Source organism: Peromyscus eremicus, chromosome 18, assembly GCF_949786415.1.
Source record: "Peromyscus eremicus chromosome 18, PerEre_H2_v1, whole genome shotgun sequence".
In the NCBI taxonomy this organism is placed as follows: Eukaryota; Metazoa; Chordata; class Mammalia; order Rodentia; family Cricetidae; genus Peromyscus; species Peromyscus eremicus.
Genome location: NC_081434.1, coordinates 11,583,247 through 11,727,425, shown reverse-complemented (window position 1 = coordinate 11,727,425; position 144,179 = coordinate 11,583,247). Strand labels below are relative to the sequence as shown.

The following is a 144,179-nucleotide window of genomic DNA, read 5'->3' as shown; positions in this document are numbered from 1 at the left end:
CTGGCTCCATCCTGAGACTCAGACCAACTTATAAAAGACAGAAATAGAGCCTTTTCCCAGGAAGGCCTCTGAATAGAGACAGGCTGTGTTTGAGACCCTCCCGAAGTTACCCAACTTAGGGCCTTTGGCCACCCATGTGCACAGGCGATGAACAGTTACTGGGTATCTATGCAGCATCGGTTGGAATCAACAAAAGTGGAAATCTGGCACTTTCGGTTGTGATGGTATCTGTTCTCACTGGACTGCCTTGGGGGTCTTAGTGTGAGGGAGTCACTCCTACCCACCAGGTGCTTCCTATTAGAGTCTGGGTCTCCCAGGCTCGTAATGATTTGTTTGCTTGTCTATCTCATTTGTGAAATGAGCAGCTGTCCTACCGATATTTTCCACTCAGAGCCTAGCACCCAGCTCAGTACACAGAAGGCTGCAAGATGAATAATATAACACATGACAGAAAGAAAAAAAAATCCTCTTAACCATTTCCTTTTCTTCTCCTTGCTCCCTCAAATTCCCAAGGACAGGCAAGTTACTGCCTTGTTTAATTTGCTAAAGGAACAGGGCTTCTCCCTGAGTAGTTTTGTATTTTAGGTCGCGTGCAGAAAATACACACGAGTTTATAAAAATAATTTTCACAGTGTCATAGAAAGTAAATAAGATGAAGAAGCCATCATGGACAATACAGAGTTTTCATTCTGGCCATTCTGCACCCAAATATGGAGCCGATTGCCTTCCTTATTAGTGGAAAGGACAAGAGAGCCGCCTGTCCTGGATCACAGGATCACTGTTCCCTTTGTCAACTGTGTTTGTAAAAGTCCCTGTGTTCGTAAGGACTTCACGTGATACAGTGAACAGGTCTACCTGAACCTCATCATCGAAGGGGTGGCAGAAGGAATGAGGGAACTCTGTGGTTTATTTTTGTTTTGTTTTGTTTTGTTTTAAGTTCTGGATTTCTCCTTTTCTTTGGCTTTCACAGGTTAAAACACGCACACTTAATTTTATACTAAAGCTGAACATTTCAAACTGATGTCTAAGCTACTAATGAAATCTGACATCAGGCTGAGTAAATATCAAAGAAATATTCCCCTTGTATTTAAGCTACCAACTGTGTAAAGGCAACTCGAACCCCTGACCATCTTCAGAGTTCTCTGGTCTATAAAAGCAAGCCTCCTCAACTCCCAACATTTTATAAGAATTAAGTAATAAAAATATTTTCTTAAAAAATGAAAATCCAAACAAGTAAATAGAAAATTAAAGTTCCTTCTAGATATTCTAGAAAGTTCTGTGTGTATCGAGCACTCGAGAGCAACGCAAGGAAAGCGTTGTTTTCGTTAATGGGAGAGTAACAAAGATTTACGATATAACTTTACTAGGTCAAAGTCAACCCGGGCAGCCCTCTAGCCAACAGCCCTGTTTTTAAGTGTCATTTGAGATGATATTGGAAGTTTTTGCCTGATCAGACTAAACCACCTGTCTGTTACACAAAGGAAAATCCCAGCAGCCACTTCTTTCTTGAATTTGCCTCATCCTTGATGTCTTAGGCTCAACTCCCAGTTTTACGAGGAAAGAGGTGGATGTGGGGCACAGGATGAACACTTAAAACCAGCAGCGAAAGCACAGCCCCTAAGAAAGAGCTGCTGTGCCCCTGGGAGGAACATACAGAACGGGGTGGTTCCCATGCCCTTCCTGTGATCAGCTCTCACACGGCAAGCTACCCTGGAATGCTTTCCAAGGAGTGAGAGGTTACTGTCTTTGAGGTCTCTGCTCTGCCTGTGACATAATGGTGTCCAAACCTTGGCCAGAGCTTTGGTACATTTGTTGTTGTTTATACATGCCTGCCTGGTTAAAATACAATTTGCAGACGACGCTGCAATCCCATCACCCCTTGCGACCCAGGTACTGCCCATGGCGCAGCCATGGTCACCGCTTTGGCTGCGTGTACGGAGCCCAGCTGGAGCCGGGCATGTGGATCTACTATGGAGGACCCCACAGTAAGGGCTCTAGCTCTCTCCGGAGGATGATTCAGGAGGTCCCTGCAGGTGCCATACAGGGAAACGAACCCCATGAAGAGATAAGAATGAAAACCCGGTGCAGATTGACTTCATCAACTTGGATCTGACTTGGGAGTCTAATGACAGAGGTTTGATTCCCAATGTATTTAAGCTCAGTATAATTTGGGAGAAAAAAAGTTTCTGGTGTAATGCAATCCCCATTGCACAAGGAAGCGTAATTACATTGAAACTCAACTCAGGGTATGTGTCATTTCCTTCTAGAAGATGGGTTCTATAGATAGGCTACCTAGACTAGCTTAAGGGCCTGGCCTGGTCTCCATCATATAGATACCGTAAAGGTCATCTGGGCTATTAGCCACCTCTAGTCCTGGCTGTGGAAGCTTGGGGGAGCCTCTGGCTATATGGGTCATTTAGATTACTAGTCATCTCCAATCCTGGTTGTAAGAGCTTGATATGCCTGGCCTAACAGATAACACAGATCACCAGGCTATTAACCACTTCCAATTCTCAACTTTCAGGATGGAGGAACAGGTTTTTTGTCTTTCCCATTGGAAAGATAACCCTGTGTGCTTAACATTCCTGGTTTCTCTGGATGCCTGTGGGCCCAAGGACCTTCGGGGCTGTGCACCCCATGGATGATGAGCAGTACCCACGGTCACGCGCATCTCTCTGCCGCAAAGCAAGCATCCGGTATCTGGCCTTGTACATCGACCTCTACAACAGCAGAGGCTTGGTGATCAAAGGAAACCGCATCTTTGGACCACGCACACTCCTCCCACAGCTGGTGGCCCAGTGGAACGTGGGATCCTATTAGGATGTCACTAAAGAGAGCGTTTCTGCTTTCCGGATGCTGGAGCCCAGGACAGTCAGCACCGGAAACAAGACGGAGCAGCTGCAATCCCAAACACTATGGGCCATGAGGCTGCAGGCATGGCTGTGGAAGTGCAGGACACGCCCACTGCTTGTGCCTCTTTCAGCTTCCAGTGTCATGAAGGTCAAGTGACAGGAGCTGTCCTCATTCCCCTCCTGGAGAGACTATACTCTCCTCTTTGGGTCAAGCTGCAGAATGAAACGCCAGGAACTGTCAAGGATGGCACTGGCCGCTTTGCAAAGTTTAGGGACTCCCAATGTTTTTACTACACTCTGCCTTTTGGCACTTTCAACACGGGCCATGTTTACGCAGTATAGTAATTTATTATACTTATTATTACTTTTCTTTAAAAAAATATCGCATGAGGACAAGGACTTTTTGTTCGTGGATATAAGAGAACACTGTGTGCTTGGTAGGCTCCCCATACATACTAGGTTCTCAATATGTATTCTCAGTGGTTCTTAACATGTGGATCATGACCCTTTTGGGGTCGCCAAAGATCATCGGGAAAACGTAGATATTTACATTACGACTCATAAAAGTAACAAATTACAGTTACAGTTATGAAGTAGCAACAAAAATAATTTTATAGTTGGGGTCAGCACAACATGAGGCGTCCCAGCATTAGATAGTCACGGCATCAGAAAGGTTGAGAACCATTGTCCCAGATGAAAGGATGAATGAATGAATGAATGGGGAGCGAATGAGTCGATGACGTGTTTAATCTCTCCCGCCCTCATTTTTTCACCTGTAAAATGACAATATTAGATGCACTCAACACAACATCTTCACAGAAAGCAGCTAACATCAGTGCACAGCAGACCTAGCCAGGCTTTACGCTCTTCCTGTTTCTGGAGAGCATGGGTTAGGAGTGTGCAGCTGCTCACGAGGACAAGGGATGAGGCTGCTACAAGTGGGTCCTGTTGTGTGGGATTCAGTCCTATGACTCAGAAACGCATCCTGCTCGTCATGGAGGTGATGGGTCATACAGATATCCTAAGGCCTCACGCGCATTCTGTTTTCATGAAATGGCCATTCACACTCAATGGAGCGAAAATGACTTGGATAATGTAAGACTGAGGCAGAGGACTGGCGGCCAAATTTTCCATCTACGCTCCCCTAGCTCCTTCACTTGTGATCTACACAACTTGGGTGGGAAACTATTTTTAGAAGCGGGTATACTTAGTTATATAGAATAAGCATAGAAACGTGGATGTCTACATAGGGCTGTGTTCCCTTGGAAACAGCAACAACAACAGTATTTACACAATAACGCAGCTAAGTATTAGACGACAGTGAATCAATTCAAGAAGGAAGATGTAGGTTTAGAGGAAGAATCCTCTGCCACTTGACTCAAAGACAAAAGAAAACAACTGGATGAAAGATACTCTTTATTTCTGGATGGAAAAAAAAGGCATTAACGCAAAGGCATCAATTCCCAAATCAATTTATAAATTTAATAAAAAAAAAATTCCCACATCAGCTGAGCGGTGGTGCTGCATGCCTTTAATCCCAGCACTCAGGAGGCAGAGCCAGCCAGATCTCTGTGAATTCGAGGCCAGCCTGGTCTACAAAGTGAGATCCAGGACAGGCTCCAAAACAACACAGAGAAACCCTGTCTCAAAAAAAAAAAAAAAAAAAATCCTCACACCATATTTGGACCTATTCAGAATAATTATAAGCATCATCCAAAAGCCTGAACTTATAAAGAGCAAATTATACCACTTTTTTGAAGTCAGAAAAGCAAAGTTAAGGGAAAACTTTGTAGTGGGTAGCCATTCCAGCGGTGTTCTCTGGAGCTCTGCTTGGACCACCTCCACCGTCCAGCATCCCAGAACAGAGCGCGCCTGGCCCATCCAGATCTCGGGTCTCCAGGCTCCTCCCTTGGCCCCGCCTTGTAGGCATGACTTCGGCAACTGAGGTGGGCCAAGCAGAGCTCCAGAGAACACCACTGGACTGGCTACCCACTACAAAACTTGCCATCAGCTACCTAACAAGGCAAATTATAAATCTGTAACAAAGTATAATAAATAAGATTACTGGCCATAATGCACTTCAATCTATTATATACTTTGCTAAGGGTCATGAACTGAGGTTTGTGAAGCACTGGTTTATAATATTCCAAATAGACCATATTGGAGAGAAATATGTGCAGCTATTACAAAAACAATGTGTCGGAACTATATTGTTATCGCCACAGAAAGATGTTAACGATTTTTTGTGTGTGTGTGTGGTGGTTTGAATGACAGTGGCCCCCATAGGCTCATATATTTGAATATTTGGTCACACCCCCCCCCCCACCATGGGTGGAACTGTTTGGGAAGGATTAGGAAGTGTGGCCTTGTTGGAGGAGGTGTGTCTTCTGGTGGGCTTCGAGGTTTCAAAAGCTCACACCATTCCCAGTTAGCTCGTTACTTGTGGATCAAAAGGTGAGCTCTCAACTACGGCTCCCAGGCCATGCCTGCTGGTGCCGTGCTCCCCGCCATAATGGTCACAGACTCCAACCCCCTGAAACTGTAAGCCTCAAACGAACACTTTTTTCTACAACTTGCCTTGGTCATGGCGTCTTATCACAGCAATAGAAAAATAATGAAGACAGTAACTCTTATAGTTGTTAGAATATAGCCGTCTGGGAAGAACAAAGGGTCATACATGTGTACATATAAGGAGGGAAAAAAACATGAAGAGTTTCGTGCCAATATATTAATAATAGCTACAGTCCATTTGGCTGCAGGTGCTAAGCTTCTGTGTGAGTCAGATCTTTTTACTCATCTATGATGAATATGTATTAGTAATTAAAATACAAATTTCCAACATTTTAGAGTGGTCATAACACATGGATTCCATTTATTCTTATTTTCAGCCTCATTTTCAGGGGAAAAAATGCAGATCTGGCCTTTAATGCACAGTTAATATTTATCATGATCCTCTATCAAAGATAAGCCTTCATCAAAAAAGTAATTAAATCAATTTGGTTGGATTCTCTTTAATATTAAGTTTGCAGCAGTATGACAACCCACAAACCAAAATAATTATATTTTTGTTACAAAACTGGAAACGCTTTTTCCAATTCCTGCCACAGACTTCTCCAAGAATAATACAGCTGCTCAGCTATTTAACCGGGACAGTAGGGTCTTTTAAACCCATGCTTTGTGTGAACACTGGAGTCCAGTTGCCCCGGTTGCTAGGACACGCCACTGTGCATCTTGTGGTACAACCTTCTGGGCCTGATGGTCCAGGCTTAGGTCTGGCCCTGACCCAGCTGGAAGGATTCAGGATTTATTTATGCCGGGGCAGCAGAATAAGGCAGCTACTCATGACAACTTTTTACAGGGGACAAGTACACCCAGGAGATCTCAAAGAACCAAAGTCACAAGCAGACAGCTGAATGTGTGTGTTCGTGCTGGGTGGGAGAGGAAGACTCGTAAGAGCTCAAGCTTGCAGACTTCAGCTCACACCTTCCTCTGAGGCTGCTCTGGTTGCCTAAGTCTTCAGTTTCTTCCTTTCTCGTTGCTGCCCTGAATTTGACCTTTTGTGTGTGTTCCGGACACCAGCCTGCCAGTGAGTCGGCTTTGACAGAATTTAGACAAGGGTGAAAAAGAATGATTCTTGAGTAAATTTCATAGATTATATCTCTTCTTCAAGACCCTTAGGATAAGAAATGTTACAGTTTCAGTGTATCCAGCATTCCACTGGAAAACAAATTTTTAGACATCTATGAGTTGGAAGACCTAGTGAGGTTATTTTAAATAGAATCAGAGCATTTGTGAGCACATTGTCAGGCATGTGGGAAGTTTAATAACGTGATGGGGCAGTTCTCATAGATAGTGTGTGTTGTTTCCTCATTTACCATGGTAACGTTATATGTGGTAAATCTCATCTTAACGGCAGCCTAATATTCCAAGTTGTGACTTATATAATTATTATATAAACCCTATTTCCAAATTTTTGCTGCTGATAATATTATGATCACTACATGTGAAAAAAAAATTCCACATTTCAGATGATTCCCTTAGACAACTCCCAGAGTGGAATTACCATTATAAACATTTTAAGGCCACACTGAGAAATTATTTTCTAAAGGGTTGTAGCAATTTTCATCTCTGATAGTAATGTATAAAGTAGCCACTTCCTTCCAAACTCATTCATTTTTATGATCTCTCTCTCTCTCTCTCTCTCTCTCTCTCTCTCTCTCTCTCTCTCTCTCTCTCTCTCTCCCAGACTTAATTCACTCCTATTTCTTGCATAAAAACTCTTATGTGGTCACTACAACTGGAGTGACCTGGGTCATCTGAACGGAGACTCTGGTGTGGGTTTCACAAGGTGGTCAGTGAACTCCTGATAAGGAGACTTGGTGAACACAGTCTCCTGCCAGAGGTCGGGGGTCAAGTAGCTGTAGTCTTGGAGATGGCATCAAGGGTGGCCCTGGCAAAGTTGTCCAGGGTGGCAGTGCAGCCCTCTGATGTGTAGCAGTTATCAATACTGGCCATCATCAATAGCTTCTTGGGCACAGGGGCAGAGACCATGCCAGTGCTTCTGGGGACAGGGATGAGACGCATCAACACAGAACCAAGTGGCCTGTCACCTCAAATGTGGGGTTTGTCAGTCCACAGGGATGATGGAAAGCTTGGCCAAGATGATGACCCCTTGGAGGGCAGTGGCTACCTCCTTGGAGGACTTATCACCAAGACCAACATGACCATTGTAGTCCCCAATAACGACCCATGCCTTGAACCTGGTCAGCTGGCCAGCCAGCTTCTGCAATGGCATGGTCTTTAAACCTCATCCTTTAGGGATGCTCCCAGGAGAAAGTCAATAATCTCGATTCCTTAGCAGGTAGGAAGAACAGGTAGAACTCCAGGAACTTGATCTTCATGTCCTTGACCAGGCAGCCTAGCTTGATGACAGGGATCTACTCCTTGTCTTCAGTTTTTACCTCCACAGCCACGGCCTTGACCACAACTGTGGCCCCAAGACCCCTGCCAAATCCTCCTGGGGGGGGGGAGGGAGGAATCCTCTGACCCTACTAAGCCTGGGACCCCCAATCCTCCAGGCACCATCGCCATTTCATAACCGACATCCAATTTTTATGGAAAGCATTTGTAATTCTTTAACACACTGTATACTTTATGTATTTTATTTAGACTTCTATTGAACTGTAAGCTCACAGAGGATGATAATTCTATTTTCCTTTCTAGTGCTCCCTACTAAGGGCAAGTTAAAAATTGATTGGAAAGTCAGAGATAGGCCTTGTCTTAGTTAGGGTTGTTATTACGCCATTACCAAGGCAACTTGGGGGGGGGGCAATTTGGCTTACATTTCCACATCAACTGCTCATCATTGTCTTAGCCACTGTTCTATTGCTGTGAAGAGACACCATGACCAAGGCAACTCTTACAAAAGAAAGCATTTAACCGGGGACTTGCTTACAGTTTTAGAGGTTTAGTCCACTATCATCATGGCGAGAAACATGGCGGCAGGCATGGCGGGCATGGTGCTGGAGAAGTAGCTGAGAACCGCATTGTTGTGTGATATTTTGTTTATGTTCTGACAAATGAAGCTTGCCTGGAGATCAGGGTGTGGAGCTAAGCCACTAATTAACCATAGAGGCCAGGTAGTGGTGGCACATACCTTTAATCCCAGCACTTGGGAGGAGGAAGCAGAAAGATCAGGAGTTCAAGGCCACCCTGGGCTACACAGTACGGATCCAGTCTAAAAGAGAAACAGAGTGGGGAGGTGGTGGTGCACGCCTTCTATTCCAGCACTAGGGAGGCGGAGACAGGAATATAAGGGGGTGGAGACAGGTTCTCGGGTCCCCCATTCAGTCTGAGGATTCCTAGAGAAAGGATCTCTCTCCATTTGGTCTGAGATTTCGTAGAGGTAAGAACTCTAGTGGCTGGCTGCTCTGCTTCTCTGATCTTTCAGCTTTCACTTTTGATATCTGACTCCAGGTTTTTATTGTTAAGACTAATTAGGATCACATCTCACTACATCCTGGTTCAAAGGCAGAAAGATTGGGACGGGGCCTGGCATGGGCTTTTGAAACCTCAAAGCCTACCCTCAGTGACACGCTTCCTCCAACGAGGCCACACCTCCTAATCCTTCTAATCCTTTCAAAGAGTTCCACTCCCTGATGACTAAGCATTCAACTATATAAGCCTATGGGGACCATTCTTATTCAAACCTCCACAGGTATAGAGATTTGTTTTATTTGGGTTTTTTGTTTGTTTGTTTGTTTGTTTGTTTGTTTTTTGAGACAGGCTCTTTCTATGTAGCCCTGGCTGTTCTGGACCTCACTCTGTACATCAGGCTGGCCTCGAACTCAGAGCTCCACCTGCCTCTGCCTCTCTAGTTGCTGGGATTAAAGGTGTATGTCACTATGCCCAGTGTGGCATATAAATTTTAATCTTTACTCTCAATCCAGAGTGGACCCTGCTCACCCTTCCTCCATCCAGAACTCCATATTAGAATCTTAGACTATTTCCCCTTCAGCTGATCAGAAGTTTCTGAGGGGGGAAATCTTCTAACCTCTTTCCTGGAGGGTGGGGTCCGACAAACTGTCAGATGGCAGAGGCTGGAGAAAGAAAGGGGGTTATAGCTACTAAATCACTGGGGGCAGTGTGCAAGCAGGTCCTGTACCTCGGGGTATCATTCCTTTAGTCTCCCAGCTCTTAATTCTGCTTTGTCTTCTGGGAGAAGACACCTTCAGTCTTCAGGGTTCCGTGGCCTCAAACACCCAGTGGCCAGGAGTGGAGCAAAGGATGGTCAGAGTTCAGAATTCCAGAACTCACCCCAACCCCCGGGGAGGGTGAAGGAAAAAAGAAATCACCCCCCAACACACACCATTAATGAATCTGACCCAGCAGGAAATGAGGTTCGGATGTATCTCTATCTTAAATTATTAATGCACACCCTACACACCCTGGCACGTCCACTTAGCCTATGAAAGCATGGAAGCCCATTGCTTTACCATCCATTAAGGAATGCCTGTGTAAACATTCGTCTTTTTGATGTGCTCTTTAGGGCACACCAAATAAGAGGCCTGTAGCGAGACAGTACATGCTAAGCTGAGCATTTCACAGGAGCCTGAGCGCATGCTCACAGAGGGGGGAGAAGGACTTTAGTTTAAAAGTTGGATGTCTCAGGTTTGTACAGCATTCCCCAGCACCTTGATAATTATAGTGATTACATGTCTGACGGCACTCGGAAAGTTCTATACTATCCGTGTTTAGGAAACTATCTGTGAGTTTCAGAGGGGCATGCCGTCACTCCTGCCAACTTAGATGTCCAGTTCTCTTGGAAAGATGAAGGACTAAAAAGATCCCCATCCACTTAACATTCAAAGAGGTGGTTCTATACAGACTTATCTTCTCCTCATCCTCGTCCAAATGCTTATTATTATTATTATTATTATTATTATTATTATTGTTACTATTATTATTATTATTATTATTATTTACATCCTGACTGCAGTTTCCCCTCCCTCCTCTCCTCCCAGCCCCTCCTCATTACTTCCCCTCTGCCCTGCTCTCCACTCCTCTGTTTCTCTTCAGAAACGGGCAGGCCTCCCATAGATATCAACCAAACATGGCATATCAAGTTGCAGTAAGACTAGGCACCTCCCCTCATATTAAGGCTGGACAAGGCAACCCAGTATAAGGAAAAGGGTCCCAAAAGCAGGCAAAAGAGTCAGAGATAGCCCCTGCTCCCACTGTTAGGAGTCCCACACGAAGACCAACTTGAGACCCATGCCATGAGAGGGGGCCCACCCCTGACACTGCCTGGCACTTCACCGTCCCCATTCTGTATACCCCCAGCAAAGCAGCCCAGCTCCGATACTACTCATCAGCATCCCATGCATCTATTAGGGACTTTCTGCATTGCTTTGTGGTAAGAGCACAAACTCACATTCAAATGAACTCCGTTGATCTCTGCTTCCAAGTTCTGCCTCTTCCTTTCAACAGTCTACCGCTCTCTGCTATAAATCATTAATACATTGAGCGTCTGCTCACTCCCCTTATATCTACAAAGCGTTCCACTCCAATCTCTAACGAGTCTTTCTCCTTGTCATTTTATTCCAAATGAGTCACATCTCTCTTCTTTATTAGGACAGGTTTTATTTATTTCCCCTGCACAAACAGAGGCTTCACATAAGGACCACAGTCTCACATATTTCTAACCAAAGTGGATGATGTGAAGGAAAGGGAAGCGAAGAACTGACAGAGAGGCCAGGTAGTCCACAGAACAAGGTGCTCCGGAATCTCGCATTGCCTCGATCACCCAGACATAAAGACGCCATCTGAACTTCATCAAACCTCATGAATTCCAAGAAGTAACAAGAATTAACATGAATTAATGAGAAGACTGGGGGTGGGCAGAGATGGCTTAGCAGTTAAGGACTTAAGTTCAATTCCCAACACATGTCCAGTGGGTCACAAAGGCCTGTAACTGTAGTCTGGGGGGGGGGGGGGTCTGATGCCCTCTTCTGGACTCTGCAGGTACTGCATACACATGGCATACACTCACCTACACACATGGGGGGGGGGGAGGATAAGTCTTTAATGGTTTTTCAAAATCAAATACTTATTTTCCAAAGCTCTCATTAACAACACTGGTTCTAAGCTGCATGCTGGAACTGAAGACAGATCAAGATCACTGTTCAGCTGCATTTAGGCACCTTTCTCATTGAATGGCCATTGGCCCATTGACGAAAAAAAGTTTATTTTGCTTTCAAAGCCTAGTAATATTCTGATGGTGACAATGGACAAACTCGGAAGGATTCCTTTGGAGACACCATTGTGCTTCTTTTGGGTGGAGGGAGTCTCGATGGACCTCTTCAGAAGTATTTACAAAAAGAAGACTAGCAACCCAGGTGTGTCCATCCGTGGTTAAGTAAATTAACAAAATCTGGTAAAGGCAAATTTTGCCACTTTGGCCTGACAATTATTCTGAGTAAAGGCCAAAGGCAGGGCAGGGCTGCACAGTAAGGTCTTGTCTCAAAAAGAAAAACAAAAAACAAAACCAAACACCAAAAACCACCCAAAACTCTGACTTCTTTCTCAACTTTTCCACCATCTCTGTGGCTTTTGTTCCATTTATAGACGAGCTGGGTGGTTGACAATGGCTTGTGACTGGCAGTTAATTGTGTCACATTCTTCCTGTTTCTTTGTCGTGTTTTATGCCTCTCTTGAGATGAATTTGCTGTTCAGTTTTGACCTCCCCTTCTTCTAATTCTATTGGATCCGAGGGCTTCCTTTCTACAGGTCTGTAGGGCAAACAGGTGAAAGTGAGGGTAAAAAAATAAACAGGAGATGGAGAGAGGGTAGCATTCAGTGAGGACGGGGGACAGGGGACGGGCAAAAGGACAAACGGACGTGAAAGGCGAAAGGAATCTGGCAGGGTGCTGTGAGGAGGAGATAGGGTAGTGGGGGGTGGGGTGGGTAAGGAAAAGGGAGAGAACCACAAAAACCATCCCTTCAAATGTGCAACCACAGTGTCTAATGCACACGCTAAGTTGAAACACGAAGACGTTTAGAAGTGTTTAGTTAGTGATTAGTCTACTTCCCACTGGAGACTCGATGACCTGGGTATGCAGTGGGCCCTGGGCCCTGTGCTTGTCATAACGGTCCCTGGGGTTTGTGGGGATCCCCAGGGACTGGAAGAGCCGTGTTGAAACACTTGTGCGGCCAGTACAGATCCACGAATATTTGGGGCGGGTGCTTGAAGTGATTGAGGTCCCTGCGCAAAAGAGTCTAAGTGTGAATTAGAAGGCATTGGCAGGGGACATCCTTGCACTAGGGCGTTGTCTTCACGTTTCCTTACACTAGGATGTTGTCTTCATGTTTCCTTACACTAGGACATTGTCTTCACGTTTCCTTACACTAGGATATTATCATGCTCTCTCTTTTCTCGCACAGGAACAGCAGTTCCGTGAAGACCTTGATTTCCCCCTTTGGTTGTTACAATCAGCATGAGTATCTAGAAATGGATTGTCCTTTCTACGTGATCTTCACACCGGCACAGGCAGGTCCACAATGGCTCCTTCCCATAAAGAAGCCATGTTTTAAAAGCCTGAAATAAGGACACAGACAGGCCAAGCTCAGGCCTGTAACCGGCACGGCCACATGTATGCTTACATGGTACCATGCTTGGTTCCACACTCTGCCGGTGCCATCTTGAAATGATTTAATTTAAACAGCCAACCTGTCTTCTTCCTCTTCCTGCTGATAACACCACCATTACACACACTGGCTAACATGAAGAAAGGTATCTATTTCATCTCACTTTCAGAGGTTTAAGGTTGAGAGGCCCTCAGTTGACAATGGCCTTCTTACACGTGGTGGTTTGAAGTGATACAGACCTTCAGTATGCCAGTGACCTGACCAAACTGAGTCCTCTGCTAAAAAAAAAAAAAAAAAGTCACGTGAATAGGTTGGTCTACCCAAGGACACAGAGCACCAATCTCTTCTAACATCTCAATGTGGAGACTGAATGTTGTTGAGTTTAGAAGACAAACCATGTGCACAGCATTGCGGGCTCTCCTGCCTACATCTCACACTTGACCCTGTAAAGGAAGCATCCGTCCAGTGTGTCACCTGGGTCACCGGTTCCACAGTACGAGGATCTCTGCTCCGCGAAGGGAGGGATCACACAGATAAAGAGCATTCCCTCTTCAAGCTTCAGTGTGGCCTTGCAGAACCAACCAACCACTGTCACCCGCCACTTAGAGGGGACAATTTCAGAAGCACACAGTTTCAGAAAGCAATCTCCCTAGACGGTATAATTTTCTCATAAATATTTGCAGGGGTTCATAGATGGACATGTTACTCCATTTATCTTGCTGTTTCTTGTGAGTTAGGTCCATCCAACATCTACCTCCGACTGGGAAAAATTCGTAAAGCTAATGCAGAAAGAACCAAGAAGGCCAAAAAGAAATGTTTCCATCCTGAGCTGAAGAATGAGCCACTTGTGCATTCATAGGTTACAGAAAATATGGGTCTTATTTTTCCAGTTTGGCAAAGCCAACACCTATCAGAAACAAAGATTCTTACTTTGGCTGATTCAGCATGGCTCTCAAGGCAGCACAATGGCTGTTCACGGGAACAAACAAAGGGCTCATTCGTGTCTTTATCTGGGAACGCCTGCCAGAGTCCATTCCAAATCAGTAAGGTAACATTTGCCTTTACAGTTGTTTATTTTGCTGAATTTCATAAACCCAGACGTGAACAGACCTTTGCTTGTAGAGAAATAAGCTGATATTAGGAAGGAAAGGATATAGCAGAGCTAAAATGTTGGTGCCTCATTCCTCAACCATTTGATCTCACTGGCATCACCATAGAGTCCATTTCCTCAGCTTCTCGGAGCCCAGGTTTGAGCTTCACCTCCTCATCCAGGCTCCAATCAAACACTAGCATGGGGAGGGACTCAACTCTCTTTCACCCCAAGATATCTCATACAATAGCAATATTTTCACACAGTGGCCAATGGGGTGAGTACGACAGTTGGGATTTCCGACTAGGCAACAGAGTTTGAAATCCTTTTCTTCATTATTCCATTTATTTATTTATTTATTTATTTATTTATTTATTTATTTATTTATTATTTAGGTTGAGGAATAGACGTGGTGACACACATGTGGAGGTCATAGGATAATTTGAGTGAGCCAGATCTCCCTTTCTTCCATACGAATCCCAGGGATTTGACTCAGATCATCAGGCTTGGCAGCAAACACCTTTACTTACCAAGCTATCTGTGATGATTTAAGTGACAACGGCCCCCATAAGCTCATTGTTTGATGGTTTGGTCTCCACTTGGTAGAACTGTTTGGGAAGGATTAGGAGGCGCAGCCTTGTTGAAGGAGATGTATTACTCGGAGAGAGCTCATACCATCCCCAGTTCTCTCTGTCTCTCTGTCTCTGTCTCTATCTCTGTCTCTCTCTGTCTCTCTCTCTGTCTCTCTCTCTCTCTCTGTCTCTCCCTCTCTCTCCCTCCCTCCGTCCCTGCCTCCCTCCTGCTTTTGAATCAGATGTCAGCTCTTAGCCATTGCTTTGGGGCCATGCTTGCCTGCATACCTACTGCCAGGCTCCCACCATAATGGCCATGGACTAATGAACCATGAGCCCCTAAATGAAATGTTTTCTTTTATAAGTTGGCTTGGTCATGGTAATAGAAAAGTAACTAAGACTCTGTCTCACCAGCTCTGAAACACTGAGTTGTTTTATGAAGATGTGGACAGGACTGGCTTTTTCTAAAAGGTATTCTTCTGTTCCCTTACTCAATCCTTGAACATGCATTAAGGACTTGCTTTGTGATAGGGACTCCTTGCTATAGCAAAGAGATACAACATTTTTTTAAAAATAATTTACTTATTTTTATTTTATGTGCATTGGTGTTTTGCCATGGGTGTCGGGTCCCCTGGAACTAGGATTAGAGATAGTTGTGAGTGGCCATGTGGGTGCTAGGAATTGAACCCAGGTCCTCTGGAAAAGCAGACAGTGCTCTTAACCACTGAGTCATCTCTCTAGCCCAAGATACAACATTTAACATGATGACACAGTTCCTATTTGTCTTCTTTCTTTTTTTAATGTATATATGAGTGTTTTGCCTGCATGTATGTCTGTTTCCCATGTGCTTGCCTGGTACTTACAGAGACCAAAATAGGGCACTGGATCCCCTGGAACTGGAGTTCAACTGTGGACAGTTGTGAGCCACAGATCAAACTCAGGTCCTTTGGAAGAGCAGTCAGTGCTCTTAACCACCATCTCTCTTGCCCCCCAGAACCCTGCTCCAATACAGCATACATTCTAGTGCTTGAAATGAGATGCACAGACAAATCATAGGCAAGAGTTTAGGGTCTGGGGATGTAGTTTCATGGTAGAGTGCTTACCTAGAATTTGAACCATACACAAAAAGTTTTTATTTTATGTGTATGTATGTGTGCGGTATGTGTTTATGTGTACATGATCATGTGTATGAGCATGAGGTTATGTGTGGTGGAGTACGTGTGTGTGTGTGTGTGTGTGTGTGTGTGTGTGTGTGTGTGTGTTGGGGGCACTGGATAGTTTTATGTCAACTTGGCACAAGCTAAAGTCATCTGAGAGGAAGGAACAGCATTTGAGGAAATGCCTCCATTATGATCTGGCTGTAGGCAAGCCTGTAGGGCATTTTCTTAATTAGTGATTGATGGGGAGGGCCCAGCCCATGGTGGGTGGTACCATCTCTGGGCTGGTGGTCCTGGGTTCTATAAGAAAGCAGACTGAGCAAGCCATGGGGAGCAAGCCAGTAAGCAGCACCCCTCCATGGCCTCTGCATCAGCTCCTGCCTCCAGGATCCTGCCCTGACTTCCTTCAGGGATGAACAGTGATGTGGAGTGTAGGTCAAATAAACTCTTGCCCCCCAGAACTTGCTTTTGGTCATGGTGTTTCCTCGCAGCAGTAGAAACCCTAACTGAGACACCCACCAATGCCACACAGGAAAGGAGGGGTGATATCTCCATACAGTGAGAGGAGTCTAGGACCACATGAGAAGCATCCAGAAGCCCGGTCTGACACTTACAGCTATTATGTAATATATTAATAGCCAGATCCTTAAAATAAACCTTGATTTGGCGCACATTCAGCTGGTCTTTTTGTTATTGCTAATCCTAGCCCTTAGAAACTTCAATATCATATACATTATCTTTAAAACTCATTATCTATATACCTTAAATAACTTATTTGGCTCTTTATAACTGAAAAAGCCTTTAGTCTTTTTTAATTTTATAGACATATTATTCTAATCTTTATATACAAATCTTTACTTTCTAAAATGATTTTTATCTTTTATCTTTATAATATTTTAATGCCATGAGACAGAATAGTCATATAGATATATCTTCCCCTTTCCAGTTTTTTTAAATGAAATTAGTTGGGAGGGCCTGTTTAACTTTTTTTATCATAAAGGAGTATTCATATTTAGCAAGTATTTTGTGATTGTTCCAGGCCAGCACAGATGAAGGTAGAGAGAAAGCAGTCATTCCATTTAGAAGATAGGTCATGAGCCCTGTATTGGGTCTTAAAATTTACTTATTGGTTTGTATTTAAAGAGTCCAAAAAATGTCCTTAAAGCCAGGCAATGGTGGTGACGCATGCCTTTAATCCCAGCACTCGGGAGGCAGAGGCAGGTGGATCTCTGTGAGTTCGAGGCCAGCCTGGGCTGCAGAGTGAGACCCAGGACAGGCACCAAAACTACACGGAGAAACCCTGTCTTACAAAAAATAAAAAAAATTTTAAAAAGTCATCTCTTGAGAAAGTAAAACTCAGCAGAGCCGACTTCCATAGCTCTCTGCTGGCAGCAGCTCTAATTGTTGAAATATGTCGATTTTAAAATGTTAACCTTTTGTGTGTATGTGTGTGTGAATGTCACATGTCATGGAAACTATCTCAAAATTAAAACAAAACAAAACATTAAAATCATAACATAAAACATCTTCTCAGCTCAAGGAAGTGGAGAGGGTGTCGGGAGAAGACGGGGACGAGATAAAACAGGGTAGCCCTTTACATCTCTCTAGGGAATGTCACCGGCTTCATTTTAATTTTTACCTTTTGTATTTATATCTTAGGCTGTTTTGTTCTCCTTTTTCCCTGTCACACAGGCAGAGGCACCATCTGACCCAGGACATCCTGAGTCTCATCTGGGAGGGCCAAATCCCATGCTCTAGAATCAGCTTTTTGGCTTAAACAGCACGGGATAATTGGGCGGCAATGGCTGCACCGTTTGAACTGAGAGGGGGCTCATTACGCTATTAGCATGTCAGAGATAGTTTAGGAATTAGGTTTAGAAGTTTAAGCTTGTAAAACCTGATGTGTCGAAATGACGGACAGGAGCGAAAACAGAAAAGAGGCTTGAAGGTGGGAAACACGTTAGACCTCTCGTCATCAGGAAGTTTTCCGGGTCCAGCAGAGCCTCTCCAGTCACTCTGCCTGCTGCTGCTGCTGCTGCGGCTCTGGCCATCTTTAAAACCACACACACACACACACACACACACATGCACACACACGCACACACACGCACACGCTTATTACTCCAGCTGCCAGCCAGAGCTACATGGCCATTGCTGCTTTCTGACTGTATTCTTTCTCTTACTCCATTTTTCTGTAAAATCTCCGTAGCAGTAGGGGCACAGAGCTCTGCTAAACGGGTAGAAGCCGTCGTTGGTGATTTTACAAACTGAACCACTAAAAAGGGGATCTTTTTCCTTATTCTCTAAGGCACCATGAAGTGAAAGTAATTTAAGAACTGATGCCACTTTTTCGTGGCCAGGGCCTTCTCTCTCTCTCTCTCTCTCTTTCTCTCTCTCTCTCTCTCTCTCTCTCTCTCTCTCTCTCTCTCCCTCTCCTTTTTATTTTTGTCTTTGATCCCTGAGTCTGTTTTGGAGTGGCCTGACCAGATTTACAGGGCTGTTGACTCACAATTGAATCAACTTTACGCTGTGGATCGAAACGATCTCTGATCCAGTTTCACAGTGCAAACCCATCAACAGGAAACCCCTTGGCCCTAGTAGGTGGTATTTTTGTCTTTAAACGTTTATCTATCCTTCTCCATGTTTTGAAACTGATAGAACCTTTTTTTTTTTTTTTTTTTTTAGAAACATAGGTTTTCTTAATGAAAGTAAGCAATTTTTCTAAGCACTTTAGCAAGACTGAGAAAGCAGAAGCAAGGGAAACATCTAAGGGAGAGAGGTCTTCTTTAGAGTCCAGCTGTCCCAATCATCCTGAGTGACAGAACCCAGACCCACAAAGACAAACATGGTATGTACTCACTCACAAGTGGATATTAGCTGTAAGTAAAGGACAACCATGCTACAATCCACAGACCCAGAGAGGCTGGGTAACAAGGAGGGCCCAAGGGGTGGGGCACATGGAAGGGGAAATAGAGAAGATTTGGTTGGACTGGGGCAGGTAGACATGGGAACTTGAGGGATCAGGTGGGGGGGGTGGGGGGGCACAGTGCTGAGAGAGATGACTGGAAAGGGGGCTTTATGGAGTCGGGTAAAAGCAAGGGAAACTTCCACGAGTCTACAAGGATGGCCCCAGCTAAGACTCCTAGCAGCAGTGGCTGCAAAGCCTGAACTGGCCATCCCTTGGGATTGGATTGGTGACTCACTGGGTTGTCGGTTGTCATCATCAGAGAGCCTTCATCCCGTGACTGATGGAGGCAGATTCAGAGACCCACGGCCAAACATGGGAGGCCCGCCCCTTTCTGAGCCATGTCGGAAGAGGGGTGGTTTGGAGGGGGGCAGCAGAGGGGAGGAGAGAGGGGAGGCTGCAGTCGGGATGTAAAATAAATAATAAATAAATAAATAAGTAATAAATGAAAAGACTCCGGCTGCCCCACGTTTGACTCCCGATTCTTCTTCGCCTCTTTCTCCTGCTTGATTTTTCTCGTTCGTCTATACATTGCAGCCATACTTACTCTTTCTTCCATACCCAGGCACCAGTTCTATGCAGAGAAGTGACAGGGTCCTGTGGAGGAAGGTCCAGGGGATCAGAGCTAAAGATGACAGACCAGGTAAGCTCAGGAGGTCTCGCACAAGCTGCGTCTTATGCCAACTGAGCTGATTAAGAAGTACAGCTCTTATACACTATTTCCAGGGAAGAAACGGGACAAGATCAGAAGAAACTCTCGTGGGAGGCAGTCAGTGGGGCAGCTAATCAAACAGTGTTGCCTGAATCTCAGGAGCCTTGCAGACTGTGTGCATGGTGGCCTTGGGACCAGAGCCCCCTGTGGACATAGAGAAGGATTCCTACTATCAGCAGCCACAGCTCTCCAAGGCCCAGGCCCCAGGCTACTACTGACCCTGCTAAGCATGTTCCACATTTTAGAGAAGGAGCTATATTTCTTCTCCACACATCCGGGCCTCAGGGAAAGCCTTGGACTAGCCCAGGTCTCAACAGGAAGGGGCACAAAGTGAGTCTTAGCTCCTAGGTCTGGGGTTGAGTAACTGAACACAGGGCAGGATCATTTCTCAAGACAGGATTGGGAAAATTGGATAGAACAGATTTGGAGAGGAAAAACTTAAGAATTGACATCTTTGAAAAAATGTTGCCCCTGAGGTGCCCTGCAGATATCTGAGTCAAACTGTCCTGTGCACCTATAAGTATGTGAGTCTGGGGCACAGAGAGTCAGAAGCAGAATGTGCACATGTAAGTGTCCTGGCTCCAGTCATCGTCTAGAGACAGGAAAAGGGGAAGAACTGAAGGTACCATTCCCTAGCCAAGAAGTCAACAGGGGACTCGGAACTACTGAGTTGGATGGAAATCCGGACTGGGTGTGTGTTTCAGAAGACAGAAGAGGTAGTACTTAAAAATCAGGGAGGACGCCGGGCGGTGGTGGCGCACGCCTTTAATCCCAGCACTCGGGAGGCAGAGCCAGGCGGATCTCTGTGAGTTCGAGGCCAGCCTGGTCTCCAAAGGGAGTTCCAGGAAAGGCGCAAAGCTACACAGAGAAACCCTGTCTCGAAAAACCAAAAAAAAAAAAAAAAAAAAATCAGGGAGGAAAAACTGAGCCCAGGACCGATGAGAGCGACACCAGAGGAAGACAGATGTGTGACCTTGGAGGTCTCTGTTACTAGAGCCGTTGAACAGCAAAGGAAACAGGGTGAGGGAGCTGAAGGAGCAGTTAGATCAAATGGGGTGATTGCCCCCACCCCACCCCACCCAGTGCTGTGCCGGACCTGAAGTGAGTGATGTTCTTAGAAGTTCGTCTAGTTTTTTTTTTTTCCAAAACAGAATGGCACATATAGAACAGATACACAACAACAAAAAGACGCTGTAAAAATTTCATTGCCACCCACGCATCTCATAAACTGTGAAGAGCCATGAAGGAGCTCCTGAATGACCGGCATTAATAATTTTATGGGGCAGCTCTCCAAGACATCCTGAAAGAATAACTAATAAAAGCAATTGTAAAAAGCTGAACAAAAATAGAAAAACTGGCTGGGAATAAATCATGCCTGGTGAATATCTATGTTGTAATGCTACGGAAACAACCATAAACACAGGGCAATGACGTCTGTGGTTACCAAATTCCTAATATAACAAACCCCATAACTTGCAAAACACTTGTCTAGAATTGTAGCCCACTTTTATGGGACTTGTCCACAAGTTGCTACCGAACTTGTATCGTGTGTTCCATTTCATTCCACAAATATTTTTAAGTGAGCAGATAGGAAGGACTGTGTTTGCTGCTGAAGGAGACAGAGATGAGTCACAAGCAATCCATGCCTTCAGAAGCTAGCAAGAAATCTTCTGCCACCAGGCTGGCTGCTACAGTATTAAGGACAGGGACTCCTTCTGTCTGGGCTGAAGTCATCTACACACGGCGGGAGAAGGCGGTCAGTGTCAGGGGATGTGTGGATAGAGTCAAAAGGAAGGTAATGAGCACATTGGGCACACAGCTAAATAAATGAATACGTTAGTAAACAGACATTTTAGAATACGTTGGGATAAATAGGAAAATATGAGCAAAGGGTCATTGGGTGAATAGTGTCCAAAAAAAATTATTGAAAAATTGTGGCCTTGAAGGCTTGTTAGATAGACTTTCAGCAGGTAGAAGGAGATGGAAAAATACACTGGGCACAGAAATGAGAGGAAAGGGCTTCCATAAGGTGTTTAATGAGAAGGGTCCTTGGGTTCTTAAAAAAAAAAAACCCTCTGTGCACAAGGGTGTCCTTTTCACCCACAAGCCCATACTCTCTTGAGTCCCTTTCTTACCACTGAACCAAGTATTCCAGAGGCACAGTGTGTATGTACGCCCAGCTTGGTCTGCAGCAGGGAAAGGGTAGAAGTGTGGAGGGTGGAGTGGGGGAAGTGGGGGGAGCTCTATTTTCTTTCTCCTCTGACTGACATTGTCTTCTTCAGAAGGTGCAGATGAGGCTAGGTCACATGGACATTTTGTACAAGAGTGTTGTTGCTAGGTCGCCCCAGCAAGATTCCTGCTGTAGACCTGGCCGTGACACAGGCTGAAGGCAGCTCCCTGTTCTGTTGACCTCTGTAAACACAGGGGAAGTGTTCATGGTTTACCACAGATGCCTTCCCTCCCTCCCTCCTTCCCTCCTGTGGTCTGTTGGTGGGTTTGTTTTGCCATGCTAGGTGACCAACCCGAGGCCTCGTGTATGCTGGTGAGTGACCACCAAGCCACACCCCTGGCCTCCCACTGTCCTTTCATGGGAAAACCTAGGCGAGTACCAGGGACACCTGACTAGTAATGGACCAGATGGCTGCTCCTTGGAATCTCTTCCTGTGAAATTCAGAGCAAGCAGAGACTCGGGGAGGGATGAAAAGATTATGAGCAGGAAAAACTGGAGGAAGATTCTGTGTCTCCAGCCTTCACCTGGTACTCCACCTTAGAAATGTCCCCGTATGTGTGGGAAGGATGGGAAGGGTAGGCCGAGGGGCTACGTTGGTCACATGGTGCTCAGAGCCCTGGACCAGAAAGAGCTGGTGCTTGGTTGAACGCTCTGCTGAAATCAGCTCAAAATCCTTAATGATCTCATTTTGTCTCACACACTCCGGAGACAGAAGGCAGTAAGCTCAGGCCTCACCTGGGACCCGGGCCTTTATGTGGTCTCTTGACCTTTTCCTCCCAAGTATGCCCAATGTTAGGACAAAGGGACTTGGGACTGTCTGACGTGGGTCTGAGGGAGGAGCAGGAAGGTTTAAAACTCAGATTTTTATCCTTTAGGAAAACATCACAAGGCTAGGGATTTGACTCAATGATAGAGTGCTTGCCTCGCACCCATCCGTAAAGCCCTAGGCTCAAACAAACAAGACATTAACAAATATGTGGGGCTGGAGAGATGGCTCAGCAGTTAAGAGCACGGGTTGCTCTTCCAGAGGACCTGAGTTCAATTCCCAGCACCCACGTGGCAGCTCACACCTGTCCGTAACTCCAGTTCCAGGGGATTTGACACCCTCACACTAATGTCCATAAAGTAAAATTAAATAAATTATTTTTTTAAATATGATTTAGGGCCAGGTGTGCTGTGGGTACATACCTGTAATCCCAGCACACCTGAGGCAGAAGCAGGAGAAATCTGAGTCTGAGGCCAGAATAGGCCATAGTTTCCAATGTGTTTTGAACTATATAGTGAAACTTTGTCTCAAAGGGCAAACCAAACCAAAGAAAAATCATGTTTATGTTCTGTTCCCTGAACTATCCGTCAGGCATGTTTTCAAATACGATACCACCGCAGCCCCAAAGCAGTCTTCAAGTAATGTGGATGGACCCTGAAGACACTGTCTAGTTATCCCCAGGCTAGAAAGACCTTTTGGCCCTCCCAGCTCCTTCAAGCATCGCAGCGCTGGAGGGCATGCATGCACTACAGGGCAGAGGTAGAGCGCCCGTGCCACAGAAGCCCACCATGGCCACAGTCTCCTCTCCCCTCACAGGGCTCCTCCGAGGCCGTCACAGGCACACACCTAACAACACAGAAGTGTCTGTTCTTTGTCTCCACTCTTCTCCCTTGCTGGAAAACATCACTTCCTTTCCACTCCAGCCCGGACTGTCTTGGGAGTCTCGTTAGCTTCTGATTCAACCTTCTCCTTGAGTGCACTGCTCCGCTTGCCTGGACTCTGGCCTTCTCCAGGTCTCCACCCCTACTCCCCACTTTGGACACAAGACCCACCAGTGTCAGGAATGTGGCCAGCACTTGGCCAATGGCATCCGAACTGCAGCAATGATGAGAACCGCCGGGTTCCACCCGACCTCCTGGGTTTGCACACACACACACATGGTCGTTTCTTGCAGAGATCTGGAAGCTCCCTGCTTGCCTGGTCTCCGATCTCAGTGTGGCTGACATGGCCTCTGGGACTCTGTATTGTTAGTACTTACTGTTGTTCCACTGTGAACCAACTATCTGGCAGAAATAACCCAGTGTGGGGGAGGTTTGTCTCGGCTCACTGTTTCAGAAAGATGCGGTGCAGCCTCTCAGTCTGTGGCAGCAGGAGCGTGGTGACATAAGAACCAGGAAGTAGAGAGCAGCAGGAGTTGGGGACAAAGTATCAGAGTCCCCCAGCATCCCTGCCTCTTAAAAGCTCCTCAAGCTCTCCAAAATTGCACCACCACCTGAGGAGCAGGTGCTTACCACATGGGAAGACCATTTCAGATTCAAACTAAGAAAATGCCTCCTCCGTGTGCTATCCTCCCCCCTCTCCCCCTCCCCCACGCAGCACCAAGACAAGCCACTCTCTCTATCTTCTGGCCATATGACCCAGAACGTATTGACTGCGCTCCTGTTAACCTGCTGGTATCTCCCACTAACGCCTGTGTCGGATCAGCATGGGAACCTTCTTGCCTTGTTCTCCGCTGACTTCCCCAAACCTGGCAAGCCAGAACGGAGAAGAAATTCTACTCTTGGAGACCAGCCATTGTTGAGTGATTTCCCTTTGTTGTATCACAATATTCCTAGAAGAAGCATGTTCTAGCATTCAGAGAAGCTGCCTAAGGTCCCACAGTGGGAAAGGATGCATCCAGATGATCAGCTTTCCATTTCCATGTGTTTAACACCCTGCTCCATCCGGGCTTCCATCTGAGAGGCAAAACCACCAGGGATGATTCCAAGTGATTTGTTTTTAAGGACTGGACTTTGTGCCATAGCAGGAACTCCTTAAATGCTCCACACAAGTCTGTTGCTTCTTTGTCTGCTCCCAGTCAGCCTGGCAAAGAGAGCTGGGCATGAAGCAAACGTAAAGAGAAACCCGAGTCACAGGGATGAGCTAGGACTCTCCATCATGGGCCAGAAACCATGTTGGCCTCTCTCCATCTCCAACCTCCATCTGAATGTAGCTTCCAGGAGCTATAAGGCCACTTTGTCAAGAGCACACACACCTCAGCCCAGGGTCCCAGATGCTGAACGAAGTCTGGTAGGATCTGCAGGGCTGCCACCCGACACCAACCAGGTAAGGCAGTGGTCCAGCCGCCACAGCCCCAGCACCCTGCACTGACCCTGGTAATAAAAAGTTGACACGGCACTCCCACTTCCCAAACCACAGGCACAGTGTTTTGTTTTGTTTTGTTTTTTGTGAAGCAAACAATACACAACTCAATAGGGAAGGGAGTTCTGGAAACCCTAGTTCCTGTTAGCTAAAGAGACGCAATACAAACCTACTTCATTCTCTTTTCTAGTATTTTTTGTTTTGTTTTGTTTTGTGTTTGGGGTGTGTGTGCGTGTGTGTGTGTGTGTGTGTGTGTGTGTGTGTGTGTGTGTGTGTGATATTTGAGACATGGTCTCACTTTGTGGCCTTAGATAGTCAGGAATGTGCAAGCTAGACCAGGCTGGTCTCGAACTCACAGAGATCCACCTGCCTCTGCTTCGAGTGCTGGGATTAAAGGCGTGGGCCTTCATCCCCACCTTCCCCTTCCTAGTTTCTTTACTATTACAAATTAAACAAGATTTCCTCTCCCTGACACCCAATTTTAGATCATTGATAGAATGTTATATAATACATTAATCTCCTCAATAACTAAATCCATGACCAGCTGCTTCCCATAATTATGAAGAAGGCAGGTTTGGACCTTTGTCAGTTTTTCTTATGTTTGTTTTTTCTGGGACCACCCAGAAAACTGTAGTTGCAGTTTGATTCAGCTAAATAGTCTGAACCAAAAAAGTCCCTGGAATTCGCCAGAGCTGGGATTTCCACAAAGAGCACTGAATTGAGGATCTGGAATGTCGACAATTTGGAGGGATGTAAGAGAATGTGACAAGACACCAATTTGTTTTTTCCTGCATACAAGGCATTCATTAACCTTCTGGAAACACATGCCTCAGTTTCTTTTGGTGGCACCAGATCTTCCTCCAATTGTGGTCCTTTTGGTTTAAAAGTAGCTATCACCCTTTCTGGTCCAGAAGTTAGCAAGTCCCAAGCCAGGGAGTCCACGGTACCCACGGTCACAGCAATGGTCCTCCACAGCCCCACCTGCTCCAGTGAGTCCATGGTACTCACGGTGGGATGGACACGAATACAGGGTCCTTGGCAGTCCCATCCAAGCCAGTGACGCTTCTTCTGTTGAGGAAAGTGAGCACTCCTGGTGCTTGAGCCTAGGTCAGCCTGGCTGATAATGGAGCCAATGCAAGCTGAGCACTGCCCCCACCCCTCCCAGAAGGCTCATCCCGATGTCAGCTTCCCATTAGACTTCACAGTTGCTGTGTTTACCCATGTTCTCTTACCTGAGCACCCACAGCATGTGAATAATCCCACAATTTAACACACTTCTCAAAGCACCTGCTGCCCAACCCCCACTAATAACATTTCCTGATGGCCAAGCATATTGTTAAATGTTTTACATCACAAATGCATTTAACCCCCCCCCAGTACCCATGTGATATAGATGCTGTCAATCACCTAGAAACAAGACATTATAAGCTTAGATATATGCTAAGTGGTGAATACATAATTACAGCTCTGCACACCAAACTGATGGTCATGCCCCGCTCTCGTGTTTTGAATCCTTATCTATTTAACTCTACAACCTGTTCTCAAAACCAGAGTGGCTTCCATTATACGCAAAATAATGTGTTGGCCAGATGCAGGATATGGTGATTAATAAGCCTGTTTCCTGCCTTTTGTGCCTGACCAGTTGCTAGAGGGATGTGTATGTCCACAAACAACTACTACCTTAGCCTATCATCACTGAGACCAATATCTGACAGAAACAACGTAAGGAAGAAAGAATTTCCTCTGCTCACAACTTCAGAACCTTCCTTCTACCATGGTGGGGAGCAGGAGGTGGAACAACCCCCATCATGATGGACAAGAGGCAGAACTAAGTAATATAGGAAGGAGCCAAGGTACTGTCAAGCCCCTAGGTACCTACATCCTCCAGTTCAGCCCCATCCACTTTTCACCAACTCAACAATACCGTCGTATTTGTGATGGTTAGTATTGTCAGTTTGACAGAATCGCTGAGCATTTAGAGTAAGGAATTCTTGAAGGCAAAAACAACACCTTGATATCTCTCTTGGCAGCTACAGGGGGTGGTGGAGTGGGAAGGTTGTGCAAGCAAGCAGTTAAATACAAGCTAAGATAAGCAGTTAGTTGGAGGAGGGTGTGTTCTGCACAAGCAGGCATTTTAACAAAAGCTAAGATAAGTTATCTGGGACATCTTGACCTTGGGATCCTAGAATAGAGTTGGGTAATTTTTCACAGGACTTACAATAAAGGAGATCAAATTGTAATTAAACCTAATGGCCTCAGCAAGAATACAAGATGGAGGAAGCTTTGCACTATCTTGCCCCGGCATAATGTTGATTGAGATGGGAAGGCCCATCTTATTTGTGAATGAGCATGTTTCCTGGTCAGGGGATCCTGGACTGTATGAAATAGAGTAAGTGAGCTGAGCAATAACAAGCATTTAGGGTTCTCTGCCTTGAAGAAGCTGGTCACATTGTATCTGTGGATACGATACAATGTGGCCAGCTTCTTCAAGGCCCTATCCTGTGACTATGGATACAATGTGGCCAGCTTCTTCAAGCCCCTGTCCTGTAACTGTGGATACAATGTGGCCAGCTTCTTCAAGGCCCTGTCCTGTGACTGTGGATACAATGTATCCAGCTTCTTCAAGCCCCCCCCCCAACTGTGGATACAATGTGGCCAGCTTCCTCAAGCCCCTGTCCTGTAACTTCCTCACCATGATGGACTGTGACCTGCAACTGTGGGCCAGAATAAACCTTTTGTCTTTGTAGTTGTCTTTGGCAGGGTGTTTTATCACAGTAACAGGAGAAGAAACTAGGGCAGTATTATAAATCCATGCCACGATTAATCCATAGACTAAGTCACAGCCAGGACCTTTAAAGGGGGCGTGTTTCGATCTGCAACTCTACACAACTCACAGCAGCAGTGGAGATGCGCTGCACCTGGCAATGGTGGGTGATGACGTCACTAATCATCTGAAACATTCATCCAACAAGGACTGGGTAAGGGCTCCGTGTCTGCTTTGTTCTCCCCCAACCCCCACACACAACCATGTGACCAGCTACTCACAGGACTCAATCCCGCAGAAACACTGGCACGCACGTGACCACACTACTTCCTTGTCTGACTCTTGAGAGGACTTTGTTGAAGTTAATAAGTTAGCCAGCTACTTACTGCTTCTCTGGAGTCACAGAAGGTGTGAGATTCCTGGATGAAAGGGAGAATGCTTTCATTCCTTTCCTGATCTATTTCCTTAGCCACAGTGTCCTGCAGGGGGGTGGACCCACGTGCAGGGGGCAGTGTTACACTGCAGGGGGGTGGACCCATGTGCAGGGGGCAATGTTACACTGCAGGGGGGTGGACCCATGTGCAGGGGCCAGTGTTGCACTGCAGGGGGGTGGACCCATGTGCAGGGGGCAGTGTTACACTGCAGGGGGGTGGACCCATGTGCAGGGGGCAGTGTTACACTGCAGGGGGGTGGACCCATGTGCAGGGGGGCAGTGTTACACGAATCTTAAAAGGTCTTATTAATAAAATCAAACCCAGGGCCAGGTATTAAGGTGAATGCTGGAAGATCAGAGAAGCAGAACAAGCCACAGCTTCCTCATCTCACCAGTTCCTCAGCTGATCCTGTTTCCTCAGACTGGAAGTTTCTGAGTCCTCATCCAAATGGATCTCAGCTGAACTGCTGCTCAAAAGCCTAAAAGCTTAACCAGGCTCTAGTTCCTGATCGTTATATACCTTATATACCTTTCTGCTTCCTGCTATCACTTCCTGAGATTAAGGCGTGAGTCACCATGCCTGGCTGTTTCCAGTGTGGCTTTGAACTCACAGAGATCCAGATGGATCTCTGCCTCTGTAGGATTAAAGGAGTGTGCTACCACTGCCCAACCTCTATGTTTAATATGGCTGTTCTGTTCTCTGACCCCCAGATAAGTTTATTAGGGTGCACAATATTTTGGGGAAGACAATATCACCACAGGGTGGACCCAGGTGCAGGGGGTGGACCCAGAGGGCGGACCCAGGGGCAGAGGGTGAACCCCGGTGCAGATGCAGGTGCAGGGGATTTATATAACACCCCAGAGTGCTGAGCTTAGAAATTCGTGCTTATTAGCCTTGCAGACACCATGGAATACCTGTGGTGGCCAGAGGACAACCTGTCGCTCCTCTCCTTCCACCACGTGGATTCTGGGGATTGAACTCAGGTCTTCAGGCTTGGCTGCAAGCACCTTTACCTGCTGAGCCATCTCGCCAGCCCCCTCCTTACTTTTTTCTGCTTTATAAGAAGCAGAGATCACATAGTTCGTTGTCCTAGAAGAAGAAGAAGACATTACTTCATCTCAAGGCTGCAGCTGACAAACACAACGCCAAGGAATGGCTTTTAGGGTTGAGTTCTTGGCACACTCAGCCGGGACATGCAGGAGCACTCCGGGTTTATGGGGGAACTTTCTGTAGTAACAGTTTTCATCCAAGAAGCAGGGAGAATAAGCGCACATGACTCATATGGCTGTGGGGATCAAATGGGGCAATACAAACTAAAATGAGAACACTGGAAATGAGAATGCTTCAAATAAGTTAGCAACGCCACGCACAAATGTGAGTAAGAAAAGGTGTGACTGCTAATCGGAACAGCGGATGATTGGGAGCAGGTGCTGTTTCATGTTAGTGAGTTGTCATGGGGGTGCAACACCAGCATACTCCTACTGGGTGACAATTACCGAGATTTCACTCCGTAAGTCACTGCTTAAATGTCCTTGCATGCACTTTTTCAGGTAGTTGCCGTGTGCCGAGTCGGCCATGCAGCTCAGCGAAAGCCCTGGGTTCAACCCTCCAACACAAAAGAAAAATCTAAACCAAAACTATCATTTTCCTTGTTACACAGAAGAAAAAGCAAAAAAACTAAGGCACTCAAGGGAATTGTATTCCCCGAGGTTAAACAATAATGAAATCGGGATTTGACATTTGTCTATATGAAGACTTTAGACTGTATTTGCTGCTGTGACTGTATGTAAGAGACTGAGCTTTGAGCTTTAGCAGGAAGGTTATAGCTTTGGATGCGGGTGCTCTTTCTCCTTACTTTTCTTTAGTGTGCACTGAGAGTCTAGTTCGTTTGGCCACCTGACAGCGTTGGGTAACTTCGCTTCCTTTTATAGTCTAGTATGTCCCTGATATCAGAGTATAATAGTCATGCAGAATTCCCACCTCACTGACTCAGGCCAGCAAACGGGAAACAGAAATAGGGTTTGCTACCATTTTATTAAATACGAGATATGTTGGCTAGTTTATGTCAATTTGACACAAGCTAGAGTCGTTTGGGAAGAGGGATTCTTATTTGAGAAAATACTTCCAGAAGAGTGGCTTCTAGGCAAGTCTGTGGGGGCATCTTCTTGATTAATGATTGATGTGGGAGGTCCCGGACAACTGTGGTTCATGCTGCCATGGGCGTGTGGTCCTGGGCTATATAAGAAAGCAGGCTGAGCAAGCAATGGGGAGCAAGCCAGTTAGTAGTGTTCCTCCACAGCCTCTACTTCAGTTCCTGCCTCCAGGTCCATGCCTTGAGTTCCTGCCCTGGCTTCCCTTTCAGATGGACTATAAGTTGTAAACAGAAATAAGCCGTTTCCTCCCCAAGTTGTATTGGGTCATGGCGTTTATCACACCAATAGAAGACAAGCTTACAAAGATAAACCAACAACTACTATAGTAGTCATTAAAAGTCGCTTTCATATTACAATAGCCAAAGCCACCTACATACACAGTACAATCTCTATTAAAGTCCTAATAAATAAAGAGAAAAGAAATCATTCTAAAATCCAAATACTCAAAAACTGAACTTGAAAAAGGAAAACAAAGCTGTAGACTTGCTGGCTTCAAAACATATTACAAAGCTATGGTCATCAAAACAGCATGGTAGAGTCATAAACACACGACACAAAGTTCAGCAGAAGACAACAGAGAGTTCACAAAGAAACCCTCATCAACGCAGTCAAATTATCTGTGACAAGAGAACAAAAGTGCCACAGTGTCCATATGAAAAGGGAATTAATTTAGATCCATACTGTACACCATGTGCAAAAATTTACTCAAAGCAATTGACAACCAAACTTAGGACCTAAAACCGTAAATGTAGAAGAAAGCAGGGAATGATCGGGTTTGGAAAGGATTTCTTGGAAAGGATACTGAAAACTCAGATAACACAAGCAAAAAACGGGCACCGGGGACAGCATTGCACTGAAGAACACATATGTAGAAGCGGGGGTGAGATGGCTCAGTGCATAGAATACATGCATACACACACACACACACACACACACACCTCCACATGTACACTGCAGCACGTGCACACCCATGCACACCAACACAAAAATCAATGACTAGATGGAAAACAGTGAAAAAGAACCTGTGTGCAGCAAAGGAAACAGTGCCCAGAGCGAGAAAGGCAGCCTATGTGAACAGAGAGGGCGCTGGCAACCGTCTGCTACTGAGGACAGATGACAGCTGACTAAATCATAAGCAAAAGGCATGACTAGACAGTTCTCTAGAGAACACACCCAAATGGCCCACAAGCACACAAAGAGAAACATCATCACTAGGCACTGGGAAATCTACTCAAAACCACAAGGAGAGCCAGGCTTGATGGCACGCATCTGTGATCCAAATGCTCGGGAAGACAACGCAGGATGCTGTGAATATGAGGCTAGCCTGGGCTACATAGCAAGACGACCCGCCCCCCCCCCCCATACACACACTCCATCTCAACAAAACAAAAGTATAAAGAGCTGTGTGGCAGTGCACACCTAGAAAGTCGGCACTTAGGAAGCTGAGGCAGGAGGATCTAAAGTTTGAGGCCAGTCTAGGCTACATCAACACCTGCTCCCCCGACCCCCATGCCCACAATGCCAATAACAGGAAAACTGTCAAGGGTGGGATGGAGTGGAAGAAAGGGGTGCGTGGGAATTCTGGGTATGCGGGAATTCTATGTACTTTGCACTCAATTTTTCTGCAAACCTGAAATTGCTCTAAAAAATTCAGTTAACTTGTTTAAATGAGACCAATGCAGAGGGGAAAATTACAAAATAAAAAAAAAAAACCTAAGGGAAAATACTAATTAGTAACTAAGAAAAATGGAGAATTGAAATAAGAAAACTTTCTCAAGAAGAACAATACAGTCTGAGAGGTGGCTTGGTGGGAAAAGGCTCTTGCCACGAAGCCTGACCACCCCGAGTTCCATCCCCAGGACCCCACATGGTGAAGGAAAAAAATCAACTCTCACAAGTTTTCCTCTCACCTCCACACTTGTGCCATGCCACACCCACACCCACACCCACACACACATACAAATAGATAAAATAAGAAAGCAACTCAATTTTTTAAAAAGAAGAATACTAAATGTGAAAAATCGGGGAGGGGTGAATAAAAGATATGAGTAAACTATTTTAAGCTAAATTTCTTTTTAAAAAATCTGTGTGTGTGTGTGTGTGTGTGTGTGTGTGTGTGTGTGTGTGCGTGTTCAGTGGGAACACACACATATCATGGAGCACATGTAGAGATCCGAGGACACCTTTATCAGGTGTCTGCTCATCCCTGCTACCCTGTTTTAGGCAGGGTTTCTCTTGTCTCTGCCGCTGTGCTGTATACTCCGGGCCGGCTGGCCACACGAGCTTCCCAGTAGTTCTCTTTGCCTCTTGTCTGTCCATAGGAGCTGACATCACAGAGGAACACCACTGTGTCTGGCTTTTACTTGGCATGCAGAGCTCATGGGTCACCAGGCTTATTCAGTTAGTGCTTTTGGTCAGCCATCTCTTGGCCACTTTATACTTCCTTCTACCCCTAAGTCCTATATCCACTCTTTGATATCCTTGTGGTTTCTTCACTAACTAATCAAAATAAAAGCTTGGCTCATGCTTACTCTGTGCTCATATGAGAACTATTAATAGTTTTATTTTTAAAGATTTATCGTATTTATGTGTGTTTGTTTTGTGTCTGTGTCTGTTCAGGTGTTTGCAGAGGCCAGGCTGGGCATCAGATCCCCTGGAGCTGGATCCCCGGGCATTTGTAAGCTACCCAGTGTGGGTGCTGAGATCCAAACAAGGCAGAGCAGTCAGTGTTCTGTCCAGCCCCAGCATTTCACAGTTTGAAAATGAATTGATATTTTATAGGAATGAAATTCGGCCCAAATATTTTACGTCTTTAAAAATGCATGTACACCAGTAGCTAGAAAATCCACATTTAAGAATTCATCCTAAGGAAATAAAGATGTGCTCGAAGAGTTTGCTCCAAGAATATCAGTTGCTATGCTTTGTGTGAGGATGAAACCCCAGCAGGACATGTCCGTGTTGATTGCTGAGTAGCGTCTACATGTGCTCGAGAATAGTTGTTTCAAAGCAGGTGAATACTTTTCTAAGCATCCCTATTTACTTTGAGTCATATTTTCTTGTGACCTTTCAAAAAGCCGGAAAAGGTCACCAGTGAGGTGTCTCAGAAGCCAAAAGTGCTTGTCGCCAAATCTAATGGCCTGGCTTTGATGAAAGGAGAGAACTAACTCCTGCAGGTTGTCCTCTGGGTTCTTCGTGTGCGCACCTACACACACACAACATGTAATTCGTTGAGTGTGAACTCCAGGGAGGGAGGGATAGAGGGGGAGGTCCCAGAGTCTAGTGACACTGTTCTTTCAGTTCTGGTCAGCATCTGCTGGGGTGTTGAACCCGCTGGCTGTAGTTTTTCCCTCTGCTCCAATTCCTGCTACTATTTCGGGGGACTCAGTGTCCTCCGCATGAACTCTCCAACACCTTAGCTTTCCAGTTCCTTACTATCCCACTTTTCCAGTGACCTTTTACTTCCTCTCTGGTCCTGTGACTCATCCCAGTGACATTTAGATGTTGTCTTCCTTAGGAACTGTTCATCACTAATGCTTCTGTGCTTTCTACTCAGCTTTGATTTTATATAAAAATGCCCACTTTCAATGAAAAGAAGAAAAAAAGTTGTTCAGAAAATACATCATTAAAAAAAAAAAAAGATCAATGAGGGGGCTCAGTAGAAAGAGGCACTTGCTGCCAAGGCCAGTGTTGACCTCAGTTCATTCCTAGGCTGGCTCCATATGGTGGGAAGATGGCAAAGATTCCCTGCAGTCTCCACTAGTGTGATGATGTGTGCATGCACACACACCTGTACACAAAGAAATAAGCGGTTTTGTTGTCTTTTTAAAAAAAGGAAAGTTAAAACACTGCTGCCCGAGGGTTGCCAGTCAGCCTGCTTGAAAACTGTTCAGCGTTTTGCCAGAAATGGTTTTTTATCCGTTGTACCTCCAAAGTTCCTACTTTTTACTTTTATCTGCCCTTTTTCCACTAAATGATCTGTCTTCCCAAGGTGATAAGCCATAACCGTATCCTCATTGTTATGACTGAAAAATAACTTGCAGAGTGGTTGTGCTACTCTTCGGCTGACTTAAGACGCCTCACCCCCCAGTATGATTGACACTTCTGCTTGGATGGGTCTTTGCTGAGGCAGGCAGTGCTAATACACTATAGAGCAGCGGTTCTCAACCTGTGGGTCGTGACTCCCTTTGGGATTGAATGACCCTTACACAGGGGTTGCCTAAGACCATCAGAAAACACAGATATTTACATTATGATTAATAACAGTAGCAAAACTACAGTTATAAAGTAGCAACAAAAATAATTTTATGGGTAGAGGTCACCACAACATGAGGAATTGTATTAAAGGGTCGCAGTGTTAGGAAGGTTGAGAACCACTGCTATGGAGTCTTGATAGCAACCCCCTCCCCACCCATTGCCTCAGGACTAGGGTGAACACTTTCCCCCAAGTCATAACCATCAAAAATAGCTCCAGGTATTGTCAAGGGACTCTTTGGGAAATATTGCCCCAGAGACAATCACTGTTGGAAGCAGCCTGCTTAGGTTAGACATTTAGGTTTTATTTACTTTGTCAGGATTTGAAAACAACACTGATTCTGAAGCTCTAACCTTCATGGTCAATGCAACGCATTTTAGAATGACCTTTGAAGAGGAAATCGCACCCATGAAATGTTGCTGTCTTTCCCCAGCAAGTGTAACTGCTTATAACACAATTGAAAGAACATAAATACCATTTCCTGGTATTGTCAGTCTTTTAAAAATCATGCCTAGTGATTAGCAAAACAAAATATTATTTTTCCCTTTAGATATGTGATTCTTTGATTGCTAGCCAGGTTGGTAACATTCCCTGTGTTTATTGGCTATTTATATTGCTGCTTAAGGACCTGCCCATTGTTCATTGCCCATTCTTGATTTTGTAAGAGCTGTTAATTCTGCTTTCTGGTATTGTCAATCAGCCTTTGCTGCTATGGCAAAACACCCGAGGAAAACAACTTAGAGGAAGAAAGATTTATTTGCGTTCAAAGGTTCAGAGGGTTCAGCACATAGACTCTTGGTTGTCCTGAGGCAGGTCATGGTAGGAACATAGGACAGAGCAAAGCCACTCAGCTCTTTAGAGGCAGGAAGCAGAGTAAGCAGAAAAGGCTAGAAACAAGGCATGTCCTCGAAAGGCATGCGCCCAGTGACCTACTTCCTCCAATCAGGCCCTATCTCTTAGTTTTCATCATCTTGAAATAATGCCATCAATTATGCACACACCAGTGGATCGATCCACTGATGAAGGCAGCCCTCATGATCCAATCATGACTCAGCCTTCAACACAGGAGCCTGTGGCGGACATTCCTATGCAAACCATGACATCCGGTTTTGTCCTTTTTTTTTTTTTTTTTTTAATTTTTGGAAGCTTTGTGCTGGGTTTACCTATATAGAAATCATATGCTTTTGTTTCACCAAATTATCAGCCATTACACTACGGTTTTGCTTTAAATCATTTCATGATAAGGAAGATCACCTCTGAAACCATAAACCTGAGGGTTTTTTTTCCTCTATTAGCTTAAATTTTTATTTTTCCACAGCTTTCATATTCTGACACTGAACCTTTTCTTTTTCTCTTTTTCTCTCTTTCTTTCTCTAGAGCAGTGTTTCTCACACCGGAATGCAGGATGGATCTCTGAGCTCTGTTAAGGTTTGCAATGGGATGAGAGATCCAGAATTTTCGGCATGCTCCAGGTGACATCAGTGTCCTTAAGACCACACTCAGGGTCACTGAGTGCTAAATCTTCCGGACCTCAGGCCTCTGATTCCCCTCCCCCATCCTCTGACTGGTCCTTCTTCTCTGGTGTGAACCTCCAGGGCAGCGATTGCAACTTTTCCTCACCCCTTCATTTTCCTGGAATTGGGAGGGTAATCCATATCAGTCCTGATGAAGCCACCACCTCCCAGTCTGCGCCACAGTGGTTCTCAACCTCCCTAACGCTGCCACCCTTTAATGCAGTTCCTCGTGCTGTGGTGACCCCCCATCCATAAAATTATTTTCGTTGCTGCCTCATGACTGTGATTTTGTTATGAATCGTAATGTAAATATCTGATAAGCAGGCTATCTGCTGTGCGACCCCAAGGGGTCATGCCCCACATGTTGAGAACCGCTGCTTTAAACCATTAATTCTTTTGTTATTATGTGTGTGCATGGGGGTGGGGGAGCAACAAGGATCCCATTGCACCTGTGGAGGTCAGGGACAACTTGGTGGAGTCTGGTCTCTCCTTCTAACTTTACGTGGGTTCTGAGGCTCAAACTCCGGTGGCCAGTTTTACAACCCGAGCAATCTTTACCCTCTAAATCATCTCTCCCACCCTCAAGGGCCCTTTTAAGAATAACCCCCTCCTTTTGTGCTCCAGGAAGGAGATTTCACCCCATCAGGTTGGGAGGGATGGCCCCTGTCGTCACTACTTTTAAAAATCTGTTCACGAATGTTGTAACTAATCAGTAGCTTTTGAAGTTTGTTTTCATCAGACCCTTGCAGGAGTCGGTATTTCTCTAACAGGGTTCTGAAAATCCACCGGACAGTGGGACAGTGGGACAGTGCATGTGGTGTCCTGTAGAGCGTGATAGTCTGTGTCACGAACTACTGCTCATTAGTCACGGTCTGTGTTCAGCGGGATGGCCAGTAGTCCCGATGCACTTCTCATCATCAGTCATGACCTGTGTTCTGTTTAGTGCAAACACAGCCCACCCCATCCTCCCAGAAAGCAGCAGTTTAGGAAGAAGCGCCGGAACTGGCCTGAAGAATCCGAGTAGCGACAGCGGCTCTGTTTCTGTCCTGCGAGTTGGTCGCAAACTTAACTCTGACTTAGTCAAATCTCTCCTCTGCTATAGACTTTTGTTGGACATGCTCCCGTAGTGCACAACTTGGCACTTAGAGCTCACACAACACGTTCTTTCTTAAAAGCCCCCACCCCACCCCAGCCCAGCCCAGCCCAGCCCAGCCCAGCCCAGCCCCAGCTTCGCCCATTGCAGCGCAGGGCTGGAAGCCAGGTGACCCCGCACTGCCCACCGCTCAACCGCGGGCACGGTATCCACCACCACCGCCGCCGGCACAGCGGAGGCCGTGGGCGGCTTCTGTGCAGTGTCTCCTGGCCGGGGTGGCCGAGGGCAGGCCGCACGTCCAACAGGAGCCGGGACGGATCGCGCTCCACCGCCCCCCAGCAGCTCAAACACCCCGCGGGGCTCGCAGTCCCTGGAGCGAGAGTGACCCCGCCCCAAGGGGCGGGCAAGGCGCCGAGTGGGCGTGTCGGTGGGCGGGGAGTCCCGGGCCCCGCCCCTCTGGCCGGGCTATAACTCCCCGGAGCGCCCGGCGGCCGCCGGCGGGCGGAGACGCGCGCCTGGCGGTGGTGAGACGGGGCGTGCGGGAGGGTGCTGCTGCCGGGGACTCGGGCGAGCTGCGGGGCTCCGGATTGCAAGGGTCCACCCTCCTCTTACACCTCGGAAGAGGGAGCGTGGAGCTCAGGTGCCCGCCGGGTGTCCTCGGGGCCGGGAGGAGTCCCGGCTGGAGGAGCGCGCTTCCGCCTCGGCGGTCCTCAGCAGCTCTTTTCCTTCTCCTCCATCTCTAGGACATGGACCTCGCGCGCCTGTGGCTGGGGCTTCTGCTGCCCGTGGTGACCGCCCTGGACTTCCGATACCACCACCAGGAAGGGATGGAGGCGTTCCTAAAGAGCGTCGCCCAGGAATACAGTTCGATCACGCACTTGCACAGCATCGGGAAGTCTGTGAGAGGTAGGTAGGTCGCCTCCCGCGCACGTCCCCAACCCCTCAGCTCCCGTTCAAAAAAGTTCATTGAATGGCAGCGTCTGGTCCCCGGTCGGTGAAGCTGCGGGGACGCGCTCCACAGGTAAAGCATACCTGGCCCGATCGGTGGTTTTGTGCTCTGTTTGACGTTTTGTTCAATTTTGTTAGATCAGGGGAGTAGTTAAGAGGAGGACATTGTTTATCTGAGAGGTGTGTTTTCGTTCCCTTTCAGGGTAAACATTTTCCTAAGAAGTCTGTTTAATCTAACTCAGTTTCCCTTTTGGTTGGCTTCCTCGCATACTTATTTGGGACTGTTCCCTACTGTTTCCTCGAATTGCTTTTAAACCAGACAGTGCCATAGTTTTGCTGAGTTCTATGCGTGTGTATTTAACCCTATGGCTTAAAGTTATGAGAAAAAGTGGTTCTATGGCTAAAGGCTGCTTTTTAAATATATCCACTTAAAGGACATGCCTGCTAGGTAATAAGTAGCGACGAATGATAGTTTTAGCAGCCTCGTGTTCATCACTTATTTTGCTTTAATTTAGAAACTATATATTCTCGGTGGAGGAAGCAGATGTGAATCGTAGAAATTAAGTATTTTGGTCAAGTCACCTAGATGGCGATTTTATTCATTATTTGTATTTGTTTATTTATTTATTTCACTCCTGGAGATCAAACCCACGGCCTCATGCGTGTTAGGCAGGCACTCCATCACTGACCTAACACCCTCCTCCGCGCCCCCCCCCCCCTCAGCCACAGATGGTGAATTTTTAGCCAGGATTGGCACCCGATCATTTCGGGTGGGACAAATTTAGTAGGTATCATTATTCCTTCATTTTTTGTTACTACATTGATTCCTCCCAAAACGTGGTTACCGGAAAACTTAATGCTTGACGTCAAAGATTCATAAAATTCGTGCGGTTTGGATCTCAGCTTTGAAATTTGTGTTCAGATTTTGCCTGAAGTTTTAGCTCCAGTCTTTTGACTCACTTGAGAGTCTCATAACCATATTACTAAGCAGTCACTTTTCCTAATAGTTAATATCATGATTCTTATATTATAGCAAAACATTGAAGCACAATAAAAAAAAATCTTGGGCTGTGTGACAGAAGCTTTACTTTCAAACCACATTGCCAAAGAGTTGGTGCCAGAAATAGTCTGAAGTAATTTGGGCTCCACAAGCCCACACTACAGAGGTTAGTTATGTGAAAAACGATATCTTGAATCAGCGTCTATATCGAACCCCTTGAAATAATTTATCCCAAGGGCTGGAATAGATCAATTTTAATAAAGGATTTAAGAATGCTAAATATATTAATAAAAGAAATGAACAACCCAACTAACTTGATGCCATTGTTCAATCATTTTGAAACTACAAGATTATGGGATGCTGTAAATACAAGGACTAAATGACTCGTGTGTTTTTACGTTCCCAAACACAAGGTGCTTGTGAAAGATGGCTGGGACTCTCTGAATGTGACATGAATCAGCCACTCTGATCTGTCCCACCTGAAATTGAACCACAGTGACAGCCAGTAGGACTCGACTCTGACTTTAGCCTTGAGTGCACTTTTGTGGGTAAATAAACTCTGGCACCAGCATCAAATGTTTGTGCTGAGTGTGCATCTCTAAGCAGTTACTTAGATTAGAAAAAAAAAATCTCGAATCTGCCATTGGGTTCCAGGTAGTAGGTTAAACTGTAGACCTGTGATCAGGAGCCGGTTGCCAAGGTAGTCCTGCATTTTAGTGTGATAGGCATGGTGCTCTTCTCCACCAGCTAAGAAATTTTCCCTGGACTTTTTCCACTCTGCTGTGGGATATGTGTACTCAGCAAGCAGGATTTACTCTAGATTTTCTTTCTTCTGTGGTCAATATGGGCAACCTCACCCAGAAGAGAGCATAATGCAAAATTGGCCAAATGTGTCTTGGGTTTTGTAAATATCCATCCCATTTCCATTGCTGCAATTACGAATTCAACTTTTTTCCAATTTCACGCTGTTTTATTATTTATTTTTAGTAAATATGATTTGGAGTACTGATTTGAATTCTCTTGATTTTATACTGTGGTTATGTGTATTTTCTTAGTCATTTTTTTGCCTCCTTGGGACATTGGAATACTTCCTGGTTATTTCTGTTATAAATGGTGATATAAATCTATTGACACATGTCTTATATACTTCTAGTATAACTGGGTTTTTAAACATTATTTAATTTTATGCCATGTGTATGTGTTGTTTGCTTGCATGTTTCACTGACATGCGTGCAGTGTCCACATCATCCACAGAGAGCATCATGTCCCCTGGAACTGGAATTCTTGCTGTAGTGAGCCTCCATGTGGGTGCTGGGAATCGAACTCCAGTCCTCTGGAGAAGCAGCCAGTGCTCTTAACCAGTGAACCATCTTTCCAGCCACGAACTTTTATTTCTTAAAAAAATTAAAACCCGCACAATAACTGATCACAGATTTACTTTCTAACCTAGATTCAGACATGGTAGATGAACCACATTCGACTCGAGGCTTTGAAGGAATTCTTACGACCTATTGACAGAGTGTAGAAAAATCTTAGGTTCAAACAAGAGAAGCAGCTCAAACCTGATGGCCAAGTTGGGATATTTTTAGAGGGCACAATATCTACTATCTGTAGTGTGTGTGTGTGTGTGTGTGTGTGTGTGTGTGTGTGTGATGAATTGTATATTTGTTGAGCAAACAAAGATGTGTCCCATGTGCTGCTTGCCTTCAGGTATCCTCTTTCAGATATAGATATATTTATTATTAATTTCTCAGGCTTAGCTGTCTACACCTCACCAAATCAGTTTAGGACTATTGCTTGCTCTGTTTTTTGTCTTTTTTGTTTTGTTTTGTTTTGTTTGTTTTTTCTGAAAAAAGGTTTTGTGTTTTTGTTTGTTTGTTTGATTGTTTATTGAGACAGGGTCTTGATATATAGCTCTGGCTGTCCTGGAACAGAACTCATTCTGTAGATCAGGCTGCCTCCCGAGTGCTGGAATTAAAGGCCTGTACCACCATGCCACCATGCCACCTGTTTTTTGGTTTTTCGAGATGGTTTCTACAAGTAGTTTTCGTTCCTGTCCTGGATCTCACTCTGTAGACCAGGCTAGCCTTGAACTCACAGAGATCCACCTGCCTCTGCCTCCCGAGTGCTGGGATTAAAGGCATGCGCCACCGCCGCCGGGCTCCACCATGCCATCTTGAAGCAGTTTTAAATGTAGCTTGGTTGGCCTTAGCTCACTGTAGAGTACAGGCTTGCCTAATCACGTGGTCAGAGGGGCCCCTGCAGGTGTCATACAGGGAAGCAAATCGCTCAAAGAGATAAGAATGAAAAGCAGTGCAGACTGACTTGTCAACCTGGATCAGACTTCAGGGAAGTCTAATAATAGGGGGTTGATTCCCGATGTATTTAAGCCCAGCATATTTTGGGAGAGTGTTTCCTGGTGTTATACAATCCCCGTTGCCCAGAAAGCGTAATTACATTGAAAGTCAACTCAGGGTACATGTCATTTCTTCCAAGAAGATGGGTTCCGGAGATAGGCTACCTGGACTAGCTTAAGGGCCTAAGGGCCTGGCCCGATCGCTGTCGTGGTAGAGGTCATTCGGGCTGTTATCCACTTCCGGTCCTGGTTGTCCGGGTTATGGGAGCCTCTGGCTCTAAGAGTCATTTAGATAACTAGCCACCTGTGGTCCTGGTTGTGGGGGCTTGGGAGAGCCTCTGGCTCTAAGGGTCATTTAGATAACTAGCCACCTCTGTCGCGATTATAAGAGCTTGATATGGCCGAGCTCAACAGATAATGCAGATCACCGGGCTATTAACCACTTACAATTTGCAGCTTTCTGGATGGAAGAACAGGTTTTTCATCTTTCCCATTGGAGAGACAATCCTGTGTGCTTAACATTCCTGGTTTCTCTGGAGATCTGTGGACTCAAGGACCTCTGTGCCCCTAACAATGGCCCTCCTACTTCAGCGATTATAGTATTGGAATTGTAAGCACGTGCCACCATGCCCAGCAAAGGCTGACTTCCGATAGACTACAGCAAAAGAGCCGTTTCCTACATATAAAATCCCAAAGTAGCGTTTGAAATGAGTTATTCAGAGTCTGAGTTGAGAATCTTCCCTTGCCTATGACCAAATCTAAGCTGTATTTTATCTGAACAAGCAGTGTTGCAAGGCAAAGGGGTAGACAGGAATTTCTGTTACCAACTACCTACCATTTACTGAGTGTTTGAATGTGATATTTCACTATCATTGACTCGATTGGCATTATCCTGCAGAATATGTTGAGTGGGTCATGGAGAACTTACATGGCTAACATCATTAGAAGAGTCAAAGTCAGGGCTGGAGAGATGGTTTATTCTATCCTTGGAATACAAGGAAGTCCTTGCTATACAAGCACGAGGACCTGAGTTCAGATACCCAGCACCCATGTATATAAAAGGCTGTATGTGGTTCTTTGCATATGGAACCCCATCTGGGCACAGGAGGATTCCTGGAGCTCTTGGCCAGCTAGTCTTGCCAAATCAGGTGAGCTCCAACTTCAGTGAAACACTCCGTCTCAATCATAAGGTGGGAAAGCAATAAAGAAAGACGCTCACTGTCCCCTCTGGCCTCTCCATACAGGCATGGACATACTCGTAAGCAACGATTCAAACTCATCTGCTAATCTTCCAAGCACATCTCCTTTCTCTTTAGAGATAGCCTTGCCACAGATGGAAATAGTTACAAGGTCTTAAGTTGATTTCTAAACTTCTCCTGTTGTGTGAAGTGCTGTGGTGAACATCTTCAGAGCTAAGACAGCATGGTTTGAGCACACACAGGCTTTGGAACCCTAGTACCCAAGTTTAACTTTTAGATCCTTAATGTTGCAGCTGTGAATCCTGGGCCTGACCCAAAGTAAATGCTATGTATGTAAGAGCTGATACCGGTGAATAATAATGTCATTGTAGATATGTTTCTAAAAAGAAATTACTGAGTCTAAAGCAGTTTTAAGAACCTGATATATATTGGGCTGGTGAGATAACTGAGTGGTTAAGGGTGCTTGTCTCCAAGCCGGACCAGACTTTGATCCCTGGAACCCACAGGGTGGAAGGAGATAACTGACCCCAGCAAGGTGTCCTCCTGCCTCCACACCTCACTGGAGCATGCATGCACCCACATTCACATATCTCACACAAAAATACTAAGAACCTGATATATATTTCATATGCATGACCAAATAATTTTGTACAAATAACAAGCAAATGCCTTTTCAAAATAATTTATTGGGCCGGTGAGATGGCTCAGCTGGTAAAGGGACTTGCTGCCAAGCCTGACCCGGCTTGAGTTTGCTCCCTGGAAGAACCACCTTCCACAAGGTGTCTTTTGGCTTCCACACATGTGCTGAGGCATACATGCAACACACACACACACACACACACACACACACACACACACACACACACAAACTTTAAAAGTAATAAAAAAAATTTAACTATTATATTGATTTATAGTCTCTCAAGAAATGTATATTAGGGGGAAAATCTTCCAAAACTTACACTGTTTATAATATCTCCTATGATTAGTTGGAAAATCACTGCAGTGGCTTTTCGTCGTGGTTGAAGCATGAGGAGGGATTTCTTTTTCTCACTTCTTTCTCGGGGATCTCACTTCCACGGGTTGGTTAGCGCCTGTACGCCATCTCAGCTATTCAGAAGTCTCCCCAGAACTGGCCTAGATTCTTGCCCCACAGGGAGGAGACTGTGCTTACATGTGCCCTCTCTCATGCTCTCCTGCTCTGACTGGGCAGGTTACAGGTAGTGATTTATCCTGGAGGGAGAATGATTCCCGTATACAAAATGTGAACACAACAGTTGGTTTTTGTCACTTTCTGCTCACTTTCCAAACACACTCCCCAAGACCAATTTGCTTGAGCTCCTGTATAAAGCAATGAAAATAATTGACCTATCCAAACACTAAAATAATTGACCAAGACAAACACTAAAAACCTTGGAATTTCGGCTCTCACTGTCCATGTGTGTGATTTAGTCAGATGCACTCAGCAAGCATTTCCTTTATAACAAATCTAACAAATAAAGCCTTATTTTATAAGTCTTCAGGCATCTTTTTTTTTTTTTTTTTTTTTTTTGGTTTTTTCGAGACAGGGTTTCTCTGTGTAGCTTTGCGCCTTTTCCTGGAACTCACTTGGTAGCCCAGGCTGGCCTCGAACTCACAGAGATCCGCCTGGCTCTGCCTCCCGAGTGCTGGGATTAAAGGCGTGCGCCACCACCGCCCGGCCGTATTCAGGCTTCTTAAGTATATGCTACATTTTTCAAATGTAAGGAAGTATGTTATATATCCTCTGCATTTTTAGTATGATATTTTAAGTGGAAATTGAGACAGAGAATATCCAAAGAGTAAGCTAGCATTTTACTCTGCTTCATTTATGGCTGTGCGTTACAAATCTCAAATGCAACTAAACAGAAATACTTTAGGGCCTTTAAAAAGTAATGATGATAGCACTCATCAAGTAACTTATGTTTTCCTGGCAGTGTGTGTGTGTGTGTGTGTGTGAGAGAGAGAGAGAGAGAGAGAGAGAGAGAGAGAGAGAGAGAGAGAGAGAGAGCTAATCATTCTGACAGTGATACACAGCACTATTATCACCACCTTGATTTATGTGTGAAGAACTGGAGATGGAGAAATGGCTCCGTGTTTAGAGCACTTGCTGCTCTTCCAGAGGACTGGAGTCCAGCACTCACATCCTGTGGCTCACAACTGCCTGTAACTCCAGCTCTAAAGGATACGATGCTCTCTTCAGGCTTCTGAGAGTACCTACACACACACACACACACACACACACACACTAAAATAAATCTTTTACAAATAAGAATTGGGATTAAATAACTTATCCATTCTTGGCTTAACTAAAATGAAAACCTACCTTGGCCAAGCGCTGAATCTGCAGCCTTTGGCTATAAGGTTCCCCAGCTATCCTTTTCTCTGTTCTTGTCCCTGCCCTGCTCTTCCATCTGTCCTCACTGGCCCCTGGACCCTACCATTCTAGGGGTTGACAAGGTTATTAAACACTTTTCACGTGTGGAGTGATCCCCAGTGGAATTCTTTGAGCCCTTTTTGGTATTCATAGTTGCATCCAAGTACTTTGAATTCCATCTTTTGGTATAGTTAGCCCACTCTCTTAGCTCAAGTGCCCACCATCTTGGATTATGAAGCAAAAGGAGGATCTCTGAATTCAAGGCCAGCTGCGTCCACATAGCGAGTTCCAGGCCAGCCAGGCCTACACAGTGAGACTCTGGCTCGAAATGAAACATGCCTCTGATTTAAACCATTTCTTAATCTTCAAATCCTCAGTAGATCTCCAGGCAGGACTTCAGTGGGTGTTTAGGGAAATGGAACTCAGGAGAAGTTTGACCGTAAAAATGAACTTGGGAATCATCCTGCTCCTGATGATATTGACAGCAATGAATGTAACCAAATAACCCGGTAAGAGTTTGAGACAAATGGAAGGCTGGAGCAGAGCTGCAGGGCAGACCAACATTTACAGTCTGGGAGAGCCAGGAGCCAAGAAAGGAAGGAGAAATGAAATCAGTGTCGAGACAGACGAAAGCCAAGAGTAGAGCCCCAGGAAGGAGGAGGTACCCGGGGTCCCATGACTGTCCACTAGGGATTTGCTGGAAGGACTCTTTTTGTTTGTTTGTTTGGTTGGTTGGAGTTGTTTTTTGTTTTTTGTTTTCTTTGTTTTTGTTTTGGAATGACTCTTATAAGTCGAGGTAAACTCATACTCAAGGCTGAGATTGCAGCAAGAATACAGAAACAGTAGGCTGAGGCTATCATGGCAAGAGCTAGAGAGGGCCACAGAGGTTCTGTACTCCCCCCCACACTCCCTCCAGCCAGGAGCAGTTCACACGTTGCACGTGTCTTCCCAGCTGTAAACTGTAGGGACACATGCAAAATCCCCACATCCAGGGAAGCCCACTCAAGCCTCAGAGTTCAGAGTTCTTCATAGCTGTGTGACCAACCAGCAGGATTACAGACCTCTGGGTGCCAGCTGCACATCACACCATTTTGAACAATGCTTTTTATCCTCACCCACTGCTGTGGGATTGAAAAATAGCATAACTAGTGAGCATTTCAGGACTTCAGTGCTCGGTTTGGTTCAGAGTCACTGCCAGAACTGCAGGTGTTCCCAGAGATAAGAACTGAAAAAAAGAGATCAGTCTGTGTTAACCATTCCCTCTCAAGGTCACGGTTAATATTAAATGTGGCTGGAAGTCAAACCTGAGAGCCATAAACTTGAGTAATATGACCCAAACTATAGTTAATGAAATTCCATTTTTCTATAGACAGGTTTATTTGCTTTAGCAGTTGTTCAGTGCCTAAAATAGTTGGTGGCCTGTGCTGGCCTAGGAATATGGAGGTAAAGAAGTTAGACATGACCCCCAGCCTGAAAGAGTCGGCAGGAGCAGGGAGAAAGCAAGACAGCCGGTAAATATAGACATGATGAGTTCTGGGGTGGCGGGCAGAGAGGGCAGCATGGCCAGGCTGAAGGATAGTCAGCCAGGTAAGGTAGGACGGAAAAGGCAGGACAGACAGTGGGGGCCTGGGCCAAAGGAGCCCGTCAACTTAGAGATACAGAAGAAGCTGTTGTAGCTGAGGGGAGAAAGGAGGCAGGAAGGCAGACTGAGGATCTTAAATGCCCAGTCAAAGCCTTTTTGCTTCATCTAAGGAGGAGCATAACCATCCTGGGGATTGATGCCTGGTAGGAAGGCGACAGGTTCATTTTCTTGATGGGAAAATTTCTAGTGATTTTATAATTGGATAGATTATTTTTTTCTTTCATTTGTATTTATCTCCCCCCCTCTCTGTGTGTATCACAGTGTTAGTGTGGAGATCAGAGGTCAACTTTTGAGGGTTCATTCTTCCTTTCCACCATATGGGTCCTAGGGACCAAACTCAGTTTGTTGGCCCTTTACAAGAATGAATATATATATTATATATAAATATATACTATGAATATATATACATATATATGTGTATATATGTATGTGTGTATATATGTGTATAACTTACGAGTGTGAGCAAAGAAACACAGGAAGAAACAAATTAACGACTCCAGATTAGATCTTAGTTACTGACAGATTTGGTTCATTAACCCGAATCTGTCACCTTTTAGTACTTCATTTATGAATGCATTTAACACATATTTGTTCCTTGAACCCTTCCAGGAGGATATAAAGACCAGAACCCGGGCTTTCTTCCTTTCAGCACTAGAGCTGAGGGAGCTGAAACCCTGTGGCTGTGATGGGGAAAAGCATTGTTGAAGGACCATGATTCCCAGGTCTGGCCCCTGGGATGCTTGGTAAAGCTGAAAAAAGCTCATAAGGGAAGCTGATGCTTGGCCAGTGATTCCGATGCTCCTAGGTGACTTGCAGGGAAGAGGAATTCCAGGTGATATGGATAGGCAACCTCACTTGCTTACACAGATGGTCAGTGCTACATACTGGCCTGACGGACAGTACAAGGGGCAGCCCCCACCTTGTGTGTGCGCAAGAATTGGGACTTACCTTCTATGAATGGTCCAGGATGAGGGTTTGTTCCCGTGTGTCTTAGCATCCACACCGTCTTAACCCACACTCACTGAAAAAGACAGCCTGGGATGTTTTTGTCATTGTGTGCTTTATTTTTGAAAACAGAATGTCCAAAGAACAGTGGTTGAGCCCGGAAAAGATCTTTGACTCCCAAAACTTCTCACTAAAACTGTCAGGCAGTATTTGTGGTCCCGGGGGAACTGTTTCCACTGGACATTCTGTTCTTTGCCCTTGGGAAACTATGTCCCTAGAAATAAACGGGGTATGTGATGGTGAGCAACGCAGCCGGTCTGCTTCACTGAACGCTCAGCACTAGCCCTTAAATCCTCACCCGAGGGAATGAGACACTGCCATGCTCATTTTGCAGATGAGCAACCGAGGCCCAGGGAAGGGAACTTAGCCGGTAAGGAATGGAGTTTCGTCAGGATTCAGAGCTCCAGTTCCAGTTTTCAAATAGGTCTCTAGGACCTGGGGGCTTCCACAGAGTTTTAGCTCGACTCCTTCCTAAGTGAGGAGACAGAAACACTTAGGGCTCCTCACCCCAAGCCAGATCAGCACAGCCTGGACTTCTTTCTACACTGGGTTCCCATGTGAGATCTTACTGGAATATAGGCTCTATTCCTAGTAGTGAGTATTGTGAAAAACCCTGTATTGACTTGGGAATCGGTCCAGAAGCAAACTGAGCATGCGCTATCAGGAGCAAACTGAGCATGCGCCATCCGCAAGTTAATGGGTAGAGACGCTCTGGAGGATGCCCAAGTGGTATGAGCCCTTATGTTTTGGGATGCAGCATTCTAGTTGAGACATGCACATGGGACACTTTACAAAGGTCTGGAGCCCTCCGAACTTGATCGAAACAAGATGGTTAAGAAATATTGAATGGATCCCTATATTAAGCCAAATAAGGTACGTTTTACCTCTTCTCTGGAGTTGCCCGCGCTCAGGAGCCTCTCTGCTCACAACCGAGCTTCCTATTTAGACAAATTATGTAGAGGGACAAGATGGAATAAGAAAGAGAAAGATCCGGGGCTGGAGAGATAGCTCAGAGGTTAAGAGCACTGGCTCCTCTTCCAGAGGTCCTGAGTTCAATTCCCAGCAACCACATGGCGGCTCACAACCATCCGTAATGAGATCTGGTGCCCTCTTCAGGTCAAAAGAACACTGTATACATAATAAATCTTTAAAAAAGAGAGAAAGATCCATCCGGGACAAGTGGTATCCCAGATACCATAGGTACTAAGGGGCAAGGTACATAGGTCTACTGGGGCAAGAGAGTGCTGAAGTCAGCAAGCAGACAGTCTACTCAACACTTTCCCAGTCTGGGAGAAGATGTCAGTGCAGTCCTGGGTGCGAGGAGACACTCCTCAGCTGCTGAGGTCCTCTGCATCCTGGGAAGGGGGTTTCCATTTACACAGGTCGTTATGTCCTCGCCACTGTGGGGGTGGCATTAGCCGGAGGGAGAAAGCTTTTCCCCATGCACTACAAGTGGAGACAGGAGTGAGTTGAGAGAAGAACACAAAATAACCCGTGGCTGACAAAACACTGAGGCGTGCTCAGTCAGCATTTCCTCTAAGGAATTACATTACAAGCTGCTGTAAAGGTGCGTGTGATCTTGTGAGAAACTGTTCGATGTGGAGGTGGAAGCTAGGGAAACAGAGGGAGCTGGTGGAGCGGAAGAGGTCACAGAACCAAAGGCAACTTGCCCAGCAATTTGAGTCCAAAACCACATTAGGCCCATAGGTCACGGTGTGATCTCGGTGGTCACAAATGACCAATGAGAACTTTTATAACGGCTTTTCTTATACTTCTTATTTTGACATCACCCTAATAACAAGTAATCAACTGGTAGTTATTGAAAAAAAATGAGGCCAGGTGGTGGGGGTGCACCCCTTTAACCCAAGCCCTTGGGAGGCAGAGGCAGGCAGATCTGTGAATTCGAGGCCAGCCTGGGCTACAGATCAAGTTTCAGGATAGCCAGGGCTACACAGAGAAACCCTGCCTCAAAAAAACCAAAGAAATGGAGGGAGGGAGGGAGGGAGGGAGGGAGGGAGGGAAGAAGGAGAGAAGGAAGGAAGGAAGGAAGGAAGGAAGGAAGGAAGGAAGGAAGGAAGGAAGGGAGAAGATGGGGTTTTAGGAACTGGGCATGGTGGTGCTTGGAGTTCCAGATTCTTAGGAAACTAAAACAGAGGTCCCCTGAGGTCAAAATTTGGGCCAGCCTGGGGTAGACAGACAGGAAAACAAGTCCCTGGGTTCTCAGAAAGAAGGAAAGGTTCCTGAACTAGGTAGGAGTATGGAAATAAACTGGCAAATTCGTCTATTTGCCTGCGTAGCTAACTGGGCATCAGGCTTTGTGTATGCGAGGCCGGCCCAGTACCACTGAACTTTGTCCCCAGACTGCCATCTCTTGGTTTTTGAAAACTTAGACAGAGGTCTTCATATCAGTTATAGGAACTGGGGTACTATCAAAATAAGAAGAAAACACCTATTCATGTGTTTACCCCAAACACACAGGTACGTGTAGACAATAAGGCAGTTAAGTTAGTAGTAGCTTAGAATACAGACCTTACAAATGGGCTGGGTTCAAATCCTGGCTCTGCGGCTGAGTGACTATGATCTTGCCCCGGTGTCTTGCCCCCTCTCTGTGTCTGTGGCCTCCTTCACAATGTATAATGGTCCCTGCCTCATAAACGGTTGAGAGGGCTAAACAAGTTGATGTCAGGTGCACAGAGGACAATCCGCACATGAACACGGTGGACGTGTGCACTGGTGTTGCTGTTCCGTGAACTGTTTGGCAGCTGTGGAGTGTGACACTGACGTGAACCTCAGGGTTCACCAAGGACATGTTTTTGGGTGTCAGGCACGAGGCCAGGCAGTGGCCCCGCTTCATCTCCTTGAACCTTCTTCTCAGCACCCTTAGAGGCAAATACAGCTTTACAGACTGAGCTGTAGTGCTAGGGTGCCCTGAGCCACTAGGGAGCTCCTGACAGTTTGGGCCTGCAGAACTTGGCTCTCTGTCGCTGGTTTTAGGCTGACCTTGTTCCTACTGTCAAATGCCAGCACACACCGGGACCTGGGCCACACGTGTTACAACATCCTGAACAGGCACCTCTCCTGTTCCATAGGATCCTGAGGGCACAGGGTGAAGGCGGGTACCAGCGAAGTTATGATGTGTGGATTAGGAAACTGGACCTCATACCAAAGCTGTGTCTTTAGGTAGGTTTAGGTCGGGCCCAGCTGCTTGCGGATGTGTGGGGAAGAAAAGGAAAAACAAAACAAAAGCCTCAGGGAGGTAGGAGAGGTGACTCAGTAGTTAAGAGCCCTGTTGCTCTTGCAAAGACCCAAAACCTACATGGCAGCTCATAACTACCTCTAAATCCAGTTCGAGGGGATCCGGATCCCTCTTCTGGCCTCCGTGAACACCAGGCATGCATGTAATGCACATGCAGACAGGCAGACAAGCACTCATACCCATAAAATAAAAATAGGTCCAGATGCCGGCTTCCTTATGTACGTTTCCAAGTAGCAAACCATCCTTCTCTGTCACTAGCTGTATGACTATGCACTTGACAGTGATCAAACACAGGAAAATCAGCTTTGGGGCGGGGGTGGGGGGGGGGCGTTTTAATTTTCTCCAGACTTTTACATTTGCTTTGGAAAATCCCTATCTCGTTCAAATGCTTAAAATCACATTCTGGAATAACGCAGCAGTCTTAGGGAAGGACAAACCCGTTTTTCTCTGCCATCCTTTGTCTTTCCCACTGTCCCTCATCAGAGGCTTTCTATCCTCAGGAAACCTTTGCACAGACTACAAAAAGGGACGGAGATTTGCTGCCTGGAGTACAACAGTAAAAAGCAAAAATGCAGCCCTCTGGTTAAAACAGCCCAAAACGGCTCACGTGACAAATTTTGTTACATGATTGGGCACAATTATCATTGTCTTGTTTTTTGAGTGGTTTTTTTTTTCTTTTTTCTCTCAGTAATTGTTTTAAGAACCTGCTTTATAAGGTTATAAAAAAGCAATCTGAGAAGTCGGGTATCATGTTTGTTTTCAAATGTTCTTATGGGAACGTCTGTTTCAGTTTATTATAAATCCTTCTAATTTAGTTACTTGTGCAAATTTCAGATTCAATCTTCTGTTACACGGGGCAGATGAGGTAGATTGTGGACAGGATCTGATCCTCACCACGGTCAGGCTGGGGTATGCTACAGCTGTCCTTTTGAGACAGGGTTTTTCTCTGTGTAACAGTCCTGTCTGTCCTGGAACTCACTTTGTAGTCCAGGCTGGCCTCACATGCAGAGACCTTCCTGTCTCTGCCTCCTGACTGCTGGTGCCACAACCACCCAACATATATTTTTATCTTTGAGACAAGGTCTCAGTTCATAGCTCTGACTGGCTTGGAACTTGCTATGTAGACCAGGCTGGCCTGGAACTCACAGAGCTCCACTTGTCTCTGCCTCCCAACTGAAAAACGATTCCTTAAATCACTTTTTCTAAGTGGGTTAGTGCGACACATGTATTTAGTGACTAGTCATATTTAATTTCTCACACTGATTCTTAAAAATTAAGAATGTCATACACCACACACCACTGAATTGTTACATTTTAAGTTAGTAAATTGTGTGATGTGTGAATTATGTCTTAATAAAGATTTTTATTTTAAGAAAACAGAAAATTGGTAAGCATATAGCAAACCCCATCAATGGAATAGTATTCAACTTTTATAAAAAGGATAGAGTAGACTTACTGTTTAGATCTGGCGTGATGCCCAGAACATATTGTGACGTAAAAGGGTTCAGGCACAAATGTGTTTCTGTTCATCTACAGTTCTTGTCTATGAGTATCACCCTTACAATACCTGCCCTTCTCACCTGGTGTTGGTCAGCAGGTACCGATCTCATCTTTTTTTTGTTTGTTTGTTTTGTTTTGTTTTGTTTTGTTTGTCGAGCCAGGGTTTCTCTGTGTAGTTTTGGTGCCTGTCCTGGATCTCACCCTATAGACCAGGCTGGCCTCGAACTCACAGAGATCTGCCTGACTGGGATCAAAGGTGTGTGCCACCACCACCCAGCTCTGACCTCATCCTTTTAAACTGCTTCATAATTACTCTGTGCTATGCTTTTTTTTTTTTTAATCATGATCTATCTCAATACCCCACATCAGTGAGCATTCACATTGTTTACACCTTTTGGATACTTCAGACAGATGCTGTGATAAGGGCCTTTGAACAAGCACACATGCTCAATCATTCCCCAGGGTGGGCATTGCTAAAACTCCACACATGCATTTGTGCCCTTCTTGGTAGATCCTGACCCTTCCCCTTCACACGAAGACACACCGTCTGTGCTCTGATCTCCACATGAAGCATGTACATTTAACCCACACTCCTAACCAATGCCTGAACCTTACTTTTCCTATCTTAGGAATTAAAATCCCTTCACTCCACATGCCATTTATATGACTGAAATTGAGATTAAGTTTTCTTATTATCTAGCAATAAGGAAGTGCTGGGGGACACCAGAGAATGTGCCCAGTTGCTGCCCTTGGGGGCCTGACCTCAGTCTGTTGCTGGGGGACACCAGAGAATGTGCCCAGTTGCTGCCCTTGGGGGCCTGACCTTCAGTCTGTTGCCCGTGGACATTTTCTCATGCTTCTTTCCAATTTGTCTACTAACTTGTAGACTTTCTTTGGCATTCTGTTATAAATATAGCAGACATTTTCATCTATTCTATGGCTCGTCTAATGGATTTTGTTTTCAATATTTTTTTGCCCTGTGTAAGTTTTTTAATTCTTACAAGCTCCTATTCATCAGGCTTTCTCTTTAAGCCATTACATTCCATGCATCATTTTAAAAAGTCACCTTTACCCAAAGGTCATAAACATAGTCTAGCATTTTTATAGTTTCATTTTAGGACCTAAGTTCATCAGGAATCTCAGAGTAGAGGGCTTTGTCACCAGATTTCACATCCCATAATGTATACTTATGAATGTTCACATTCTCAAGGATCAGTAACTTTCTATAAACAGAAATAACCATGAGAAGTTTGAAAAGAAATTCAAGGAATGGTGTCTAGGAGAGGAAAGGAGAAGGGATGAGGGATAGGGCCATAGCCTAAGGAGAAGACTGAGGTTGTCATGGGTCCATGTGGGAACAAGAGACCAGAAGAGCAACCCGGGCTTACTTTGTGTCCCGGGAGCTAAGGTACCTCAAGAAACACAGGAAGCATAAAGAAATGTCACAGCTTTACAGGAGCCAGATGACAAGTCAGAAGGAATCAGGGTTGTAATAGAACTTTCAGTCCATCGTCTGAGACAAAACCAAGCTTGAGATAACACCCTGTTCCAAAGGAGATCCCAGCCCTGGATTAACTGTTGGTTATTTCCATTCCTTCTGCCTCGGAAAGGTGGTGGGCTGTGAAAGTGTTTAAAGGTATTAATTAACACTTTCTTTAGATTCTAGAATGATAATGCTCTGTAGCAGAAGTATAGATAACTAATGGACAGGATTGGGTGGATAACTATTTAAAGATGGCGGAGTCAAACTCTAGGCTCACCTGCCCAAACTGCCACAGTCCTTTCCTCCTTTGGCATTGGACATTGACCCTTAGTGTCTGTGACACTGGGCTTAGAGGCACCAGTCGACTGACCCCACACATGTGCTCTAAGAGCCTTTGGACCCTTGGCTCCTTCTCTTCTTTTTCTTAACCTGCAAGTTATATTTATTTTCTTAAACCGATGCTTGTGTGCATTAAATAGGCGAAATGTCATTTTTCAGATCTTGACGTGTTACACTAATTCTTCCTCTCAAAGGTAAATTACAACCTTCATTTCTCCATAGTAATAGTTTTTGAACTTTCAGTTTTTAACTTTTGGTCTTAGAGAATTTCAAACATGAAATATGATCATTTCCCATCCCCCCCCATAACTCCCCCCTCCCTCAGAGTATACCCTCCCCTCCCACCACCAAGTTAATAAAATAAAATAATCCACACAGGCCTGCTGCTGATTAACACTATCACTGATCTGCTCGCCCCTGGCCATACACAGGACTCTGTAAGCAAAGAATTATCCAAGAAAGACTAAACTCACGTTACAGGATGTCTGTTCATGTATTCTTTCACTCACGATTTGAAAGAAAATTGCACAATAATGCAGAAGTCCGACATGAATGCCTGCAAGCAGGTTTCTTGGTCTCCTCCTCATGCCTACCACGAGGGATGTTTTAAGATCCTTTCCATCTTTTAAGGGCAAGAAGAATAAATGCCAGCCCTGTCTGTATTCTATCAGATTGTATCTCCATCAGGGGGAGTCAACCGTGTATACCTATCATATGATTCTTCCTCCATTTCATCTTCCTCACATTCCACATAAATGCCAAAGCTGTGGTTAAAACTGTTTCCCTGCCTTCCCTCTGGGCCTCTTTATGCCGCTCATGCCCACTTATAAGCATGTTTGATGAGATGGTGACTTGAACATCTTACCCCTGGTTTTTAAGAGCTGGTCTCTTTCTGCGTGGTGGTTGGGCATTGCCCTATTAGTGATTCTCTTGCTAGCCCTTGCTAACTTGGAGAGCAAGGAGAAAACCCTTAACAAATCCTCTCGTCTGCTCCTCCCTAAGAATCTGCCTCATTGGGGATTTAGCTCAGTGGTAGAGCACTTGCCTAGCAAGCGCAAGGTCCTGGGTTTGGTCCTCAGCTCTCGAAGAAAAAAAGACGAATCTGCCTCATCCGTTCAGGCCACCATTTGGCTGGGTGGTGGGGTAAGTAAGTCAAAGATGATGACAGCCTCATTGTGACTCCGGTCCCGCAGATTTCATCCACTTCACTGAGGCAGGATACGCTGTCAGAGGATCAAGGCCGGCCACCAAGTGCTGCAAGGGACAGGGCAAAGTTGTGACTGCGAGCCAGGCCTGGTGGCACACACCTGTGACCTCAGGAGGCAGAGTCAGGAGAATCATGAATTCAAGACCAGCCTGGTCTGCACCATAAATTTGTGGCCTGACTAAGCTACATAATGAGACCTTGTCTCAAAAAATCACAAAAGTTCTGATTATGCCAGTGAATTTGACATAAACCAGGACTCCCTTAGCCCACTATGAAAAAAAAATCTAACATGGTTAAGAGTGTCTTTGGAATGGTTCCTTATGATTTGGGGGACTTTCTACCAAGGTTTTCTGTATCATTTCAGAGACCTGGCTTGTACCAACCATGTACACATACATGTTCTTTAAGTCAATAGCAGGCCTCTGGATATGGCTCGTGGCCCACTCTTTCTTGAGAACAGCTTGCCAGTGAGCCATGTGCCATATGACCAACCTGCCTCCTGCCCTTTGTGAAATTGTTGGGTGTGAATTGTTAATTAAATGAGTACAAGCTAAGATGGAGATAAGACACACTTGAGTGGGCGGGAAGGCTCAGCGCTGACTGGCGACCGCCTGCATCACGTTCCTTCTGAGGTGGTGTTTCTCAACGCTTTGGAAGGCAGAAGCCGATCTGAGATACAAGCTAATTATAGTCTGATGAAGCTACCAAATTGGGCCTTAAAACGGCAGTAGAGGTGGTCCACATTATCTTGGATCTTCTGGCCAATGAATGGTTCGGGGCCTTAGCGTGCAACATACCTGAGCAAAAATTGTAAAGGCAGGTAGATGCTGACGTCACTGACGTTCCAGTCTCCAGCTTGGGGAAGACTTGAGATCAGGTGATTTCCAGAGTAAGTTGTGGGTCTTGCCTAGTATGTCTGGGCCGACCTTACGGCTGGTGTTGACTTTCAACTGTAAGCCAGTGTCCAAGCTCTCACAGACACTAGAGAAAATAAACTAATGGCTCTCCAGGAAGCAGTGGCTTAGTGATGAGTCTGACGTTATCACCAGGACATCGGCCTTTGCTTTTGTGGGAGGGGGAGAGGGAGGGGAGAGGTAATGCTCTTACTCTCCCATCAACTTTCCAGAGTTGGATGCCTCAAGTTCTCTGTCCTAAGAAAAGAGAGTATCTCTTCCATCTAGTGTGGAAACAGGAGGCCCTGTCTTGCATGAGAGTGAAAGCGTCAACTTCAGAGAATTTTTCCCCTCACTGGAAGCCAAATTTGGAGGAAGAAGTGGGAAGTTGTGATAAAGTTGCCCAGCTCCTATAATTTACTGATTTTTTTTTTTGTTCTTTGGTGTTTTGTTTCTTGAAATCCAGATCTTGCCATGTTGCCCAGATGGATCTTAAACTCCTGGGGTCAGATGATCCTCCCACTTTGGTCTCCCAAGTGTGTGGAATTTGCAGACATATACCACTACACAGGGCCTCTGAATTCTTACATTAATAATTTGGCCTTTGAAAAATTAATGGCTGAATAGTCACCATACTAAATGATCGTATAAGTCACATAATTTAAAAATATATTTGTTCTCTTTCCTGGTTATAATAAAAATTGTAAATTCCCGTCCCTTAGTTAACATTGTTATTGGTGTCTATGATCCATATTTCTGGTCAATGACATAGTGATATTTCTTTATCTGTTCTCCAGTATCATTAGTATAATTTTGTTTTTTTAGCAAGAGAAGCAGCCAGTGAATTCCTCACCTCAGGATAGACATTCTGTCTCCCCATAGCTTGAACATCTCAAGAAGCCAGTGGACTAGGGCATGGTTTCTTCTATTGCTCTTAAAACTTTTGTCCCCAACAGCTCTTTGGTCAAGACATGATCTTATTAGAGCAGTGTTAAGTTCACAGTAAATCTGAGAGGAAGGTACAAGAATTCTCATAAAACCTCTGTCTCCTTCTGCCCATCCTCCCCCCTCTCAGCGTCTCTTCCCAGAATGCATGTTCTTTACAGCTGGTGAGCATCCCTAGACACACTGTAAGCAGCCAAGTCCAGGGCTCCCTCTACACATCATTCTGAATGCCATGAGTTCTATGTATTTACTGAGTTTTGAATAAGTGCATGATGGCATGAATCCACACACACCACCACACAGAGAGCTTTCGCTTCCCTAAGATCCTGTGTTTTTGATAAAAGTCTTGGGTCAGATGTGGCTTCTGCCTGTGTCTTCTCCCAGGCTGAGGCTTATCTTCCCACCATCTTTATTCCTTCAGCTTTTTGCTTTGAAATGTTTCAACCCTATAGAAAAAAGGCAAAAATACCCAACTTCACCCAGATCTGCCTGTTGTTAATATTCTGTCACATTTACCTTGTCTCGTATGAGTTCTATTGATTTTTTTTTTTTGAGACTGGATTTCTCTGTGTATCTCTAGCTGTCCTGGAACTTACTCTGTACATCAAGCTGGCCTCAAATTCAAAGATCCACCTATCTCCGCCTCCCAAGTGTTGGGATTAAAGGCATGTGCCACCACTGCTTGGCCAAGTTCTATTGATTTTACTGAACCATTAGTAATAGTAAATAGTGTGCTATACCCCCCTCAATACTTCAGCATGGGTCTCCTAAATATAACTTCCACCTAGTCACAACATACTATCTTTAAACTAAGAAACACAATAGTTCAATAATATCAAGCCACATACTTCATTATTAAAGTTCTCTATGGCTCCAGCAATGCGTTCTGTAACTTTTTTCTCTCAGAATTTTTTTTAATTTTATGTATATGGGTATTCTGTATATATGCATGTCTGTGTGCTATGTGTATGCCTGGTGCCTATGGAGGTCGGAAAAGGGTGTTGGATGCCCTGGAATTGGAATTGGAGTTACAGACAGTCATGAGTTGCCATGTGGGTCTTGAGAATGGAAGTCCTTTAAAAGAGCAGCCAGTGAGTGCTCTTACCCCCACACCATCTGTCCAGGCTTATAATGTGGGACAATCTCTTTGCCCTGTGTTCACATTGACCGGTCATACAGAGCAAATTTTCTGTAGTAGATTGATTCCTAATGAGCCAACTCCCATCTACAAGCCCTCGGCTTACCCCCCCCTTTGATGGTGCCTTGTAGTCTCTCCAGAGGAGCCAAACTAGAGATTCAGCCTCATTAGCATGGAGATAGTTAAAATCTGCATGGTGACCTCAATGCCTTCAGAAACAGGGCATGTGAGAAAACGTTGTGTAAGATGTTTGTGCTTAATGATCCAACACAGCCAGCAAAGGTGACTTATCTTCCGGCCCTACCCTCATGGTGGTGTGTGCATGCCACTTCCAGGCTGGGCACTGTCCTCTGGCATCATGCCCTGGGAATTATGAATGAGTTTAAAATGTAAATTCAGTCGATGCCTGATGGCGTGAGCTTCCGTGGCACGTGTTTTGCTAAGGCCTTTGGAAGAGCGTGTTTTCTGAAGCTGTACTCCATTTTCCCTTCTGTGCACATCAGTGAGTGTTGGTCTGTTCAAACTGAATGGCAGATTTCCTGGAGCACACGCCTCTGCTGACTGCTGGCCAAGCTCTCCATCACGTGTTTTGGACACTCTTTATGTTTTGAAATGTTGCTTTAATTGCTCTAATGAAGCGCTATCCCGAAGGGCCTGAGGTTTGTCCTTTAACAAACACGTCCTTTGTAGTTGTTTGTGTTTTGTGGTGCATGGGCTCGAACCCACAGCCTCGAGCATGCTAGGGAAGCGTTATACCACTGAGCCACCTCCTCAGCTCACTGGCAATGTTTTAAGGATTGGGAGGATTAAGTGATAGGGCACAATCCCATGAAGTATCAGTACTCTTAATCCCATGACATAGATGAGAAAAGTGATCCACTGGAAGAGATGAAACATCTTGTCCCGTGTCACATGGCTAGGGAGTGACAGGGCAGGTTCTAGAGGCTGGCGGTTCACTTTTAGAACCAGTGTGTCATTCAGTACCATGCCGTGTGTAACTGCACAGTATCTAAGAGATGAAAGACGCTGTTTGGGAGGCAGCTAGCATGCCGCTCAAATACAGGTTTGCTCTCCTTACCACACAAGCGATCCGTTTGGAGATTTAAATGTCAGAACGGTGTTAGACATGATGGTGACTCAGTGTCAGCACTGAGGGGGGATGGGTAGGAGGATCCCAAGCTCCAGGCCAGCCTGGGCTGCATAATGAGACCATGTCTCAAAAACCAATAAGGATGGGGATGTAGCTCAGTGATAGAGTAACAAGCCTAACGTGCCCAAGACCCTGGTTCCACCCCCCACCCCAGCACTGCAAATGAGATCCAGAAAAATAACAATAGTAAAAAACAGTCCATCTTTGTCCACCAAATCCATCAAATGTCCTAGGCTGGTCCTTGAAGGAATTTCACGTGGGTGACTTTAGACTCTTTGCTGGTTCTGGGAGTGTGCCATCCTTCATTCAAGGCCCTGGCTTGCTTGCCATTAGAGTGAAAGATTCTCTGGTTCAGACTCAGGGTGGAAGAGCCTGCCCGAAAGTAGTCTCTCTTCTCCAGAATAGCTTCCGGGGAAACTAGCAAATTAATGACCTTTTTTCCCTGTCACCAAAAGGTAAGTTCCCCTAATAGAGGGAAATAACAATAAGGATAAGCAGGCTAAAAATACACACCTTTTGGGGGAGGAGTCAGTGGCTCAAAATTAACCTAGTCATAAATTACGGAAGTGTGCACCTATAGACACAGTATGACGTAAGAACACCATTTGCAGCTGGCGAGATGGCCCAGTAGGTAAAAGGTCTGGCTGTGCGAGCCTGGCAGCCAGAGTGTAATCTGCGGACCCGTGTAAAGGGAAAAGGAGAGAACCAACTCCACAACGCTGTCCTCTGAGCCCTACACATGCACTATGGTATGCAAGTCTTTACCTCTCACTATAGAAATGGGGGGAGGGAGAGGGAGAGATGGAGGGGAGGAAGAAGAGGAAGAGGAAGGAGAAGAAGGAAGAGGGAGAAGAAGAGGAAGAGGAAGAGGAAGACAACAATGATGAGGACATTGACAACCAGTTAGGCTAGAAGGACCGCAACCTCACTGTCATGGGAGGGCCCCGGTTTTTTCCCCCTCTGGTCTCAACTTCAACAGCAGTCTCTCGGTTCTTGTGTTCCCCAAAGAGAAGAATTCAACAAAACACAAGCAATGTTCCAATCAAGCAGTCGAGCGTCTAATTAAAGCAAGCAAGGAAGCAATATATCATCAGAGAGACTTCCCTTTGCAACAGATGGAGACCATTACAGAAAACCACAGCCAACCACAATGCAGAGAACAGTGGCCAAGTGGTGCCCGGCCGCAACCAATCCATCCACAAAGCGACTCCTGCAGCTACATAGAGCTCAGGGATCCTTGTGGAAGACAGGGTAGAAAGTTTGTAAGAGCCAGAGGACCAGGAAATCTGCTGTGAGATTGCTTCTCCTTAGAAATGTCAGGGAGGCAACACCCATGGAATCTCAACACTATGGCTGCCTAAGCAAGACCTGGACAAGGATGACTCCGGTAGACTCGCTAAATCACACCAAGCACCCTCCTAGACAAGGAACTACAGGCAACCAAGTAATGCTAAGGATGGGAGAACTAGTCTTCCCTGGGGAGGAGCCCCCTGTTGGTTATCTAATCCCCAGTGGTCAGTCTTGGGATGATAGACATGTAAGTATTATTATAGGATTATAATAGCACTCAAAGAAAGGAGGCCACGCATGAGAGAAGATGGGGTGAGGGAACATAGAGGAGAGCTTAGAGGGTGGAAGGGGAAGGAGGAAAATGATATAATTTGTAACAGAAATTGCTAAACAGTCTTATTAATAATAAAAAAAACCCAGAACCAGATATTGGGGTGAAAGCTGAAAGATCAGAGGAATAGGACAAGCAACAGCCAACCTCACCTTACCAACTCCTCAGCCTCTACTTCCTGTATACTCACACCTTATGTACCTTTCTGTGCCCTGCCATCTTACTTCTTCTCTCTGCCCAGCTACATCACTTCCTCTTTCCGCCCAGCTCTATCACTTCCTGTCTGTCTGTACAGACCTCCAGACCTCTATGGTTCACTAGTGCTGGGATTAAAAGCGTGTGCCACCATGCCTGGCTCTGTTCCCAGTGTGGCCTTGAACTCACAGAGATCCGGATGAATCTCTGCCTCCTGAATGCTAGGATTAAAGGCTTGTGCTACCATTGCCTGACCTCTATGTTTAATACAATGGCTGGCTTTGCCCTCTGATCCCCAGGCAAGCTTTATTTGTTAGAGCACAAATAAAATATCACCACAGTAATTTGATTTTAATTAAAAAAAAAATGTTGGTTTGTTTTTAAAAAAAATACTCTTTAAAAACAAATAAGAGGTCTGAGTCAACCAGTCACTGGGGCTTAGATTTCTCTTCTCTCTCTCTTGTCCTTCCCTTGTGCCTCTCCCAGGCCATCTTCTAGAAAAATCCCCCGATATCCAGAATTCGGTCTGTTATAAGTAAGTGTATAGGATGCAAGAATATGTCAAAGAGCTTAAGTACACCTAACGTTGCAAAGTTCTCTAGAGGGAAGGGTAACAGCCCTTTGTCTTTGTTCCTCTGGTGGAGAGAGATCTCTAAAGTCGCTTTGATCTAATCTAGGTACTGTTCACTATCACCCCTCATCCTTATTCCCGTGTTCGGAGCCCTGGGCTGGCGCAGTGAGCACGGTTACTATTGTTCTATCCTGACCACCATTATCTTTTATGCTGTGTCGGGGTCTCGAGTTGACCCACCCACTGGCCTTTATGTCGTATGTTTGCAGGCCAGTTGGTTACTACGTCCTGGGTCTAACCTGCCCGACGTCACCCCGGAACTGGAATGCTTCTGTCGTATAAAACAGAAATCCCAAAGGCAAATCCATTGTTGAGCTTGCAATGGCGACCACATCTTTTAAAACCCAAGACACTGGAGGTGCAGAGCATGTATGGCAGAGCATATGCATAGCATGTGTGAGGTCCTGGGTTTAGCCCCAACACCAAAAACATTAAAGGGACATCTAAGACGTCTCTTTAAGGACTTGTTTGCACTTCAAGAGGATGCTCAACTTCTCATTATGATTACTGACCTGCCCTTCAAGAGAGGCAGATTGAGTTGCTATCTCTCCCCCAAGGGACCAATAAGGGAAGCTGGGACTTTTTATAGTATGAGACCTCTAGAGGGTTTTTTTTCCAGCTTTGGGGATTTAAAACAAATTTCCTGTCTCTGTGTGAAAAAAAAAGAAAAGAAAAGACTAGGGAAAAAAAACAGACATTATGATGGTTGGGACATGATGATTTATGTCTATTTTTTTTTTGAAAACTCATTACACATGAATAATTTTCAGTTTGTGGTGTGGGGAAGGAGAAGAACTAGAGAAGGGGACCTAGAGAGTGGAGGGTAGTGGGGGAAGAAGATGAACTTTCACCTTGGCTGTTCTGTTTGGTTGATGACTGCTCATTGGCACGCACTCCTATGTTCTCTAGGAGCCTTAACCATGCTGAAATCAAACAGAAGAAGAGAACACATTCTTTCCCCTTTTCAATTAAAAATGTACCGTCAGGCTGGAGGTAAAGCTCCGTGGTACAGGGCTTGCCACTAACCGCTTGTGTTCTTGGTAGAGCACACACAAAGCCTGGGTTTGCTGCCTGGCATTGTTTATGGTTTTGGTTTTTTCTTTTTTAATAAAAAAAAAGATAAATAAAAATGGAAAGGCCTTTCATTTAGGAATGAAAACTCCCCAAACCACCCCATCACCTGAGGAATACAATGAAGCCTAGCTTCGATGTCTCCATCCATGGGGACAGATGTGTGAGCAGATGAAACCCCACCCTTCAGTGCATCCTGGCAGAGTCTAACCCAAAACCAGATGTTTACTCTGAACCTCAGGACTCACTTACACGGAAGTGCCGCAAGATGGTCCATGTATTCTGGAACTAACTAGAAAACTGACTCCTTTCCAGAGCCCACCCCAGAAGGCACTTGGTTGGCAGGTCACAGATATTTCCATCAATGCTGGAAAAACCAAAAACGTCCAACTAATCTCTGGGCCAGGGGTGACCTCAGCTCCAACTGACCTCCTCTGATTTGCCTGTTCATTTAGCGGCTCGTCTGTTTATTCAGCATCCCTGTGTTGATCCTCTAGGTATTATGTGCCAGGACCGTACTAAGTGCACAGAGAATCATGGCTCCTGGCCTGCGTGTAACCTGTGGTCCCAGTAACTGTGGAGAGTTGCACGAGGAACATCCATCCCAGCCTGGCGGGAGGTGGGGTTATGTAGGAGAAGAATAAGAAAGATGTTGGAGGCCAAGTGGCCCACACCTCTAATCTCGGCACTCAGAGTAAGGCAGAGGAAGGATGACTGTTGCCAATTCACCATCAGCTCAGTCCACATAGCAAGTTCTAGGCCGGCCAGGGCTACACAGAGAGAGCCTGTTTCTAAAATGTACAAGGTGGGAGGGCAGGAGATGGAGAAAGGAAAAGAATAGTGGCCGGGGAGGAAGAGGAGAAGAGGAGGAGGGTGGATGGAAAAGGAATTTTTCTTGCGTGAGTGGAAGCCGGCCACTGCGGTCACACTATCCATGCATGTTGGCTCTTTAGGGGGCAACACATAATGAAGACAGGCTAGAGCCTGTCCTGCGGCACTGAGGGGGGTACTCAAGGCAGGAAGGAGCAGAACCTTGTCAGCCCCACTGTGCTGCTAAAGGACATGGGCTTTCTGTTGATGCCACAGGAACCATAGCAGATAAAGCAAGTGGCACGTGGATCCAGTCTCGGTGACTAGTCCCCCAAGACATACTTTCCAAGAACGGAAATATCATGCTTGCTCTGGATCATTTTCTTCAATGATGGATGAAATAGAATTGAGTATGTTGCCGAACAATAGGGTCGGTTAGTGATTTGCATTTGTTTCAGCTGGCCAGATGCTGGGTTCGAGAGACGTCTATAAACATTTGTTGAGTGAATAAAAGATGAAAGTAGAGACGGGGGAGGGGGGGATACACACACACACACACACACACACACACACACACACACACACCCCGCACGGCACACACCTTTAATCCTAGCACTGGGGAGGCAGAGGCAGGTGGATCCCTGAGTTCAAGGCCAGCCTGGTCTACAGAGTGAGTTCCAGGACAGCCAGTGCTACACAGAGAAACCCTATCTCAAAAAACGAACAACAGGCCAGGTGGTGGTGGCGGCGGCGGCGCACGCCTTTAATCCCAGCACTCGGGAGGCAGAGCCAGGCGGATCTCTGTGAGTTTGAGGCCAGCCTGGTCTCCAAAGCGAGTTCCAGGAAAGGCGCAAAGCTACACAGAGAAACCCTGTCTCGAAAAAAAACAAAAAAAAAAAAAACAAAAAAAAAAACAAACAACAACAACAACAAAAGGTGAATCTGTCTACAGGATGGTTGTTTGCATGATGAACATGTGTCTGATTTTATTTTGAAGTTCATGTCAGGATTTATAAGTGGGTCATTTCCCCCTGACGGCTTCATTGACTTTGTCAAGGCCACTGACTCCAACTTAGTCTCATATTTGTAGTTTGGCCAATGTCTAGTCAGCTGTCTAGTTCCTGTGTGTGTGTGTGTGTGTGTGTGTGTGTGTGTGTGTGTGTGTGCATGAGACACAAAGAGAGAGAATGGGTATGTTCATGTGTGTGTAAACTGGTATCTGAGGTGTGATATCTGTGAACTAATTATTTGGAGGAGATTTCTTAGAATTCTTTGTTGTGGAACTCACAGTACTTGGAAAGAGGCACTCCAGTGGTTGCCCTATTATATTGAGCACAACACAAGTGAAAATAAGGTCGACCAGACCCTGTAAACACAACCAGACCGGATCCCACAGCTTTGGAGCGAGCACAGTCACTACGCTTGCCTGGAGGCCCGAAGTAAGAGGAAGCTGGGCAGACAACAGCAAATGCAGCAGAGCCCGGTGGAAAACAGACAGAGAAGACCGGGCAGCATCTGCAACCTCGCAAACCCCTTCCACAGACCCCCATCCCTTCTCTGTCCCTCTCCAGTTCTCCTCAGGGTAGGAAAGCTGAAAGTCTCCCCCATCCGAAGTTGGGTACACAACAAGCTTAACTCAGACCTTTGTGTTTGTGTGTGTTTTTGTTGTTATTGCCATGTTCATTTGAGTGTGTGTGTGTGTGTGTGTGTGTGTGTGTGTGTGTGTGTGTGTGTTTTCCATCTTGTTGAGCAGCAGATTGGAGCACAACAGAACAGCAAGGATACTGGACAGACACACTTCTGCTGGAGTGGTCCTTTGCCCTGTGTGTGCCTAGAGGTACCTGGAAACCTGGAGGTAGTGGCATGCCTTTAATCCCAGCACTCAGGAGGCAGAGGCAGATAGATCTCTGTGAGTATGAGGCCAGCCTGGTCTACAGAGAAAGTTCCAGAACAGCCAGGGCTACACAGAGAAACCCTGTCTTGAGGAACAAGAAACACCCCAGAGTCCAGAGTTCCCATCAGATACTGGTGGGGCCCAGAGATGTGTGTTTCTAACCAGTTCTCGGGGCACATGGGTGCTGCCCTGGGTCTGTACTTTGAGAATCCCAGCCTTCTGAGGCCTGGGCATGGAAGATTACTACTAATGCCTACTGCTGGTGGCTATTAGTGTTAAATGGATGAAACTGAGTTTTGTTTTGTTTTGTTTTGTTTTGTTTTTTAAGCTGGAAATGACACTAAGCAGTCATGGACATTTTGTACACACTTTTTGCCTTTCTTTTGTTATCATCTGCTTGGGTTTTTTGTACCCAGGGCCTTGCGCTTGCTTGCTTTGGTTTTGTAATAAGTTCTTTTCCTCCACTTCACATGCAGAGGACGTGTGAACTTTAGAGACAGGTTTAATTTGAAGATTAGGGTTATGTTGACCTCGAGAGCATGTGGCACTCAGCTCCTCAGTGGACTCGCCATTATTTGCATGTTGTACGTGATAAGCCTCTTGTGTGTGTGGTAATGGGATAGTACGTAGGGGAATGCCCTTAAGGGTTGGTGTCAGATCCAAGATCCTCTTCAGGAAGAGTTAAAGGAACTCAGAACAGTCGATAACTTGTTCTTGGGCACCCTTGTAGCCGCTTTCCAGGGGGCCGATTACTCCTTCTGATCTTTGAGGAAACTGAAACCTGGTACACAGAGGGAGTGCTCGCAAGCTTGACTTAGGTCAAAGGGCGCTTGTAAGGCCATGAAGAGACACGTGGAAGTCTGGGAAACCAGAAATTGATTTAGTAGTCTGGGTACCAAATCCTACATTTGACAGACTCATGACAAACTGCAACTGCAGCTCTACTCCAGTGACAGGGCCATTCAAGGTCCCTGCCCCTCTCTGGACGTGTCCAATGGGACCCTCAGATTGTTACATCCACACCCACTCTGGAATGTTCCTAGAACACAGCCTCCGGTTCAGTCACTGCCAGGCAGCGAGCAGAATCCGCTCCAGGGTAAACCACAGGACATGCACTGCTTGCCTGGGGGCTTTTCCCAGGATACGCTTGGAGACTGGGGCAGTCTGGTGTTGTCAAAAGAGTTTGGGAATCAGAAGGGACTGGATTTGAACTCAGTTTCCTCGGCTATAAATTGTGGCCAAAGCCCTCCTCACGGAGGTTACGGGGATCAAATAGCATGAAGTGTGAACCTGACATAGACCCTGACACATAATAGCTGTGCTTAACAAATGCTCTTTTAGTATGCTGATTAATTAAAAATTGGGAAAATCAAAATGTGAAAATAAACTATTTGGTTTTCTCACCTTATTATTATCTCTGTGAGTCTGAGGCCAACCTAGTCTACAGAGTGATTTCCGGGATAGCTAGGGCTACACAGGGAAACCCTGTCTCAAAACAAAACAAACAAAAAAAAAAACTATGGAGTTCATTTTGTGTTGGCCAACTGCTCCTGGGCCTGGAGTCTGTCCTGGAGTGCAGCTGATATACCCAGTGACATTCCATTATAGAAAACTGATTTTCTTTCCCCAGCAGGTATCAATTGCAAATAGCTTCCTGGTTGGGGTGGGACTCTGTGTCCACTTCCTCTCAGTGCTGGGATGCTGTCTGCAGGCTTGAGCCTGTACGGGTCCTGCGCATGCTGCCATAGTCTCTGAGTTCATGTGGGCATCAGTCCTGTCCTGTCTGGAAGACACTGTGTCCTTGGTCATCATCCATCCCCTCTCTTACAATCTTTCTGATTCCTCTTCCACATAGATCCCCGAGCCTCGAGAGGAAGAGTTTGAAGAAGACATCCCATTTAGGACAGCATTCAAAGTCTCTCACTATGCACACTGTCTAGCTGTGACTCTGTGTTAACTCCCATCTACTGAGAGAAGAAGCTTCTCTGATGTGGGCTGAGTGAGGCACTGATCTATGGTTATAGCCATATATTACTAGGAGTCAATTTATGGCCACATTCCTTTAGCAGAATAAGAGTAGTGAGTTTTCCTCTAGGCCTATGACCTATCCAGTCTCAGGTTCTTGGCCATTTTAGCAGTGGAAGGTATGGGGTTTCAACACTGAGTGGGCCTTAAATCTAATTTTTTAAAGTTGTTGGTTACATGAATAACGTTTACGCCACTATTGCACATGTAGGTCGCTGTGTTAGCTGACACCCTCTTCTGACCTCCAGGCATAGACGTAATGCATATGCATACATGCAGGCAAAACTCACATACACATAACATAATTATATAACTACATCTAGAAATTATTATGTGTACACATGCATATGTGATCTGTATATGCATGGGCACATGTGTGCCCTGGAATCCATGTAGAAGTTAGAGGGTAACTTTTAAGACTCAGTTCCTCCTTCCATTGTGGGTTCTGGGGACTAAACTCAGGTCACCAGGTTGGTGGCAGACACTTTACCCACTGAGCCCATCTTCTATATTTCAGTGAATGCTTCTAAACTGTAAATCCTTTCCTGATCCCCCATACAAACCCAGTTGAGCACCCATGTGACAAGCCCAGAATTTCTGTCAAACCCATGTCAGTAAGTCAGATACTGAAATATCTTGAATGCGAGTTTCATTTACTCAGTGGAAAGGAGAAAGCTGGTTCTTACCTTCCACCAGGACTTTGGCTCAGGCTTACACAGCAAGCTGTTTTACTTGCTGAGCTATTTTTCCCACCTAACTCAGAGCACCCCTGTTATTTGCTACAACTTTGGGAAATAAAGTATTTTCAACCTTACTGGGGGGGGGGGGGAAATTGCTTAAATTTTACTTTGGCAACTATATGGTTAAAAGCGAGTGGTTTGTCTTTTGTTTGCTTACTTGAGTCCAAGCTAGAGGGCCCAGTGTTGGTAGAGAGGGTAGTTAAAGCCCCTGAAGAGGGTCCTCATGCCAAGAGGATTATGCATTCTTCAGGTGACTGATTGCTCCTCCTTCTCAGACTTGGAGCCACTGAGGTCACTCAAGGTCAGTTTCTTATCCTGCAGTTCACCTAGAGGTCATCCACACTGAAAGTGGAATTGAGTTTCCCCCTGAAGGATTCCCGCCCCCACCCCCCCACTCCCCCACCCCCCACCCCGCTTACGTTTGATTGATTTGATTTTCTTTATACTAAATAATATTGGGTATCCATTTCAAGCAGAGTTTTGTTGTCATTCGCTGCCATGTATGGGAGAAGGCAGCAACTGCAGACTTTGAATTATGAACAGCAGCTGTTGTTGCGATGGTACCGAATTTTCCCCTGGACTACGAGGACCAAGACTATACTCAACTCAATACAAATCTGGGATGACCTATCCTTGGAAGCACTAATAATTACAAAAAAAAAAAAAAAAAAAAAAAGAGTGTTTCTCAGAACAAACTCAAAGAACCATGATTAATAGTTGCCTCGTAAAAAAAAAAAAAAACTTTGTTTCCTATGAAAATGTTAACTTTGTAGGACTGAAGTTCCAGATGACCAGAGAGCTCGCAGCAGTGGGGAATGGAGGAGTTCTAGTTAACTAAGTTCAGGTGGGGAAATGATGGGGTGGAGTGTGTCCCTCCCCACATGGCAAAGCCAGAGTCATTCTCTGGAATCCTGTTCAGAAGCATCGAGTTTTGAGCCCTGTAGAATGTGTTAGGGTTTCCTGCTGGGAGAAGGGTAACCGTCTCTTCTTTCCTTCTGCACACAGAGCAGCTCCCTACAGGGGCCTCTATTGTTATATATGCCACACTGGTGTGATTATGTTTGCATATTGCTTTGCTTCACTAAATCAGAAATTTAGGGGCTGCAGGCATAATGAAGTGGGAGAATGCGGATTTAGCATGTTGGACTCAAGTCCCGGTACCCTCGTAAAAGATGTAGAGCATGACTTATTTGTACACTCTGAATTAGGGTAGATGGATGACTGGATATAGTGGTCTTCAATAAGCTGATGAATGAATGAATGAATGAATGAATGAACGAACGAGAACTCTGCATAGGGCAGGGACTATCAGCTAAACCACATTCTGGGCATTGTCTAAGAGTTCTTGCAGTTTTGCTGAGTTTAAAGCATCGCTCTGTCATGGCAGAGTTCCCTAAAGTTTTATTCCAATTCATTATGAATACATGCTGATAAAGATGAGTCCCAGTGTGTGCTTCCCCTTGGCCCCTCGGGACAGTGAGCCTTCCTCAGCCCTAGGTGTCCCTGACTGAAGGAACTAGATCTGGAAATCTGCCGACGCCTGCTCAGCATTAGCCCATTTGTTGCTGTTTCGCTCCTTTCCTAGGCTCTTAAATTCCACATATAGCACAGTTATCACAGATACATGAATTCTGTGTGTATATATATGTATTTGTATTTATGTATATATGCATGATATATCTATTTTATACTTACATATATGTTTATATATTTATATAAATCTCTGAAACTACTAAAAGAGCTAGACAATTTTAAAATCAAAAGAGACTTCTTGGGGGCTGGAGAGATGGCTCAGAAGCTAAGAGCATTGACTGCTCTTCCAGAGGTCCTGAGTTCAATTCCCAGCACCCACATGGTGGCTCACAACCATCTATAATAAGATCTGGTGCTCTCTTCTGGCCTGCAGTCATACATGCTGTATACATAATAAATAAATAAATCTTTAAAAATAAAAAGAAACTTCTTAATCTAGGTTTATTGGTAGGAGAGGGGGTTAAGGCAGTGTTTTGTTATATGGCCATGGCTTGCCTGGTACTTGCTTATGTAGACCAAGGCTGGCCTTGAACTCATGGCAATCCTCCTACCTCAGCCTCCTGAGTGCTGGGGTCACAGGCGTGCACCACCGTGCCTGGCTTGACTTCTTAATCGTGTTACCAGCTTGGAAATTTAGCCCCTTGAAGAGGAGTCTTGTTGGTTGGTAGGAGGAATGCTAGAATTGCAGTTAAATAGGCCAGGATTCAGTTCTTCACTCTGGGGATCAAGTCATAGTCTCTTACTGTGTGATCATGGCAGTTTGCATAATAGCTTCCCAGGTGTGAAGTTTGATTGGCAGTCTAGCTCAGTGGGTCACGACAAGAAAGCATTTACGATTACTTGCGGCCGAGCGCCAGCTGTACGGCCCGCCACACGCACAGCCTCGGTGACCCTGTTTCTGCCCTTGCTTGCCTGCACCGCAGTCTGTGGCCGAAAGGGGACTTGCAAGCTTTTCCTTGGCACTCTTAGCTCGGGCTGTGGTTTCTGGCTTACTTGACGGAACTCAATAGACTCAAAGGCACAGCCAAAGCCAGACATGGCAACTCATGCCTGTCACCCTGTCACTTGGGAGAGCTACGCAGAAGACTTGTTAGTTGGAGGCCAGCCTGGTCTCAAAAACACCAAAGAGCAGGGCTGGAGAGATGGCTCAGCAGTTAAGAGCACTGGTTGCTCTTCCAGAAGACCAAGGTTCAACTCCTAGCACCTACATGGCAGCTCACAGCCATCTGTAACTCCAGTTCCAGGGGATCTGACAACCTCTTCTGACTTCCTAGGCACCAGGCATACAGAGGTATACATACAATGCATGTATGTGTATATATACAAGAGGTATACATACATGCATGCAACGTGTATACATACAAGAGGTATACATACATGCATGCAACGTGTATACATACAAGAGGTATACATACATACATGCAACATGTATACATACAAGAAGTATACATACATGCATGCAACATGTATACGTGCAAGAGGTATACATACATGCATGCAATGTGTATACATGCAAGCATACAAGCAAACACTCATAGACATAAAATAAAGATAAAGCTTTAAAAAAAAAAAACAAGGAGAGGATGAGAGGAGATGTTCATCAGTGGGCAAGCACATGCCTTGCTGGTGTGCTGAGCCTTGGATTGAATTCCCCACCACTGGAAAAAAAACAAAACACAACACAGAGGTACAAAGGTACAGCCAAGGCCACATCAGCACTCAATACTAGACCTACAGTACAAGACAAGAGTACAAGACATTTACTTTAAAAAAAAAATCTCCCTCCTGAATTATAAGTTTTACTTTCTTGCTTATAAGCTATGGCACTCTTCCAGTCAACCATCAACTGTGATTTCACTGTATAATTGTGTGTTTCAGCAAGATTGTTGCTACAAGGCTCCAGGATCCCAGAACACAGTATGTAAACATTTGGAAAAATAGGATCAACGTAACCTAATATACTGCTCTTTTAAATTACATTCTAGAATAATAAATGTTTTTATTAAGTTGAGTTTCTTTTCACTCTGATGGTAAATAATGAGCATTTGAAGCATGGAAACGTTTGTCCCATGAACATAAGTCACCATGACATTGTAAAGTCTCCAGGAGGGAGAAGCGTGCCTCCCTTCCCATTCTCTCAGAGTTCAGTTGTCATTTTATGAGATAACTTATTTTTCTCTTCTTTTTCTCTCCTTCTTCCCTGTGAAGGTAGAAACCTGTGGGTTCTCATCGTGGGCCAGTCTCCAAAGGAACACAGAGTTGGAATTCCAGAATTCAAATACGTGGCTAATATGCACGGGGATGAGGTATGTACCCTGGGTGAAATTTCCCTCAGGTTTCTCATGGTCTTGTGTCAACACTGACGAGAAAGCCTGGATGAGGATCACGCATCATAGTCAAGCAGCCAGGGCCCGAGAGGTCTTCCCTGGGAGGCCTGGGAGGAAATTGAGGGGGCCAGCCCAAGCAACATCAGACAATGTGGCTGTACATTTGGTCCCTTGAGAGAGTAACCAGAGCTGCTTTTGTGTTGGCCCTGTGAGCTGCCTCCAGCCCTGTCCAGCGGCTCCCTTCTGGGTTGATTTCCTATCTCCTGTCGATGTTTAGGAAACCCAGCACAGGGGTTCTGTTGTACTTGAACTCAAAGCGATGAGGAGACACCAAATAGTCATCCAGACTCCCAGCATCTGGCATTTTTAGTTTTTCATTTTTCATTTTAATCTTTATTTATTCATTTATGGTGCTAGGGATTGAAACCAGGTCTCATGCTTTCTAGGCAAGTACTTCGTCCCTGAGCTGCTCCTCCAGCCCACAAACATGGCGTTCGGAGCTGTCCATCACAGCTCCGGTGCCTTCGGGGTGCAAGCTTAGATGCACACAGCGTTCCTTCCAACCACCATCCAATCACCACACTTAGACTCTTTAGTATGGTTTTTTTCCAAATGAGAGGAGATGAACACTTTTTATTTTGTTCCACAAAATACCTTTTTTACCACTCTTGTAACAATGGCTCGCGCCCCAGTTTGCTCTCTTTTTCAGTGCCGAAGACCATGACCAAAAGCAACTTGGAGTGGGGGGTGGGGGGAGTTTTATTCCGGGTCATTGAGAGAAGTCAGGGCAGGAGCTCAGGACAGGAACTGAAGCAGAGATCCTGAAGAAAAAGCTACTTACAGCCTCTTTCCCTAGCTCACAGTCAGCTTCCTTTCTCATATGTCCCAAGACCACCTGCCTAGGGGTTGGCACCGCCCACAGTGGGCTGGGCCCTCCCACATCATTCATTACTCAAGAAAACGCCGCCTACGGGCTATTCTAATGGAGGCATTTGCTCAACTCAGGTTCCCTCTTCCCACATGACCCTAGCTTGTATCAAGTTGACAGAAAACCAACCAGGAGTTGGTTTTTCCCACCTTGCTTCCTCTGGATACTTTCAGTGTTTTCTGTATACCAGACTCCACATACAGCTGAGGAAGGAATGGTAGCACCCAGTTACCACAGTAAGGGAAATTGATAGGGGATGTATGAGGTACCAAATATAAAGTGCATTTTTAGCCTTTAGAAATTTCAGAGTCAGTGCATATGGCAGGAAGCACAGCCTGCTTGTTACCAAATCATTCTCCGTTTGCAATAGCTGGAGTGGGATGCTCTCATCAATGCTGAACCTTGTGACCCGATTTAACCTCCTCAAGCTCTGGTTCTGTAGGACCTGGGCTCCACCCTCTGTGACACACACGGCCAGCCCTTGACAAGCATGTCACCCAACCCGTCCTGCTGAGAGGATGTTTCTTGCAGCCAGAGTTAAAATGCAAATACATGTTTGCAAGAAAGGAACTTGATTTGGGGTGGGTAAAGAACAATGCAACTATTTTTTTGGTTTTGTTTTGTTTTGTTTTGTTTTTTTAATCCTAATCCTAATGGACTGTTTCTTTAAAAGACTTTATGTTGCTGGGAGTCTGCCCAAAATTGCTTTTAATGAACGGTTGTCTGTTCCACACAGCAACCCAGACTTCCTTTTCCTATCTAGTCCATTGATCAAGGGTCCCTGGAGTCCATTTTTAATATGAGACAGGTGGCACCCATTGTCTTCAGGAAGTTATTTATTGACTTCCCGGGGATTCAGAGGTCACAGGCTGCTGCTGGGAAATTAATCCTCAGCACTGAAACTTCCAGAGAGGAGCGTGGTCTCTCTCTCCCTGTCTAGCTATGGTTGCTTGTCCTTCCTGTGTTCTTTCACAAACTCTTGGTCCTCTCTCTCCGGAGCATCACTATGTCCCATCAAACCCAGACTCTCCACTTCACCCCCAGTCTTTAAGGAACTCTGAGAATGGATTTGGGGTGGAGGGGTGGCGGAGAAAGCCTTCGTCTGTTCTGAGTGGGGATCTGAAGGATTGTGAATGAATGCCTTCTATGTCCCAGTGAATGGCTGTGGCTGTGGGCTCTACGGGCCTATTAAATGTGTTATTCTGCCCCTCTACTGGTGCCTCCAGGAGCTGGAGACAGGGACGACCTACCTGGAAGCAGAGGAATTACTCTGGGCATAAAATCTGAGCCCCACCGTGTTCCTCTTAGATCTTTTGGAACTGAAAGTATCTTCAATTCTTGATGATTTCAGTCCTCCTAAAAATCAACGTAGCTAACATCTTGGGCAGTGGCTTTATCCCTTCTTTAGAGGTATTTCTTGCTTTCCTGATATAAAGTTGAACCTCTGACCCCAGGATCTTTAGCGCTTCCAGAAGTTTAGGACCTTATAGTGAATTCCTGTAGGACGCATACACACTGAGTGGCGTGGCAGACCAAATGTACCACACAATTTTTTTTGAGGACATTTCCTCTCTCCCCTAGACACCACCATATGGTGGAGAGGGGGGGGTCCATAATTGGTTCTATTTGCTTGACGAGATTAGTTGCAGCATCAGGGCCCATTTCTGTCCCCTTGTGAATTTCCACTTTGTCTCTTTAATGCCTTCTTTGAAAACCATGTATCTTTACATTAAAATAATAATGTTAGGGACCAGGGAGGTGGCTCACGGGGGTAAAGGCACCTGCTGCCAAGGCTGATGACCTGAGCTTGATCCCCAGGACCCGGGTGGTAGAAGGAGAGATCAGACTTCCAAAAGACATCCTCCAACCTCCACATACCCTGGGACATGTGCACCTACACAAACAGACAGATAGATAGACAGACAGATAGACAGATGCGCACACATACACACAAATTAAGTAAATAAATAAATGTACATTTAAAATAATAATAATAATGTTAGCTTTCCTTCAGTAGGTGCAAGTACTGCCTGGCTGGGGTGTAGCTCAGTTGGTAGAATATTTACTTACCATTCCTAAAGCCCTAAGGTTCAATCTCCAGCACCCACACTCATTAAATTAGACATGGCGGCCCAAGCCCACAATCCCAGTACTGGGGTGGAGAAGGCAGGAGGATCAGAAGCTTGAGATGATCCTAAGTTACATAGCAAGTTCAAAGCCATCCTACGATACATGTCTTTAAAAGGTATTGGAAAAATACTGCCTTCCAGCTTCACCTGGTTATTATTCCTTGAAAAGCTTAAAAATATTAAAGACAAAAATTGCAACTTATTTTTAAAAAAACTAAGAGAAAGCCAGTGGCTCTTTAAAAAAAAATCCATTATTACAAATTCAACATACACATGCCTTTTAAACTACAAAAGGAAACATTGAGCCGGGTGGTGGTGGTGGTGGTGGTGGTGGTGGTGGTGGTGGTGGCGCACGCCTTTAATCCCAGCACTCGGGAGGCAGAGCCAGGCAGATCTCTGTGAGTTCGAGGCCAGCCTGATCTATAGAGCGAGATCCAGGACAGGCACCAAAACTACATGGAGAAACCCTATCTCAAAAAACCAAAAAAAAAAAGGAAACATTGTATCTTGACATTCCGAAAACAAGAACTTTAATTCCTTATCATTTTTATCCTTTCAGATAGATGTGTAGAGTGTGTGCTTTTACCACACTCTTTTGCCCTCTGCAACATTTTAGGACCCTTTCGTATCAACAAATGTCTGTCCTCTCTTTACCTTACTCCTGCCTTCTAGAGATTCTCAGGTTGTCTTCAAAACTGTCCAAATCAGGATCCAGTCCAGAACCATGAATCCTATCTTGAGGACATGTCCTTCATTCTTCTCCCAAATAGCACTTGAAGAATCTTTTTATGCTACTAGGCTTACAGAAGAGGCCAGTTCAGTGGGTCTCCTACTGCAGAAACCAGATTCTGGGATTGCTCCCTTACAGTATAACTATGGCCCTTGTCACCTGGTTATGTGATTCTAAAAGTAAGATCCAAGGTGTAATTGTCCACTTGTCACAACCCAGAGCCACCTGGAAAGAGTCTCGATGAAGGATTGGGTACATTGGGTTTGGCCTGTGGATATGTCTTTAAGGATTGTGTTAATAAGGGAAGACCTTGTCCACTGTGGGTGGCACCATTCCCTAGGCAGGGAATCTTGAACTATGTAAGAATGGAGAAATCGCTGGCCTGGTGGCTCACACCTTTAACCCCAGCACTCAGGAGGCAGATCTCTGGTCTCTGAGTTCCAGCCCAGCCTAGGACTACCGAGTGAGACCCCAGTCTCAAAAGTGGGAAGGGACTAAGTTAAGCACAAGTAAACAAGTGAGTGGGCGTGTATACATGCCTGCTTTCTGCTCCTGACTGTGGATGTGATGTGACCAGCCTCCTTGGGTCCTTTACTTTGTCTCCTCCAAAACGATGGACTGCAGCCTGGAATTGTAGGTCTACTGATCCCCGGTCCCCCTGAGTTGCTTCTTGTTGGGGTATTTTATCAGAGCAATGAAATGGAACTAAAACACAAGTGTTTGCCGACGTAGGTGAAATGCGTTTGGCTACTACTACACATCTTGGGAACTCCTCAGGGCTAATTCGGTTGATGCTGGGCCGAGCTAGCTCGCACTCGAGACTATAAAAAGCAAACTATAGGAGGCAAAAACAAACTTAAAATGGCCATTTGCAGGCAAGTGTGGCTACGTAAGAAGTGAGACTTTTATAAAACCCATTCTTGTTTTGTACACTTCCACGTCTCTCCTTACCAAGTTCAGATGGAGGTACTCCGGATGAGCCCCGAGCGAGGGTGTCTCACTTGTTTTCGGTGGCCTTGCCACTGTCTGACGTCTTTTCTGTGACATCAGCTCAGTGTGCTGCTCTAACCAGTTAGCTCTCAAAGGCAGAGCAGTAGCTGATGCTTCCTGGGCACGGGCCACCCTGAGATCTCTGCAGAGGGTGGGGTTTTGTTGTGTTTCTTTTATGAAGCCCAGATGGGGAAGGACTTCCTGGTTTTTTTCCTGCCAACTGGCTTCTTCCAGATATTAATCTCGAGGTAGCTTCCTCCAATCTCTACTCTCCTAGCTGGCACCTTGAGACTGTCAGAGGTGGGACTGCTTTTGCCACCATTCCCACGCAAACACGCATGCACGCACATGGCGTGAGGTGCATGCATGGCATGTCAGGGGTGGGACTTTTACCACCATTACCACGCACGCACGCATGCGTACATGCGCATGCATGCTCTTCCTTCCGCTTCTGGCTTTCTTTGGAGAAAAATATAGCCAATTAAAATCAAGCTTGACTGAAAGCCACGGCCACACCCTGACACCGGGATGTTTAACATCCTCAGCCTCCGTGGGATTGCCAGAGAGAAGCAAGGGGAGGGACCCCTGTTCTCCCACAGGCTCTTCCCGCTGTTTTGGGACCTATTTTCTAGCCCGTGCTTTTTAAATTTTTGTAGAAAAAAAAATTGACACACGCAATCTCCAGTTTCATAAACCATCTCTACTTGTTCTTAGGAGGAAGTACTTAGGCAGGTCACAACTGTGCTGAAGGAGCCAGGGCCAAGCCTTCAGCTAACCCAGCAACAAAGAGGAGGTCGGAGCCCAGGCGCTAGATCAGGTTCCCTTGACCTCAGGGCCCGTGTCCTGATTACCGTAGAAATAAATACTCAGTGAATAGTTGTTAAGTTTAACTGAATTGCAGTTCTGGTTGGTTTGTTTTTTTTATAGTGGTGGGGCGCTAGGGTTTTTAGGGGATTTTTTTTCTAAAGGTTTGTATCAGACCTTCCCATAATTTATAGCAGTGAATTGTTTTTTACTCTGGTTGTTTATTTGCTATAGACTTTGAAAACTCCATCACATGTAGTAGCATTATGGATGTTATCAATGATCAATTTGGGAGGGTCCAGCGCACTGTGACGGTGTCAGTGAACCTGGGTTGTGCTTCGGTTCTTGCCTCCAGGCCCCTGCCCTGGCTTCCTTCCTAGTGGACTACAAGCTGTAAGATGAGTTCAAACCTTTCTTCCCCAAGTTGCTTTTGGTCATAGAGTCTATCACAACAATAGAAAATAAACTAACACGGCCTGGAAGGTGTGTAGTTCAATGGTCAGGGTTCCACATTTATGAAAACAAAACCCAACAGTAAAATTTGCCCTTCCAAATGTCACTTCCCAGATTTTTTTCTTTTTTCTTCCTATTACTGTTCTGCGTTCTCATGTAGGCAGTGTGGCTTTGGATAATTCTTTGTTTGGGGATTTAGGCAGAACTAATGAGTATTCCAGGTGAAGTATCTGATTTGAAGTATGTGTTAGTTAGACTGCTCATATGATCAGCCTGTTCTCTGTCTCCCTTTGGCCTAATGTGACCAGATACCCTGAGTTCTTGCCATAGCAGAACTATCATATCAGCTCTCACTCTGCAAAACCTGCTCAACACTGAAAGTCTTTTGGCTAAATGTATCACGTGCACATCTCTCCCTTAGGGCCTCTTGCTTCTTCCTTAGAAGAGTCCTGATCTTGTAACGTGTTTGGCAACGGTAATTTATTAGCATTTGTTTATTGGATGCCTGCTATGGCAGAAGCTAGGTAAGACAGTACAGAGGACCCGGGTCCAGAGGAGAACAGTTGGGATCCCTCCTCTGAAGGCCTCAGTGGAATGGGCAGGGGTGGTTAGTTCCAAGACTGTAGCCTGTTTTAGCAACAGAGATGTCCAATGTAATGGGGCCGCAGCCCGGACGCGGAGGACAAAGAAAGCACGCTAGATAGTGTAATATTTAGGCCAACATTTGAGCAAGAAGGACCATGCAATCAGACAAATGGATTAACCCTGCAACAACCCAAATGGACAGACTTATTGCTGCTACCACCACCCCCAGCTGCCTTACAGCATAGCTTTTGATTGTTTTGTTTTGTTTGTTTGTTTGTTTTTTGAGATACAGTCTCACTATGCTGTCCTGTCTAGTCTAGAACTCACTTTGTAGACCAGGTTGGCCTTGGACTCACGGAGACCTGCCTGCCTCTGCCTCGGGAGTGCTGGGATTAAAGACAGGCACTACCACACCCAGGGAGCAGTTTTAAAAACAACTCCCCCTGGTTCAAGTTTTCTCCTCCCTTCCTTTCATTCTCTCTCTCTCTCTCTCTCTCTCTCTCTCTCTCTCTCTCTCTCTCCTGCTCTCTCTCCCTCCTCCTTTCCACTTGCTCTCTCACTAATACCTGTCATGGAGATTCTTTCAGAATTTTCCACTACTTCTAAGCATTTGTAGACTGAGACTCGGACTCATTTTTACCTGTCTGGCCAGCTTCCACTTGGCTGAGTTGAACTAAACTGATCAGGAATTTGTTTTCTGCTCTCTGAGCTGAGTAGAGAAGGGGGAGGTTGGGGAGGGTGTCCCAGAAGCTGGCGTGTCTCTCGGACCTGCCATCATTCTTGGGGACCCTCATGAGCCGTCTGCAGTCTCTAGCAAGTCAGTGTGGAGAAAAGCTGGTTAAGCTGAGGGGCCGTTTCACCACATTCTGTCTTAAAGTTTGAGAGCCCGAGGTTTCATACTCCAAGCCTTAAACTTAAGGAAGAAAGGGAGGTTTATACATAAAACATGAAGGAGTATTTGAGGCATTTATATTCAGGCTGGGAAGAATACATTTGAATAATATTTGTCATAAATCACAGGGGCAGTAAATATGGCCCCATAAAGAAAATAACAAGAGGATCTTGTTTAACTCCCTCTGAGACATCGTGTGTGTTTGCCTCAGCCTTTTAAACTAACTGGTGCCTGGTTGTTTCTTCATATTTATGAGACTTTTTTTTTAAACCTTCTGTAGTTAAGCATTAGGGATTTATTTTGGAATATTAAGACAGATACTTCTCTGGTTACAGACGGATTTCCTCTGAAAGAAACGTTATTTTATTATTTTATGAAGACAACATGGGTTTTCTCCAGTTTCAAACGTGATACTAGAAAAATAAGCATTGAGAAGCAATCCAGGAACTATCACCCAGAATGACTGTTGTTAATATTTTCAAAATCTTTCTAGAAATTCATATCTTTCAGGAGAAATGAAAATAATCTGGCAGAGGATGTGGGAGGAGGCTGGAGAGATGGCTCAGCAATTAAGAGCACTGGCCTCTCTTCAAAAGGACCCGGGTTCAGTTCCCAGCACCCAAGTCCAGTTCCAGGGGACCCGATGCCCGTCTCTGGCCCCACCTGCCATGCACATGTGCACAGACATACATGCAAGAAAACAGCCATACACAGAAAAAAAATTTAAAGTTAAACAAAAAGTTTAAAAATCTAGAATAAAATGTGTGGCATATTCGGTATGTAAAATGCATGAAATTTAGTCAAATTTAATGTATTAACCAGAAAACAAAACTGAAGTAAAACTGGATGGGGAAGGGCTGGAGAGATGGCTCAGTGGTTAAGAGCACTGGCTGCTCTTCCAGAGGACCTGAGTTCTTCTGGCTTGCAGGGACACATGCAGGCAGAATACTGTATACATAATAAATAAAATAAATCTTAAAAAAAAAAACTGGATGGGGAGTTTAATATTCTGGATTTTTTTTTTAGTTTCTATATTATGTGTTATTTATTGGGTGTACTTGAGAGAGACGGGGTATGTGTATGTGCATGTGTGTGTGTATGTGTGTGCGAGTGTTTGGGCACACACGTGTCACGGGCTTACATGTGGCGGTCAGAGGACAACCTGCTGGAATCAGTTGGTTTTGCTTTAATTTTTAATTTTTGATTATTAGTTTCATTTTATGTCTGGGTCTTTTGCCTGCCTGTATGTGCACCACATTAGTGCTTGGTGCCGACAGAGGCCAAAAGAGGGCACTGGACCCTGGCACTGGAGTTATGAGCTGCCATGTGGGAATCGAACCTGGGTCCTCTGGAAGAGCAGCCCAGTGCTCTTACCTATAGATCCCTCTCTCCAGCCCAGAAGTTTTACTTTCCATGTAAACAAGAAAATGAGCATATTTGAAGAAAATGGAAATGCCAGCATATAACACATTCAGATGGCAAAAACTGAATGGTATGTGGATAATAAGCAAATAATAAAGTCATTATTTGCCATGGCCATGAGAATGCAAAAATCAGAAATATACAGAAAAATAGCCCAGCTGTACAAAAGCAGGGGCTACCAAAGGAGACTATGGAACTCTGAAAGCCGCTTCAACCCTAAGATCAATTAATGAAATTAACCACATTAAAACCCAGTGTCCGGGTGGTGGTGGTGGTGGTGGTGGTGGTGGCGGCGGCGGCGGCGGCGGCGGCGGCGCGGCGGCGGCGCGCACGCCTTTAATCCCAGCACTCGGGAGGCAGAGCCAGGCGGGATCTCTGTGAGTTCGAGGCCAGCCTGGGCTACAGAGTGAGCTCAGGACAACCAAGGCTATTACACAAAGAAACCCTGTCTTGGGGGGAAAAAAGGAAGAGAGAGAGAGAGAGAGAGAGAGAGAGAGAGAGAGAGAGAGAGAGAGAGAGAGAGAGAAGAAAAAGAAAAGAAAAAAAAAAGAAAAGAAAACCAATGATCTCACAAATGAATTCTAACCTAAGATAGCAAATGTGGAGACCCCTACAGAAGGAGCTGTGCTTTGGGGAACTCTTTCCTCATTATTTCTGACTTAACAACCATAGCCCCGTGCCTCTTTTGCACACAGACCGTGGGGCGGGAGTTGCTGCTCCACCTGATCGACTATCTGGTGACCAGTCACGGGAAAGACGCCGAAATCACACACCTAATCAACAGCACCCGGATCCACATCATGCCGTCCATGAACCCCGATGGATTTGAAGCCGTCAAGAAGCCCGACTGTTACTACAGTAACGGAAGGTAAAGAGGGCTTGCTCTCCCATCAGGCACCCACCGGCCCTGGAGAGAGGAGTCACCCCCGATAAAGCACCCCAGAGCCAGTGTTTGTCACGGGTGCCCTGAGGCGCTTCAGGCCTCCATCCTGGAGGACAGTGCATGGTGCCTACCCAGTCCCTCGACCTCTACTGACCAGTCCTCACCCTCCCTGCTTCGTTCGGCCTCTCTCTTTCTCCTGGAACTCTCGGGTGCTTTCTCAGCTCAGGTACTGTGTCCATCCATTTCCATTCTTCACCCCCATCAACTGCCCAAATAGCAGCATTCCCACAAAGACTCTTTCCCCACACGTGTAACGTGTATTCAGTCTCCTGTGTGCCTTCCGACCCTTCGTGGTACAAATTTTATTATGTTTATTTATTTATTTGTGGGGCATGATCGAGGGCCTGCCACGGTGGGCATGGAGAGATCGGAGAATAACTTATGGGAGGTGATTCTTCTTTTCACCATGTGGGTGGGTTCTGGGGAGCAAATTCAGGCCACCTGGCTTGATTGGCATCGGGCACGTTACCTGTTAACCCATCTCACGGGCCCCTAAAGTCTAATTTCTTCTTTACTATCTTTCTCTCCACTAACCTGCAACTACTAAGGGCAGTTTATCATTGTGTTTCTCATCGTTAGCTCGGCATTGGCCTCGCACAGTGGTTCTCCACCTTCCCAGTGCTGCAGCCCCTTAATCCAGCTCCTCGTGCTGTGGTGACCCCCAACCATAAAATTATTTCGTTGCGACTTCATAACTGTAATCTTGCTACTGTTATGAATCATAATGTAAATGTCTGATATTCAGGATATCTGATATGCGGCCCCTGTGAAAAGATTGTTTGACCTCCCCAAGTGTGTCGTGACCCACGGGGTTGAGAACCAATGCCTAAGCATCATACACAGACCATCCCAAATGACCCATTGGTTTATTAATCCAGTACCCTAAGAAGTGTGGGTGTTATGGCCCGGTCTAATAGTGTATTTTGTTTCAAAGTGTCTCAGGGAGTTTAGAGTTTCTCTGTGCTTTATAGACAACGTGTATTTGCACGGTTTATAAATTTATCGGGTTTGCCAAAAATTAATAAGTAAACTCTCACTACTGGAGTCCCTTCATCTTGAACTTTCCTAGCACAGCTAAGCATGGTCACGCCAGCGTTCTGAGGCGTGTTTATATAAAGTGACCAGTCTCTGCCCTCGGGTGCAGGGTAAGGAGCCATCTGCCAAGCGTGGTGACTGGAGCCTTTTTAGGGACTGTTGGTTCCAGAAGTCCCGAATTTAAGAGGGGCAAAGCAGGATGGATGTCAGTCCCTGCTTCATCTGGGGCCTCAGCTCAGGTCTGAGACAGTTAGCCTGGGGCCGTGTGTCTGGCGTCGTGGAATTCTGGCTGTCACCTGTGTTCCTCATTGTTCTGCACAGCCCACATGTGGCTACCCGTGGTGCCTCGGTGTCTAAAAGGCCGTGTTCCAAGAACAAAAAGTCCCAGAATGCAGACAATTGTCCAGCCTTCTCCTGGCGACACAGTAGCTCATGTCCCATCGGGAAAGCAAATCACAACACAGTAGGGGACGGGAACTTTAGGTATGATTCGTGAGAGGTCCCCACATCAATCATCTGCTGCGCGCGCGCTTGCATGCACATCTGGGAAACACCTGGAACCCAAGTCTCAGGTCTGTGCACAGCAAGACCCCACTCCCCCACACCCACACACCCCAATAAACACAATCCTTTCTTTTAAAGGGAAAATTACAACAATTATGACCTGAACAGAAACTTCCCCGATGCCTTTGAAAACAATAACGTGTCAAAGCAGCCTGAGACGCTGGCCGTCATGAAGTGGCTGAAAACGGAGACTTTTGTCCTCTCGGCGAATCTCCATGGCGGTGCCCTGGTGGCCAGCTACCCCTTTGACAATGGTGTGCAAGGTGGGTGATGTCCCCCCCACCCCCACCCCGCTCTGGCAGACCTGAGCTGCAAGCACTCCACCCCCTCAGGAGCAGAATGAACCCTGCAACCCTCGCTTAACTTTCTCTGGCTGGCCGGAAAAAGAGCCTTGCTGTCCCCAGCCCTGAGCAATCCTTCCTGTCATTGGGTTTTTGTTGTTGTTTGTTCGTTTGTGGAAGAAAAGGAGTAAGAATGAATCTCATGTGCACCAGAACGCCCGTAACAGACTATGCAGCTGAGAGTGGCCTTGAACTTCTGACCCTCACAGGCATGCACCACCAGGCCTGATTTATGAAATACCGGGGCTCAAACCCAGGGCTTTGTGCATGCTAGGCAAGCACTGTGCAGCCCGAATGACACGGCCAGCTCGTCCTATAATTCTTCAACAGTGGATGGGCAGTGTGGCTTTAAATGACAGCCAGTAACAAGATACCCGTGGGGGAAATCCGACAGCCAGACGTAGATCGTTTCACAGACGTAGGTCAAGTGGCTAAAAGAAAATAAAACCAGAATGGTTTACCTTTTTTTTTTTTTTAATCTCATGAACAGTGTTGACTCTGGTGGTTCTCAATCTGTGGGTGGCGACCCCTTTGCAGGTCCAACGACCTTTTCACGGGGTTGCATATCAGATGCCCTGCCTATCAAATATTCACATTATGATTCAAAACAGTAGCAAAATCACAGTTATGAAGTAGCAACAAATATAATTTTATGGTTGGGGGTTAGCACAGCATGAGGTTCTGTGTTAAAGGGTCACAGCATCAGGGAGGTCGAGAACCCGGCCTTAGAGTCTGTTGCATGAGATGTTTTAAGTATAAGGGCCAGGTATGGTGGTACACGCCTTTAATCCCAGTACTCAGGAGGCAGAGGCAGGCAGATCTCCATGAGTTTAAGGCCAGCCTGGTCTACAGAGCAAGATCCAGGTCAGCCAGGATTACATAGAGTTACCCTGTCTCAAAAAACAAACAACTAAAAAGAATTGGAAGTGTGACAGCAGCATCCATTAACCTCTAGGAGCACCTAAGGGGAGTTGCTGAACTCCAGAAAATGGCGAGTATGATGAAGAAGTGACTTCATTTTTAGACTATTTTGTGAGATGATACCCTTGTTGGTTAAAAAGTAGAAAGAAGATGGGGGGGGATGGCATATCTCAGTTAGGGTTCCTACTGCTATAAAGAGACACCATAACCACAGCAACTCTTACAAAGGAAAACATTTCATTGTGGGTGGCTTACAGTTTCAGAGGTTCAGTCCATTATCCTCATGGCGGGAAGCATGGTGGCATGCAGGCAGACACGGTGCTGGAGAAGGAGCTGAGAGTCCGACATCTTGACCCACAGGAAGTGAACTGAGTGTCACACTAAGCATATAGCTTGAGCAAAAGAAACCTCAAAGCCCACCCCCACAGTGACACACTTCCACCAACAAGGCCACGCCTCCTACTAGTGCCTCTCCCCATGAGTTTATGGAGGCCAGTTACATTCAAACTACCCCAGGGGGTGTGCAGAAGCAGGGAAGGAGGCTGTCTGCATGTGCTGTGATTGTGTCTGTGATTGTATCAACTGATGTGTGTTGTACATGCCCCTTTGTCTTTCCAACGCAGCAACGGGGACGCTGTTGTCCCGAAGCCTAACTCCAGATGACGACGTCTTTCAACACCTCGCGTATACCTATGCCTCCCGGAACCCCAATATGACGAAGGGAGATCAGTGTAAAAACAAAAGGAACTTCCCCAATGGAATCACTAATGGGTACTCCTGGTACCCGCTGCAAGGTGAGCTCCTTTTCCTTGTCTTTGCCTTGTTACCTTCGGCTGGCATTACCAGCTAGTGTCAAAAGATCTTCAAGGCACAAGGCAGTCCCTCAGTCGGTCTCCATCCCATAATATCACAGGAGCAGTGGAGGTGACCGGTAGTTCTGGAAGATGAGCAGACACGGGCCTCACTGCTCAGGGCCTCCTTCACTCACTCAGACGTTTGTTTGTTGACTCTGCAGCTCAGCAGTTAAGAGCATTGGCTGTTCTTCCAGAGGTCCTGAGTTCAATTCCCAGCAACCACGTGGTGGCTCACAATCATCTGTAATGAGATCTGGCGCCCTCTTCTGGCCCGCAGGCATATGTGCAGGCAGAACACTGTATATATAAGGGGTCTACAGCCAAAGATGACCGGCGCCAGGCTGCCACTGATTATGACCATGCAGGAGTGCAGCCCATGTGGCTAGTCTCTTTCCAAAGATGGCCAGACAAAGGAGGGGTGATGATGGAGGAGGGAGGGACTCAGAGGAAGGCTGTTCCTCTGTTGTTCTGTCCTGTTTTGTCTTCTTGGCAGTACTGGGCAGTGAAGCCAGGGCTTTGCACGTCCAAGTGCAGATTTGAAGTGCTCTGTTGAAGTATCCCCAGCCCGCTTTTCACTTCTCTTTGGAGACAGGGGCTTACTAAATTGCCCAGGCTGGCTTTGAACTTTCAAATCCCCTGCCTCGGCCTCCCAAGCAGCTGGAATTTACAGGCCCGCACCCTCAGGCTTAGCTCACACTTATCAGAAAGAGTGACATCAACACGGAAGCCCAGGGGTGTATAGAAACTGGGACTAGTCTAGATACTGAAAAACACGAGGAGGGATGGAGAGAGGGGGCAGGAGGAGCTTCCTCATGCTAGAGAGGAGTGGCCTTTCCTCCCAGACTACGGCCTGGTCCACCGACAGCAAGCTACAGCCTGCGTGTCTGCACGCAGGCCATTTCCACAGGCGCCTTCCCCAGCTGTCACTCCGGGTGCATGGGCTGTCTAGTGATCTAGCACAAACTGGTACTTTTGTGTCTGGTGGCCCGCTGCCAGTTTTCCAGACGAAGTAAATAAGCATAGACCAGAATTGATGGTGTGCAGGCAGTGGGGCCCGCCAGACACGGAGGCACCCTAAAATTCATCCCGCTGCTCGAGATCTGCTCCCACCCACCTCAGGTCACCAGCAGAGTCCTGGACCTCCCTCTCCGTCTCGACAAAGGACCTTCTGTTCCGTGGCACAACTGTCCTTCATGGCCACTGTGACTGCCAAGACGAAAATCCAGATGTGTGGAAATTCCCAAAGTGGTTGCGAGTTATTTGCAAGTGTGTGTGTGTGTGTGTGTGTGTGTGTGTGTGTGTGTGTGTGTAAATGGATTCAGAGAGGAATAAAAAATCCATAAACTTAAAAAAAAAGAAAATTGAAAGGACAGAGGAATTCTTTGTCAGTAGAATCTGGGTCTATATAGATTACTTAACATTTTGACATTTTCTTTTTCAGTTTTTAAAAAAGATTTATTTATGTGTTCATTTTATGTATGTGAGTGTTTTCCCTGCATGTGTGTCTGGGAACCACATGTGTGCTGTGCCACAGAGGCCAGAAGAGGGTGTCAGCTCCCCTGGAGCTGGAGTTACAGAGGGTTGTGAGCTGCCGTGTGGGTGCTGGGACCCAAACCTGGGTCCTCTGTAATTGCCGACAGTGCTCTTCACACACACACACACACACACACACACACACACACACACACACACCACAGCCATCTCTCCACCCCTTGACCATTTTGTTGAAACTGAACTTCTCCGATACCTGGCGGAACTGAGAAGGCCCTTTTGCATTTTCTCAGGCGAATACTGTAGTAATTGCTTTTATCATCACAGACAATGACAGATGCATCTTAGAGGAGGGAGACTCTCCTTCACCTCACACTGGCGTGATGGGTTGAGGCGGGGGGTGGGGCCGTTGGCAGATCAGGAAGCAGAGGCCACTAGCCAGACCCGGGACAGATGCCACCCTGCCTCTGCCAGGACCAAACATGAGCCTGCAGGAGGACATTTCCTATTCAAACCAGACCAGGTATCAGGTGTAAGAAGGTAAAATCCACTTCCTTCAAAGCTACTAGAGGGCTGGTGATGTGGCTCAGTGGTGGGCCACCTACCCAGGATGATGGTGAGACTTCAGTACAGTACAGGAGCAAGAGAAGAAACAGAAAACGTGCTGCATTTCATCAACTCTAAGATGTCCATTCCTATGAAATACAACATGCCACCAGGGAAGACGATTCTAAAATCTCCTCAGTTAAATACAGGGTTTTCAGGCATAAACTTTAAGACACATAAATCCAGAGATGTCACATAGGAAACTTCACACCAAACAAAATATGCTCTAACTATAACCTTTGGAAAGTAGGGTCTCCTAATGTCTTCTGTGGGTGGCAGAGACCAGGGTGAAACCATTTTGCAGGAGCCCTGTGGCTTTGGCCCTCGTTATGACAAAATGTTTCTAAGGCTCAGAGAAAGGACCCTGTTGGGCTCAGACTCAGGTCCCTGTGGCTTCCAGCTGGTCTCTGCCACCCACAGGCAAGAGTCCCTGGACCTGCGTGACTTAATACCTATGGCTACTACCCTGAAGAAGGGACTGCTGTCCCGATTGGATGAGGTGATAGAGAGGTCTTTGGAAAGAACCAAAAAGACTGAATATTCAGTAAACATTAGACATTATTATTTCCTCTAAAACTAGGGTTCTTGGATTTAGTTCATGGATTTTATAGCTTACAGAGATATTTTATAAAGAATTTTTTAAAATTGTGTGTGTGTGTGTGTGTGTGTGTGTGTGTGTGTGTGTGTGGTGTATGCCACATGTGTGCAGGTGTCTGAGGAGGCCAGGAGGGGTCAGATCCTTGGAGCTGGAGTTATATCTGGTTTTAGCCACGTGATGTGGGTTCTGGGAGCTGAACTCGGGTTTTCTGGTAAAGTACCAAGTACTCTTAACTGCTGTGTGTTCTCTCCAGCTCTACAGAAATATTTTTCAGAAGAATCTTACTCCGCTGTCCTGGGCAGCCCCTTCTGCAGGTAGTAAGACTACTTATCCCACTGCCTTTTTGTGGCATAGTCAATAAACGGTTCTTTTTTTCTTTTTGTGGGATAATTTTAATTGAAAATGTTTCTGAGGACATGAGTACTGGATTTACATCATCTCCTCTCCTCCCTCTCCCAAATAAGTTACTCTTAAAAAAAAAAAGAAAGAATTCCTATTCTAGCTTGTATCCATATAAGATATAACTTCTGCCCCTCAGCCATATCCCTAGTACTTTCCACTTAAAATGCAATTTAAGGAAAAACTGTTTGAAATGTAAGATTTCAAAAAATAAAAAGGGATCTTTCTGCACCTCTCACTTAATTTTGGTGCATAGCTAAACTTCAGTCAGCTCCAACCCAGTTACCTCATGGGATTCTTTGTGTCTGTCTGATCACGTGGTGATAAAGATGTGAAGCCCTGATGTGACATGTTAGTTAATACAGCCGACGCCTCTTTTTCCATTTCTAAGCACTTCCTTGCCACTGTCTCGCTCACACACTTCCTAGGCATGTGACACTTGGCTCCTCTCCAGCGTTAGACTTTAACAAAAATCAAATGTGCTTGTTTTTAGGTGGAATGCAAGATTACAACTACATCTGGGCCCAGTGTTTTGAAATTACGTTGGAGCTGTCCTGCTGTAAATATCCTCGAGAAGAGAAGCTGCCATTGTTTTGGGATGATAACAAAGCCTCTTTGATTGAATATATGAAACAGGTGCACCTAGGTTTGTGTCTAATAATTCTTGTTAACACACACAGCATGCCTAGAACCTTTGGGTTAAGCATGTACAAAACCTCTTGGGAGCTTGGGGAGGACTTCGTTTTCAGTCCCAGGACTAAGCGTTTGGATTAAATATTTTATCCACAGCGTGTGAGAGGTGCTGTGCCCGGCTGTTCATAAGACAGGACGGTTCGTGTTCACTTGATCTGAGGGTGTGAAAGCTCAGGGTGCCCCTAACTTTACATATTGAATGATACATAAATCCGGCAAAAGAGCAGGAAGACCTGATGATAGGCTTTTGCAACATCTCCGATTAGAAGCCTAGTCTGAGCCCCCTAGATGGATCCGCAGGTGAAGGTGTCTGCACCATGCCTGATGACCTGAGGTTAGCCTGGGAGCCCACAGGGTGGAAGGAGAGACTTGACTCCTGCAAACGGTACACACACACACACACACACACACACACACACACACACACACACACACACGTGTGCCTCCAACACCCAATAAATAAATCAATGTGAAAATTTTTACCCAAAGCCAAATCTCACCAGCATCTGCAGAACACTGCAGACATCTTCATTGGCTCTTTCCCCCTCCCTCTTATGTAATCGCTCTGTTGTTTCCTTGGCTGTCACTCTGACATTTCAGCTTTCACCGAGTCCCCATGGGTCCTGGAATAATTTAACCGTTCCACCGGGGTTCTCCCAATATCGATCCTTCATCGTGTTACTCTGAACTCTTTTCTGAAACTCACCCTTTGTCGGTGTCATTGGGGAAGTGTGACAGACGTGACATGTCTCTGCACCTCACAGCTTTCCCTGTAGACTTCTAATCTAGCTGTGCAGATGCCGAGTCAGGGCGGGCTTGCTCGCTGTGTTGCTAGGATAGGACTGTGAAGGAGCTGTACAGCCCAAAAATTACCACACAAATTATAACGTAAGTAGTGTTAGTATCAATGCAGAAGTAATAATACAAGCCCATTTAATCGTGTTGTATCGAGAATATTTGTCTGTCTGCCTGTTCCTTTAATCAGCTGGGAACTCACTTAACAGTATGTTTATTAGCGTCTCAACCCTGCCCCCTAGTGGTTTGAGACAGGAATTTTTTTCTGATTAAAAAAAATGAAACTTTAAAATTACTGATGCGTGGTTGTTACTACTTAATAGAAAGTCTCGGTCCCTATTAGTGCCCTGCCTGAAGTAGGTGATGAAGGCACGTGCCCCTTTATCGGTACTCCCTGGTCCTTGTCACACCATATTCATCCACTGATTCAGTTCACCGCGTGCTAGGAGGCTTCTGAGTCTGAGATGGTGACCCATCTGGAAGTCTCTACCTTCCCTATCTGGGATGGAAAAGCCTCCGCTGTATGTAGCACAGGGGCCTGGCCGGGAGGACAGGAGCCAGTGTAGACGCCACAGGTTTTGGTCACGCGGCCTCTCTGAAAGCTCAAGAAAGCACTAGACTTGGGTGTGGTCGACTGAGAGTTGGGAACAAGACATCCTCCCTGCTTCGCGCCAGCCTGTTCTGTGGCTTCAGAGGGGCTGCTGGGACTCACAGGAGACCTCAGTCTGAACCTGGGCTCCGTGGTTCCGTGTGGCTGTGTTAGAGGATGTTCTTGATGTGGGCTGGGAAAGATATCTAGAGATGTTAACACCCGAGGTCGCTCAGACGGTAAGTCTGAATTCTGGGCATGCAATGTCCTTCCCTGGGAGGCAGAGTACAGTGACCAGCTGCTGCCCTGGCCCTCCCCTGCACTCTAAGGCGGATCTGAACCTAGAGGCTGAGGAATGGCTTACCCTACCCCCCACAATCCCCCCCTCCCCCCCCCCCCCCCCCCCCCCCCCCCCCCCCCCCCCCCCCCCGCGCACGATAACTAAGCAACCTGGCTCTGAGAAATTGGATAGGTACTGAGCTCCAGAACCATGTTGGACCAAGAGATGGATCTTTCATCAGATCCAGAACAGGGTGCTGCATGATCAGCAGGCTTGAAGGAGTACTTTTCTGGGAACTGTCTGGCTCCCACTCTGAATAGTGACCAGATTCCAGATTCTACCATGGAGAACTCAGGAGGCTGTGCGTGTGTGTCTCCCAGGGAAGCTCGTGCCCTCCTGGCACCTTCAGGTTTGACAACAGGGCTGATTTTTTTTTCCAACCATTGGCTTTCCCCTCTCTTGCCATCGTAGGTCTTTCTGAACCTGTGGGTCTACAGGTCTCTTTTCAGTCTTCAACTTCAGTACCCTGAGTAAATAGTAAGAACAAATACAAATGGGACTTTGAATAAAAAGGCAAAAGAGGGAAAAGCCACATGAAGATGGGTTTGCGGAGCTGACCTCCACAGACACCGTGGAAAGGAAACGTGGCCTTTGAGAACCCATTCCCTGGGGAATGAGCCAGGAACTGAAGGAAAGGCCTCGGCAGGTCATCTGGGTCAGAGGTTTGCTTCACGGTCGAGATAAGGACTTGGTCACTAAATGTCAAGACCTTCACCTTTCCCCTCAATCTTTTCTAGAGGACACTGTTGAATGTGTGCCCGGTGGTTTTCTTCCGTGGCAAGTAATGGCTGAGTGTAGCTATTTGCAGATAGCCCAAGGTCTTGTTACCACGGTGGCTTTTCATGGATGTCATTAGGCACAAATGACTTCACTTTAAGATACCCTGGCTTGTTTGTCACTGGAGGGACAAACTGGAATATGTGGCCGGTGTGGTTCAGGGGAGAGTTTCCTGGGATGCAGGAGGCCCTAGGTTCGATCCCCAGCATGGGGGGCATTGGAGTCTCGGAGTCGGACAAGTCTAATAGAATGGGTTTAGTGTGGATTCCAGAGACTGGCATCTCAGGTCCAGCTTTGCCACTTAGGTGACCATAAGACTAAGGATGGGGGCTGGAGGATGGCTCAGGGGTTAAGCCAGAGGACCTAAGTTCAATTCCCAGCACCCACATGATGGCTTACAACCATCCGTATGAGATCTGGTGCCCTCTTCTGGCCTACAGGCATATATGCAGGCAGAACACTGTATGTAATAAATAAATCTTTTTTTTTTTTTTTTTTTTTTTTTTAAGACTAAGGAGGTTGTTGAGGGCATGGATTTGATCCTTGAACCACCAAAAAAAAAAAAAAAGACGAAAGTTATTTTAATCACTCAAAGCCTTATTCTTCACATTTGCAATATTTTGTTTTGTTTTGCCGTCTTGGCGATTGCTTATCATGCTTTGTGGCCATTGCTTATCACGCTTCCTCCTAGACAAGAATTTTACCACTTAGTTACTCCCTTGGCCCTGTAAAAATCTGATAACAGCCTTGTCATCTTGAAGAGTTGATGTGAAGAGTCATTGAGAATATGCACCGGTAGCCCTTAGTATACAGCCTGGAACACAGTAATTGCTCATTAAATGTGGGCTGCTCTTACTAAAAAGAAGACCCCATCAGTCACTTCCTTGGTTCAAGCAACATTGTGGTTATAATTTTGCTTCCCGCTTAGTTTGCCTGGTGTGAAGACAAACCTCTGAAGTCCTTAAATGTTGACAACTATCTTGTGAGTGAGTAGTTTTTGTTGGGGACTTTAGAGCATTCACCACCATCATGTGTCAGTACAGTGTGATGAATGAGTAAACAACTTGGAAATGACAGGAATGGGTATTCTTGTTTCTGATCTTCTGTTTTGATAGTGTGTGCTAACTACTGAATAGCCAATAACCAGCCAGTTTAAGCTATAAACCAGGCTTGTAGCTCGGCTGTGATTTACAGGCATCAAAATTACTCTCTTAACACTGTTAAGACAGATTAATACTAGGAATATATTTCTTAAGTCATTAAAGAGGAAATTTCTTCCACGTGCCATAAGAGGTTTTATTTACTTTTAAATTCTTCAATTTTTATTATTATTGTGCCAGGCAGGACACATGTGGAGTTCAGTGGGCAGGTTTTTAGGGAGTCTCTTCTCTCTTTCCACTGTGGGTTCCAAGGCTTGCCCATCAAGCACTTTTACCCACGGAGCCATTTCACTGACCCAAAATCTGATATGTATATTTAATTTTCTTTTTGTCTTGCAGGTGTAAAGGGTCAAGTGTTCGATCAGAGTGGAAATCCATTGCCGAATGTCATCGTGGAAGTCCAAGACAGAAAACACATCTGCCCGTTTCGAACCAACAAGCTTGGAGAGTACTACCTGCTTCTCTTGCCGGGGTCCTATGTGATCAATGTAAGTGTGTAAGGCCAGCTAGTGTGAACAGAATGCAACCTTGGATGGTCCAAAGTAAGGGGAAAAAAAATCTTAACTGTGGGGACAGCAAGGGAGAAAGAAAAGAGAAATCCGACCTGCGATAGGAAAAGAGTGGAGAAGGTCGGAATGATGGGAACAAACCAGGAAGAAAAATCATGTGTTTTCCTCACTGGCAGATAATTCTCAATAGACGCCAAACAGGTTTTTTTTTCCTTCAATTTTTCCATGTTCGTGTACGTGTGCTATGGCACACATGCAGAGGTCAGAAGGCGGGGCGTGGGGGGGCGGGGCGTCAGTTTGTCCTTCCAGCAAACTCAGATTAAACTCAGGTTGTCCGGCTTGCACGGCAAGCGCTTTCACCTGGTGAATCATCCCACCAGCTCGAGAGGGCTGTTCTAATAAACACGTGCAACCCCATTATTCAGATCAGGAGCAAGCCGAGGTGAGCCAAGGTGCCTTGCACGGCCCCCTGCCAGAGAGAGGCCAGGGCAGCAAAAGGAGACGCTGTATTGTCGGCATGAATGAGGGAGAACTCGGGAGACAAGCAAAGGAGTAATGACAGGATGGTTGGAAAGGAACCCAGAGAAAAGAAGGAAGGAAGCACCTGGAAACTTCAGCCCTGCCTGGCCCCGCCCCCGGGGGAGGGGCCTGCGGGAGAACTGAGAGTCAGGAAGGCAGGGGAGTGCCCGCAAGCTCCCGCGTGCCAGGAGACCATGAATGAAAAGTCAAGCTCTAGATCCAGTCCGGGGGCTCTCCCGCTCCACAGAAGGCTGTCACTTCAAACTCTTCCTTGCCATTCCCCAGCCACGCCGGACGCCGTCTTGGCGTAGGAGCAGGTAGCCCCCACCCTGGACTCTGACCGCAGCCTTGGTCCACTATTCATTTCACTGAACAGAAGACAGACCCCTCAGAGCCCAGCCGCTACCGTAGCCCAAGCCCAAGTGCCATCTCCTCTGCCCTACAAGTTCTAGGGAAGGCTCTGCCAGCCACAGCCTTGGCACTGCAGCGAGCCAACGCCTCAGTCCACAGCTTCACTACACCTGTCGATCAGGAGCTTCGACAGGTGCCAGCTGAGCCCCACAGCTCCAGGGACAGAGCTCCCAGGAGCTTCAGACCAACCACTCACCTGGTGAAGCTCCCAGGAGCTTCAGACCAACCACACAGCCTTGGGACCACGACTGCAGATGCAAACCGTCTCAGCTTCCCTGAGGTAGAAGGTACCTACCAAAGCCTGTCTGTGAAAGGCTCATAGGCAGTACCATACGGAATGGGGAAAAGCCTGAAACATTCGCTCTCAGGCCAGGAACAAGGCAAGTACAGGAGGTCTTAGCAAGCGCAATTCGGCAAGGAAAAAAATGGGTATCAGAATTGGAAAGTAAGAAGTTAATTATATTTACAGATGTCATGGTTTTATGCTTAGGAAAACCTAACTTCCATCAAAGAGCAGCTGAGCCTTACAAATTAATTCTGGGGAGTTACAGGATAAAAGAATCAATATTTTTAGAAAAAACAGTAGCATGTATATGTATCAGTAATAAACTTGGTGAAAAAGAAATTAAGACAGCAATTTCATTCACAATAGCTACCAAAACAAATGAGATGTTTAAAAATAAATTTAACCAAAAGATCCATACCATATAAATTATAAGCACGATATGGTGGTACATGCCTTTAACCCCATCACTAGAGAGGCAGAGCTCCAGGGCAGCAATGAGACCCTGTCTCGAGAAAAGAAAACTGCAAACCACTAATGAAAGCATTTATTAGAGAACACACAAAACTACCCCATTCATGGACCAGAAGAGGCAACATCATCAGAATACCTTACCACCCAAAGTGATCTAGAATCAATGCAGTTCCCATCAAAAAAAAGCAATGACTTCATAGAAATAGAGGGAAACACACACACACACACACACACACACACACACACACACACACACACACCAAATTCATATGAAACCATGAAAGACCCAGAAGAGCCAAGCAATCCTGTTGGGTGAGGGAGGGGGAGAAGGCAATGCTGGAAGTATCACAATACTTACCTATAAAACATACTACAAAGCTACAGTAATTAAAGCAGCATGCACAGGCATAGAAACAGACATGTAGGCCAGCAGAACAGAATAGGGAACACAGAAGTTATTCTGTGTTCATATGGCCAGCAGATCTTTGAGGAAAACACCAAGAGTATCCAGTGAAGAAAAGATAATCTCAATAATAGTGATGGACATTTGTATATGAATCAAACTTGAACTTTAACTTTTTTTTATTATTATTATTATGTATACAGCATATATGACAGCAGGCCAGAAGAGGGCACCAGATCTCATTACAGATGGTTGTGAGCCACCATGTGGTTGCTGGGAATTGAACTCAGGACCTCTGGAAGAGCAGTCAGTGCTCTTAACCTCTGAGCCATCTCTCCAGCCTGATCTTTAACTCTTAATATACACAAAAGTTAACGTAAAATGGACCAAAGGCCCAAATATTAAACTTGAAAACAAGGGAAACACTTCAAGACATCGTGTAAACGATGAATTCTTTTTAGATAGGGCCCCAAAGGTACAAAAGTTAAGATAGACAAGGAGATAAACAAATTATGAATCATGGCAAAGGAGCCAATCAGCAAATTCAAGGACAGTCTCCAGAACTGAGAGAAAAGAGGTTGGTTTCTAGGATGCATAAGGGACTCAAAAGGAAGCCTTAGGCAGGTGGATTCGCTGAGTCCATGGCCATCCTGGACTACACAGTGAGTTCTAGGCCAGCCAGGACCTCAAGACACAAAGCAAGCACAATCTAGCTGAAGATGCATAAGAACAAAGCTAGAAAAACTCAAGTTAAAGGCAAAAAGAAAAAAAAAAAAAAAAAAAGCCGGGAGGTGGTGGCACACGCCTTTAATCCCAGCACTCAGGAGGCAGAGGCAGGTGGATCTCTGTGAGTTCGAGGCCAGCCTGGGCTACCAAGTGAGTTTCAGGAAAGGCGCAAAGCCACACAGAGAAACCCTGTCTCGAAAATCAAAAAAAGAAAAAAAGAAAAAAGAAAAGAAAAGAAAAATTCAAGTTGTTGTTTTTTTGTTTTTTATTTTTAAAAAATCCGTGGAAGGGCTCAGCAGTTAAGAAGACCCCGGCTGGAGTCCCAGAACCCACAAGGCAGTTCACAACCATCTGTAACTCCAATTCTAGGAGGTCTGATGCCCTCTTCTGGTTTACGTGAGCACTGCATGCAAGTGGTACATAGATACAGGCCCAAAAAAACCATGCATATTAAAAAAAATTTTTTTTAAAGGAGTAGAATTGTACACTTAGATCAATGGCAAAGAGAATGATAGCAAATTGTGGGGAAGAGTTCCAGTAAGGATACTGAGTATAGACTCGGTACAAAGGAAACCACCCTTACCGTGGCACGCTGTGAAAATGACTGTGGTAGAATCGGCCTGCTGCCTCCTCCTTTCTCCTGACTCACACACCAGATGCTGAACCTGTCCCTGACCTAGCTTCATTTTGTAATTCTTGGTATCAGCAGACACTGGGCAAGCTCAGCGGGCACCAGCCCTGTCCCCGCCCCCCTACCCTCCCCATCCCCCCATTCCCCGGCCTGGGAGGCTGTCACTCAAGGCGCAAAGGCTGCCTCCTCGTGGCGGAGATGACGTCTTCAGCCTTGGCCCCACACGCTTCTGAAATCACTCATGCAATTGTTTCTTGTTCCTCCTCAGGTTACAGTCCCGGGACATGACCCCTACCTCACAAAGCTGACGATCCCAGGGAAGTCCCAGACCTTCAGTGCTCTTAGAAAGGATTTTCACCTCCCGTTGCGAGGGCCGCTGGGTTCCATCCTTGTATCAGATCCTTCGTGCCCAACGATTCCTCTGTACAAACTAAGGCCAAACCACTCGGCTGCGACAACGCCCAGTTTGTTCGTCTTCTTCGTGACTCTTTTGCACATATTTTTCAAATAAAGTGGAATGTGAAACTCAAGCTCCATCACCACCTGGAATCAGGGATTGGTCACTCCAGGTTATGGCAACTGTCCCTCTTGGGAGACAGCAACGGGGATAAACTCCACTGCTTTCCCCAAGAGGAACACTGGATGTTTCCAAACCCAGCAGAGAGCAACGTACCACCACGATAAAAGCGATCTTCAGTCTGGATGAACGGAGGTCACTGCCTAGCAAGTGCGGCCCACATACACTCCATCCTGAGGTAGCCCCAGAAATTTGAAAGAAACTTGAGAAGCAAAACAGACATCCCTAGAAGAAGAAAAAAAAAGTTAATTTTTGTATACAGAAATCCAAATGGATCCAAGCAGCAATGATGGACACTTCCTGATCACCTTCTATGCATGACCTTGCCATGAGTGCTATTTGTAAAGAGCTAACACTACGTTCGTATAAGTGGTTCTCCCTACAGGAAGAAATTTCTAGATAACAGGACTAAGAACATTTACTTTTCCAGCATTCTAAGGAGAAATGAGAGGAAATGGGCAAACATGCCTGACGTGTGTACAGAACGCAACAGATGAAGTGGCCTCTGCCTCTGGTGCCAGTGTCCTTGCCTCCCTGCACCTGATGCCACCACAGTCCTGTTAAGATGGCCCCCTCGTACGTAATCCTGGTCTCTTGCCTGAACCCCCGATGCAGGGCAAGCTGTTCACTAGACACACCCACCTGGATACGACCCATGTGAACTTCACCACATCCTGTTGACAGTTGAGACACCGCCGTGTGAGGGCTGACCCTGCTCCGTGCGTCCTTGGTCCTTTCTTCATTGTGTGGATCCAGTCAGGCACTGAAAGCGGCTGTATTGATTCGGCCCATCCTCTCCATGCCAGTTAACTCCCCTCACTGCTGACCCAGCTCCACTGTCTATCGCTCCTAGGTATCTCTTTGCCAGGTCCATCTTCCACGCAGCCCTGGAGGAAGGGGGCTGCCCAAAAGCCCCTCCGTTCCCTGAACGCAACACAGTGCTCGAAGTCCCAGATCTGGATGTGATTCTGACATCATGACCACATCTTGCTTCCCACTCAGTAAAACTCCACTCCAAGCATCTCCTTCAACCAGGAAGCCTTGCCGTTTCTCTCCCGTGAAATTCCAAATGATCTGGGTCAAGGCCAGTCCTCTTGGACCCTTCAAATGAGCTGGTTGTCTTGGTTACTAGTTTCCAGCACAATGGTGCTATCTACTTCATGCTGGCTTTCTCTAGTACAGCATGGGCTCTCCGAGGCCAGGAGCTACTTGTTGGAAAAGTTCACTCCTGCATCCTCAGAGCCTAGCACAAAATAGGAAAGAAATGGTTGCGGGAAGTGTTTCAGCAACCTGCTACAGACCTTCCCGGAACGGTAGAGATTTGAGCAGTTTTATGGAAGTAAGTTTTATATTCGACAACATCCAGCTCACTGGTGTATACAGGGAGAGAGAGACAGAGACAGAGACTTTTCATGGATACATCAAGAAAAACAATTCAAAGTGAATGCACTGTAAGGTTGGGTATGAGGGTGTTTGCTAGCTGTTAGCTGCACTATGCACTACCTTCTAGACCAGAAAAAAAAAAAAAAAAAAAAATCTTACAATCAGTTGGAAGTAGAAGTATCCCTATGTGAAAGTAAATTTATTCTAAGTCACCACAAGAATTAAGAGGAGGCCAGGTGTGGTGGCATGTGCCTTTAATCCCAGCATTCAGGAGGCAGAGGCAGGTGGGTCTCTGAATTCTAGGCCAGCCTGGTCTACACAGCAAGACACTGTCTCAAAAACAGATAGGTAAATAAATAAGGATAAAGAGCAAACAGGAAAATCCATAGCAACTCTGGTGTGCAGGTTCCTGAGCACTGTGAGTTTTCCATGGGAATTGAGTCACCTGGTTCTTCAATCACAAGCCCTTAATGGCTGTGAAACCAGGCAGGGCTTGGCACATGGTGAAGCCTTGAGACTCTAAGGGACTGAAGGGATACATGGGCACCTTGATGCCCTCTCTTGGTGCCAAACTTACTCTATATTTTAATCGATAGTATGTGTAGTTTTTTAACCACTTCTAAATTTGAAAATAGCATGAATATCTTGATCACTGTATTTAAATAAGCATTAGCTTATATCTTGGAAAGAGTACATTAATAATAGTTCAGAAAGTGATTTGGGTACATTACATTTAAAGCATATAAGACTAAGCCAGGTGTGGTGGCTAGCGCCTGTAATCCCAGCTCTTGGGAGGCTGAGGCAGGAACATCGACACAAGTTCAAGACCAGCCTGGACTGTAAGTGAGATCCATCTTAGAAAAACAGTAGCCGGCGGTGGTGGCACACGCCTTTAATCCCAGCACTTGGGAGGCAGAGGCAGGTGGATCTCTGTGAGTTCGAGGCCAGCCTAGTCTACAAAGGACAGCCAGGACTGTTAACACAGAGAAACCCTGTCTCGAAAAACTTGGTTTGCCTTCGGCTGGATGGTCTCAATTCTGACCTACCCTTTTCTGGGGTAGGTTTTAAAGGAAATGGGCTGTTTTCTGAATTGGCTCCCGGACCTAACAGAAAACGTGTTACTAAAATAACTTGCACGTGGATGTGTCTTACTGGAGAGGCCCAGGGCTTTGCACACACAGGAAGAGAGCTCTGCCATGGAGGCCCAGCTTCTCCTCTGTTTTGTCACTTTTTGTTTTGACACAAGGTCTCACTAACTTGTGTGGGCCGGACATGAAACTCACCATAATCCAAGCTGGCTTTGAATCTGCCTGCCTTAGCCTCCGGAGCAGCTATTATGATCTGGACTATGTCCTTCTTAAAATAACATTACTTAAATCAGAAGTCTGTATCAAAACCCAAGGTAAACTCAATTAAACAAGGGGGAAGTGTGGCTCGGTGATAATGTGCTTAGCATGCGCAGTCTTGGGTTCAATCTCCACTAAGTACCCCCACCCTCAAGACAAACCATGACCGTGAAATTACTCTATGGTCTGGGTCCTCAAAAGTCCACAACCCCCCTCCTTGTATGTCCCCTACCCTGGCGGATACGCTCTGAGGTTCCAAATTCAATTGTAACCCTTGTGAAGAGAACAATGTAAGCTAGATGAAGAGCCAGGCTCACAGTGGTTCTGTCGGGCAGCCGCCGCAGTGGTACAGACCACATTTTGGTGCTCCTTCGGGTAGAGAAAGCACAATGAATACTTGGGTGAGTAACTCCTTTGAAGGCAGCTCACCATATTAAAGGTGAGCTGGAAACGAAAAGACTGGTTAGCAAGAATCATGTCATTTCCAAGGAAACTTTCACAAAGTGACCTAGCTCACTTGTGTGCCTATTCGAACTGGGATGGTTGAAATCCCAGCACTCAGGAGGGAGAGGCAGGTAGATCTCTTGAGTTTGAGGCCAGCCTGGTCTACAGAGTGAGTGCCAGGATTGTCAGAGCTACATAATAGAGATCTGTCTCAAAAAAAAAAAAAAATACCCAGCTAAATGAACGGTGGCGGATGTTTAGAGAGACGCCAAATTGGTGCTTCATTTTTTTCACTTAATAAACTGCTGAGCAAGTTAGAAATGTTTGGCCTCCTCTACTCAGTTCTCAGTGTTTTTCAAGACTAATGCCATGCTTTGTTCCAGAAGCAAATCTGCATGTGTCATTTGTCTCAAAATGGTGTATGCTAGCTCTGCTTTCCAATGTATGAATGGACTCTGGGTGGAGAAGTATCTGTTTCTAGGAAATGTGTATGAATCTGCACAGCGTTTGTATTCTCCTACTGCAGCAGAAGTTTGGCTCTATTCTGTGAGGCAGCAATCTAGTGGATGTTTGTGAGGTTACTTTTGCCTTCCTTGTGATCTTGTGGGTGGGGTGAGGGGGCGGGTGATGGCTAGATGAGGTAAAAACACGGTTCTGGATGCCTACAACAGACTTCACACTCCTGGATTTGTTCTAGAACTTACATCACTAATAGACAGACACCACTGTTACTCATGGACTATTTTATCGTATTTTAGCACACAAGCCACCCCACACACAGCCCTTCACAAGTGGCTTCTTGCTGATTTTTTTATTACAAGCTTCTCAGTGATTCTTATCATTAAAAGACCAGTAATCAAGATGTTCAGATTGAGCCAGGCAGTTCGAGGGCAGCCCAGTCTACAGAGTGAGTTCCAGGACAGCCAGGGCTACACAGAGAAAATATGTCTCAAAAAACAGAAAATAAAAAGTACGCTCAAATTGTCTAAGACTGTAACATTTGCTGTGGAGGGACCATGACTACCTCTGAGCTTATTAAATTTATCTGTTTATCAATAAAAAATATTCATTTAGTGAATGCTGTCTCTTTCCATTACTTTTTTGTTTGCAAACATAACAAAATCTACAAACCATAAAAAAAAAAATGCCATCACGTATACTCTAGAAGAGACCAAATTTAAGGTCTTAGACAAGAATGTTTCAATAATATTCCCAAAGTCCAGATGGTCCTTCCAGGACCGTGTATGCTATCTGTGACATATTCTGAGTTAATTTGAATTATGTGGCTGTGTGTTCCATGGACAAGATTATGGGCAAGGGTGTCTTCTGATCAAAAATAATCTGGGGCAAAGGATGCAGCTCCGTGTGGAAGTGCTTACCAAGCTCGCACAAGGCCTGGATTCAGTCTCCAACACCACAGAAGCAAAACGCTTTTGGAATATTCACATTAACATAGTAAAGGATCTGAGAAGTCATGCAGAAGAGAAGCCAACTTCCGAAGTACATTTAGCCCTGGAACCATTTCTTAAATCATCAGCCTCGTATAAGCTTAGATTTCCAAACACATTTTGAGGAACCCTGACAAAAAACATTTGTCCTGAGTAACACATTTTATTGGCTCCCAAGTCCTTTTGTTGAAACATACAGCAGAGTTGTAAACAAAGAATTTGCTTCCAGAAGGAGCTGGGAAACTTAAGGGTCCTAACCTCATCAATAAAAATCTTGTTATTGCGCCTTCTTGTCAAGGACATGTTGATCTGAGTGCACATCTATCGCCAAAGTTGTTGCACAACTGGGATTTTATTTATGTATATGGGCATTTTGTCTACATGTATGTCCGTGGATAATTCCAGAGCACAGAACTGTTTTCTCCCCCCATTTCCTTCATGAGTGTGAGAGGGCTGAATTCTCTCCACAGCTAAAACCCCAGCCTTCAAATTTCCCATGTTGCTTTTATAATGGGGGAAAGAGGGAACTGGTTAGCTATGTCCAAACAAAACAAAAGTACTAACCAAGGCCTCTGTCCAACAATAAAGCCTCATATTTCTATACACGGTGTTTTTAAAATGAAATTGGTCTTGAATTCTCTGCTCTGTCGGCCAGCAACTTTTCTTCTTGAGCTATTCTCGTCGTAGTTAGGAGTCTCTCGCTAATGGGTACTTAAGCTCAGCCCTTCCAACAGGCTGCTTCCAAGTCACAGTTCATGCTCACTCTGGAAATGTTTCTATAAAAAGAAAATGTCTGGAAATGGGAATTGGGAATACATAAAATTATATAAAAGGTTTGGGGGATTCTTTCTATATTACATTTCTGACCTAAGTCTTAAAGACCAGTCTTCATAGAACTTTTTAGGGAGGGACAATTTTTATGCCAACAGTATTTTTTCGTATTTTAAGAAGTTGTCTTCTTTGAAATTAGGAAAAAAAACAAATGTGCGGAGCTGTTTTCATTGCCTGTCAATATCCTGAATGCCCAGTTGTCTATACAATGCATTTTATCTGATAGCTTGAGGAAGGGCACAAAAGGAAGCAACCATCTTCCCAGGAAGAGAAAATACAAAGGGACCCGTGACCGCATTACCTGTGACCATGTGTCTGCACAGATGGGATCTGGGCCACCTAGTTGAGTTCTGGAAATGGCTAGTCATGAATGAATCCAAGGGAATCCTGTTAAGCTGAGGTCTGTTCCAGGTGGCTGTGCCACACCTCTCCTAGTCTCTACACTTAACCTCTAAATCAGAGCTCACTAAAGGAGTAGCCTATCTGTGATCTGAGTTTGACCTCCCATAAGGAAGCTTATGAATATTAGTTTTAGAATGTGAAAAGCAACCATTTCAGCAGACTCCAGAGGATGTGGCTCAGTTGGCAGCATGCCCAGAATGTATAGTCCTGGGCTTGATGGCACACTGTGATCTCACACAGAGGTGGAGGTAGAAGGATCAGTCATTCAAAGCCATCTTTGGCTACACAGAGGTCAAGGCCATCTGGGTTACATGAGACTATCATAAAAAAACTAACCAACCAGATGTTGGAACCAGGCGTGATGGTACATACCTGTACTTTTAGCATGTGGGAAGGCAATAAGATCAGAAGTTCAAGGCCAGCCTCTGCTACACATCAAGTTTGAAGTCACCTTAGTGGGGTGTTATTATAACCCTATATGAAGCCCCAATTAACAGGCTTGGAAAACTGTGAGCCAAAATTAGACCAGTACAAAAATTTAACCCTATGACATCCATCCAGAATAATGGCAATAAATTTAAAAGGTTAGTTTGGGGAATTCAGAAGGTGAGAGACTATTTTGAGGACTCCACACTGTTAGAAAGATAGTATTCTGCAGGCAGTGGAGATACTGATTGAAACAAAAATTGTAATTAAAAATCGTTAGGGCAGCACTTTAGAGTTAGTGGATTATTAACAACAAAAAAAGGCAACCACCATGACATGACATCAGGAGGGAGATGTGAGGTATCTGAAAGGAACTGGGAGTGTGGATATGGTCTAAATACACTGCTTATGTATGAAATTACCAAATAAAAGTGTATTATTATTATTATTATTATTATTATTATTATTATTATTTATAGCTTTCTAAAACCTTCAAAGGAGAGAGGTTTGGAAAAGCAAAGCATGGGTGGGCTCAGGGTCTGGCTGTCAGTAGAGTGCTTGATGAAAGCATGAGGACCATTTGGATCCCATCTCCCACGTAAACAGCTGCACCGAACGGTCCACATCTAGTGATTGCAGAGACAGACAGGCACATCCCTGGGGCTTGTTGGCCAGCTGGCCTAGCCCCATCTGTGAGCACTAGGTCAGCAGAGACCCTGCCTAGTTAGGAGCTCTTGCTGCTCCTGCAGAGGACAGGGTTACAGCAGCACAAATGTCTGTAACTCCAGTTCTAAGGGTCCAACACCCCTCTTGTAGCCTCCTCAGGCACCACATGCACATGGTTCAATGCACTGTATGCATGTGATCCTTACACATGTAGACAAAGAAAAAAAAAATTAAGGTGGAGAGCAATGGAGGATGGTCACTATTATTAACCTGTAGCCTTCACAAGCACTTACACACATGCATGCACACCCACATCTACCAAGTGTACCTACCCAAACCTGTACACAGAGGAAAGAACATGTAATCAAAGTCTATTTCAATAGCATCCCTCGTCTTAAAAAACAAAAGCAAAGAAACTGTGATTCTCCTTTACCAAAAATAATACTGATTTTAAATATCTCAACCACCCGTAATAAAACATCGAATCAATGGACTGTCTCTCATCTACCTTCTGCTCTTTTATTTATTTGTTTTATTTATTTTTTATTTTTTGGTTTTTCCAGACAGTGTTTCTCTGTGCAGCTTTGGTGCCTGTCCTGGATCTCGCTCTGTAGACTAGGCTGGCCTCGAACTCACAGAGATTCGCTTGGCTCTGTCTCCTGAGTGCTGAGATTAAAGGCGTGTGCCACCACTGCTCGGCCTTCTGCTCATTTATATTCTATCACTTACCACTGGTTAAATTCAGTCCACTTTAGAACACTCAGCTCCTTCCATCAGATGCTTTCAGGTGGATTTCTTTTTTTTTTTAAATAATTTACTATTTTATGTTGTTTTGCCTGCATGTATGTCTGTGTGAGGATGCCAAATCCCTTGGAACTGGAGTGACAGACAGTTGTGAGCTGTCATGTGGGTGCTGGGAATTGAACCTAGGTCCTCTGAAGACCAGCCAGTGCTCTCAACTGCTGAGCCCTCTCTCCAGCCCGTTTTTCTTTTTAATACACTATTTATCATTGGCAAAACTCCCTACAATTGTGGGCTGTGGATATAGCTGAGGGCCTGCATTCAAATCTCCAGCAGCATCTCTCTTCACATCCACATCTATTGTTAGCACACACGCACACAGTTGATCAAATGACAGAAAATATGGTCACAAACTTATTTGTGTGTGTGTGTGTGTTTGTGCATGTGCAGATACAGATGCACATGCACTGTCCAGTTAACAAACAAAACAAAACAAACCCAGAATGGTCCCCCTCTATCAAGAGAAGGCCTCCTCTTTGATCAAGCATACAGCTTCAGGAGAGACACACACAGGGGGCATCCACCTAGCCAGCCAGATCAGCTCAACCCTGATGATCAATGGAGGGATAAACGTCACAGATTGACTTTACATTCCCAGTAAGATTTCAGGACTTGTCTTAGTTAGGGTTTCTATTGCTGTGAAGAGACACCATGAGCACAGCAACACTTACAAAGGAAAACATTCAACAGGGCTGGCTTACAGTTCAGAGGTTCAGTCCATCATCATCATGGTGGCATGCAGGCAGACTTGGTGCTGGAGAAGGAGCCGAGAGTCCTACATCTTGCTCCAAAGCAACAGGAAGCAAACTGAACTAGGCATAGCTTGAGCATGGACAATCTCCAAAGCCCACCCCCACAGCGACACACTCCTCCAACAAGGCCACACCCATTCCAACAAGGCCATATCTCCTAATAGTGCCACTCACTCCCTATGACTTATGGGGATCAATTACATTCAAGTACCACATACTACAAAATCAAATCCAGGAGCCACCAAGGTGGCTCATCAAATGCTTACCGCTAAGCCTGATAATCTGAGCTCAACTCCCAGAACCCACATGATGTAAGGAATTAACCAACTGTAAATTGTTCTTTGACTTTCATGTGTCCTGTGGTACACTGTCTCACTCACACACAAAGTAAATTAATTGAAAAAGCCTTTTACAAGTTAATTCAAACTGGGTGGTGGTGGCACCTGCCTTTAAAAAAGGAAAAAGTTAATTCAGGCCGGGTATGGTGGAGGAATATCTTTAATCCCAGTTTTGGGAAGCAGAAGCTGGCCGATTTCTGAGTTCAGACTAACCTGGGCTACAAAACACTCAACCAGCAAGTACTACTATAAACTTCTCACAGTACCATAAGCCTTCACATGTACAGAACAGCAACATCTTTAAATAAAAACGCAAGAAATTTTGAATTTAAACAAAAATAGGGATCTAACCACTTAGCTTTGGAGTCTGGGGTCCACATGCTGCTTTTTGTGGTCAGCCTCAAGACTTGGATCCCAGAATGATGCGATTACTTTTTTCCTGGGATTCGGTTTGGGGGTCTTAAGTCTGCTATTGTGTGGCTAGTCTCAAAACCCAAGTCCCAAGACGAACAAAAACAAAAAGTTACTTTTCCCCCCAGTGCTAAAAAACTGAACTGAGGAGTTCATGTGTGCACTGAGCTCAATCACCAGCCACATCCAGTCAATTCCTGTTGAGCATCAATAAAATTGTGACAAGACTTTCCCTGCTTCCTGGGATTTAGTTTCAAAGAAAAAAAGCAATTACAAGAAGGCTATACCATTCACAACAACCAAGCAAAACACTACTTGAGCCAGCCTGCCACTTGATGACCCCACAGCACTCATTCATGCCTTGCTCAACTGCAGCATTACTTCTTACTCAGTGTCCTGCTGGCTCCAGACAGCATCCAGCTCCCTCGGCGAAGAGGGAAGATACAGCCAACGTACACACGTACGCAGAGACGTCAAGATTTGTTAGCCATGTAGACTGTTATGAAAAATATATAAGACAATGAAGCTCTTGAAACAATTCTTTAGATATTTAATAAATCATTTATTTGCAAATAAATAATGTATACCACACCTAAATAAACATTTGGAAACTGGTATTCCCCAAGGATGTCATTTCTGTATTACAAATTGATAGAGTGAAGCTTCACTGAGTCACAGGAGCCAAAGCTGAAGCAGTCGCTCCTGCCATTCTCCTACTTATGAGACAGATACTTCATCAAGGAGTGTTTCCCGTTTCTGATGCTTCCATCAACGAGGTTAGCACAAAACTACCTTTGGTTACTCTGAACTTATAGTCCAGAGGATTTTATTTTCCTATACTTGAGCCCTTTCTATACACAGCCCTTCAAGCAAAGGGAAAGATTCTTATTATGAATCAAGAGGTTAATCTACATGGAGAAGTCATTTTAAAATACTACGCATGTTTTAAAATGAGTTCTCTTTACCCATGTTCTGAATTAGTCTTTCTGCTGAATGGTTTCTACATCTAGCCTAAGTACAGCCTGAAACTTAGGCAACATCGGGAACTATGGGGCTAAGTCCAAGGAGGTGCTTCTAAGGGCCTCAGAATTCTCCGCCTGAGAGATCAGTGCATCATCTGTCTACTCCGTATGACAACACACTTGAAAATACGGTGCATGTTTTTTACTTACATACCACCAGATACAACTCGTACCTTTAAAAAAAATTGTGTGCACACAGGGCACGTGTGGTTATCAGAGGACAACTTTGTGGAACTTGTTCCCTTCTTCCCCTTTTTGGGGGCTCCAGAGATCAAATTTACATCATCAGGCTTACACAAGCAAGTGCCTTACCAAGAGAGTTATCTCTCCAACCCACAGCCCACAGCCACTAGAGAACTAAGGAGTTTCAGAATTTCAATAACTTAAATATTTGATCATTCACACAGCTTCTAACTCCTTACATGAGAGGTACTAAATAAATTAAATGTTCTTTATTAACAGAGGGAAAAAAGGAAATCAAATGCTTCTAATGTAGTCAATCCTCAGAAAGGGCCCATCATCATTTGCAGCTGGAGAGGACACATTTCACTTCCAACCGTCCTTCCAAGTGGAAATTACTTTAAACATAAGGAAAATGAAAAAGGAGCCACACAGCCAATGCAGAGTACATTAAAACCCAAATGTAAAATATAATCAAGTGAAGTTTTCCTAAAAGAAGGAAACAGTCACTATTCATACCCTCAAGGAGATCAATTATACAACAAAGTTTAAGTGGACTGAGACACTTTTCTCGCTTTAGTGTAGATAAAAATAAATGCAAATAAAAATAAAACACATGTTGTCTAATTTGGGGGGATTATATAGTTAGAAATATATAATTCTATTGTTGTGGGCAGGGTTAGTTGAAATAAGTTAGCACAATCATTTGAATTGGTTGTCTGCACACGGGGCAGGGCTTATTTCTCTTTTTTAGCTTCTTTGCACATGTGAAACATGACATGAGATGTCCGGTTTTGCCATGAACGATGCAGCCGTTTTTAGGCCGCCCTTGGCAAATCACACATGGTTCAATGGCATTGAGAGAGAAGCCGGATTCCATGCTTTCTCCTCTGTTCTGTGTCTCCTCCTTCTCCAACTCTTTGACATCTTCTTGGCTGCCGTACACGATGCTACTGGAAGTGGATGGCTGGGAACAGTCCTCACTGTCCTGTGACTGGAAGACTTGTCCTTCTTTATCATCACTTTCCTCAAGGCATGGCTCCTTAGAGTCACTCACTGTAGTTTTTTTCCCATCAGGCACATCTACGCCTTCTTTTTCAGCGATCTCTCTGTTATCTTTCCCTTTCCCTTCGGGAAGCCAATTCTCACGAAGGGTCCAACATCTGTTGCAGTGGGGTGGAAGCGGGGGATTCATTTCACCACAGGAGGTGCATTTCCAATAGTCCTTCAATAAAAGAAGACATGAACCCTTTCGTTACTAGTCATAGCGAAGCTAGTAGCTTCAATATGCCTGAGGAAAAGTATATCACATAGTTCAATTTTCAGCATTTCATGTTTTACATAAGATAGGCAAAAAGAACATGAGGAATATAGTTAATGCTGTATACCAGAAATTAGCTAAGAGAGTAGATTTTAGGTACTTTCCCCACATGTACACACACAAAAAAGGAGAACTATGTAAAATAACAGACGTTAGTTTCTTTGACTATAGCCTGGGATCAATCCCTAGCACTGATTTAAAAAAAAAAGAAAGAAAGAAAGAAAGAAAAGAAAAGAAAAAAACTAAAAAAAAGTTCTATCTCCCCGCCACTCCCCCCAAATCTGTTACTTTTTGAAAGGTTTTAGAAACAGAACCAGCTAGGCTGGGAACCAGTCCACGGGCAGACTACTTGCTGATTATGCACAAGGGCCTGGCTCCATGCTCAGCACTGAGGAAAGTCTCTTCAATGCATGACTGATCTCCATACTGGAAATCCCAAAGTTACAAACCCTCAGTGTGGTACGTGTACCTATCAAGTCTTATCTGGCTGGGACAAACATAGCTTATCCACTTAGTTGAAGTAACTGGCACAGCATTTTCCCTATGTTTTTATGTCTGTTCCCACTTCCTTCAAAGCTCAATCTGGAACACTGCCTAGACATTACATGATAAATCCAGATGAAATCTGCTTTTCCTAGAGAAACACTTCCAACCCACCAGTCACTAGGATTCCTTAAGACATGCTCTAAAGGCCAGTTCAGCTGAACACCCCGTTTTTATCCCGAAGAGAAGTTCTTGTCAACTACTGGAGCTACAATCTGCCGTTCTCCCCATAATCCAAACTACATGCCCATCCTCGTCAGTCCTCCTGTATTCTAACTGCTCAGTGTGTCCTCCATATGGGAACTTCTCTCTACACAACTGGCAAGGCGAACTCTCCACATCCCTGAGTCATCACTGAACAGATCCTATATCCCTGCATAAACTGAAGGATAAATTTTCCCTGAGGACACTTCCTAGTGTACCCTGAATAAATAGATCCAGTTTACGTTGCCCGACAAGCAGCCTAATACAGAAGCAATGGGGGTAAAGTTTACATACCCTCCCATACTGATTCTTTGATTCCTAAGTGTGGCTTCCACTCATCCCCAAAACCAAACATAAAGGCCTTACAAGGCAGGGATGGATGTTTCAAGGGGTCCAATACATTCAAGTTTAAATTCCACCCCATAAAACCAAACAAATATAGCAACAGACCCCATTACAAAGAAGAAAAATGCTCTAAGTCCTAAGAGTTTAAATGTTTTAACTGTACAAATCACCTCACTTTAAGAAGTAAATTAAGGGCTGGAGAGATGGCTCAGAGGTTAAGAGCACTGACTGCTCTTCCAGAGGTCCTGAGTTCAATTCCCAGCAACCACATGGTGGCTCACAACCATCTGTAATGAGATCTGGCTCCCTCTTCTGTACACATAATAAATAAATCTTAAAAAAAAAAAAAAAAAAAAGAAGTAAATTAAGCAGTTTCCCAATTCTGACCTCAGCGCTGTGTTTTTATTTCTGTGACGTATCTGGATACTTACAGCTAAAGAAATTTCAGGATCTCCCTCAAAGGAGTCTGCATCACTTTCTCCTGTCTGATACACCGTGACTCGATAGACCTAGTAAGACAAATTCATTAGTATCAATTTACCACATTTCAACCAAAAAGGCTGAATTCTTAGTAAGTCCTAAACAAAGAACTTGAGCCACTAACTGTCCATGAGGAGTTCCGAGGGCAAAGTCAAACACAGTTCTAGTCAAGTAGGACAGAAAACTCTTCACCCACCATGGCAAGAGTTGTTAAACACTTAAACCAAACAAAATATTCAGGAAAAGCTATTTTATAAATTCAGTTATTAACCAGAAAACAACTAGAAATGTTAAAGGTATAGTTACTTCCACAAAGAGACACACAGATACTATCTGACACTTTCAACTGTTTGCTGCATGTTTGATGTTTGTGAAAAACAAATTAATATTAAAAATGGAGGGACAGAAGCGGTGGCGCTTGCCTTTGATCCCAGCACTCTGGAGGCAGAGGCAGGTGGATCACTGTGAGTTCTAAGCCAGTCTGGTCTACATGGCCAGGGCTTCATGTCTCAAATGAATGAATGAATGAATGAATGAATGAATGAATGAATGGGAGAACCAAATGGAGAAGTTTGTGGGCAGACCATTACAAGATTATCCATCAAAGCCTAAGTTTATAGTAATATGAGACTATAATAAATCATGCAATAAGAAACTATAAACTTTCACCTTAAATCCACAAATCAAAAAGCAAGAATTTCAAGTGAATCTGAACGTATCACATCTTCAATCTTATTAAAAAGCTAATGAACACAGAAACCCACCTCATCATCCTCATCTGAGAGCTCATGCCCTTCTTCACTCAGGCTGTAATCTTCTGAGTCAAGAGACTCAACTTCAAATTCCACACTAAATTGATCAGAAACCGAATCCTGATCCAACCAATCACCTGAATGTTCACTTACACCATCATCAAGGTCCTATGGAGAAAGAATAAAGTGAACTTAAATACATTGCCTCTGGGCCTCAATAAGAACTTCCTAAATTCATCCTGTGTCACTACTTCCTCCTCCTGCTCATGCTGCACAGACTGGCTCAAGGTTAAGGTTCAAGGTTATTATATTAATATTGAATCTTCCCTGCTCAAAATTCTACTACATGAAGGAAAAAGGCCAAAGGCCCTTAGCATTGAAGTTAGCATTATGAAATGCCCAGAGCTAAACACACCTTCTGTTCTACTCAACACCACACTCCAGCCAGATCTAGTTTCCTAATAATCCTACACTCACTTTCCCTCCCTAAGATAATTTGAGTTTCTAATTCTCTGACAATACCACGTTTAATGACCTTTCCTAATTATACGATTATTGATTATATACACACCTATTAATTATATGAAGCATAACTGCAAACTTCTCCTATTAAATACAAGAAGGCTAAGATCGACCTTAATCACACTATTAGCATGCCAGAATGCTAGTTACGACACTAATACAAATCTGGTATTTGGGTTTTTTGAGACATGATCTTCCTATGTAGCCCTGGATGGCCTAGAACATGTTATGTAGACCATACTTGGTTGTTAACTCGGAGAGCTCTGTCTGTTTCTGCTCCTGAATGCTGGGATTAAAAGCCTGTGCTATCAGCCCAGCAATGGTATATTTGTTTTGAAATAAATTTTGAGAATAACTTGATTTGCAAAGCTTCAAGATACATTTTTAAATTTAAAAAAAAAAATTCTATGTATTTTCAACTAGCCTCTCATTTTAGCATTTAGTAACTCACAGCTTCAGAACCTAATGTCTGTCTATGCTAAGGGTAGGAAGCATACACATACCAAGGCTACAATGTTCTGAATCAAGAGATTCAACTTCAAGGCTGGGTATGGTGAGACACACCTTTAATCCCAGCACTTGGGAAGCAGAGGAAGAGGCAAGAGGATCTCTGTGAGTTCAAGACCAGCCTGGTCTACAGAGGACAGCCAAGAGCCAGGACTAAATAGAGAGACCCAGTCTCAAAACAACATAAAAAAAGAGATTCAACTTCAAATTCTACACTAAATTGATCAGAAACTGGATCCTAATCTATAACTGAGAAAAATGCAAGACTCTGAGTCAGAATACAGGCATTCTCAATGTGATGTCAAAAGCTGTTGAACTTCAGACACATCATTTAACTTCTAGAGAATACGGTCCCTTGAAATATGAAAGGAGTCTGAATTAATATAATCCACAAAAAGTATATTATTTTACAAATTTCTAAGTGAAGACTTAAAGTGATGTTGATAAAACAGTAGAAAAAGCAACTCATCAAGAACTAGCTCTAACTCCTAGAGAGATCCCACTGACACAGGTTAAGACAGTCAGTCACATCTCTAGTGACCCAACAGTGTTCCTTCACTCCACTCAACTCTCTGGTATCAGACCTACTTCCTGCAGCAGTGCTCTGCAAGCTGTATCGTAACACCAGTGTATCTTTATAAATGACTCTCCTGAACAAAGCCATGCCTGTGTGTGCTACACATCTACCGTTGCTTTTCCACATTAAGAAGACCTAACAGGCCGGGCGGTGGTGGCGCACGCCTTTAATCCCAGCACTCGGGAGGCAGAGCCAGGCGGGATCTCTGAGTTTGAGGCCAGCCTGGTCTACAGCGCAAGATCCAGGACAGGCTCCAAAACTACAGAGAAACCCTGTCTCGAAAAACAAAAAACAAAAAAGAAGACCTAACGGGGCTGGAGAGATGGCTTAGAGGTTAAGAGCACTGGCTGCTCTTCCAGACATCCTAAGTTAAATTCCCAGCATCACACGGTGGCTCACAACCATCTGTAATATCTGGTGCCCTCTCCTGGCCTGCAGGCATAGACGCAGACCGAACACATACACAATAAATAAATCTTTAAAAAAAAAAAAAAAAAAAAGACGACCTAACAGGGACCAAAGCAGACCAGAACTAAAAGGTTCACTCTATGGTATTTGACAACCCTTTGGTTCTACAGTATCATGAAAACTGCAACACTGTTGGGAGCCAGAGACGGCTCATGGGTAACGATGCCAAGACTGAGGTGCTGAGTTCTCTATCCCTGGAACCCACATGGTGAAAGGAAGAAATCGATTTCCTCAAGCTGTCCTCTGTCCTCCTTACACTCTCACAAATGCACTGTGGCAGACATAAACACCCACACACATACACAAATGTTTTTTTCAAATGCAATGTCAAAAGCCATTTTGAAGCCAGGTGGTGGTGGTGGTGGTACACACCTTTAATCTCAGTACTTGGGAGACAGAAGCAGGTGGATCTCTCTGAGTTTGAGGCCAGCCTGGTCTACAAAGAGAGTTCTAGGACAGTCAGGGCTACACAGAGAAACCCTGTCTCAAATCCAACCCCTGCCCCCACCCAAAAAAAACCAAAAACCAAAAAAACGAAAAAACAAGTTGTTTTGAAAAGTGTGAGCTAAGGGGCAACACAGAAATAAAAAGGCATCACAGAAATATGTTTTGTCAGAGCTGGAGAAATGGCTCAGCTGTGAAGAGCACTGGCTGCTCTTCCATAAGACCCAAGTTCAATTTCCCAGCACCCACATGGCAGCTCGCAACTGTCTGTAACTCTAAGATTTGACACCCTCACACAGACATACATTCAAGTAAAACACCAATGCACATAAAATAAAAAATTTTTAAAAATGTTTTGTCTTATTTCAAATGTGTTTAGTTGTAGGAACCTTTAACAAATTATTTAACTATAGTTTTTCCTGTAAATGGACAGTGAGACTGCTGAGATTAACATTCAAATATAAGGGAAGTTAAAACAAAGCAAAAAAAAATAGTCCTATTAAAAGCATTCTCATTTAAGAAATTTAAGCTTAATTAAATTTTTAACTTGATTTTTATAAGAATACACACACACACACACACACAGAGACAGAGACACTCTGAGATTGAAGAACATAGGAAGGAGGGTAGAAAGATTTTGAGAGTCAAAGGTTGGGGGGAAGAGTTGGGAACAGCGTCTCTGGACTTGACACAGTCTATGCACCACGTACTGAGGACTGTGGCTGCCTGTCGAAAGTGAAGCTGGTCAACAGTCCAGCATGCATGGGGTGGGGGCTCACAGGCCCTAACACCTCACTGAGGAACTACTAGCAGTCGATGGCTTCTGGGGAAAGGGCAAGAGGGTGACTGTCTTCAGGAGTGTGCTCCAATCAAAGACCCACCACCTATGTGCACATGGCTAAACAAGTTGTATCCAAAGCATGTGGGAAGAGATACGGGGACGGGGGGAGGTAAATACAGTTAAAAACACTGTATACACATATGAAAACTCTCAAAGAATTAAAAATATTAAATAAAAAATTTTTTTTAAAAAAAGGAGCTGGAGAATAGCTCAGCTGTTAAAAGAACACAGAACACACACCAGTCTTGCAATTCAATTCCCATCACCCACTTTAGCATCCTCTTCTGGACTTGAGGGCACCTGCACTCACTTGTACCTACACTCACACACAGAATTAAAAACAGTGACCAAGAGACACTGCCATATTAACTAGTGTGGTGGTTTGGATGAGACGTCTCCAACAGTCCTGGGCATTTGATTACTTGGTACCCAGTGGGTGGCACTGTTTGGGAAGGCTGAGGAGGTGCAGCCTTACTGCAAGTACGTCACTGAGGGAGAGCTTTGAGATTTAAAAAGCCTTGCCAATTTCCAGTTTAGTCTTTCTGCTTCATGCTTGTTGTTAAGGATGCAAATTCTCAACTTCCTGCTCCAAAAACCATGCCTACCTCCTGCCACACCTCCCCACCATGATGGATCCGTACCCCTCTGGAATGGTAAGCCAAAATAAGCTCCTTCTTGAGTAAGTTGCCTTAGTCATGATATTTTATCACAGCAACAAAAAAGAAACTAATACACCAACGATGCACTTTTTTTAAAAAAATATTTTAAAGGGTTAAGCATCCTTACAGCTAAATAGAGGTTTGCCCAGCATGTGGAAGGCCCTGGGTTGGGGGCATAGTTCAATGTCCAAAACTACATTTAAAAATAAAAATAAAAAAAACAAAAAAACAAAAAAACAAATCACTCTTTTAAAAATTTGTCTTCGTTGTTATTTTTTGTGTACGGGTGTTTTGCCTGCACGTATGTACATGTGCCATGTGTATGCTCGGTGCCTACAGAAGTCAGACAAGGTCATCTGATCCTCTGGAACCGTGGTTACAGATGATTGTTAGCCACAACATGGATGCTGGAAATTGAACTTAGGTCCTCTGGAAAAGCAGCAAGTGTTCTTCACTACTGACTATCTCTCCAGTCTCCACCTCTCCCCACCCCTCGCGGGGGGGGGGGGGGGGGGGGGGGACGGGGGGGGGGGGGACGGGGGGGGGGGGAACGGGGGGGGGGGGGGACGGGACGGGACTTTTATTGCAGCTCAACTTTGAACAAATAAATCAGCATGGTCTGAGTTTAATTTCTGTCATACACAGATCTAGAAATCAGAGGCCTATTTATTAATCAGCTCTGTGAAACGTAGGTTTACACATGGACAGTGAGTACCGGTACTGTCTTTACTGGTATAGAGCTCCAACTAAGCTAAACTTCCCAACTTTGAAAGCCGTCTTTAGTGGGACACATGAAGTTTCCACAGCAATTTCCAGGCCAGCCAGGGTTACAGTGAATCCCTGTCTTTAAATATTCAAGTAGGGTCAGGGGTATACAATGGTAGTGCTTGCCTAGCATGTGCTGTGTTTGATCCTTGGCAAGGAAAGCAAACTTGCCTTAGATGTCTACAGTACATGACTGAGCTGAATTTCCAGGCTCCTTCTTGTATTTAAAAAGTCACTTCTATATGTTCAGATGACTGTATACTCCAGCACACTTGAGCTGACTACTAGTACAGGAGTCCACAAAGGTTCTCTCACATTGAGATGACATCAGTAATGATGGAATCTGTATTCATTTTTCCAGGAGCAGGGCTACTCTAATCTCCGACCTCTATCTCCAAACCTAGAGGTACAAGCAGGGAGCTCTATGTAGCTTTAAAATTACAATTTACCACTGTGTTCAGCAACAATCTATCAAACATGGGCATTTGTTATTGATACATGTTTATTTATTATAAAACTAAAGAACAACTGTAAGATAAAAACCTGAAGTAGGTGGCAAGCCATTGCTGAAAAAGCCCCATCACCACCGCTTCCTGGCTCACCAAGGATGAGCATCCCTCTGCTCTGCTTCCTCTCTCGGTCACACCCATCCCCAATGAATAACCCGCTGCTTGGACCAAAAGGCTCTTCTCAATTGGCTAGTGAACCAGTGACAGAATTCCTGTAACAGGCATTCTATTTATAAGCTTATTAGGACTTTAATTTTTTAAAAACCTTTTTTTTTTTTTTCTAATTTAAAACCAAAACACAGGACTGGAGAGATGACTCAGGGGTTTAGAGCATTTGTTGCTCTTGCAGATGACCCAGGTTCCATTCCCTGCACCCAGACAGGCTCACAACCATCCATACTACAGTCCAGGGGATTCACCGCCCTCTTCTGGCCTCCAGGGCATTGCATGCATGTGAAACATTCTAGCTGACAAAACCCTTACATAAAAAAATAAGCCTGGTGGTGGTGGTGCACGCCTTAACCCCAGCACTTGGGAGGCAGAGACAGGCAGATCTCTCTAAGTTCAAGGCCAGCCTGGTCTACAAACCAAGTTCCAGGACAGCCAGAGCTGTTGCAGAGAAACTCTGTCTCCCAAAAACATACATAATAAATAAAAAATAAAACAAATAAGATAACTTCTAAATCATCAACACCAGAGGCCTACCTGGTTTGAGGGGGTCTCTGTGGACTCACTGCTGCTGCTTCTTTCACAGCATATCTCCCTCAGCACACACAGAGCCAGGCTTTCATCAAAGGAGAGGGACCTATGGCGCTTCCTCTGTCGCTCACCAGGTAGTTCATCTGCGTTTTCTTCTATATTAAGGGAAAACAGTAGTTAAATCCTTGTACCGTGGCTGATTTAGAAACTGCAATGTCTTCAGTACCTATTTATCTATTTGTAACATTTGTTTGTTTGTTTGTTTTTTCGAGACAGAGTTTCTCTGTGTAGTTTTGGTGCCTTTCCTGGATCTCACTCTAGACCAGGCTGGCCTCGAACTCACAAAGATCCACCTGGCTCTGCCTCCCAAGTGCTGGGATTAAAGGCGTGCGCCACTGCCACCTGGCTACAAAATTTAATTTCAATTAATTTGAACAGAAAGTCAACCATTTATATTCCAAAAGTCAAATGTTCCACTGGATCTGTCCAACTAAGTACACTTCAAAGCTTCAAATCTTTGGGGCCAGAGAGATGGCTCAGTGGTTAAGAGCACTGACTGCTCTTCCAGAGAACCTGGGTTCAATCCCCAACACCCACATGGCAGCTCACAACTGTCTGTAACTGCAAGATCCAACATCCTCACACAGTCATACATACAGGCAAAACACCAATAAAGTTTAAAAAAAAAAAAAGGCGGGCTGGAGAGATGGCTCAGAGCATTGACTGCTCTTCCAGAGGTCCTGAGTTCAATTCCCAGCAACCATATGGTGGCTCACAACCATCTGTAATGAGATCTGGTGCCCTCTTCTGGCCTGCAGGGATACATGCAGACAGAACACTGTGTACATAATAAATAAATCTTTAAAAAAAAAAGAGCTTCCAATCTTTTTTCTGAACTTTACCTCCACAAGTTACAATAAATTTAATCCTTCTAGAGCTTTTTCTGTCAACACTAAGCTTTAAAAATATGACTATGCTAGGTATGGTGGCGCATACCTAATGCCTTTAATTCTTAACACCTGGGAGGCAGAGACAGGTGAATCTGAGTTTGAGGCCAGCCTGGTCTATACAGAGATGCTGTCCCAAAAAAATAATTAAAGTAAAATAGAAAATAAGACTTCATCTCCTTTTTTATTAAAAGAACCAAAATTAGGAGTCTAGAGCAGCGGTTCTCAACCTTCCTGATGCTGCGACCCTTTAACAGTTTCCTCACGGTGTGGTGACCCCCAACCATAAAATTCTCGTTGTAGCTACTTCATAACTGTAATTTTACTACTGTTAGGAATCATAACATACACATCTGTGTTTTCCGATGGTCTTAGGTGACCCCTGTGAAAAGGTCGTCTGACACCCCCCAGGGGTCTCGACCCATAGGTTGAGAAGCACTGCATTAGAGGAAGACACACACAACACACATATACACACACACACACACACACACACACACACACACACACACACCCCAACAACTGTTAAATATGTCCAACATTCCCTATCTATACCTGTCTCACTAATTGCTCTCCTTCTGGATGAGGTAGACGGTCTGGAAACTGGATCTGAAGAGGAAGGCTTCTCTTCCGGTGGCTCCTGCACAGGGTCCTAAGCACACATGAAAACATGAAACATGAAAGTAAACACACAGCCCAGGCTTCTCCACATCCTGTTTTATACAACCCTCCAGCTCTCAAGAACTGCTTGTCATGAGGAGGAGAGATGGCTCAGAGGTTAAGACCTTTGCTGCTCTTGCCTGGATGACTTTCGGTTCCCACCACTCATGTCTGGGGCAGCTCCAGGTGACCTGACATCCTCCTCTGGCCCGAGGATGCACACGCACACACGCACACACGCACACACGCTCACACGCTCACAGACAATACACACAAATAGAAATTTTAAAAAGGAAACTTATTTAACCATTACCTTCCAATCACTGCCACCTTCAGGTTGACACCTGCTCTCACTCATGGATGTGCCGGAGTCTGCAGGCTCTAAGAGAAAGTAAAAACTGACTCAACACAAGAACAAGAATTCAACATCACCAGTCTAACACAGCCTGTACAAAATTTAACCTTTCAACAAACATTAACCATGTATGTCCCGAGTGTCATCTGCATGCTAAAACCTGGAGATGAAACTTTAAAACAAGAATTATAAAGTAAAATGAGCACATTTTTATAATATACTAGCAGATGCTGGGCATGGTAGCGCACACCTTTAATCCCAGCACTCGGGAGGCAGAGGTAAGCAGAGTTGGCAGATCTGAGTTGGAGGCCAGCCTGATCTACAGAGTGAGTTCCAGGACAGCCAGGGCTGTACATTGAAACCCTGTCTTGCGGAGGGGCGAGGAGAGGCTGTACTAGCAGAGGAAACAAAGTATTGTTTGATAGATGTGGGGGAAAGAGACTAAAGAACTACCAGGACAGATTTTGTAACAGCCTGTGCTGAAGCTAGTGTATAAAAGACATTCCAGACAGAAAAAATACTATCTAAGAAGGAATCCAGACACACAAACAGTTCTGTGGCACAATATTAAAAACTAATTCATTTTTACTGGAACGGAAGCAGGGTCATTGTGCAAGGAGCCATGTGTGCTCAGTCAAACAGCACAAGATGTCCTTCTTCTGAGCAGTTATTTAAACTTGCCTAAGGCCATTTTGTAACCTCTCACCACTAAAAGGGTGATATGGCTGATTTCCTAGCTCATAGAACTATTCTCCCCAGGGAGCAATCAGAAAACTCCCAAATAAGGAGTAACAAATCACTGATAAAGTAGAATTTACATAGAAACAAACCATTGGGCATGACATACACCAATCATCCTCAGCTACTGGGCAGACTCAGATAGGATTACAAATTTGAGGCCAGCCCGGGCAATTCAGTGAGACTGTCAAAATAAAATGGAAAGAGCTGTAGGTAATCCAGTGGAAGAGGCCTCAACTAGCATGAGTGAGGCCCTGGGCTCAATGTCCAGTATGGGAAAACAACCGATAGAACACAGAGGAAAGCAAACAACTTGAGAAACATTAAGACTATAAGAACTGGTTAAGACCAGGTGTTAGAGCTGGGCGGTGATGGCATGAACGAGGACTCCTAGGAGGCAGCCTGGTCTCCAGGACAGCCAGGGTTACACACAGAGAAACCCTGTCTTAAAAAAAAAATAAAGACCAGGAGTTTGCTATGTAGTGTGGAAGGAGCTGATAAAGTGAATCCCAAGAGACTAATTAGATGAAAACATGTGTGGTACCACTCACCAAGAGATGATTTTAGGAAGGTGAAAGATTTAGATTGGAAAATAATGAATTTTAATGAGCCACTCAGGTAGACAGGTATAGTTTGCATTTAGTTTTACAGACCAATCTCTCAAAACATCAAAATTCCAGAACTGGGAAGGACAAAATTACCCCAAATCATAACCAAATACCCTTCACTGCCAGCCTGAAGCACTTCCGTCACCAGCAGTCATGACTGAGCACTGACCAGGCACTCTGAAATGATGGGTTACCACAATTTAACTCCCTCACATTCTGTGGCAATATACAGACTGTAAACTGAATACGTGCACAGACAGGCTGTGTTACCTGGGTATTTGCCTTAGTACATTTAATAGATATAGGACAAATTAGTAAAGTACCAAGTATGACAAGGTTGACAATTCTGATCTAGGATTTTCAAAATGACTTTAACTGAAACACAAAACTGAAAATGAAAATAACGTAAGTAGTTTACAGCTGACCCTTTAGTTCTTCTAGTCATCTGTCAGTTATTTAAATGAATGACGACTATTAGAAACTTGAGAAAATTCAAAGCGCTGCCACAGATTCCATAACAATAGATTGTGCCATCATTTGACTTCATAAAGAGCCTTAGAGGTCACCAGTAATCCCAGCACATTCATGAGGCAGAAGCCAAAAGATCCCAAGTTCAAAGCCAGCCTGGCTACTCTGTTTCACATTAAAAAAAAAAAAGACTCAGTTACCAAATTAATCATTACTTTGTTCTGGGTTAAGGTAAGATCCTGGTGCTTTTTATAGGCATTATTTTGGTATTGAATCCCAAATCAACAATTTAATAAAATACTATACTATGCAGTATGCGATCTGAATGGGACACAGGAAGCAGACATATAGTGTAGTATACGCAATAACACAACACAATAAACTGACTACAGAATGGAATAGTGAATCACAAGAGAGTGGTCAATTCAGTCTAGAAACCAAACAAGCTTCTGAACACAGCAGCTATAGTTTAAGGATAACCTTTATAAGTTTGATAATGTTTTGGAGCCTGTACCTACCAGTATTCAAATATACACTACTAGCCAGATATGGTGGTGCATAAACCTATAATCCTAGGGAGCTTGGGAGGCTGAAGAAGGAAGATCACCAACTCCAAAATAATAAGAGATACATAGTAGAATCTTGTCTCAAAACATCTTTAAAGTTGGGGAGGTAATGTAAGCCTTCTCAACTCAGTGTTTATATACTGTAGAAATAAAAGTATTTATAGCATGAAAATCAGCAACCACTACAAATCAGCATTTTTTCCTTGGAAAGAAGCTTGTTAAAAATGTGTTATGGGACCTGGCATAGTGGCCCACACCTTTAGTCCCAGCACTTAGGAGGCAGAGACAGGTGGAGCTCTGTGAGTTCAAGGTCTGCCTGGTCTACATAGTGAATTCTAGCTTAGCCAGGGATGTATAGTGAGATCCTGTCTTGAAAAAAAAGGGGTGGGGGAGGGGAAAGAGGGAGGAAGGGGAAGAGGGGAAAGGAGGGAAGAAGAAAGGAGGAGGAGGAGGAGGAGGAAGAAAAGGGGGAGGAGGGAGGAAGGAGAAGGAAGAGGGGGAGAAGGGAGGAAGGAGGGGGAGAGGAGGGAGGAGGAGAAAGAAGAAGGAAGGGGGAGAGGAGAGAGGAAGGAGGGGGAAGAGGGGGGAAGGAGGAGGAAGACTGACCCTTCTTTTAAAAAAGTATCTATGAAAATACTTATTCCATGTGTTCTGCCTTTACAGAATGAAAACCAAATGCCTTTACTAGATTCTCAAAAAGGCTGCATCCCAAAATAATGAGTTAAGTCAGTCTGGAATGTAGCTCAGTGTCAAGAGTGCTGGTGAACCACACATGAGGACCTATGTTCAATTCTCAGCACTACAAAAAAAGAACTGCAAGTAGAGAGCTAAACTGTTGCTTATCTAAAAAATGGAAAACGTCTGTCTACTCAAAAACAAGAGAAAGACCAAGAACAGATGAGATCTCACTCTTCAAGGGCCTACCTAGGTCCCGAACACCTCAGTTTCTCAAGGTCCGACCACACTTCTACCAGGGAGCCTTTAACACCGTCTATTTTTCAAAAGACATCCTAACTGATAACTCAAGGTTTCAACAGACATAAACAGGCATTCAACTTTGTATCACACATTGTTGATTACACTTTTCATACTACAGTTTCAGTTGACATGCATTTCCTACTCAAGTTTATACATGATGGAAAGAGAACCAACTCCCTCACGTCGTCATTTGACAATGCACACTGAGCACACAGAAGTGCTCATACACACACAAACAAATGTGGGTTTGCTTGTTTTGTTTTAAAGGAGTATCATGGGACTGGAGAGATGGCTCGGTGGGTAAAAGCACATTCTGGAGCAGAGCTAAGTTCCCTTTCTCAGCACTCACGTCACGTGGAATCCAACACCTCTGGCCTCTGTGGACACCTGCACTTATGTGCACATACGCACATACAAGGACACACACATAATTTTTCTTTCTTTTTTTTTTTTTTCTTTGAGATAGGTTCTCATTATATAGACTTGGCTGGACAGATCCATCTGCCTCTGCCTCCCAAGTGCTGAGATTGAAGGTATGAGTCACCATACCAGGCTCCACAATTAAATTTTTTTCAAGAGGGTTGGAGTGATGGCTCTGGAGGTTAAGAGCACTAGACGTGGCCGGGCGGTGGTGGCGCACACCTTTAATACCAGCACTCAGGAGGCAGAGCCAGGCGGATCTCTGTGAGTTCGAGGCCAGCGTGGGCTACAAAGTGAGTTCCAGGGCGCAAAGCTACACAGAGAAACCCTGTCTCAAAAAAAAAAAAAAAAAAAAAAAAAAAAGCACTAGACGTTCTTCCAAGAGGTAGCAGCTCATTCACAACAGTCTAACTCCAGTCCTAGGAGATCAATGCCCTTCTTCTGGTCTCTGTGAGCACTGCACACAAGGGATGCACAGACATACATACAGGCAAAACACCCCTACATGTAACATGAAAAGAGCCGTTTTCAATTTATTTGTTTGGTTTTGGTTTTTTCAAGACAGGGTTTCTCTGTGTAACAACCCTAGCTGTCCTGGAACTTGCTCTGTAGACCAGGCTGGCCATGAACTCTCAAGAGATCCACCTGCCTCTGCCTCCCAAGTGCTGGGATTAAAGACACATGCCACCACTGCCCAGCTTGTTTTTAATTTTTAAAAAAAGAATGAGAACGAACCAAAGGGCTGCTGAGGCAGCTAACTAGTACAACACTTTCCAAGCACAGATGAGTCCCTGTGTTCAATTCCCAGCAGTGCTGAATAAATAAATGAATGCCACAGGGGCTCTAATCCCAGCTACTTGGAGGGGAGCAGGAAGACCGAGTTCCAAACCAGCCTGGATAATTTACAGAGAGATCTAATCTCAAAACAAAAAAGTAAATAGAGGCTGAAAATATGGCTCTGGTTAAGAGCACTGGTTACTATTCCAGAGAATCTGGATCCAATTCCCAGCACCAACACAACCATCTCTAATCCAGTTCCAGGAGATGATGGTCCCTTCTGTCCTCAGAGGCACTGCACACAGATGGTACACAGACATACAAAACACTTACACATATGAAAATAAGCAATAATTTACAAAAAAATTAGTGGGCACTGAAAGAGCTGACTAAAAATTCAGAGAACCAGAAATACGAAACACAAAATCCACATCAGTAACAATGTCTCTGATGTTTTGCTTTGCATTTTTACTTTACAGTGCTAAGGATTCAAGCTAGAACTGCACACACGGCAGGAAAGCACTCTATCACTAAGTATACCTCAAGTCCTCAAACTGTTGTAAGAACTGGCAAGGCGGTTCACAAGGTCGAAGGGTGTGCATGTATGCCTCAAGATCTGAGCTGGATCTCTAGAACCCACATAAAGAGAACTCTGCAAAATTGTTATGTGCATCATGGTACCTGTGTCCCATCCCAGACACATAGCACATATACACACATTTAAAAGCTCCAGGGTTCTCAGCTACATAGTGAGTTTGAGGTTAGACTAGGATACATGAGACCCTGAATCAAAAAGAATTGTCTTTAAAATTACAGTATTTTCATATTATTCAAAATTAACTTACCTTGCTGACTTACGACCACCAAGTTTCTGTAGATCATTGTATATATTTTCCTTGTAAGAAAAAGAAAAATTATAACTAGAGAACCTATAACTGGAATAAGTTATATCCACTTACACACCCACACAACTTGACTGGACTGCTCTCAAAAAGAAGTCAGGCCTGGTGACCCGAGTTTGACTCCTCAATGCTGTCTCTGGAACCCCCCACTCACAGTGAGTGGCACATGCACAATTAAAAACAAACAAACAAACAGATTTTTAAGATTCCAGAGTTCAGGTTCCCAAACAATATACCCGCTCCCACCAAAAAAACAAACAAACGTCAGGGCCAGGAGTGTTAACTGCAGTAGAGCATTTTGTATACAAGGCTACAGTTTGTCTCTGACAGAAGGACAGAGATGGAGAGGAGCTGCAGCTTTACTGATTAATTTACCTGTGCTCTTTCACAGAGAAGCTTGGCACTCCAAACAAATCTCCTAGAAGATCATTTGAACAATACACAATATGTTGCTGCTTCTCATCATATAATCGTTTAGTCATAATATACTGGCCAAGATAAAATATAATCTGAAATAGAAATAACGGTTTCTAAGTATTAAAACTAAGTATCAATTTTACATACATTGAGAAATACCCCACTTATCTAAACAACCACCATATCCACAATCATGTATAAGACCAACATTTTGTATTTAGAACCTCTTTTAAACACTTTTTTTGTTTTGAGACAGGGTTTCTCTGTGTAGTCCTGGCTATCCTGGATCTCGCTTTGTAGGCCAGGCTGGCCTCAAACTCACAGAGATCCGCCTGCCTCTGCCTCTTAAGAGCTAGGATTAGGGGCTGGAGAGATGGCTCAGAGGTTAAGAGCACTGACTGCTCTTCCAGAGGTCCTGAGTTCAATTCCCAGCAACCACATGGTGGCTCACAACCATTCGTAATCAGATCTGGCGCCCTCTCCTGTATACATAATAAATAAATAAATCTTTAAAAAAAAAAAAAAAAGAGCTGGGATTAAAAGCATGTGCCACCACCACCCATTTAAAACACTTTCCTTTTGCCGGGCAGTGGTTGCGCACTCCTATGATGCTAGCACTCAGGAGGCAGATCCAGGCTGATCTGTGAGTTCGAGGCCAGCTTGGTCTATAGATCGAGATCTAGGACAGGCACCAAAACTACCCAGAGAAACCCTGTCTCGAAAAACCAAAACACTTTCCCTTTAAGTTGATGAAAATAGAAGTAACTGTTTCTCCACATTACTTGAATGTGTTTCTTGCTTTTCTTTTCTTTTTTTTCATAAACTTTAATAATTCTTCCTAGAAATCTAGATACTAACATACTAGGAAAGGAAAAAGAGGCAAAAAAAATGCAAAAAATTGAAGGAAAAAAAAATCAACTGAAACACAGCGGTGAATTAGAGCAATGACAAATGTCACAAATATATTCTTCAACAGCTCTAAAGTCATCACAGAGGATCAGGAAAATCCTCAATGACATCTCCCAATGGAGTATTCTCAAAGTTATGAATCTTTCTACACAGTCCATGGTAATATACTGTAAGTTATAGTCCACGTGTGCCATTAAGTCAGCTTCAGGCACATACTTTGTTATCCCAAAAGCAGCCCATCACAACATCGGTAAGCATTCTGCAGGGCACAGCGAGTTCTGTCAGTAGTCTCGTCATCCTGACAGCCCACAGAACTGAGCACTGTACGGAAACCAAGAGGGTGCCCCTTGGTCTGACACCTGAGGAAACCCCCTAGGACGGAGACCTATTCCAGTGCACTTTCTACTATCCCATACAGGTGTCCACTGCTTTTTCAAGAGCCCCAGGATAAAGAGCTTGTAACTGAAAACTGGTACAGACAATATAAACAGCCCTAAGTCCCACCTCCATGGTCCATCCAACTCTGGGTCTAAAATACTCCAGGGGTCTGTCCTAAACATGGAAATGCTTCTCCTTGTCAATACTCCTCAAATAATACAGTATTAACAACTTTGTATTATCATGTATTATAGGTAATCTAGAGACAACTTAAAGTATAAGGGAGGTTGTACATACATTACATAAAAAATTTCTTTATGTACCCGGGCAGTGGTGCCGCACACCTTTAATCCCAGCACTCAAGAGGCAGAGCCAGGCAGGATTTCTGTGAGTTCGAGGCCAGCCTGGTCTACAGAGCAAGATCCAGGACAAGCACCAAAACTACACTGAGAAACCCTGTCTTGAAAAACAAACAAAACAACAAAAAAGTTTCTGGAGACAGGGTTTCTCTATGTAACCGCCATGGCTGTCCTGGAACTCACTTTGTAGAGCAGGATGGCTTCAACTCACAAGGATCTGCCTGCCTCTGCCTCCCAAGTGCTGGGATTATAGGTGTGCAACACCATCAGCCAGTAAAAGTTTCATTTTTTAAGTAAGGGACTTGGAAGGCAGGGTCCTAAAGCCAATGCTCTGCAGAGAGCAGAGGAAGACCACTGAGCCATGCATACAGCTCAGTACAAGCACCCTACATCTTTTTGATGGCCTTGATCTATTTTCTATTCTATCTACTACTAAAGTCATACTTTGTTTCCTTAACTAATTTTATAAAGGTCAATCCAAAGTTAATGTCCCTAAAAACCATCACTTAACGCTTAAGTGACTTAGTAGTGCAGCAGGAGTCAATCTTAAAGGAATGTTCTTACATGTCCATGAGTCATGAACACTGCTGACAGGCAGTGGGACAAAAAGAATAGGTTCCTTCTAGAAAGTATCCTTGGACACATTTCTAACAGTATAGCTGAAGACAAATTGGGAGTCTCTTCCTGTCCCACTAGCCTGTCACAAGAATAGAACTTCAGTCTTTTAAGTAAACAAGGTAATCTTGTATCTCACTCACACTAAAATTCTGTCTACAAGTGCCCAGCCACTCACTGAAGACCATACTTTTATGAACAAACTTCAAAATAAAGAAGAATACAATGTTGTATCCATGAAACAGAGCACAGGTTCATGATTCAGCTCACCAGAGAATTTCAGTACAGTATGCTGTACTCATGTATCTTTAGAGTACAAGTTCCAATCTGGGATTCAGGGATGCCCAAGAAGTCCTTGGATAAAAATTTAGAGAATCCAACAATTTGGATGCAACAGGTGGGGAGATCTTCATTTTCACAAAATTTGAACTGAAATTTAAGTTTCACCTCCATTAGGAATATAGGCAACAAGTTATGATATTTCTAAGTGATTCTTGTCACCAATAAACATCAAAATGCTTTTGTACTATGCTATACCTGAAGCAAACCCATCAACATATTCTTTTATTCCTCATTACATTAAAATCAAATTTATTAAACTTCCTACCAGTGTTTTATTAATCTAGAAGGCGTTACACTGGGCAGGTGCCAAGGCAGATGACCCTTGTTTCATTACACAGGACTGACAGGGCAGGAAAGAAGTGATTCCCTCACAACATCCTTTAATCTCCACCAGGCACGGACACACATACACACAAAATAAATGCAGCTTTAAGAATTCAAAACTAGCCAGGCAGTGGTGGCACACGCCTTTAATCCCAGCACTCGGGAGGCAGAGGCAGGCGGATCTCTGTGAGTTTGAGGCCAGCCTCGTCTACAGAGCGAACTCCAGGAAGGCGCAAGGCTACACAGAGAAACCCTGTCTTCTCGAAAAACCAAAAAATTTCAAAACTAAGTAAAAAGTGTATCATCACAAATTTGCTTACTAATATGTATTTAAATAATTCTGAGAAGTTACAGATCTGAGACTTTAACCAGTTTGCCAAATGAGTTCACAGCACAAAAACGCCAAGAATTCTATAGTACCTCTTTCAGTTTGGGTTTCTAGTTAAAAAAATGAAACACAATGCTGAGTGTGGTGACACACACCTTAAATCCCAGCACGCAGGGGCAGAGGCAGGCGGATCACTGGGAGTTCGAGGCCAGTCTGGTCTACATAGCAATTTCCAGGATAATCAAGAGCTACATAGAGAGACCTTGTCTCTAAAAAAGAAAGTCCACAAATTAGTATTTTTAGCTTCAAAACAGTTCAAATGGCCACAAAACCATGTCCCTGCTTATTACAAAATCTTTCGATATGACCAATGTCACCCACGAACTTGAAAAGCGCTGAATGTTATTACGACATCAGTTCTCCACCTCTCAGCTCTGCTTACCTCTTTCATAGTATAAGTATCTTTTTGGGCACCGACAGACTGTAACAACTTCAAAAGCAATGGTTTTGGTCTCACCTGTGAAAGAAAAGAGCTGTTGTTAACACCCGCGAAAGCACTCTACAGTATAAGCCCTGCAAGTCTGTCCAGAAAGAAGCTCAATAAAGGCAGCAAATACTGTGTTTGACAACTTGTTACAAAGTCAGACCTCAAAAAGTTGGGTTTTACACCAAGTGCAATAGACTTCATAAACAGAATAGCACACATCACCAAAAAGGAGGAAAAATGCTTTGGAAAAAGCTATTATGCAATTATCATGAAATCATTAAATACTATTAGTTGTGATCAAAAAACAGTATCAAGAGGCTCAGAGATTAACAGCACTCGCTGCTTTTGCAGAGGACCCAAGTTCAGTTCCTAGCACCCACCATCAGGCACCTCACAACTGTCTAAACTCCAGTTCGTTCCAGGTGATCACGTCTTCTGCTGGCTTCTGCAGGGCCTGCACATACAGGAGTATGATGCTATTTTCTTCTCCAGCTCTATCATCTGTTTACTAACAAAATCTAGTGGAGATCCAGTATGCCTAGTGTACTGTACAGAAACTTACAGAATGAAGGAGAAGAGACTACATCTCTAGGACTAAAGCCATCACCAACCTATTACACGCCAAGATTCCTGACTGCTACACAACAAATCCAAGCCAAAGAGGTAAGGAGCACTTCAAAGACTACAATTCATCTCCCTCAACTACAGCTCAGTATTTTCTTCCTATGTGATGTACACCTCAAGCACCCACTTACAATCTTTTACAATGCACTCAAAAAGGCTAGACATTGACATCAAAAAAGACATAGGACCTTTATTTAAAGAGCATGCCAATAAGACCAGAAGAGCCATAAGGAATTTTTTCCATACCTAGCCAATTTAAAGCAAAGTACTATATGAACTATAGAAGTGAATATATAATGTTATTTACAAAGACAGGTCAAATTTTACCAGAAGCTACAGTTTGTCGGTCTCTAATCTAGTTTTCCCAGTGGTAAGATGGTAATTGGTGGGGCTAAAGAGATAGCTTAGAGGTTAAGAGCACTTACTGCTCTTACAGAGGCCTTGGGTTTGGTTCCCACTACCCACATGGTAGATCAAAACCATCTGTAACTTGAGTTATAAGGGATCTGACACCCTCTTCTGGCTTCTGTGGGCACCAGGCATCCATATGGTACACATACACAAATGGAGGCAAAACATCATACACATAAAATAAAAATCCTTTAAAAAAAAAAAAAAGACAACTACCACCTAACTAGCAAGCTGTGAACCACAGAGCTGCTCGGGAGCCCAGCCTGGCAGCCAACACCCACCAGTGGAGTACTAGCAAGGAGCACCATGATAAAGTGGCACTGAACTCAAAGTTTCTTACCATCAGTCATGCACTACTCTGAAGATGCTCCTGCTCTTCACAGCTTTAATGGTCATGGTTCCTCTTAGCTTGTGTTCTGGAACTACTGGGTGCCAATAACGACAGCCTTCTGTTTCACTTGGTTTTATGCATTGGATGTTTTATCTGCATGTACTTCTGTGCACCACTTGTGTCCTTGGTCCCCAGGGAGGCCAGAAAAGAGTGTCCAATCCCCTAGAACTGGAGCTACAGATGGCTGTGAGCCAGCACGTGGGGGTCCACTGAGGAGTGGCCAGTGCCCCTTGCCACTTAGCTGTCTTTCTCTAACAAGACAGCTATTTTTTTTCTGGCTCTACTGTTGCAGATCACACTGTGCTAGCAGCCCTCTTGGTCTACATGGCCTAAAATGCAACCTCACGATGAAGCGTGAAGACAAACAGGACTAAAGTGAATACTACCTTTAGACCGCATTTAGTTTCTTTTTAAATACCGTTAAATGCTTCTAGGATAATAAATATACTGCGTCAACTAAAGTTGAAAGAAAGTTTGGGGCTGGAGAGATGGCTCAGAGGTTAAGAGCATTGACTGCACTTCCAGAGGTCCTGAGTTTAATTCCCAGCAACCACATGGTGGCTCACTGGCGCCCTCTTCTGTATACATAATGAATAAATAAATTAAAAAAAAAATCTTTAAAAAAAAAAAAAAAAAAGAAAGAAAGTTAGTTTGAAAAACCGGGATGGAGAAGGCATGTTACGTGATATTGCTTTTTATCTGCAAAACTCAACTTTTATATTTGACACTGCCACACAAACCATTATCTTTGCATATTTATTTTTGGTATTTTTTTAAAGACTTTTATTTATTTGTATTTTATATGTACTGGTGTTTCGCCTGCATGTATTTCTGTACACCATGTGCATACAGTGCCCCTGGAGGCCAAAAGAGGCCAGTAGATCCTCTGGAACCAGGATTACATTCAAGAGGGTTGGTGCTGGGAATCCAACCTAGGTCCTTTGAAAGAGCAGCAAGTGCACTTAACTGCTGAGCCCTCTCTCCAGCCTCACTTTTTTGTTTTAAAGACTTTTTAGCAGAGTTTTAAAATGCCCTTTTAAAAGTGCATGTATTCCTGAAGAGCACACAAATAGGTTATCAAATACCAAATGGTCAGCCCTGAAAACATACATACAAATGGCATTACTCACACAGACAAAGATGTGTGTATACATGTAACAAAAATTAATGAAAAAAAGGTCATGAATCAGAAAAAGTATATTGGAAGCTTTGAGGATGGAAAAAGTAGGCAGAAATGGTATAATTATAATCTCAAAAACAAAGAAAAAGCTTTAAAAATGAAATGGGAACCAGCTGGGTATGGTGGTACATGCCTTTAATCCCAGCACTCAGGAGGAAAAGCCTGGCAGATCTCTGTGAGTTCAAGGCTAGTCTGGTCTACAGAGCAAGTTCCAGGACAGCCAAGTCTGTTACACAGAGAAACTCTATCTCCAAAACTTGAAAAAAAAAAAATTTCACTTAGTAAATTTGAAAATTACTTTCTAATCCTTAATTCTCAGTCACTTATGCAGAAGTCATGTTAATCTTCTCTGTAGTGTGTCAGTTTTAGCATATGTACTGCCCAAGCAAACACCTCCTAAGTTTTTTACATATTAAATTAACTCAAATCAAAACTCTACAATGGAAAGCCAGTTTCTTTTTTTTTGTTTGTTTTTTTTTTGTTTTTTTGGTTTTTCGAGACAGGGTTTCTCTGTGTAGCTTTGCGCCTTTCCTGGAACTCGCTTTGGAGACCAGGCTGGCCTCGAACTCACAAAGATCCGCCTGGCTCTGCCTCCCGAGTGCTGGGATTAAAGGCGTGCGCCACCACCGCCCAGCTGCCAGTTTCTTATTAAGGCTTACAAGGTAAGAGCTGATTTAAAAACAAACAAAACAAACTACTGTAAAAGATAACATTCTTCGTACTCTTATGCTTAAGAATAAAAGAAAATTCGCCGGGCGGTGGTGGCACACACCTTTAATCCCAGCACTTGGGAGGCAGAGCCAGGCGGATCTCTGTGAGTTCGAGGCCAGCCTGGTCTACAGAGTGAGATCCAGGACAGACACCAAAACTACACAGAGAAACACTATCTCGAAAAACCAAAAATAATAAATAAATAAATAAATAAATAAATAAATAAATAAATAAATAAAACTCAAAAGCCATCCAAACAGACAAATCTGACTTTATAAAAATATTCTCAGTGGGAAAGACAACATCAAGTTGCACAAGGTACTATAAAGAAATTAACTATACTCAAACTGCGTAGAACTAGAGAATTATGCAAACCACAAAGAAAATGCAAAAGGAACTGAGGGGAAGAGGGGAAAGGGAGAGGCTAGGAAGAGGGGTTAAAGAGAGATGGATACTGGGCAAAGCTCAGGATAAACAAGTTACTTAACACATGAAAAGCTGTGTTGCCTCACCAGAGATCTGGAGCATGTATACTGAAACAACAGTCCAGCAATTGTAAGAACTGGCTCATAGTAACATGACACATTCTATAAAGAACTACGGGCTGGAGAGATGGCTCAGAGGTTAAGAGCACTGACTGCTCTTCCAGAGGTCTTGAGTTCAATTCCCAGCAACCACATGGTGGCTCACAACCATCTGTAATGAGATCTGGTGCCCTCTTCTGGTCATACATGCTGTATACAAAATAAATAAATAAACCTTAAAAAAAAAAAAAAAAAAAAAAAAAAAACTACAAGGTGAGTTCGGAAATTTCCAACAAAGAAATGATAAATGATGAAGGGAATGGAAAGCTAATTACCTTGATTTACATGCATATAGCAAATCATCACATTATTCTTCACAAATATGTACAAAATTACATCAAAAAGAAAAGGGAAAGAAAGCTGGCAGGAGTGAAGACAATCATCACCTTTTGCTGAACCAGTTACCAGTTAGCAATCAAATGTGTTTATTCAAGTCTTAGGATTTCTATTTCCCCATCTTTCTTACAGAATAATCACATATTTTACTCAAGAACAGGAGGCAACTTTTACATCTACCAGTAGGTCATAGGGTTAAGAATGTAGCTCAACTCAGTGGGAGAGTACTTATGCACCCACACCCCAAAGGCTGGGGTCAATCCCTAACACCAAAGCAAACAAAAAAAGCTATAAAGACTTAAGAAAAATGTTCAAATGGTGTACTCATGTTATCAACTACTATGCAGCCATTAAAAGTACTTCTGTAGTTTACTGACAAGTTATAGAACACCTTTATACGTTAATATAGAATAAGAAATTTAAAAGACAGAGTAATGACTGGAACTTTGAATTTTTATTTTATGCATTTCTGTAATGACTAAAACCTTCACAAAAAGCATGCATTACTTCTGTGACTTTTAGATTATCATTTAAAAAGTTAAACAGTGGTAGAACAAACTAGAAAACGCATGTCATAAGCGTCAGCATCCACCCTTGACGTAATGGAACTCATTTCTAAAGCCTGTGTCAGGCGTAAGGCTATGAAAACATGGATTCTTGCTGTTAATTCTCTAATACAACAATTACAACTGAGAAACGGTTTTTAGTTAAACGCACAGTTAATTTTAAGGGCTTTGCTATAGTTTGGGTTTACCTGGTAAAATAAGTTATTTCTATACACTCAGGACAAAAATACCAACCAGAGTCTCTTGTTCCGAAGCTGGAATCTGTGAGGTGCTAACAGCACCGTCAGTAGACACAGACATGTTGGTATTGCACATTGGCCTACAAGTAGGGAGAAAAAAAAACACACATACGATAAAAACTTGAAATGGTAAAATATCTGCAAAAATAAAAAGACACTTTTATTTATTTATTTATTTATTTATTTTTTTAAAGAGGACAGAAAACGTCTTTTTCACAGTGGCTTTCGAAAATCAAAAAAACAACAACGACCCGAGGCGAGCTGTTCCTTACCTGGATTGCAGGCCGGAGAGGGGCCGTCGCCGTCGTCGTCGGGGAGGCCACAGGTGTCCCCGTCTCCCGCTCGCCGCCGGCACCCCAGCTGCGGAGAGGACCGGGTTTAAATAACCCCAGCTGGAGGCAAGTCAGGACTTAGCTCCTCCAACCGGCGCCGCCGCCGAACGTGTCCCAACTTGACCAGCCCAGCAGGAAAAAAAAAAAGCTGAGTCAACTCCCGGGGCAGCCCGGGCTCGCCCTTCCCCCGAGGGCCAGGCGACAGGCACCTGTTAGCGACCGGACCCCTGCTGCAGGGTGCCGAGAGCGACCCCGGGGACCTCCTCCCCACCCTGCTGCCATCGGGCCGCGCGCGGGGCCTGCCGGGAGACCCCGGCTCGTCCCCCCCCCCTCCCCAGCCGAGACCCCGCCCTCCCAACGGGCCCGAGGACACCCGGGGCCACCCGCCGGCCAACGGTGGCCCGGCCTCGGGCCCCGCGCCCCCGCCCGCCCGCCCGGGCTGAGAGCAGGCCCCGGAGGACGCAGGAGCGGTGGGGACACACGGACACGGACACACACACAGACTCCGCCGCCCAGCCGGGACGGGACGGAGCCCTCGCTTCCGGCGCGTACCTGCTTCGTCTCCCCCGCGTGGCTCCCGCCCGACCCGACCCGACCCGACTTCACGGGACACGCGGAGGCCCCGCGGCCTGGCTCGGGGCCTGGGCCTGGGCCTGGGCCTGGGCGACCATTTCGCTCCGGAGCTCGAGCGACGGCGGCTCCCGACTCAGAGCGCGACCGTCTCTCGGCTACCCCGGGGGCCGCGGAGGGCCAACCCCGCCTCTCCGCCTCTCCGCCCGAGCAACAAAGCGGAGCTGGAACCGGAGCTCCGCGGCGCGCGCGCCCCCTACCGTCCGCGGGTAGCGCGCGGGAAGCCACAGCCCATCCGGGCACCTGCGCGAGCGAGCGAGCGCGTACGCACGCGCACGCCTCCTCGACCAATAGGAGACGGGCTCGGGCGGGGCTCGGCGGCCGCGCAGTGCGCGCACGCGCAGGAGATGGGGGGGTGGGGGGAAGGGGTCGCCGTCCCGCGCAGGCGCACAGTCTTTTAATGAGTTGTTTTTCGGTTGTTGTTGTTGATGTGTTTACTCCTCAAACCGCAATGGTAGCGCGGCAGATTCGTATCCAGGTGCTGCTGCTGCTGCTGCTGCTGCTGCTACCAAAACGGAAGCAAGACTAACAGCTGTGTGATATTTTAAACCCGCCCCGCCAGCAGCTGGAGTTGTAGGCGAGTGAGTTATTTTCAGATTTGAAAATAAAAATATGGCTGGGGAGATGGCTCAGTGGTGAAGAGTGCATACTGCTCCTTTTCCGGTTCTCATCACCCGGACCACACAATCGCATAACTGTAGCTCCTGTAAACCTTCTGGTCTCCATGAGCAACTGCATTCGTGTGCAAAGACACATACATAATTAAAATTTAAATGGAAAAAAAAAAGCCATAAACGTATACACTCCAGTGTTTGCAAACTTCCTGGTTGGTGGTTATCATCGTGAGGGCTCAAGTTGTAGAAGGGATTGGGCCTTGAGGCTGAAACCAGGTGTAGCGGTGTGTGTTTGTAATCCCAGATAGGGAGCAACACGGCTGGCTGGATCTACTTCTAAGATACATTTAAGAATGTAGGGTGTGGTAAGGCTTTTGTTGGGGAGGTCTCGCATTGTTCAGTCCTCGGCACCGAAAGCGAAAGCCCCCAGTTCTTAAATCTTAAAACAACAGTGTGTTGACAGTTTGTGCCGTCAAAGATAATCAGGAAGCTGAGACAGGAGGATAGTTGGAGACAAGCAATGTAAACTAACTTGGACAACATTGATAACCCATCTCAAGAAGAGAGAGAAAGGGACTTTTGTTCTTTGGGGTTTGAGCCAGACATGATGGCATAGCCTTTAACCCCAGGACTAGGGAAGAAGAAACCGGTGAGTTCAAGGTCAGCTTGATCTATGTAGTGAGTTCCAGATCAGCCTGATCTATGTAGTGAGTTCCAGATCAGCCTGGTCTACACAGAGACCCTGTCTCAAAACAAACAAATGTAATATCCTTAGGAGATGAAGTCGCTCAGCTGGTAGAGAGATCACCTAGCAGGCATGAAGCCTGGGCTCCAGCCCCAGTACCACATAAACCAGGCATGATGAAGCACATGTGTCATTCCAACACTTGGGAAGTGGAGGCAGGAGGATCAGAAGTTCAAAGTCATCCTTGGCTACAGAGTGTTTGAGGCCAGCCAGAGACAACATGAGATCCTGTGTACCACATAAACCAGGCATGATGAAGCACATGTGTCATTCCAACACTTGGGAAGTGGAGGCAGGAGGATCAGAAGTTCAAAGTCATCCTTGGCTACAGAGTGTTTGAGGCCAGCCAGAGACAACATGAGATCCTGTGTCGAAATAAGTTCCCTCCATTATTAACCTCAGGAACTTGGTGTGGCTTTTAAATCATGCCTTTATGAAATCAAATACAGTTAGATTTCTGACTGTCAGATTCTATACCCAACATTGGATGAGTGAAAACCTCAAGCTGGCCAGGCAGTGGTGGTGCATGCCTTTAATCCCAGCACTTGGGAGGAAGAGGCAGGCGGATTTCTTAAATTCAAGGCCGGCCTGGTTTATATAGAGTTCCAGGACAGCCAGGACTACACAGAGAAACCCTGTCTCGAAAAAAAAAAAAAAGAAAAAAGAAAAAAGAAAAGAAAACCTCAAGCTGGATGTGGTGGCACATGCCTGTAATGTCAGCACTCAGGAATCTGAGACAGGAGTTTTATGAGGCCATCCCAGGTTATTTAATAAATGATGGATGGACAGATGGATAGGAGGGAGGAAGAGAGAATAAGAAGGAAACCTCAAGTAATAGAAAATAAATATATAAGCATAAATTATATATATATATATATATATATATATATATATATATATATATATATACACACACACTTGTAATCCCAGCATTCAAGAGACTGAGGTAAGAGGATCTAAAGTTCAGAGTCAGCTCAGGCTGAATAAAGAACAAAGACTGGCTTGGGCTATGTAATCAAAATTATATCCCAAAACAAAAGCCTGGGAGGGGGGCGGTTAATCCCCATCAAAGGCCTGCTGGTAATAACCAGTTATGGTGGGAGCGCTCCTTCAGCATGTTCACATCCCTGGGTTTAATCTTCAGTCTTTCAAGGATTTAGTACTCAATGCTTATGGTGTATACAAGAACATACCAATACGTGCCTCCCCAAAATAGACTTCATGTCCTATTTTGAGATGGCTTCTTACAGGAAGGGCAGACACAAGTATCCCTCTGAAAACCATCCCCCTTGTAACAGATGTCCATCTATCTCCATTAGTGTACGGCAGACAACAAGCAGGGGCATTTGCTTAGACATGTCTGCCTAAAGACAATCCACATGAGGTCATTTAGATTGCCACAGGCTGTCACCACTCTTCAGAGGGCAGTGCTAACATTCCAGAGTCTGCACAGCATAAACAACCTTTTAACTGTGCATTTCTCCCCTCCCCCTCCTCTGTTGGCCACCTGCTTCTAGAAGCCCCAACTCTCTAGAATTCAGGATATTCGACAAGTTCCTGGGCCCTTTGAGTCTTACGTTCTGTGAGGTTCCCATGCTTACACACACGAGACATTTATTTGCCACTTCGAATTCCAGTCTGCCCACCATTTGCTGAATCTTCAAAGAGGAAAAACGTTTAACTCCCCAGAACTGCCACACACCAGACAAAGAACCAAGTACCAGTACCATAGGCTGAGTAGTGAAGAAAGACAGACAATAGCCCTCGCTGTAATGGATCCCAGCCAAACTCTCTTTCCAGCCAAAGAAAATAATGGTACTGTTGACACGGGTAATACTAGAAGGAGCAAAAAGTTGAGTTGTTAAGTGTGGAGGGAGGAAACATCCCAGAACACTCAGGAGTAGAGAACCTGGGAGTGAAGCTTGAGTTGGAGGCGGAGCTTCAAACAGCAAAAGAAGAACTAAGAGGAACAATTAGGAAGCCAACCCACTTGGGGCCAGCCAGAGAGTCACAGGATCAATACTGCCTAGGTTAAGGATCCTGAGAAATCAAACCAGATCTGCTCTCTCTAAAGCAATTGCTACAGAACTGGAGACAGAGCTTGCCTGGTATGAGCAGGCCCCTGGTGGTAGACTCCAGACCAGCCTTCGGCTCAGGCCACGCCCACCTGCAGCAGTCTCTTTCTTCCAACTGCTGCGGAGGAGGAAATGGTAAACTCCCTGCCTGTGAATCTCTAATCCCCTATTTAATAGACTTCTAGGGTGCAGGGGATTATAGAAGAGGTCAGAGGCCATTCTCACTTCCCCAACCAAGTTTACAGGCTCAGGCTACCAGACTCCAGTACATCCGGGGACTACGGGTGGTAACACGTCCCCCTAACCTGTATAATAGGAACACTTCAGCCAGGTGCGCTCCCTCCTTTTCCTCACTCCCCTCCCCCTTACCCTTGAAGTCACACATTCCTCCCTGGCAAGACCCTCCTTCCCGCTCCCCTGCCACCCACAGGAGAATCAGACAGCCTGACCACGTGAAACCTTTCCCTTCCTCTGAGATTTACTAAAAGGAACCCCTCTACTGTGTCTTGTGGGTCCAAACTCTCATCAGAAATCACCTCCTTCTCTAGCCATTCAATCTGCCTGTCCGGTGCATTAATAAATCTCTTACTCAAAAGGAAATCTGCCAGTGCCCCCCCTTGCACCCCAAACCCAGGTAAACATTTCACCTGGGTTCAGTCCCCAGTCCCATAAAGAAAGATGGAAGGAAGCAGGCCCACGGCTGCGGTTTGCCTACCACCCAGGGTAACCTTTTGCCACTTCGCTTGAGACTTTTCTGGGGACAAGTTGATGCTTATTTTTAAAATGTTGTTCTTTTGCTTTGGAGATTTTGGCTTTTTTGAGAAAGGATCTCACTATGTAAACCAAGCTGGCCTCGAACTCAGAAAGATCCACCTGCCTCTAGGAATGACACACACCTGGCTAGTACCACATCCCTACTGAGAGATGAAGATAATTTGAGTGTCTTTACAGTGTGTGTGTGTGTGTGTGTGTGTGTGTGTGTGTGTGTGTGTGTGTGTTAGCACTGACCTAGATTCAGGGCCCTAAGGCCCAATTTTTGGCCTGAGATTCTGGATTGTGGGAGCAATACAAATTCATTTGATAGCATTTACCATAGAAACTCTTAAGGAAGTGTCTTAGTTACCTTTTATTGCTGTCAAGAGATTTGGGGATTTAGCTCAGTGGTAGAGCGCTTGCCTAGCAAGCTCAAGGCCCTGGATTCCATCCTCAGCTCTGAAAAAAAAAAAAAAAAAAAAACAGACACTATGACCAAGGCAACTTATAAAAGAAAGCACCTCATTGCTTACGCTCTCAGAGGATGAAAGCATGAGCAGTTTTGTGGGGAGCATGGCGGTAGGCAGGCGGGCACGGCACCGGAGCAGTAGCTGGGAGTTTACATCCTTGTCTGTAATTTGGAGACAGAGAGAGAGTCTGTGTCTGGCATGGACTTTTGAAACCTCAAAGCCCACCCCCAGTGACACACCTCCTCCAACAAACTCACCTCTAAATAATCCTTTCCAAACAGTTCCACTAACTCAATGGTTTTCAATGCATCAGTCACAACCTCTTTGGGGGGACAAACAGCTCTTTCACAGGGGCCTCCTAAGACCATCTGAAAACACAGATGTTTACATTACGGTTCCTAACAGTAGCAAAATTAGAGTTATGAAGTCATAACGAAAATAATTTGATGGTTGGGGGTCAGCACAACATGAGGAACTGTATTAAAGGGTCGCAACTTTAGGAAGGTTGAGATCTACTCCACTAACTGGAGACCAAACACTAAATATGTGAGCCTGTGGGGGCCATTCTCATTCAAATCAGCACAGAGAGGAACAGGGATAACCGAAGTCATCTTTTAGAGGAACAACACTGATAATCTCCTGTATACCCCATAAATCCAAGCCTTGAGAGCAGATCTCAAGAGCAAAAAGCTGAAGAAGCAGAAGCCCGCTGAAGGTGGGCAGCATCCTCACTCCTGAAGATGGAGAAGCTGCTGGAGTTTCCCCCAGGCCAAGCAGGCCCTGGAGAAGAAGGTAGATGAATACAGAAAAATGTGATTTTTTTTTTTTTTTAACTGAACTTGGTGCGTACACCCGTATTCTCAGTTGCTGGGGAGGCTGAGTGTTGCCGTATGGCATTTTTCCTCCAGAAATAACATGCTCATCCAATCACCTTCTTGGACTAGATGGTAGCCATGGTAACTAATTAAACAGAACAGTACAGAAGCAGTGAGGTCTATAAGGATGCCAGTGGACCTATCAGAACTCCTTAGTAGAAGGACGGACAGAAGGGTCTTAAGATCCTCACCTTGGTCTGGAGAGATGGCTCAGAGGTTAAGAGCACTGACTGCTCTTCCAGAGGTCCTAAGTTCAATTCCCAGCACCCACATGGTGGCTCACAATCATCTGTAATGAGATCTGGCACCCTCTCCTGTATACATAATAAATAAATAAATCTTTAAAAAAAAAAAAGATCCTCACCTTGGGTTCCAACCATTACCCCTTTTCCCCTCCTCAACTGCAAGTGATTTGGTGAGAGACTAGAATATATATACATATATATATTAGATAATAGATATAGAATATAATAGATATAAGAATCCTATACAGCATATAGGAAGGGGTAGCTTAACTAAGAGGACTCCATGATGCAATTTTATCAGGTTATTATCCATGATGAGGTGAGGCTGTGCAGAATGCAGCTGTTGGGGGGGGCACTCATTCTCCTATAATAACCCCTCACCTGTGTTCTGTAAGCGAACCCAATAAACTCATTGTGTGGCCAAGTTGGATTTTGTAGTTTTAAATATAAAGAGGTAAAAGCGGCAGTCTGCTGGTTCTGAAAGGAAGCTGGTCCATTTCTCTTCAATGAGGTTTATTAGAAGGACCTCAAGGTCATGATTGGGCCTCTAGGAGTGAAACACGTTAGAGACAATACAATATTTGGAGATCTAAATATGATAGAGACTGAAAAAGAAAAAGAGACTGAGAGGTTTCCCTTTAAAGCTTGGAGAGGATGTTCATTCAGAGTGGGGGTGGGGGGGGAAGAGAGAAAGAGAGAGCGAGAACCTCTCCAGCAGCCCCCACCCCCACCCAGGAGTCTCAGGGTTGGGGGGAAGAGAGAAAGAGAGAGCGAGAACCTCTCCAGCAGCCCCCACCCCCACCCAGGAGTCTCAGCCCGATCCCCAGGACAAGGGAAAGATCTGGTTTTTCATAACCTTTTAGGGATGGCAGGAGGTTTCACATCACATGATTTAGTTCAACATTGTGGATATGACAAAGAGCATGATGAAGCCTGGTGCTGGTTAGGACCATAAATCAGGGTCTGCTCTTAGGACACAGACCAGACAGCTTCCTAACCCTCTGTCCCAGAGGGAGCTGCAGGGAAGTGTGGCCTAATTCAGGTTATGGGGTCTGGCCTAAAGGTGCAGGCCTACGTTCTAATAGGTGGAATTGTACTTTGGTCTGTCACTGGTACCCCATCTGGTCACTCATCTCCCTAGAAAAAGGTAACACAGCATGAAGGCAGAGGATTCCTCGACTCTAGGAGTTCCAGGGCAGCTCAGAATTCTGGCCCAAATATTGTGTTTCTAGCAGCTGTGTGAACAAGGGTAGCAATAGCAAATGTACTTTGGCATGGACGTTCATTATTTAGACTGCTTAACCTCTAACCCCCTTCTCTGTGCTTGAAGCATTCTCTTTCCATGTATGGTGGGAGGTAGCACTGTCTCCTCCCACCGCTAACGCAAAAGTCCACATACTTGCTTTCCCAGTTCCAGGGCAGCTAGACAAGGAAGGGCAAGTTACCTAGACCCAGATCAGGTGCTAATAATGGAAAAGCCAAGATCTCACAAGAGATGCTGGAGCAGCGCAGGCTACTGCCCAGTGTCCCACAGACAGGATGTTCTCTCTGGGCCAGTTTGGGTCATGTCTTTGAATGGGGTTCTGGCAGTGCTCGACTCTTTTCAACCTGCTCAATTCCCAAACTGTTTCTTAGATGCTCAGTTCCCAAACTATTTCTTAGATGAATCCATGATTCATTGAGTTAATTTTTTAAACATATTTTTCTCTCCTGCATCACTCAAGGTTAGTGTTGCTTTTCTGCCGCTTACAACTAAGGATCATAACTGATAAGATGTTTCTTTTACTTTTCTTCTTGTTTAGATTTATTCATTTTATATTCCTTTTAAAAATAATTTATTTAATTTTATTTTATGAATATTGGTATGAGGGTGTCAGATGCCTTGGAACGGGAGTTACAGGCAGTTGTAAGCTGCCATGTGAGTGCTAGGAATTGAACCTGGATCCTCTAGAAGAGCAGCCAGTGCTCTTAACCACTGAGCCATCTCTCTAGCCCTATTTATTTTATTTTATGTGTATTTTGTCTGCATGTATGGATGTGCACCACATGCATGTTTGGTGTTCTCAGAGAAGAGGGTACTGAATCCCCTGGAACTGGAGTTTACAGATGGTTGTGAACCACCATGTGGGTCCTGGGAACTGAATCCAGGTCCTTTGCAAGAGTAACAAGTGCTGTTAACTGCTGACCTGTCTATGTAGCCCTGATGCTATTTTTCATTGAGGGAATTAGAGATAGCACAACCCAAAACTCAGAAAGTCTGACAGTCTAGGAAGTTATAGCATTGTTGTTTTGCTTTGTTTTGTTTTTTAAGACAGACAGGGTTTCTCTGTGTAACTCTGGCTGGCCTGGAACTCACAGAGATCCACTTGCCTCTGCCTCCCGAGTGCTTCGATTAAAGGCGTGAGCCACCACTGCCCAGCCTCAATTACAGTATTTTTGAAAGATAGGTTTGCATGGGCTTTAAATTAAAATCTCTCAAAAGCAGCACTGCCTCTTGGGACTGCCTGGCAATCCTGGGTTACATGAAAGTTCTCCTCCCAAAGCGAGTTTGAAATACTTCTGGCCATGCTCAGTGCCTGTCTAGAATTTCTTCCCTAGAGAGCATTAGGCTCAAAGCCAGTGGCTGATTGCTAAGAGATTTAGAAATCTCTAACCATAGCCCTGCCTAATAGCACAGACCTATAATCCCAGTTAGTGAGGAGCCTGAGGAACATGGTTCACAAGTTCAAAGCCAGCCTTAACAATTTAGTGAGCCTACACCTCAAAGCAAAAAAAAGGATAAAGAGAGCTGAGGTAGTAGA

General features: G+C 44.9%; 3 protein-coding genes and 2 pseudogenes across 6 annotated transcripts in view; 2 read left to right on the top strand and 3 right to left on the bottom strand.

Moving 5' to 3' along the window:
• The first annotated feature begins 2,637 nt into the window (after nucleotides 1-2,637).
• On the top strand, nucleotides 2,638-3,076 carry LOC131895358 (NADH dehydrogenase [ubiquinone] 1 alpha subcomplex assembly factor 3-like; annotated as a pseudogene).
• A 21,267-nt stretch (nucleotides 3,077-24,343) lies between these two features.
• Nucleotides 24,344-98,964, top strand: Cpm (carboxypeptidase M). Its single transcript, XM_059245519.1, has 9 exons — nucleotides 24,344-24,815; nucleotides 37,805-37,971; nucleotides 72,247-72,340; nucleotides 81,990-82,162; nucleotides 83,915-84,099; nucleotides 85,722-85,892; nucleotides 89,540-89,692; nucleotides 93,740-93,888; nucleotides 97,625-98,964. The coding sequence occupies exons 1-9, from the start codon at nucleotides 24,528-24,530 to the stop codon at nucleotides 97,865-97,867; spliced, it is 1,623 nt and encodes a 540-aa protein (XP_059101502.1). The 5' UTR covers nucleotides 24,344-24,527; the 3' UTR covers nucleotides 97,868-98,964.
• An 8,744-nt stretch (nucleotides 98,965-107,708) lies between these two features.
• Nucleotides 107,709-135,806, bottom strand: Mdm2 (MDM2 proto-oncogene). 4 transcript variants are annotated; one of them, XM_059245164.1, is made up of 12 exons: nucleotides 135,524-135,806; nucleotides 134,912-134,999; nucleotides 134,635-134,719; nucleotides 129,553-129,627; nucleotides 125,814-125,947; nucleotides 125,382-125,431; nucleotides 119,940-120,007; nucleotides 119,522-119,618; nucleotides 118,026-118,174; nucleotides 112,041-112,196; nucleotides 111,228-111,305; nucleotides 107,709-109,608 (listed from the first exon to the last, which is right to left on the bottom strand). In XM_059245164.1, exons 3-12 carry the CDS (start codon nucleotides 134,713-134,715, stop codon nucleotides 109,063-109,065), a joined length of 1,434 nt encoding a protein of 477 aa, XP_059101147.1. In that variant the 5' UTR covers nucleotides 134,716-134,719; nucleotides 134,912-134,999; nucleotides 135,524-135,806; the 3' UTR covers nucleotides 107,709-109,062. The 4 variants fall into 4 exon arrangements, with proteins under 4 accessions (XP_059101147.1, XP_059101149.1, XP_059101146.1 ...); XM_059245166.1 differs by lacking the exon at nucleotides 134,635-134,719 and having other exon boundaries at nucleotides 135,524-135,805; XM_059245163.1 differs by lacking the exon at nucleotides 135,524-135,806 and having other exon boundaries at nucleotides 134,912-135,214.
• Nucleotides 132,494-132,594, bottom strand: LOC131895412 (U6 spliceosomal RNA; annotated as a pseudogene).
• Nucleotides 134,853-144,179, bottom strand: part of Slc35e3 (solute carrier family 35 member E3) — a 29,456-nt gene continuing 20,129 nt past the window's right edge. The window contains exons 3-6 of the mRNA XM_059245795.1: nucleotides 140,516-140,626; nucleotides 136,049-136,106; nucleotides 135,524-135,699; nucleotides 134,853-134,999 (exon numbers count right to left, since the gene is read on the bottom strand). Of these exons, the coding sequence (XP_059101778.1) occupies nucleotides 134,853-134,999; nucleotides 135,524-135,699; nucleotides 136,049-136,106; nucleotides 140,516-140,626 (492 nt within the window). The remainder of the gene's footprint in view (nucleotides 135,000-135,523; nucleotides 135,700-136,048; nucleotides 136,107-140,515; nucleotides 140,627-144,179) is intronic.

What these genes read in the sequence shown, in the direction of transcription:
- Mdm2 (XM_059245164.1), bottom strand. Translation starts at nt 134,715, where the DNA reads ATGTGCAATACCAACATGTCTGTGTCTACTGACGGTGCTGTTAGCACC. An exon ending in TTCTCTGTGAAAGAGCACAG is followed by an intron (nt 125,432 to 125,813) that starts GTAAATTAATCA and finishes TTTTCTTACAAG; the next exon opens with GAAAATATATACAATGATCT. An exon ending in GGTGGTCGTAAGTCAGCAAG is followed by an intron (nt 120,008 to 125,381) that starts GTAAGTTAATTT and finishes ACTTTCTCTTAG; the next exon opens with AGCCTGCAGACTCCGGCACA.
- Cpm (XM_059245519.1), top strand. Translation starts at nt 24,528, where the DNA reads ATGCTCCACACAAGTCTGTTGCTTCTTTGTCTGCTCCCAGTCAGCCTG. An exon ending in TGTTACTACAGTAACGGAAG is followed by an intron (nt 82,163 to 83,914) that starts GTAAAGAGGGCT and finishes TTTCTTTTAAAG; the next exon opens with GGAAAATTACAACAATTATG. An exon ending in CTCCTGGTACCCGCTGCAAG is followed by an intron (nt 85,893 to 89,539) that starts GTGAGCTCCTTT and finishes GCTTGTTTTTAG; the next exon opens with GTGGAATGCAAGATTACAAC.